This window comes from Podarcis muralis, chromosome 3 (genome assembly GCF_964188315.1).
Source record: "Podarcis muralis chromosome 3, rPodMur119.hap1.1, whole genome shotgun sequence".
Classification (NCBI taxonomy): Eukaryota; Metazoa; Chordata; class Lepidosauria; order Squamata; family Lacertidae; genus Podarcis; species Podarcis muralis.
The window spans coordinates 116,414,060-116,527,639 of NC_135657.1; the positions used below are offsets into that span (position 1 = coordinate 116,414,060).

Genomic DNA, 113,580 nt, shown 5'->3' on the forward strand with positions numbered 1-113,580 from the left:
TCCGCCTGCCAGCGTGGCTCCGCCCACACAGGCTGCCAGGCCCCGCCCCCTCGCTCCCTCCCGTCCGGCGAGGTCAACGGCTCGCCCGAGCTGCCACGTTTCCTTGCTGACGTTAACCCGGCCGGCCTCGCCCGCCAGCCAATCCGCTACCAGAACATCGGAGCTGAGTCAACCGGGAAGCCGCGGGGGAGACAGGCGACCCGGACCGCGCACGCGCCAGCTGCGCCGAGGGCGCCGCCGGGAAATTGAGTTCTCTTCCCGCCGACGCCTCCGCGGCGGGCCGAGGGCCGCCTCCTCCCGCGGAGACTCCATTTCCCGGCGTGCCCCGAGAAGGCCTCCCCCGCTCGGCCGCCGCAATGTAAGCCCGGCCCCTCCTCTCGGATGCCTCTCTGTTTCCTGGTTCGCGGGGCCGGCAGCCATTTTGGGATCTGGGTGCCGGAGCGGACGCTGCCTGCCGCCGCCGCCGCCGCCTGTGAGGGGAGGAGTGGAGCCCGGCCAAGAAGGGAGACGCCGCGTCCGTTTGCCGGTGCTGCCCTCCGCTCGCCCCTCCGCTGCTCGGTCGGATAAAGGGAGCCTGACCGCCGGGAGGAGCCGCCGCCGCCGCCGCCGCCGCCACCGGTGGGTCTGACCGCCGCCTGCTCCGCGGAGCGAGCTCGTTCTTCACAGGCCGCGGGGCCCCGCTGACATGTCAAGCATGAATCCCGAATAGTGAGTAGCGCCGCGCCAGGGGAGGGTCGCTCTGCGCCTGCGCGTGGGCCGAAGGGGGGGCGGTTAGGTTGGAGGGGGGAGGGGAAACCCTAATTCGGGGTTGGGGGGCGACGCGGAAGTCGAAGAGCAGGAGTAGGTGCGGGGGGACAAGTATCTCTGAGGTGAAGGGGGCTGGACGCGGGGTGGGGGGCAGTGAGTTGCTCCCACCGGCCTCCCAGCCGCAGAAAGTAGGGGGCTGAAGGGCCTGCGAAAAAGTGGTATTAATGGAATATTGGGGCGGGGGGGGGGGTCCTGTGGAGACGAAGCGGTGGAATTGAATGTGCCTGAGGGTTCCCCCCCCAAGTCCTGTTGTGGGGCCGGGAGGGGGATGGTTTGGGCGCATTTGACCGGCGAGGATCTATAAAGGGTCCCCAGTATTAGGGGAATGGATGTCACAGGTTGCTTCCTGATGACATTCTCGGTAACAGTTCCTGCTGTGGAGAGAGATATAGCCTGATGCGAGTTGTGCACCTCTACTACTATAGTATGCAACTATGCATACTACTACTTAGCGTCTGGGCTCCGCTATTTAACGTTTGAGTTGCATTCAGCATAGGTGCGCAGAACACAAAGCCACAAGAACAGATTCGGGCAAAACAATCTTTTAAAAAGTGTTTGTGAGATATGGTTTTGCCCGGTTCCGTTCTTGTGCCTTTGTGTTCTGCGCACCTATGTTGTATGCAACTCAAACTTTAAATTGTGGAGCCCAGATGCTAAGTAGTAGTATGCATACTTGCTGGCAAACCTTATAGTAGAGGTGCACAACTCAAATCACACTGTGTAGAATGCTTTCAGTAACACACTAGAGCTGTGTTAGTATTTTAATCTCTGAAAGTCAGTGGGAGTTGTTTAAAAAATAATAATCCACTTTTTCTCCAGTGAGCACAGGGCAGTATATGTGGCTCGCCTCTTTTTAATCCTCACAACATTCCTTTGATATAGGATAGGTAAGTAGCCCAAAGTTACCCAGGATAGAATCATAGAATTGTAGATTTAGAAGGGACCATGAGGATCATTTAGTCCAGCCCTCTGCAATGCAGGAAAATTTTGCCCAGCATGGGACTCGAACCCACAACCCTGAGATTGAGAGTCTTATGCCGTACCAACTGATCTACATCTCTTGCATGAGTTATGACTCAATGGTCTCCCAGGTTTAAGTCCTGTGCTCTGACCCCTGCTTTGTGCCCTCAGCTGTAACTTTTAATTGTAATCTCTTCGCTGCCTCTTTTTCTCTGTGACCCGTAAGTGTATTGATTCCTCTCCCACCCCATGGCTACAGGCCTCCCTGAACTTCTCTCTCTCAACATTTCTTCTGTTCTCTTTATACCCCATGGGACTCTTTCCCTCTTTGCAGGTGCAGTCTCTATCTTCATTCAGGTATCTCAGCGACACCCTTCACTGTTTTCCTTACAAGTCTCTACAACTGCATCTTTGTTGCTATCTCTGTCAACTCTCCCATATTTGTCTTTTCCACCTACCAGTTTCTCTTCCCAGCCTCCCCGTCCCAATTTTCGTTGTTTGCTTCTCTCCCCCTGAAGGCCTGCTGTCTTGTCCAAACTCCTTTTTCTTAGTTTAGTTTAGTAGCATCAGTATCTTAGTGAAGGGATCTGAGATTCAGGTGAACATGCAGCTTAGTTGGCCAGCTGCAAAAGACTGGAAAAACTGGTATCAGTATCACTATGTGCTTCAGAATATAGGAGGGACAGTACAAAAGTAGTGGTGCAGACTATCTCCTGTCCTCGCTCTCAGTTATGATGGACTTGGATTGCTCTTACACAAATGTGAAGATAGACCACAAATTCTGAGCACCTCAGGTTCCCGTATTGATGTTTTTAGGGGGTTTACTGCCTTGCAATATTTTATTTGAAAGTGTGGTCAATATTTTTTAAAAAATAAATAAATTTTAGCAGGGATGGGGAATGCAAGGGCTGCATTCTTTTCTGAGCAACTGGAGGTTGCCAGTGGTGAGCAGGTCCAGAGGCAAAAGTGGGTGGAGCAATGAATGCAAGTTTTACCTTTGTACAGTGCTTTAGTACTCATACACGTCCTTCTGTCACCCATCCAGACAAGCAAGAGGCACTTCCATAGTTAAGAACACATTCCAGCAGAGCACAAATACTAGAGGGTGTGACTGGGGAGAATCTCAAGGGTCAGACAGAGGGGGGTTGGATCAGATTCTCTACTCCGGCCATATAGGAGCACAGTCAACCCAGAGGCCTTGTGGTTTCAGCCCTGCTTTAACAGGCAGCTACCCTAAAAGAGAAGTCAGTATTATTTCCATAGTGCAGGAAGTGGAATGAAGCTGGGAGTAGCCATCTAGTGGATTTAACAATTGAGGCAAGAAATTGTTGGCTGAAAATTGCACTCTTAGCAGTTCTCTGTTTACACTACTGAAACACTTTCGGGCTTCAGCTGTCTTCAAAATGTATTAGAAACTTAACAAACGTGAAGGCGAATGAAAGGGAAATGAAGGAAGCCTGTAATGTTGTCCCATGGGAGTTTGGGTTACAAGCAGCAGTGGTCACAGATGGGGAGTGAGAAGATTTTATGACACGTCATGAAAAGTTAATGATATTTTCTCCTCTACACTGAGAAGCAATTGCGCACATAGCAGGCCAACTTTACTTACTCCCTTAAGGCTGCCATACAAGCTTATTTTCAAATGAACCCTGCTGTTATGTGTTAAAATGTAGTAAAGCTTAGTTGAGTTCCCTAAATTTAAGCTGTAAGGAGTAAAGTGAAGTCTTGTCTCATTCTGGCAGTTCATCTAACACACTTTTCAACCAATTGCTATTGACTGCTTGACATAGATGTCTACCCTTCACTTAGCTGCTGGTCATGTGCTCACCACATGATGCTTACAAAATGCTTTGTGGGCTTAACGTTAATTTTGCAATGTTGCTGCATCACAGTGATAGCTTCTAAGAAAAGAAGTTATTTAGCTGTTTAAAATGGTTGTTTAACTGTTGAACTTCTTTGACCCTTGCACTTTTTTAAGTTCTTCCTCTCTTGAGAACTGTGTAGGCTGCTATCAGGAGATCATGTTCTGCTTCTGGCAACAGCAGTGACACTGTAGGGCACTAAATCTAAATTTATTATGACTCTCAAAACTTTGTATGGGGACACTAGGCAGGGGTGATGTTGGGGACTGACCCTGGGTCTTTTGTGCTAGACCATGGTTCTTCTCACCTCCCCCAGTCCCAAAAAATAAAAATAAACCTGCCTATAGGATGGCTGGGTGAACTGCAAAGCACAGTGCTTTGAGACCCCACCACCCTCTGTTTTCATTTTCTTCCCAATTCTAGTATAGATCGTGGTTGTTGAATATCGTGTGTTGATGGTGTTGACTGGTGATAGGGGACTTGTGAATATATGCAATAGCTGAATGGCATGTGGAAGGAGAAGTGTTTGTGAAAGAGAGCATGAGTGTTATGTTAGATATTGGACAAGATTTCTTCTAGTTTTTAATAGGTGCATATAGAATGTAGGTGGGGTGTAGGACTCAATCCATTTATTAAGTTCTTCTCAAAGTAGACCCACTGAAATTAATCAACCTAAGTTAGCCATGTTAATTAACTTCACTAGGTCTACTCTGAACAAGATTAGCAATGGCTATAACCCACGATACCAATGAAATTCAGCCCAAATTTTGCACCCATGCATGTAAATTAGCATATGCACATTTTCTGCAAATTTATTTCATGAGCCTGTTCTGTGAGTCATTTTAGTACCTAGCAGTGCCCCAGCTCTAGGAAGTTTGTATTTGTTTCTAATACGGTATTCTGCAACAGAAACATTAAAGAACTGGTCAGGTGTTGTATCAGGGTTTCATCCTAATACCCCCTTTTTAAAAAACAACAACAACACAGCTGTAACTTGTTCTGATAAGCAGTGGATATTTAAATTGCAGCAACAAGTTTCTTGATGTTTCAGATTGGAATACTGAGTGATATCTTATTGTGTCTTTGAAGTGAGCTCATAGGTAGCAGATAATTTGACATAAATCTGTCTTGTCTGATAAATAATTTCAGGAGGAGCATTTGTTGACTGTGGAGCAGTGATTATTTTAAAGAGTGTCAATGTGAAGTTTGCTAGGAGTCTGCTGAATTTTCGGGAGGGTGGATGGGATTAGGAAATATAGTCAGATCATTGTGGGGATGCGGAAACAGCTGATTATTAAAAAACAGCAAGTTACCAAAGACAAAATCCTCCCACAGCTGAGAGAAAGTTAAGTAGGTACTACTTAATTTTGGACAGCACTTAATTTTGGACAGATTGTGCCCATGCCATCAAGAGACTCAGGCTGTGTTTTCACATGTGGTGCTGTTACTTTGATTTGCAATAGGATGTTAGAGTGGTACTAGTACTACCAACTTTAGAATCCCATTTGATCTGCATGAATGGTGAAGAAAAAGCTAAGATACACATCTTTTTAGCATTATATGGCTAAAGTACTGCACAGAAATGCTGCCAGTCTAAACTTGGGTTCCTACAATCTAATTTGTTGTTGCATCCCGCACTTGATTATGGCTGGATTTAGTTTCTCTTCTTGTGTTCTGCTGAAATTAGTAAGAAAAGAGCATGTGGCTGGGAGATGGGGGACAGAGAGAGCTCAGAGCGTGGGTTGGCAGCGTTGAGGGAAGGTATGATGTGAGGGTTAGGCTGTGACATCTGAGGCAGTGTTCAAAGCTAAGTACCACATGGCGCCTGGAACCTGGGTTGTGGGGCTCCAAAACACATTGTCTAGTCCCATTTATGCCGCGGTGCCCCACAGATCTCCCGGCTTGCACAGCACCAAAAGAAGCACATCTTTTGGTGCTGCATGAGCCAGGTGATTCCCCACAGCCAGTCCAGCTCATCAGGCTTCAGCGGCTCCGCTAATAATAAGGCTGCCATTCTCTGCGGCTTTCCCTGCCGCCAAAACATCCACCGGTGCCAAGCCACTTCCTCTTCCTTTTTTACCCACTCAGCAGAGGCCACTTGGGCTCAGTTTTGTTGGAGCCGAGGCAGTGACTCTTGAGGCCAGGCAGCAAAAGGCTGCTCATGGCGGCAGGGAACAGTGGCGAAGGCAACAGCAGGGTGCCGACGGCCATGGCAAGTGGCACAATCAATGGCATACAGACTCCCACCCCCTGCTGCTGTGGATGCTGCTGAGAAGCTGTTTGCGGCGGCTGCCTGGAGCCCTACCGGCACTGCAGTTGTAGAGCTGCTTGTTCTGCTGCCGCAACTTCTTAAGCAGCTCCCACAGCTTCCGGACTTCGGCGTCAGGTGCGTTATGGCTCCAAACAACCCCATGACCCTCTTGCTCCACAAGGCGGCAGCAGCAGGAGCGCTCTTGCTGCTGCTGCCTCCTCCTCCTATTCTCCCACCAGCGTTTGAAATTAGCCGGGTGCCAGTCGCATTTTGTATCAGGTAGCCAGCCTTTTGCGACAGGATGGAAATGTTCAGGAGCCACCCTTGGCACCTAGCATCTCCACCTGCCTGTTTGCAGCCAGCTGGCCTGCCAGCCACAGTGGTAGCAAATGACACACGCCTTATTTGCCCAGTAGCACAGCAGCAAAAAAGCCACATCTTTTTTTTGTTCTGTGCTGACGGTGAAGCAGGTGTTTAACAGGGTAGAGTGGTAGCAAAATAGGTGTCTTTTGGTGCCATACTACCCTGCAGCTGCCCTGATTTGCCTAGCACCTTTTTTTTTTCCTGTGAGGCTGCCTCACTACCAGCAATTTATTTATTTTTAAAATGGTGCTTAGACATTTTGTTTTGGCACCCGCAACCTAGGTCCCAGAAGCCACATGACTCCTAGCATTCCTATCCCAGTTTCTATCACTGTCTCCCTCCCTCTGTCAGGTGGAGCTTTCCTAATTTCTTCCCCTTCCCCAACGCTGCAGAGGATGGCTTTCTCTCAGCCCCCCCGCATGGCCAGGCAGGGAAGCGAAGCCTCCCCTCTCTCAGCTACTCTTCCCTCCGCAAAGCTTCCCCCCCCCCCGCCCTCCCTTTTCTGTCAAAGGTGAGGCAGTCTATCTTCAGATCTGGATTTGACCCTGAAACAGTCTTGGCCATCTTGATTATTGATAACCTTTGGAGAGAGGGGCAGGGAGATGTTTGACTTGGATGGCTTTTGATCTCTTCGCAGTGTTTGACCATGTTAACAGCATTCCTGCTCCTACCTGCAGGATTGTCACCAGAGGGGTAGTGCTGGGGAACTGCTGCTTGACCTCGTGGCACTTGTGGTGTATTGCTCTGTGGGGGTATATTCTGTACACCTTGTTGTTTCATACTTCTATGAAGCTGCTGGGAAGTGTCATCCTAAAATTTGGAGTGATACTCTCTTCTCTCTCCATTCCACCTGCATCGGAGAGGCTGTGCTGGACCAGCGTGGGGATGAATGATGGGCTAGATGGGGGACAATAAACTGAGGCTGAATGCTAATGATCTGGAGGTGTTATAGATTGGTGATTCTCATCTCCAGAAATTGGGGAGACAACTTGTTCTGGTTAGGGTTGTGCTCCCTTTGAGGTATGTAGCTTGGGTTTCTTCCTTAATTCCAGACTTTCCCTGGAGGCCCAGGGCAGCAAGCTGAGACTGTGTGTGCTACCAGGACCAATTCAAGGTGCTGATACTGGTGTAAAACCCCAAATGGTGTGGGGCTCAAGAATGTAAAGGGCTGCCTCCCCCAATACCTACCAATGCTTTTTTTAATTTTTGAGGTGTGATTTTTAGGTGCTTTCAGTTATTTTTGGATTTTTTTAATCTTCATCTCCTTAAGCTCCCATGTGAGGAAGGGCAGTATGGAAATAAAATGGATGATTCTGATGACAAGAGTTCATTTCAGTTTCTGGTGTGTCTAAAATAGGAGATCAGCAGTGAATAATTATTTGCTGCAAATGTTTGTTTTAATCCAGTATTTCCAAAAAGGGCTGCATCTTGTGTATGGATTAATGAAGAATGTCATTACTATAGTCCGTATAGATTTAATGGCAGGGATTTAGTGAGCTACTTTAGGTCCATCCAAGGACTTGTGCGGGTCAGTGGCTCTTTTTGCCTTTGTGAAGAATGCAGTCTGGTGTGCCAGATCCTTATGGAAGTATCCTTGGTTTCAGAACTAGTTTGCACAATAGTAGGAGATGCTAATGTGCAAGTGAAGCAACCCTGTGTAATGCCATTGGACACGTAAAACTAGTTGCACAGTTCTTTTGCTCCCAGCCCTTGAAATCAGTAAGAAGTGAGTGCTTAATATGAATAAAATAATGGCTGTGAGCTAACAGTACAGTGGCACCTCAAAAGTCGAACGGAATCCGTTCCGGAATTCCGTTCAACTTCCAAAACGTTCGGAAACCAAGGCGCGACTTCCAATTGGCTGCAGGAAGCTCCTGCAACCAATCAGAAGCCGCGTCAGACATTTGGGTTCTAAAGAACATTCACAAACCGGAACACTCACTTCGACTTGCAAGGCGTTAGGGATCCAAGGTTTTAACAATAGCACGTTTTAGCACATTAAAATCAAATGTTCTCTGGTATTGCTGATTTCCCAGTTCAGATATTTTGAAGAATGGACTGTATTTTATGTATTTGTAGTGGCCCAGGGACCTTTCATTCTGAAAGTGGATGCAACAAACAATAGAGGAAGAGGAGAAACATGCAGATGAACATGGGAAGCCTAGGAAATAAATTGATCATACATTCCTGTTTTGGTTACATTCTAGGATGACCTCTGTCGGGAGAGAGACAGGGTAATGTGTCCTTGTTAATTCTCCTCAACCCCCTCAGCTGCTTTCCATACCATCGGCCATGGTATACTTCTGGAGCAGCTGTCTGAGTTAGGAGTGGGTGGTGTCGCTTTGCAATGATTCTGGTCCTACTTGGATGGCCATTTTCAGAGGATGATGCTTAGGGAGTGCTCTTCAGTCCTGTGAAGTCTTTAGTGTGGGGGAGGGTTGTCCAGAGTTTTGGAGTACATTGTCAGCAATATGCTGATGACACACAGCTCTGTTGCATCTGTAGGTGTGGCAGTGGATGTTCTGGACCCATGTCTCTCGTCCAGTAATGGACTGGATGAGAGCCAATAAACTGAAATTCAATCCATAAAAGACTGAAGCAGTGTTAGTGGGTGGTTCCCTAGACCAGATGGATGGGCGGTTGTCTGGTCTTGATGAGGTTAGACTTCCTCTGAAGGAGTGGGTACGCAAATTGGGGGTACAGTGGTACCTCGGGTTAAGAACTTAATTCGTTCTGGAGGTCCGTTCTTAACCTGAAACTGTTCTTAACCTGAAGTAGCACTTTAGCTAATGGGGCCGCCTGCTGCCACCACGCCGCCAGAGTACGATTTCTGTTCTCATCCTGAAACAAAGTTCTTAACTGAAGGTACTATTTCTGGGTTAGTGGAGTCTGTAACCTGAAGCATCTGTAACCCGAGGTATCACTGTACTTGGATCCATTGTTGTCGCTTGACGTTCAGGTGGCCTCAGTGAAGTGAAGTGACTTCCATCAACTTTGGCTGGTGTGCCCCTAGCTAGACAGGGATAGCTTAACTTCTTTTGTCTGTGCTCTGGTAACCTCTTGGTCAGATTACTGCAGTGTGTTAAACATGGGGCTGCGTCTGAAGACGGTTTCGAAACTTCAGCTGGTGTAGAATTCAGTGGCCAGGTTGCTCACTGGGGCAAAACAGTTTGGGCATATAATGCCAGTCCTGGCCTGACTGCACTGGCTGCCACTTAGTTTCCGGGCCCAATTCTCAAAGTTCTGGTTTTGACCCATAAAGCCTTAAGGGACTCAGAACTCCTGTACCTCAAGGACCGCCTCTTCCCATATGAACTGACCTGGACTCTGTGATCATTATCTGAGGCCCGTCATCTGAGAGGTGTGGAGGGTGGTAACATGAGAGCGGGCCTTTTCTGTGGTGGCTCTCCACTTAAGGAATGCTCTCCCCAGGCAGGCTCACCTGGCGCCTTTCTTACATATCTTAGGTGCCAGACAAAAACATTCCTCTTCTCACAAGCCTTTGGCTAATTAAACAATCTATGGCCCTTTAAACTGTTGGTGGGGCATTTTGTTTGTTATTATGTTTGTGTTTTTATATTGTAAACTGCCCTGTGATCCTTGAATGAAGGGCATGGTAGGTAGGTAGGTAGGTATTCTCAGAAATAAGAGTCACTGTTTCATTGGCACTTACACCCAGGAAAGTTTGCATAGGACTGCATCATTAAGCTTTGTTTCTAAATCTTGTTATTTAGATCTCTTCCAGCAGTTGCATACCGATATGTAGGCTGCTCATGTCTGAAAGTTCATCAGCCTACCTCTGGGTTTTTAATATCAAATACCATGTGGAATGGCACATGAGATAATCGGATCCTTCCCACTGCCGAAAACTTATCTGCAATGTCAAATCTGCTTTTAATATTCAGAAAACTATACCAGAAAACTGAAACCCTGCGTTCATTGGAGAAAAAGTGGGATATAAATGTAATAAGAAGATTGTTCTTTTTAAGATGAAAATGCTTTTGAATGAGTGGTTCAATATTACTGTCAGGACAGAGACTTCGTTGAAGAATAACAGTGCTTTTAATGTGATGGTTAATCAGTGTTAACTTGCTTGATACTCTTAAAGTGAGAGGTCCTCATTCCAATGTCAAATCTGCAAAATGCATTTGAATTTTTGCAACTACTCTGGGGCACTTAAAAATAGAATACCGTATTTTTCGCTCTATAGGACGCACTTTTTCCCCTTCAAAAATGAAGGGGAAATGTGTGTGCGTCCTATGGAGCGAAGACGCCATAGCCCCGCGACCCTCTCCCGGCTGGAGAGGTGACGCGCGGCTATGGCAGGAGCCTCTCCCCTGCGCCTTTCCACTGCTCCCTGACCTGCTCTTTGGGGCTGGTAGTGGGCTTCTCCCCGCCAGCCCCAAAGAGCAGGTCGAAAGGAACCTGAAGCCTGGAGAGCGAGAGGGGTCAGTGCACACCGACCCCTCTCGCTCTCCAGGCTTCCAAGGTAGCCGCCTGAACGCACCTTAAACGGCACCTTGTTTTAGAGCGGGAAAACAAGAGGGGGAAAGTTCTCCCCCTCTCTGCGCAGCGCCTCCTGCCGCTTCGCTGAAGGGGCGCTGGGCAGAGAGGGGGAGTTTTTTTTCTTCTTGTTCTCCCCCCTCTAAAACAAAGTGCGTCCTATTGTCCGGTGCGTCCTATGGTGCGAAAAATACGGTAGGTGCTTCTGATGAGCTTCCCTTATGTCTCCTATACTCTTAACTGGACCTAATTACAGCTGCCATAGTAGTTAATGCAGTACAGACAGTCACATTATTTTGGTTAGGTAAAGCTAACAACATGGAGTGCTAAACAACAAATCTGTTCTAAGGAAGTCTTGGCACTGTAGTGAGTGTTATTCTCTGAACAGTCTTAACAGGCTCAAGGTTTTAAGACAAACATTTCCTGAAAGTGTATCATGTTAGCAGCTGCTAATACTGAGATAGGTCAGTGGCAACTCAGTGTATTCATAATTGCTTGTAATCTATATATTTAAATAAGTATGACATACTGGACTTAAGTGGTTTGTGCATTATCTATTCCTTCTAAATGTGGCATGGAACAAACATTGGGCACACATACTAGTTGAACCCTTTAGCTTTCATTATTCTACCTCTTCTTACTCTTGAATTTTAATCCTAAACTAATTGAAAGTCAATCTTATTTGAGTTTTACTTTGTCCAAGTAATGAGTTTAGGATTGTGGTGTTGCATATACAAAGCCTTTCTATAATTGCTGTTCATTATTTACTTTCAGCTACTCTAGGGGATTTATGATCACCTGAAACTAGTATTGCTCTTGATGCATACTGGGTTCTTTGTAATGCAACCTATGGCAGGTAGTAAAGCCTAGGTGTTCAAAAGGCTTTTCACAGCAATCTTAATAAAAATGGGATTTCCAGTGTTTTAAAGAGGGTTATAAGTTATGTGGCATTGGGACTGTTCTTCAGGTTTGTGAGAGTTCTCTCCTATCTACACAAACTCCATGGTCTTCACATGATCCCTCTTCTATTGAAAACATATTCCATGTTGTGATTAGTTGTTAGCCTAGTGTTTTTTAAGTAACTATTGAGAAGTAGCAATGTTTTTTCTGGCTTCCACAAAACTCTGGAAAGGGCAAGATAGGAAAAGAATCAACCATGCTATCACAAATGTCTTGAGCATCCTGTTATTCATAGCTACTGAGCTTGAACCATCTCTACAATGGTGCATACCTCTTCTTAAGGACTAGAAAGTATCTCTGAAGCCTTTATGTATTTGTCACACTTGAATATTGTTCATCCTACATGGGAGTTTTGGCCTACAACTCCCATGATCCTTAGCTAGCAGGACCAGTGGTCAGGGATGATGGGAATTGTAGTCTCAAAACATCTGGAGGGCCGAGGTTGAGGAAACCTGCTCTAGACAGTTTACAACATGGTAAACCGTTTTTTAAGGTGAATGTTACCAAGAAGACAATTTAAAACCCCAAGAACAGCACTGCTTCACCTGGATTAGATGAAAAGATGTGAAGCTAGTTGTAATCTATATATTGCTGACACTTAGCCCAGGTGCCCTAACCCAGTGTTTCCCAACCTTTTTTGGGCAAAGGCACACTTGTTTCATGAAAAAAATCTCGAGGCACACCACCATGCCAGATGGGGAAAGGTCACTTTTTACTTATGTAAAAATAAAAATAAAAAAATAGTAACAGCATAGAAGGTAATGGTTAGGCTAGCATCCCTCTTCCAAATGTGCTAGGTTTTTATTTGCAGGGACTGTTCTACATGGGAAAGCATTCAGCACTGTCATTCTCCCATCTGCCATCTGAATTGGTACTATTCTGGGTCAACTTACTCTGCTGCGTGTGTAGATGAAAATGGCACCAAGTGTGGGGGAGGGGGCAGAACAGGTTTCAGATACAGGATATTAAGCATACACGTACTTCAGATTGAACTGGTTGCTTGCTTTGCAAGTTTTCATTTCCCAAATGACTGCCTTGGCAAGCGCAATACCTACCAGGCTCAACGGCGGTCTCGCGCTGCCGCTTCCCGCGCTCTCAAGGACCCGGGAGGAGGAAGGCGTGAAGGGAATCCCGAAGGCGCGAAAACCTCGCGCATGCGCAGGCCTTCCGCCTGCGACAGCCCAGTAGGCCGGCCGAAGCGAGCGGCGATGGGATGTGGGAGGGAGCTCACTCGCTGCCCCGCGTGTGCCTATGTGGGGCACGTTACAGCCCCGTGACGTCAGCGCCACGCAGGCAGCCAGGCAGGCAGACGGCGAGAGCCCCGCGCTGGGCGGCCTCTCCTTGCCGCCGCCGCCCCGCCTCTCGCCACCCGACTCGCCCGCCTCCCTCCAGGCAACATCTCGCGGCACACCAGGCAACGTCTCGCGGCACACTAGTGTGCCGCGGAACACCGGTTGGGAAACACTGCCCTAACCTGTAGTTTCATTTAGATGTTAAATAAGACTCCAATTCAGTGGATGATGTCCAAAGACAAGATAGAGCCCTATGGAACACAATGACACTGGTGCCAGTGTGTGGAACAATAGTCACCTAACATCACCTTGTGGAACCAGCTAACCAGGTAAAAATGGGACCACTGGAGTACAGTGCCAGCAGTTCCCATCTGGACAGCCTTGTAGTTTTTTTGAAGAAACTTAAGGATCTTTAACCTTTTTCAGTACCTTCACAAAAGTGTAGTTCCAGGTAACCATGGAATTTAGTTTTAAATTTGTACTTTAGGTACAAGCATTACTTATACAGTGGTACCTCGGGTTAAGTACTTAATTTGTTCTGGAGGTCCGTTCTTAACCTGAAACTGTTCTTAACCTGAAGCACCACTTTAGCTAGTGGGGCCTCCTGCTGCTGCCGCGCCGCCAGAGCCCGATTTCTGTTCTTATCCTGAAGCAAAGTTCTTAACCTGAAGCACTATTTCTGGGTTAGCGGAGTGTGTAACCTGAAGTGTATGTGACCCAAAGTACCACTGTATAGGTCTCTCATACACACACACACACACAGGTGTGAAATTTCCCTAGTTTGTGATAGAAATAGAACAAAGTGTATTATGAACCAACAGTTTCAATTGCTATGTGCCATACTATAGTAGATTTAATTATGGTTTTCTCTTTTCAGTGATTATTTATTCAAGCTGCTTCTGATTGGAGACTCTGGTGTTGGAAAATCTTGCCTTCTGCTTAGGTTTGCAGTAAGTTGTCATGCATCTTCAACTTTTTGTTAACGATTAACCTTAAAAACTGATTGCAATGCAAAAATGAATGTGTTCCAGGTTTCCTGGTTTTTCTTTCCTACTGGCTAGTCATAATCAAAAGAAAATACCAATTTACAGTCACATGAAAAGGAGTTCTCCTTTTATGGGTGCAGTTACCCTTCAAATTCAAATGGGTTCTTCTAGCAGGCAGAACTGAAGTTTAGTTTTTTAGTTGCATATTCACCTGAAAACTCGCATATTGTTGAATTCTCCTTGCTGTGCTGAGCTCATTTGCATGATTGGTTCAGATGCCAGCTGATGAGTGAAAAAAATTCCTGCTTGATAAGCTTCCTTCCTTTGGTAGCTTGAATGGAGAGCTATCAAAACATATGATCTTTGAACACACTGCTATATGATCTTTGCAGTTACCACATGATAACTGTAGGCCATATTGAGAACTAATTCTATGATTTGTAATATTTGTAGAATACAAAACACAAGCAGGTTGGACTCTTAGCTTAATCTTATGCACAATTAAATTGAAAGTAAATTGCGTGGAGTTCGATAGGACAGTTGCATGGAGTTCCAAGTATACTTGGAATAAGTATGCTAAGGTTTGCAGCTGTGAGTTGTGCCTAATTTTGCATAAGACAATGAAGTTCTACATTTAGTTTGTGGTGGTTGTCTTTCTTATTCTTTCCTTCACTAAATCTAATAATAATATAATAATTTATTATTTATACCCCGCCCATCTGGCTGGGTTTCCCCAGCCACTCTGGGCGGCTTCCAACAAAACACTAAAATACAATAACTTATCTAAGACTTGGCAGCAGGGGAGAATCGGTAGGCCAGAATCTTGAGCATGCCTGATGCTTTTCACTTTGAAAAGCAGGCCCCATGCCACATCACAAACTGCTTTGAAAGTCCCTTATTGCTTATCTTAAGAGTCAACAACTCTTAATTCACAAGTTAATGAAGATTTTATTGGTATCATCATGATCCAAAAACATTAAAGGTAAAGGGACCCCTGACCGTTAAGTCCAGTTGCAGATGACTCTGGGGTTGCGGTGCTCATCTTGTTTACTGGCCGAGTGAGCCGGCGTACATCTTCCAGGTCATGGGGCCAGCATGATTAAGCTGCTTCTGGTGAAACCAGAGCAGCACACGGAAACACTGTTTCCCTTCCTGCCGTAGCGGTACCTATTTATCTACTTGCACTTTGATGTGCTTTCAAACTGCTAGGTAGACAGGAGCTGGGACCAAGCAACGGGAGCTCACCCCGTCGCAGGGATTTGAACCACCGACCTTCTGATTGGCAAGTCCTAGGCTCTGTGGTTTAGACCACAGCGCTGCCTGCGTCCAAAAACATAGTCGAACACAAAAGCTGTTTGGGTACAATAGACTCCACAGTGTTAGCCCAGTGAGGAATTTACGTTATTGGGAAGCCCTAGAGGCAAAACCAGAAAATATGTGTGAGCAAAATACTGGACTTATAACCCAGAAGAAGAACAAAACAGAAACAAAGAATGTCTAGAGGATATATTTGCTTCATAGTAATATAATGAAAAGGGTGTCCAATGTATCTCAATAATCCCAACAGTTTAATAGTTTTTTTCTTAAAACAACAATATCAGAACAAGTAAATAAATAGTAAGTAAGTAAATATTTGCACAATAAGAGATAAGACCAACCTGGAGCAGAAAGAACCTCTTTGGGTAAAACCACTCCTAAGGCCCAGCGAACTCATGCAGTGCATTATAATGGTTTTTGGTGTAATTGGAAATTCCCAGGAAAAATAACATCTTACAAAGGCTGAGCCTGAACTTTTCATGTAGAGCAAATAGTTCTATATAGCATGTGAGTAAGGTATAATTGAACAATAAATATAAACTGCGGACAGTATTTAACTAAATAATTATGTGAGCAGAACAACCTCTGCTTGCACAACAGGACTTCTCCCTCTCTTCCCCCTGCATGTGCCCTATGCCATCCCTTAATTTGCAGAGGTATGACGAAAACCCCAGAACAGGTGGGAGGAAGGAGTTTCCTTATACAATTCCACTTCTGCAATAACTTAGTTGAACCCCACCCAATATTTTGGGGTTGGTAATGGGGAATGCATGGTCCAATGGAAAACCACACACCATATTGATAATTCATGCTTTTCTGTTTGAGCATCAAACATGATTAAGTGTTAAAAGTAAATAAACTTGCTCTTGGTACCTAAGATCTCGCTCCTTTTCTGTCCCTGACAGAATTATGTGAATCAGCCCTTACTGTGACACCAGGCAGATAGCGCTTTAAGGTTTCCTCACCCATTGCATTATTGAAATATATATTGCAAGAGTTGTGACTGTGGCCAAACTTTGACTGCAAGTCGTGTCTGCAGTGAGCCATGACACCTTACCTTTGCTGGTGCATATAGTTGCATCACTTTTTACGCAAGGTGAGAGTACAGGCTGGTATAATGGCTTCAGCTCCACCCTTTCCAGAACCTTGACTTGTCTTGATTCTGGTTTGGCCTTTGTAGGACACAGTGCTGCTGATTTGTAAATGGTGATATTCTTTTCTCTTCTCTTCTCCCATTTAGGATGATACGTACACAGAAAGCTACATCAGCACAATTGGCGTGGACTTTAAAATCAGAACTATAGAGTTAGATGGGAAAACAATCAAACTTCAGATAGTAAGTATCCCCTGTTCTGCTTGGTGAGTCTAATCTAGTTCATGGGAGGAATTCAACATTGTGCCAGTATGATTGTCCCTTTAGTGCAATCTCTCCTCTATGTGTTGTTCTTGGGGGGGGGGGGGGGACACACCCCTAGTGCTGATTTGAGACAGGGGGCAGGTGAAGAGAAGGGGTCAGCCCTGTACCACTATTAGGATTTATTGTGCAACTGCTTAGCTGAATCCAGCCCCATTTGTTAATTTCTGTAGTGCTATAAAATGGTTAAATATTAGAAGTAGGAGCTGAATGAATGGTCCAAGTGCTTTACTGCTGCTAATCAGATAGTTTGGGGAATTGTGATTTTTTTTACCCGTGTTTAATTAAAATGCAGTCTGGTGATTTCAAGTCAAGCGTTGTTGTTATTATTATTATTGCAACGCTTGGCCGAACAATTCGTTCCCGTTGATATGGTTCCTGCTCCAGTTTTAAAACTGGAAACTTGTTTGGTTTCTGACTTAAGTTCCTGCTGTTATGTTCTGACTCCCTGAAGCAAAATAACCTGCTTTTGTCTGTGCTGGGGAGGGGTAGGAAACCTTGTGCAGAAGCCAACAATGAACTCTTATAGGCTCTTTTCCAGGGAAGACTTTTCATTTCAATCAACTTGACTGCTGTTTGTATTCTCTGCTAAGCAAGGCAATATTTCTAAATTAAACAATTGGCAAACTACAAGTCTGGGAAATCTGGTGTATCTTAATGTGCTAAATGCAGAGACTTCTGCAATGATACAATTAACAAGCTCCATTAACCCTGAACACAGTGAAAACCAAGTGCACTCGTGACACTTTGGGAGCAGCAAACTAAGGAAAACACAGTAAGATTCAGAGCAGGGGGGGGGGACCTGGACCCTCCAAATATTGCCGCACCCCTGGACCTGCGGCCATGCTGGCTAAGGCTGATGGCAGTTGGAGTAAATTTGGAAGGACACGGGTTCCTTACTCTTCTTGGAGAGCTTACCGTATTTTTCGCCCTATAGGACGCACTTTTCCCCCTCCAAAAATGGAGGGGAAATGTGTGTGCGTCCTATGGAGCGAATGCAGGCTTTCGCTGAAGCCTGGAGAGCGAGAGGGGTCGGTGTGCACCGACGCCTCTCACTATCCAGGCTTCAGGAAGCTCTGCGCAACCCTCGGGAGACCGGTGCCACTTCACACCGGTCTCCCGAGGGCTGCGCAGAGCTGCCTGCAGCCCCGGGCTTCGCACAGCTCTGCGCAGCCCTAGGGAGCCCGGCGCGAAGTCGCGACAGTCTCCCGAGGGCTGCGCAGAGCTGCCTGCATTCCGAAGCCTGGGGCGCACTGAAGAGCGCGCCCGGGCTTCACCCAGCTCTCCGCAAGCCTGGGGAGATGGCGCGACTTCCCACCGGGCTCCCTAGGCTTGCAGATAGCAGGCTGTTCTCGGGGCTGGGGTTGGGGGAAGCTCGGGCTTCCCCTGCGCCAGCCCCGCGCCTGGGGGGGAAATAATTTTTTTTCTTTATTCCCCCCCCCCAAAAAAAAAACTAGGTGCGTCCTATGGGGCGGTGCGCCCTATGGGGCGAAAAATACGGTATATCCTTGGGCAACATCAGAGATGACTTAATAGGGCAGAATAATTTGGTTGTGAGATTGCACGTGGTTATGGCTGTGTTATTTGCATAAGGTTCTACTTTCTTTCTTTACTGAAGCTAATTTTCATATGTTATCTAATGCATTTCCCTGCTATAGCCCATTAAGAGCCTGTTCATGTTAAGCCAACTATCTATCAGTGGTTTGTATTGCTTGCAAATTTGTATTTCTTGTGGTATGCCACCCCATTTTCCAGCTACGCTTTTTAATTGGGGTAGGGAAAATGCTTGTGTTGGACACCTCAGGTGCACAGTGGACTAAACTCAAGGTTCTGCAATCCTCTTACGTAGAATCAAAGTCTGTCAAAATATTTGATACAGTGAGATGACATTCTGTATCTGAAATGGTTAAGGGTTAAGGCTGGGGTTAGCTGTGAAAGGCTATGCAGAAACAGTAATAGGGGTGTAGTGTCCCCAGGGTAGATTTGGTTTAAATCAAATTGATTTAAATCACTAGTCAGTAAGAATCGATTTGAATCACTTTTTTTACAGAAAGACTCATTCTTGCTGGTATAATCTTAATAATTACAACCAGATGAAGATTTTATTTTTGGAATAATCAATTTTCAGAGTAGTTTTTATAGTTATATAAAAAATTACTGATTTGGTTATACTATTAGAAATGCATAGACAAATAATTACGAAGTTATTGTGAGGTTTAATAAGTTAACTCTTTATATTTGGACAACTTTTCTGCTGTATTTTATTGGGAGGAGAAAAATAATCATTTCCTTAATAACAACTTAAATAATTTCTTTCACTAAAACAATAACATTATAGCATATGTTTCCATGTTTGTTAACTGATGTGGTTAAACATTTAAAAAAACTAAAAAAAACTTAGACTGAGTTTTAGCACACATGAAAAACTTAAAACCTCTGTATTTCCACCACCAACCATCCCTTTAGATTTGCTTCTACATTCAGGTGCCTATTCTGTACAGTTACCGTATTTTTCGCCCTATAGGACACACTTTTCCCCCTCCAAAAATGAAGGGGAAATCTGGGTGCGTCCTATGGGGCGAATGGAGGCTTTCGCTGAAGCTTGGAGAGCGAGAGGGGTCAGTGCACACCGATCCCTCTCGCTCTCCAGGCTTCAGGAAGACATCCGCAGCCCAGGCAGCCCTGCGGGAGTTCCCGCAGGGCTGTCTAGGCTGCGGATAGTAGCCTGCTTCCCGGAGCGTCAGGCGCCCTGAAAGCAGAGCGCCCCGCACGCCGGACAGACATCCGCAGCGTGTGGAGCCCTGCAGGAATTCCCCTGGGCTGTCGCAGGCGGAAGGCCTGTGCATGCGCGAGGTTTTCGCGCCTTCCTCCAGTAGGCCGGCCGAAGCGAGCGGCGATGGGATGTGGGAGGGAGCTCGCTCGCCGCCCCGCGCGTGCTCGCCGCCGCCGCCCCCGCCTCTCGCTGTCCGGGGCGATCTTAAAATGCTGGCGGGCGGGAGCGAAGCCTCCGCTGCCGCCCGCCAGCATTTTAAAAAACCCCGGGACAGCGGAGGACTTCTCCGCTGTCGGGGCGATCTTAAAATGCTGGCGGGCGGGAGTGAAGCCTCCGCTGCCGCCCGCCAGCATTTTAAAAAACCCCGGGACAGCGGAGGACTTCTCCGCTGTCGGGGCGATCTTAAAATGCTGGCGGGCGGGAGCGAAGCTCCGCTGCCGCCCGCCAGCATTTTAAAAAACCCCGGGACAGCGGAGGGCTTCTCCGCTGTCCCGGGGCGATCTTAAAATGCTGGCGGGCGGGAGCGAAGCCCCCGGGAAGGCAGGGATTTAAAAGCCCCCGGGAAGGCAGGCAGGGGGGAGCAAAGACTTTTGCCCCCCGCCGGCCTTCAGAAGAGGTCCTGGACCTCTTCTGAAGGCCGGCGGGGGGCAAAAGTCTTTGCTCTCCCCCCCCCCCCCGCCTGCCTTCAAAAGCCGTCCGGGATAGCGGAGAAACGAAGGCTGGCGGCGGGAGGAGGTCTCTCCGCCCCGCCGCCAGCCTTCGGAGGAGGTCTGAGGACAGTGGGGAAGATGCACTGCGCTTCCCCGCTGTCCCGGAGATTTCCCTATGGGCTTTCGTCTTGTGAAGGAAGCCCATAGGGAAATTCGTTTTGCGAAGCGCCTCCAAAACGGAAAACCCTTTCGTCTAGCGGGTTTTCCGTCTTGCGAGGCGTTCGTCTTGCGGGGCACCACTGTATGTAAAAAGCTTCTGAATTGTAATTCACTGAAGTTAGTAGTACAACGGCTGCCAGACCAGGGAAATTACCATGTTGCTGCTCCACATCACTGTGCTGTTTATTTCTGAGCTTCTTGGCTGCTAATTGAAGGCGCATGATGGCAGGGCTGCTGCTAAGCCTCACTGTTGAGGGTTTGATCCTTCACTCTTTAAAGCCAGGTGCTATTTAGAGAGGGGGTTGCTGGGGTGGGGAAATGTACTGAGGGTCCTTGAATAGTCACATGTTTTACAGTTGACACCCCTTGCTTTAACGCATGGCAGTATCTTTCAATTTCACTTCCGTAGTGTAAAGGTGTCGTCTTTTTTGTGGCAGGTACTTCAGAGCAGTCCATAATGGATCGCTGAAAGAATTGACAGAACTCCTTTTAACTTTCCCTGTTTCCCCTTTTCTCTATTGGAATAGAGTGAGCTGCGTCTCTGAACAGATGCCATCTTCTAAGTTCTCTCTTGCTTTTTTGTAGTGGGATACGGCAGGCCAAGAGAGATTTCGAACCATCACTTCTAGCTACTACAGAGGAGCTCATGGCATCATAGTTGTGTATGATGTTACAGATCAGGTAAGCACTTGGCCTTTTTTTTTGCCTTTGAGGAAATAGTGTCTAAAAGCTTGTTTATTGGTTTCTGAGCAAACCATGGGGAAATGTAAACTTTGTACATAGGTGTCAAAAGCTTGTGTGCAGAGAGGAGGCTCATGTAAAGTGGTAGTTCTACCCTCTGAGCCTCCTACTCCACTTTTCCTGGCAGTCTTTCAATTATTCCTTCCTAGGTGACCGGAAAAGTGTCTGTTTTAGAGTTTACACACACACCAAATCGCTCTAAATGCAGCTTATTTTCATTGCTATCGTGGCTCTCTGAAGGAAAGATCTCGCGCTTGATAAGGTCCTTTTCTTTGGCTGCAGCCACAGGCAGAAGTGATGGAGCTAAGAAGAGTGTGTTTTAAGTACCTTAGTCCAAAAATCTGTCCAGTTTAAAAAAAAAATTGCTGGGGTGAGCTTTAAGCTAGCTTATAGCAACACTTCAAGTTCTCTCGTACACTTGTACAAGATAAAGGCAATATTTAACACATACCTCCTTATGTTCCAGGAGTCTTTCAATAATGTAAAACAGTGGCTTCAAGAAATAGATCGTTATGCCAGTGAAAATGTTAACAAGTTGTTGGTAGGGAACAAGTGTGATCTGACCACAAAGAAAGTAGTAGACTATACAACAGCAAAGGTACGTCAACTGATTTTACAAGTTTTTTTAAATAATTGCAGCAGTTCTGACTTTGGATATGGGCTCAGGTGGTGTAGGGCAGGGCAATATCTGGTTTTCAACATTGTGCTATATCACCAGCTAAATGTCGTGATATAAGAATATATATGACAATGTCTGAAATAAGAATGGAGGGGAAGGTGGGGAGGGGAAAGCCATTGATTCCTAGATGTGAACTTCACACCCGTTTTGGACAATGCATTGCCCAGCCCTAGCCAAGAACATTGTTCTCCTGCAGCACTACCTTGCATTTTCTTTGTGGGGAGGAATTTTTTTTTTTGCACTTTTTAAAACTCCCCAGGAATGTACCAAAAACATAACCATGAACAAGTGAAAGGAGAACTTCACACCCCAGGGATACCCTTGTTTTTAAAGTGTTCAGTGTCTACTTTAAATTTTTTAGAAGTGCTGTTCACTAAATTAAAACTGTTGCCCTTTAGTTATAGCAACAGTTGTGAAATGATTGGCAGCTGCTATGTGTGTGTGCGTGTGTGTGTGTGTAAAAAATGCCCAGTTGTCCAGTCACTCATTGAACGGGGGGAAAATCAATCATTGCCCGCCCACCTGAAAACTCAACCATTTCTTGGCGGGGGGTGGTGGGGGTGAAATTTAAGGCATTTAAGGGCCTGGAGTCAAGCTATTTCCAAGTTGGCCAGTTTCAACCAGAAATAGTGGGAAACATTTTAAAGAAGTCCACTGGGGCTACTAGGATATAAGTTATAAGCTAGGAAATTGGGACGGGGGGAGAGAATCTTTTCCAAGCCTGACTCCTCCTAAACCTAAGTTTGCCTAGAAGCAGGTTTGCAATTGCAACTAAAGAATACATCAACAAGTGGTGGGGAGAAGGGGAGGGAATTATCTTTTTTAAAAAACAGAGGGAGGACAAAGTTTCTTGCAGAAGAATCACAACATAGAGGCTTTGGCAAGCACAGTCCCACCTCCCTCTGCAAGGTCTCATGAACCAGATCCACGGTCATGATTTCCTCCACTGTCCCTATGAGGACAGTTTTGGTTTCTGCATCCCTCCTCTCCAGTTCCCTCTAGGAACATTTTCCATTGCAAGAGATCCATTGCCTGACAGAGCAATGATAAGGACAGCCTCCAAAGAGAGCAGATTACAATTGGCTGTGCTTAATTCCACTCCATTTTCCTTCTTCCCTGGACAACAGGGTGCAGAGCTGCTTTAGAGCTTTAAAGCAGCCCTTTACATGGCAGTAAAATGCTTTACTCTGCAGTAAAGGACTGCATAGCCAGCTGATAGCACACTCCTTGCAAGCACGGAGGCATTTAGCAGCAAGGAGTTCAGCAACTGCTTCCACCCTTCGTGAGCAGAGTGGGGATGTATTGCGTGGTCAAAAAATTGTCAAACCTTTATCACGATCTGGACTTTAAGCTGGTTTTCAGCAATGTATCAATAAATCACACAGTCCTAGTACCAATGATTCAAGATATGTAAAATGTACTTAATTGTAATGGTTCCTAAGGGGGTTGCTTGTGCGTAAGCAGGTGCCTTATCTTGCTGGCTGGGTGGAAACACCTGGCTGGGCTGCCAAAGTGAACCTCCTCTGTCCGGACAGCCACTCGCCCGTGGCTGACTCAATTGCTGGCAGAATCCGTGAGTGGGCGTTTCTTAAACTTCTTCCAGCAAAGAAGTTCTTTGACGCCTAGTCTCCGCCTACCCTCTCTGCGCGGAAGCCTTCTGCGCAGGGAGGGCGTGGGCAACGGAGAACCCCTACTCTCCCCACTGGTCCCAGGCAAGGAGTCATGGGACCGCCTCGCCACTTCCCCCACCTGCCCCCCTTCTCCACTGGTGCTACGCTGATTCTCTTCCCCAGAAGATGGGCTGTTTCTCCCAATCCCTGGACGCCCTCTGGAATCCCTCTGGCTTTCGCACTCTCCCTCCAGTACTGATGGCAGTTCCCTGATAGTAATATAAAAGGATGGTGTTGACTTTGGTAGTAAGGCGTTAATATACACCTGACTCGCTCGTGTACAGTGGCAAAATGCAGAGCTACTTTGTTTTTCTCCCAAGTTTTGGACAGCATAAATAACACTGATATGCTTTACCTACAGGAATTTGCAGATTCCCTTGGGATTCCTTTTTTGGAAACCAGTGCAAAGAATGCAACAAATGTAGAACAGTCTTTCATGACCATGGCTGCTGAGATCAAAAAACGGATGGGTCCTGGAGCTACAGCAGGTGGTGCAGAGAAGTCCAATGTTAAAATTCAGAGCACTCCCGTCAAGCAGTCTAGTGGAGGTTGCTGCTAAAACTCTCCTCCCCATTTGCATTGAATCTGAAACCTGAACCCAACTGAAAAAAAATGCCTGAATTGTACTGTATGTAGCTGCACTACAACAGATTCTTATCGTCTCCACAAAGGTCAGAGATTGTAAATGGTCAATACTGACTTTTTTATTCCCCCGATTCAATAAAGCTAACTTCATTTTCAGAAATATGTTAAACCTTTTGTGTGCTGGTTTATAAAATGCGTGTAATCCTTGTTGCTTTTTCTTATACCAGATCGTTTCCTGTGGTTGGCTAAACTTGGAATATATTATTTTGTTCTGATCATATTGGCATGTTTAGATGTCAGGTTTAGTCTTCTGAAGATGAAGTGTAGCCCTTTTTGTATCCAACAGCACAAGTGTGTCTTGTCACTTTTCCATGCATAATAAAGTTCAGTAAGACACATGTCCTATGTAAGATCTGATTTGCTAGTTCCTTGTAGAGTTGTAAATGGAGAGATTACAATCTGTCTTTGATCCAAAGAACTGCACTAATTGGTTCTGTGCGCCCAAGGCAGGTTTGGACTCTACTTGTACCTCTCCCAGGCAAACCCTTTTTCTTTCTTTTTTTAAACTGAGGCATGTTTCATTGGGGGTGGGGGGTGGCTGCCCCTGAAAGGAAAGTTGCAGATTTCCATTGGCAATGCCTTAGACCTTGGGCAATCCTAAAGTAGCTCTTTGGATCCTAGATGCTGATTTTTTCTTAACACTCTGCATATAATTTGTGGCTGCAGAACATTGTAATTTGTTGCACAATATGTAACAAACTGAAGAAATGTTTAATAAATATTGTACTTATTGGAAGTAATATCAAACTGTATGGTGATTAAGTATTGTCTTAATTCTTATGGCAAAGCGGAAAGGCTTGCATTGTGCCCCAAATGTACCTTTTTATGTGCAGTAATGGCACTTTAGAACCTTTTCCTGGACCATACCTTCCCAGCCGAACAAATAACTAGCAAGTATGGCTTAAATGACTAAAAGTTGCCATGGTGTTTCTGGCGTGTATGCTATACTTGGAACACAAAATCTTATAACATTGTTTATAGAATCATAATCACTCTAAATGTACCATATTCTCCCCCTCCCTGCTCCTAAGTGTCTGGATCTTTCTAAATGATTTCATTTAGAAATACCTTGTGTCTCTTGCTCTGTCATAGAAGAGGAAAGCAGTATTTTCCTAATATATGAATGACTTCAAACTAACAAGGTGATGTTAAAATCTGATGTTATGTCTTTTCTAAATAATGTTACTTCCATTCTCTCACAATCAAATACTGTTGACTTTAATAAAACTTAGTGCAATTTATTGGTTGGCTTGGTTATGCACAAGGAAGGTGGAGTGGTGGGAACTGGTTACCAAGGAAATAACCAGATGACTAATGTAACTTTGTGCAGCAAGAAGACTCTAAAATGTAAGTTTGAGCCAAAACTCAAAACTTGATTTATTGCTACAGCGACCACGTCTTGTACAGAGAAACTAATCCATTAGTGCCTGTTATCTGGGTTTTAAAGTTACCAACTTGATTAAATAATCTCTCTTTTAAAAGAGATTAAAACTGCCATTAAGGCTTTTTTGCAAGAAAACAACCAGATGTGACTGCAAAATATGCCAGTTAGATATGTTGAGAGGCAAGTGTATTAGCAAATCACTAAAATGATTACTCATCCCAATACTGGGATAAACGTGATTTGCATCCACAACTGGAATACATAGTACCTTAAGTCTTCATACTGTTGTCAGAAGATTGAAATTACTGAAACTTTGAATATGCTCTTGAACTTCACAATAAAGTGTACTTCATAAAGAAGATGTGCTTAGTGGATCAATTCCTAACATGCTTTGAGGGTAATTGTTTTGATCAAAATGGTTCTTACGTAGAAGATATCTAGCTAGAATACTTTGTGTTCAAGGAATTTTGGTTATTCTGAAGCTACTTCTGAAACCTTTCATGCAATTTATAAAGTGAATTCATTGAGCACAATCATTTAAATTCATTTCTGAAGTGCAGAAAACATCTAGGATGGAAACAGGTTCTGGAGTAAAAGTGTATGAAATCTATATACCCATTGTACTCAAATAACCTCTGGTTAACAAACTTGTAATCTGATTGCCTACTTGATTCCTCCTCGTGTGCAGAGTTAATTCAGGTTCTAGCAGGTTTAACACTGAGAACCAGGCTATTGAAGTTAAGACCCTGGCAAAGGGGAGAGCAGATCTTGCTGATGAACACATTTTGACAACTGGGTGCATAGCCATTTTCACATGGTTAATGTAGGCACCTTACTTTATTAGTATAATAGAGGACCCTTCTATGCCTATTTGCTGAAGTTAAGCAGCCTGTTAATCTTGGCAGGTTCTAACCATTATCCTGAAAACGCAAAGAGCTGTGTAAATTACGTCCTGTTAGTTGTAGGGCAGGTTCTCCTTAGTATCTGAGTAGTGAAGAATCTGCTGGATCAAACCAGTGGCCTATCTAGTGCAGCCTCCTGTTCTCATAGTGGCCAACCAAGCCTATGGAAAGCCTATAAGTAGGAAATGAGTGCCACAGCCCTCTGCACACCTGAGATGCCTGCCACTGACAGTGGAGGTAGAACAGTCACTGTGAGAAGAGGAAAAGGCTAATCTAATCTTCAAAAGCCATCCAAGCTGTTGGCCATCACTGTCTCCTCTGATGCACGTTCCATCGCCTCACTGCTCTCTGTGAAGCAGTAATTTATCCGCATTACTAGGATGAAGGCGAAACAGCACTGTGGTTTGGGCACTCAAACATGTGACAAAATACCAAGAGTTAACTTGTGCTATGAAACTCCCATGTGTCAGTCATATGAGCATTTTTCTCAGAAGCAGCAGAAATGTAACGAGATGATAGGTTCTCATTTCCGTTACTTGTTTATATTTTAAGTTCTTGCCCCCAGCAGGAACTTGGAAGTTTCAAAAAGTGCTATGACTACAGCCTCAGGGAGTTCAAATCCACAGGGCATTTTGGGTTGCAAGACATAAAACTGAGTAACTGGGATGTCTTGTTATTCCTGAAGCATGTTCATGAAGCAACAATAGCAGGTTAGCTTGAGTGTACATACCCACACGTCACTGCTGCTTCCTGTTTTGCCTCCCAGTTGAACGGCAATAACAAAATGATCTCCCACTTACAAATTATACTGCTGAAAACTGGTGGGGGGAGAAGGTAAGCAGGAATGGGTTTTTGTATGGAAGGACTGGTACTGAGACGGTTCTTTGTAAGCAAATCTCTTTTGCACTGGGCTCTTGTAAAGTTGAGTTCACAACAGCCACAGTTCATCATACTGGGATCATTCAGTTTAAAGGTTCCAATTGCTAAATGTGGGTGCCTTCTATCATGTCACCTTCAGAACAGTGGTATCAGACAACTAAAACTACCTGTCTTGCTGAAGAGCATTATAGCAGGAGTTGAATGGGAAGCCTCTAAAAAGCACATTATTTTAAAGCTGCAATGATGCAGCTAGGATCTAGGTTAGAAAATAGGCGAAGATTAAACTACTCACAACAGCTATCACCGTAGCGGTAATTGAAGTGGCATAGTTGAAAACAGCAGAAAAATGTTCAATTCATACAGCCTATTTAGGGCCTTGGTCTCATTTTGTGTTCATTTTATTCCCCATGATTGAGGAGAGAAGCAAATACGAGGAAAGGCACAGGTACTGCATTTAAGATACAAACTGGTTTACTCAACCCAATGTTTTCCTGCAAACCAGAAATAAACTGGTTTGGAATCTCTATTTTTTGGCACATGTGTTGAGCAAACTAGTTACTGAAAAACAGGTTGTTTGATTTTGCATGGATAGCTTATGCAGTGAGTCTTGCTACGATGGGAAAAAAAATATGCAGCCTTGCTTTAGCCAAATGTGCATGAGCAGCCAGTTATCCAATTTGGGGGGATGTATTTTAAATATTCAAAATTCTTATTTAGAGGTTTGGCAGTAAGGATTCTTAAACTCAACTTCAGTAGCAAAACTGTTTACCTCATCGAATAAGATCATACACAGTACTAAACTATGGGAACAAGTCTTGGATTTGGGCACTCATCTACGGGCACAGCTACTGTTTTAAACTACAATTAGTTTCCAGACTGAAACAAACCAGGTTTAGTTTTAACAGGGCAACTTCAAAGCATAATCCAGAGTTTGGCAAAACTGCACTTCCCTGCTTAGGCTTAACTATACTGTAGCTGAAAATGGAAGCAAATACTAGGAGGCAGCAGAGGCCTGCAGTCTCATTCCTCTTATGAAATGAGGCCATTAGCAAACCACATAGCAATTCTTCAAAAGAGCTATAAGGATAAGTTCTCTGTACTCCAAAGAAAATCAGCAGCTCTTAAACAGCAGTTTGCTAGAGAACCTCTACCAATGATTAACCAAAGAACAAACCAGCCATGGCACTATTCCTTTAAAAAGCATCAGGTGAAGTTATCCATGTCTTCTTAGAGATCACTGTGTGACAGGGAGATGGCATGTGTACTGAAATCACACATTGCCAGTGCTTTCTTTAATATATATGGTGATAAAATTCTTTTATTTGAAATGTAGTCTTCCATAGAAATTACATGTAAACAAACGAACCATATTTCGAAGGAAAACCAAAGTAAATTAAAGAACCAGGCACTGGAGACTTCTAATTGTTCACTTGAACAACGATAACGATAAAAAGGGCATCCAACTTTAGAGGCCGTTCATCACACCAGTCAATGACCACACCAACATCTGTGGACGCTGTATCCAGCATACTCCCAACGGGTGCCAGAGATGGAGCCAGTTGCTGTAACACCTGAACTTGGAAACAAATCTTGGTGACGCTGCAAGAGGTCACATACAGCTTCCAGGCTTCAAGCACACTGTCGAGAGCACTTTAATATTTCCTCGAACTCCTTATTGAAGCAGCTCTTTCATTCAGGGAAAGAAGGCCTGTCAAATTCCACACAGAGGCATTATCTGAAATAAAGTAATCTGCAAGTTAACAAATGCGTCCTGTCTTTTTTCCATTGTGGACTTCAAACTAAATACACTTAGGATGAGCAGACCTGCTTCACTTCAGCAAGGTTGCTGCGTCAAATGCCTTTAGACTACACACTGAAAATTGCCCATGGTACCAAGCATTCATTTGCTCTATGGGATTTAAATAACTTAAAATAATTGGGGGGGGGGATTAGTATGTTTTTATTTGCAACCAAAAGTTCCTCAGGACATAAAGTGGCTGGAGAAACCCAGAACGGCTGGGAAACTCGGGCAGATGGGTGGGGAATAAATGATGATGATGATGATGCCTCAGTTCTGTATCCCATTACAAAGTAGCCCTCTTAAGTTACATGGCTCCCGTTGCTCAGTCCCTGCTCCTGCCAACCTAGCAGTTCGAAAGCACGTCAAAGTGCAAGTAGATAAATAGGTACCGCTCCGGTGGGAAGGTAAACGGCGTTTCCGTGCGCTGCTCTGGTTCGCCAGAAGCGGCTTAGTCATGCTGGCCACATGACCCAGAAGCTGTACACCGGCCAATAAAGCGGGCCAATAAAGCGAGATGAGCGCTGCAACCCCAGAGTCGGTCACGACTGGACCTAATGGTCAGGGGTCCCTTTACCTTACAGGTACAGATAAACTTCAACCTAAGCTCTACATTTCTAGAAGGCCACTGTTAATACTGCCACTTTCAACCCGTAATAAATCTTTTTAAAAGCCAATGGCCAGGAAGGTGCTATTCAGACAATGCAGGCTTGATTTCCCAATTGTTTTCTGCATTTTACTATTAGTGACTATGATTGCTATGATAGTTTAAATTAAACCACTGGCTGAAAGCAAGGAGCAACAAAACTAGAAAGTGTGTGCTCTCGTTGAAGGATGGGATCCTTATACCCTTTAGCACAGAGGCAGCTGAACTCCTTTACAGTGCTGTTCGGTATCATGTCTGATCAAAGTAAGGTAAAGGGACCCCTGACCATTAGGTCCAGTCGTAACCGACTCTGGGGTTGCGGCGCTCATCTTGCTTTATTGCCCGAGGGAGCCGGCGTACAGCTTCCGGGTCATGTGGCCAGCATGACTAAGCCGCTTCTGGCAAACCAGAGCAGCACACAGAAACGCCGTTTACCTTCCCGCCGGAGTAGTACCTATTTATCTACTTGCACTTTGATATGCTTTCAAGCAATGGGAGCTCACCCCGTTGTGGGGATTCGAACCACTGACCTTCTGATGGGCAAGTGCTAGGCTCTCTGGTTTAACCCACAGCGCCACCCACGTCCCTCTGATCAATGTAAGTCCCGCTAAATTCAGTGGGGCTGACTCTGCGGAAACTGGGTACAGGATTGCAGCCTTAATGATTCACCTAAAGATGGCAGGTTAAAAAAGAACAAAGGCTCCTGAACCTTTAATTGTTGTGTAGAAGAGGTAGTTTCAAGAGATGCAGATAGTCATGCAAATTCACTCTTCTTGGCAGCTATTAACAGTGCAGAAGCCCTGTCCCTTATTTAATGAAGCCGCTCTATCCACAAAGAGCAGGGACAAAAAGAGGAATAAAAGAGCCAATGGAGGTCCCTTCAGGTGCAAAGTGCTAGACCTTGGATCCAAATTTCCCATTAGGAGCAGAGAAAACTGCTTTGCACAGAATCAGATCATTGGCTCACCCAGCCCAGTTGAGACCAGCTGGCAGGAAGGAGTCTTTCCCAGTCATAAGAACCAAAGGACAACCTGCAGGGGTGTGACAGTGGGGGCAGGCAGGGGGCCTGGTTCTGGGGGGGAAGGGGACTTTTGCCTACAGTGGCAAAATATCCCGGGCTGCCCCTGCAGACCACCCTTTCCACCTTAATTCATTATAACCATGAGGACATTTTCTTAAAGCGTTTATACCCTTATATCCGCCCCAGGAAAACTGGGAGCATCTGCCTAAGTAAAAGTAAAGGTAAAGAGACCCCTGACCATTAGGTCCAGTCGTGACCGACTCTGGAGTTGCGGCGCTCATCTCGCTTTACTGGCCGAGGGAGCCGGCGTACAGCTTCCGGGTCATTTGGCCAGCAGGACTAAGCCGCTTCTGGCAAACCAGAGCAGCGCACGGAAACGCCGTTTACCTTCCCGCCGGAGCGGTACCTATTTATCTACTTGCACTGACCTTCTGATTGGCAAGTCCTAGGCTCTGTGGTTTAACCCACAGCACCACCTGTGTCCCTACGAAAAGCTCAAGATGAGCGTCAATTCATGAGAGGGTGCAAGTTTAGTATTTAAGGAACTTCAAACGCCCTTGGAGCCAGGCAAGCTTGGTGAAAGCTCTGTCTGCTTCCTTACTTGCCAGCACACAAGAACACATTCATTAACGTCCACCCTCACATCTTCTCTTCCGCTTACCCACCTTGACGACTCTGCCTGGGCAGCCGTTTGCTGAGCATCACAATTCTTTATCAAGCCATCGCCAAGCGTGTCCATAGCTGCTAGGAGAGTCTCATACAAGCGTTCAGCATGGCTTTCAAGCCTGTCAGATTGTTTGGCGATCAAGCCGAGGATGTTCTGTAAAACTAGAAGCAAGGGTTAATACAAATTTAAGATCCGGATTATGTGATGTTTCTCCTTAATAATTTTGGGTAAATAACACTGTTAGAAATGACCACAAGAAGAGGCATTAAGCGTTCTGATTTGCTTGCAATAAATAACTAGAGGATAAGAGAAAGAAGAGTAGATTATGGTGCATGCTTGGAATAGAGAGATGGTGCTGTACAAGTTATAGCAGCTTTCTAATGGATGAAACTAACAAGGATTCACCAAAAAGCACTACCCCAAAGCTCCATTTTCTATTAGCGAACACACACGTGCTCAGGTCACAGCTCAGCCACAGTGCTTTCTAGTTTTTCAGCCTTTATATAGTAAAAAGAAGGTAACACTGGGCATATTTCAGCAAAAATAAAGCATTCTGAAATCCTACAGCTTTCTATGAGAACATCAAATATGTGCTTAAGTTTGCTCTGTTTAAACAGATGAGACTTGAAAACTATATTTGGCAGGATTCATGCCAAATATCTTGAAAGCTTAGAACGTTGAAAACACTGTGGGAGAAGGTGGAGGAGTTTCAGAAAAATATTACAAGGTCTGATCTGGTGGCCTGCAGTCCCCCTGTCCTCCCCCACACCGTATTCTGGTTCTGTTCCCCCCTTATAGTTGTCTCTCCCCTCACCTGGTGAATCTGATACCATGCATTTGAGAAGCCTATCTCCATCTTGCAAGACATTTTCAGTCAGTGTCTGGTGGTCAGCTAAATCCTTTTTGAACTCCTGCATAGAAATGTGATGGATGTCATGAGCAACAATATTCAAAGCCAAAGCATTAAAAATCAATTAATGAGTAAAGAAAAATTAGGGACGCAGGTGGCGCTGTGGTGTAAACTACTGAGCCTTGGGTATCAGAAGGTTGGCGGTTCGAATCCCCGCGATGGAGTGAGCTCCCGTTGCTTGGTCCCTGCTCCTGCCAACCTAGCAGTTTGAAAGCACGTCAAAGTGCAAGTAGATAAATAGGTACCACTCTGGCAGGAAGGTAAACGGCGTTTCCGTGTGTTGCTCTGGTTCACCAGAAGCAGCTTAGTCATGCTGGCCACATGACCCGGAAGCTGTACACCAGTTCCCTCGGCCAGTAAAACGAGATGAGTGCCACAACCCCAGTCATCCACGACTGGACTTAACTGTCAGGGGTCCTTTACATTTACCTTTCTAAAGAAAAATTACTCATTACCCACAAGTGGGCACATAGGTTCCGCAAAATGTATTTAAAAGTTATAGGTTGGATCCAACGGTGTGAGAAGACAGCCTGTGTATCCCATTTTTCTTTCCCTCCTCTGCCTGCAGCTGTTGTACTTTAAAAAAACAATAACAAAAAAACCTATCTATGGAGACAATGGGGCACCCCGAAACAGCAGAGGCTGTGGTGTACAGTTCTGCAGTGCAAAATAGGAGGGGAAGTCAGCTAAAATTGAGAGGACGGGTCGTCTGACAGCAGAAGCTCCCACTGCTGAAAGATCCCTCTGCCAGATTCTAGGCAATTTCCCCCTTTGTACTGCAGCCCTGTGCAATGCAGCCTCGACTGTTCAGGAGGGCCCTCTGAATCTCTGTACAGGGTTACAGCTGTCAGGGGTGGCACGGCAAGGAGGGCACAGGAATATCAGTTGTGTGAGCTGCCCTGATGGAACAAGGATCACAATGCTCTTAGCCAGGGGTAGGCAACCTAAGGCCCGGGGGCCGGATGCGGCCCAATCACCTTCTCAATCCTGCCCATGGACGGTACAGGAATCAGTGTGTTTTGACATGAGTAGAATGTGTCCTTTTATTTAAAATGCTTCTCTGTGTTATTTGTGGGGCCTGCCTAGTGTTTTTAGATGAGTAGAATGTGTGCTTTTATTTAAAATGTATCTCTGGGTTATTTGTGGGGCATAGGAATTCGTTCATCCCCCCCCCCAAAAAAAATATATAGTCCGGCCCACCACATGGTCTGAGGGATGGTGGACCGGCCCACGGCTGAAAAAGGCTGCTCTTAGCCTATCTGCCCTCCGGTTACTACCAACTGTACACCAAGAACAGCAGAACTCTCCTAGGAGGGTGAGCACATGGCGAGAATATACATTTTCCCAATACCGTATTCCACTGATTTATACATTGGGGGGGGGGGGGAGACCAGTGTTTCATGATGTGGACTAAGAGCTTTCTACAATAGGCATTCTTCCAAACTGATAGCCACAGTGGGGCTGCAGCCTTTTCTTATTTCTCACAGGGGTCTGCTTAAGGGATTATCTGATTTGAATTGGGCCTCTTTTCAGCAGTCAATTGCTCCTACATAATGAAGCCCAGTGACCTCAGAGCTACTCAAACCCACAGTTAAGGAGGAAAAATGGGGGAAGGAATTACCAGGTAGCTTTGTAATGCTGCCTTGACACTTCCAACATCTGGCTTGGGAGGAATCCAGTTGTCTGTAACTTCTGCTACTTTGTGGAGCCAACAAATGAGCTCTTCTAGTTGACAGCAAAATATCTACTTGGATGAATCAGAACAAAGGCACCCATTATATGCGTAAGACATAGTAAAATTCAGTTTTATAGGCTTAACTGTAAAACTGTTTGGGGGGGTTTTCAGTTCCCAGGTTAGAAGCAGTAGTGGGGTGGGAGAGCGGAAAACTAGACAAGTCCAAAAAGCCTGGGACACAAATTTTCACAACCCTCAAGTGACTACAGTGGCTCAATTACCAGAAGTAATGTATTCAGTATTAATTCTGGAAGTGTATTCTTGATTCTGACCTAACTTAGCCTCCTAGAGCAAAATATACAGCAGTATGATACCCGCCTCAAATATCATAGAACCATAGAATTGTAGTGTTAGAAGGGACACTTCCAGAATTATCACTAAATACAATACTGGTGGCTGCTGCTTCACAAATGGTACAGAGACAGGCAAGGTGAAGGAGCAGAAAATGCCTGTTTTCAGGTCCCTGCCCTATGACATTACAGTGGTGCCCTGCAAGACGAATGCCTCGCAAGACGAAAAACTCGCTAGACGAAAGGGTTTTCCGTTTTTTGAGTCATTCCGCAAGACGAATTTCCCTATGGTCTTGCGAGTTCTTGCGAGTTTGTTTCCTTTTTCTTAAAGCCGCTAAGCCGTTAATAGCCGCTAAGCCGCTAATAGCCGTGCTTCGCAAGACGAAAAAACCGCAAGACAAAGAGACTCGCGGAATGGATTAATTTTGTCTTGCGAGGCACCACTGTATGTAGGTTGTGCTATACATAAACTTGCCCCAGATGACCTAACTGCAATGCGCTCTGCGTGGGGCTTTGAAGGTGACCCGGAAACTACAACTAATCCGGAATCTGGCAGCTAGACTGGTGACTGGGGGCGGCCACCGAGACCACATAACACCGGTCTTGAAAGACCTACATTGGCTCCCAGTACGTTTCCGAGCACAATTCAAAGTGTTGGTGCTGACCTTTAAAGCCCTAAATGGCCTCAGTCCAGTATACCTGAAGGAGCGTCTCCACCTCCATCGTTCTGCCCGGACACTGAGGTCCAGCTCCGAGGGCCTTCTGGTGGTTCCCTCGCTGTGAGAAGCCAAGTTACAGGGAACAAGGCAGAGGGCCTTCTCGGTAGTGGCACCCTCCTTGTGGAATGCCCTCCCACCAGATGTCAAAGAGAAAAATAACTACCAGACTTTTAGAAGACATCTGAAGGCAGCCCTGTTTAGGGAAGCTTCTAATGTTTGACTTACTATTGTATTTTAATATTTTGTTGGAAGCCGCCTAGAGTGGCTGGGGAAACCCAGCCAGATGGACGGGGTAAATAATAAATTGTTATTATGATATAAGTGATAATACAGGTCTACACAGGGACAAGCAGCCAGGCCTTCAGGTCTTTCAGCCCTTCAAACTCGCACACTCACTTTGGCCACTTTCAAATCTAAGGATCATATGACACAACTGGCATTTTGCTGTTCAGGTCTGGATTTTTTTGTTTTATTTACCTTTATATGCAGTGCAAGGGAGTCTCTGCAACGGTTAGTCTCTTGCTCGACATGATGACCTCTGCTCTCGAGGAATCTTGTTTTGAGCAAGTCAATGCTACTAGCAGCCTCTCCTGGCAACCCCTCCTGGTCTTGGCAGCTTTGGCTGCTCAGAAGGTCTTCTTCAATGTGTTCGTGGAAGCTACACGTATGACAAGAATCACCATCTGTTTCCCACTGACTCTTGCTGGCTCCACCATCTCCCTGAGCCTCCAGTGGAAGCTGCTCTCCAGTCCCATCGGCATATGCAAAATGTTCAGGGTTCCTTATGATCAGTGAAAGCTCAGTCAGCTGCTGAGCCAAGGTCTCTAACTCCTTGAGCCTGGGTGGTAAGGAGAGATACTCTTCATCACTGGAACTCCCGTTTCGTAAAGGCAGCACCCTTGTGGAGCGGATGAAGCTGCTACTGACAGCATCTCTCTTTGTAAGGCAGCCAGCCCTTGTGTCCCAGCGTCTTTCATCCAAGTTGCATGAATCAAATGGAGCTGGTCGAGGGCACATAGGAGACAAGCCATGCACCATCTCCCCAGAGATGCGACTTCTCCCAGGAGAGGGAACACCATCAGAAAAGGACACTTTCCCAACAGGTGAGAGTCTGTAGTGAGAAACTGGAAGGGGGCATTGTGACTTTTCCAATAAAGGGGTTGGAAAGCCCTCGGAGTGTGGGATCTCTGCAGCCAGGAGTTCCTGTCCTTGCAGGTTCATGGACTTCAAGGTACTTTCGGGAGAAATGGAAAGGCTATTGAGGTCAACCCCAGAATCGTGGACGGAAGACTCTCTGGGTTTCTTTGCAAGCTTGTGCTTCGGCCTCAAAGGATAGGTGTAATCAAGCAAGTCCTCATATTCTTTATTAGGGTCCCAATGGGGCGACTGGCGGTCTGGCGATGGGGGCAAGCAATCGGGTATGGCACACGCCCAGTAGTCCGCCTGGAAGGAGGACATCTTTCTCATGTGACCCACTGTGGGGGAGCTATCCAAAGCTATGTGCCCGGGTGCGCCCAGCATGTGGTTTCCTGAAGGGTCAGGGAGACTAGGCAGCTGCCAGGGAGTAGATGTTTCAGGGGACAACGAAAGAGCCCCGGCCCCCCAAAAGCTCTTTGATCTCGCCATCCCCTGCTGATCAAAACCAGAGTCTTCTGAAGGCTGTAAGGTGAAGCTAGTCCGAGGGAACGCAGGTGTCACAGCATCAAAACGGTGGTTTATTTTACCTCGCAGGTGTTTGGGAGTGGATGAATAAGGCGCAACTGTCACCTGGCTCCTCCCATCGGCATCAAGGCTGTAGAGGGGTTTGGTGGGAGGGCTGTAAAATGTTGAGTCCATAGCTTTGGTTGTGATTTCCAGCAACCCCTGAAGAGGCTCTGCAGAATCCGAGTCTTCTGCTGAGGTCACCTGTGCAAGTCATTTTTAAAAAAGAGGTCAGGCAAGAAAGGCAGGCTTTTTTTTTATTTACAAAGAAAGAATATTCTAATATAGGTGGGGGTTTAATTAGCAAGGAGGCTGTTGACAATTGTTTTTTTCTTTCTTTTCTTTTAAGCTCAATGGCTTTCCCCCCAGAAATAAGTGAACCTGGATTAATTTGAAGGCTGGAGGAATGAAAACCAGCATTCTGATGGAAATGACATCAGGGGTCAGCAAGCTTTTTCAGCACGGGGCCGGTCCACTGTCCTTCAGACCTTGTGGGGGGCTGGACTATATTTTTTTGGGGGGGGGGGAATGAATGAATTCCTATGCCCCACAAATAACCCAGAGACTCATTTTAAATAAAAGGACACATTCTACTCATGTAAAAACACGCTGATTCCCAGACCGTCTGCAGGCCGGATTTAGAAGGCGATTGGGCCAGATCCGGCCCCTGGGCCTTAGTTTGCCTACCCATGACATAGAACTGCAGAATTGGAAGGGTCATCACAAGAATGACACTAATTACTTATGTATTTGGGAATCTCAAAACACCCCCCCCCCAAATAGAAAGACCCGGACCAATTACATTCAAGCAAATTCACTCACTCTCATGGGCTATTTATGTTCCGGTTGCCCAGGCAGTTTTTACCCGTATTTAAGCCAACAAACTAGATCTATCTCGTGCACCATTTGGATAGGTTTTCAGAAAAGTCCATAATGCTGCCCAATCCTGAATTCAGGGAAGCGGGTCCATCATTCTTCCTCCCCACCCTCACTTGCAATATTACCATAGTAGCAAATACCATAAATCTGAAACTCTAAAATACGCAAATTCACAGCACAACCCTATGTGCATTTTCTCAAAAGCCCCACGGTGTTCAATGAGGCTTACTCCCAATTAAGTGTGCCTAACATTGGGTAGCAATCTGTTATCCTTCTCACTGATCATCCCTCCTCACCTGCATTCAGACCCAGCCTGACCAACGTTCAATAAAAACAATTTTAAAGGAAGAGGCAGAAGTGTGACTAAATCAGAACGGCAGTCAAAGGCTGCAAGGTATTTGCTCTGGTTTCTAATTCAGGTAACTCCTAAAGTTTCTTCCAAACTGCTTATCCACCATGTTACATGTGCCAATGGAAAGAGATGTATAAAAGGAAATAAAAAATGATTTCTGCACTATGATCATTCACTCTTCGACTGTGAGAATCCAGTCTCCTTAGCATTTTTCTTGGAAGCATTGTGCAAGTATGAATCCCTAAATATGCTCACCTGTTGTTGTTCTTCTGGAAACAGACCACCTCTGCTAAAACTGGGAGCTACCTCACTACCAAAAGTGGTCCCACTGATGAGCGGCCGTCTCTCCACATACTTTACTTTTGCTTTCATCTTGCAAAACTTGTTAGAAGCCGTTGAAGACATCTTATCACATTTTTCAGTTCTCCAGGAAATGCCAGGAAATGTATGACCAGCTTTCTCTATGGCCTTGAGCTCTCCAACCCCTGTTTCTTTGGGCAAAGGCTCTTCTTCTTCCACAGCTGAAGGCTGGTAAACCTTGCTAACTAGTTCAGAGTGGTCCATCTCGAGTTCTCGGTAGTTCCACCTCCCATAGCATTTGGCCTTCGCACTCAACGATGCCTCAAAAGGAGATTTTTCTACCTCCAAGGCCATCTATAAAGCAGGTTTCTTTTCCTTCAGTGCCTCAAATGTGAGTCTTTTAACCTGAAATAAACAAGAGATGCAACTGAATTATTTAAGAACTCCCATCTAACACAGAGGCTGCAAGCCTATGCATGCTAATTTGCAAGTAAGCTCCAATTAGCCGTCCAAGAAAGCATCCCTAGGATTGTTCTGGATATCTACAATCCCATGCATATTCATTTGTAAGCTGGTCATACTGTTTTCAATGGGACCTACTTGCAGGAAGCAAGTAAAAATGTTATTTAAAAAAACAAACACAAGAATAAGAGGAGACTGAGGAAACATGACAGCCATCTTCAAATAAACAAAGGGCTGTCAATAGGAAGATGGCGCAAGCTTGTTTTCTCTTGCTCCAGATTCTAGGATCCAAACCAATGGCTTCAAGTTACAAGGAAGGAGATTCCGACTAAATATCAGGAAGAACTTTCTGACAGTAAAAGCTGTTCAACAGTAGAGCAGTCTCTCTCAGAAAGTGGTGGACTCTCCTTCCAAGGAAGGTTTTAAGCAGAGGTTGGAGAAACAGCTGTCATGGATGCTTGAGATTCCTGAATTGCAGAAAAGTGTTACACACACAAATTTCCTGGAAGTGAATCACGACCATCTATTTAACAGTCAATGAGCTTTTAATAAAGAGCCATGGGTAAAATATTTGATTTCTTAGGTTACGCTTAAAAAATGATACAATATGCATCCTATTTATTATTATGGGCTTCCTACTGGATTCAGGAACTAACAAATTACCACAGAGCAGGCACTGGTGCAGATCACCAGGACCACCCAAGGAACCCAGTAACAATATCGTTTTCTCACTTTATGCCCCCAACTACCTTGATGGCAGAAAGTGAGGAGGAATTAAAGAACCTTTTATTGAGGGTGAAAGAGGAGAGCGTAGGAACCCAAAGAGAGCGTAGGAACCCAAATACACACACTTCGATGCCAGCAAAGAGTGAGGCCAGTGAGAGAGCTTCATTTGCCCTTAGTGACATCATCACAAACAGCCAAATGTAAAGAGTTGCATGACGCTATATCATCATCACTGTGATGCCTAACTGGATGGATCAATGGCCCTGTTAACATCAATAAGATGGTTATTTGGCTAGATCCGAGTATCAGCAACAGGCAGCAGCTGTTTAAAGAAGAAAACTGGTACCACGCTGCTACTCTGTGACTTTTCAGTTCATCCTAATTAGAGTACCATGCTACTTTGTCGGCAAACTAAGGCCCATGGACCGGATCCAGCCCAATTGCCCTCTGGATCCGGCCCGTGAACAGTTCTGCAATCGCCGCTTGGGTCAGCACGATCACCATTTTTTTCCAATCTTTTTCGAGAGCCATTTTTTGGCAATTTCTCCTCCCTCCCTCTTCCTGGCTTCTCCCTGCCCTGCGGAGGAAGGGAGCTGGGCTTTGATAGGAAGCCTCGCCGCCTACCCACGGGCCTCTCCCCATGGCCGTGCTGTGGGCTGGAGCTTGGCGCACCTGCTGGCCTCGCGCCTGGGAAAGTTGGCCTGAAAAGGAGAGGTGCCGCCAGCGCCCAATCGCAGGCAGAGCGACGAAGGAGGTAGGCAGGGGGAGGGGAGGGGCTGGGGGGGAGAGAGAAGCCCCCTGCGCCATGTGCGCTCTCGTGCGCGCAGTCTGGCCCGCCACTAGGTCTGGGGAACGGTGAACCAGCCCCCTCCAAAAAAAAGTTTGCTGACCCCTGTACTAACAAGAGGCATTGTTTAAAATGAAAAAAGTTGCCTGTGTCACGTAAGAAATAACTTCAGAGTTAGTCCTGAACATCTAGAAGAGGGGAAACCCTTTATGTTACCTCTACTTGAAGCAGATAAATCTCGGCCTCATTGGTTTTTGAATTCTTCCAACTGCAAAAAAAGGGCAGAGATTGTGAGAAAGGACAAACGCAGCCTTCCATTCCTTGAGGCCTCTTTCAGATGCCATTTTTGGGATGCCACCATTAGGTCCACCTCCAGCCTTGTCCACTGACTGCCTAATTCTGTCCTGGCCACAGCTCTGCATCTCTCTGGTCTGCTGCTCCACAAGAGAGAAGGTGCCCTCAAGGTTCCCAGTATGTAGCAGGTTCTTCATGGGAGCAAATGAAGCTTTCAGAAAAGAGAGAGCGCTTTACCAGGGGTACTATAGATGAAGCAGTTTGTTGATATCACTAAGCAATGGGAAAGCACTGCAGAGCACGAAAGAGGCAAATTAAATGCTTCATCAATTTTACAGGGCATGCATAACAAGCACACTGTTCGGTCCCAAGAGAAAGAAAAAACCACCAGAGACTAGTAAGCTACTGCTCCTTTAAGGGCAGGTCAACTCAACATGCAAACAAAAGAAAGATGAAGTAACTGAGAGGATCCATCACAAAACTTTCATGAGACTCAGCCCAAGCCGTACGGATCAAGGGCCCAATTCTAATAACACAGCAAAATAATACATGAACAGGTTTACACTATAAACCATTGTTCTGGTCTGTGAGGGGTTTTTAGCCATTCACCTCCATCGTCCCTCTTGTTACAGGTACCATGAGATGGCTTGCAAGCCACTCAAATTCAGGTGCACCCAGAATAGCAAAATCTTGCCTGAGCATGGATTTTAGCAAAGCTACTCTTTTCTATTCATCCCCTTGTGTTCAGCACAGCTGCACTGGAGCACAAGAGCTGGGTTTTAGTTAAGCATTTCACGTCATGCACAGCAGCCTTGCTAGATCAGACAAAAAGGCTCACTGAGCCCAACCAGGTGCACCCAAAAGGCCCATAAGCAGTATGTGAAAGCAACTATCATTTTCCGTCCTTGCAGCCTCTGAACCTGGAAACTGCATATAGGCACCACAAGCAGCAGCCACTGAGCCTTCCACTCCGCGAATTTCTCAAATCCCCATTTAAAGCTACCCAGGATCACATCTTGTGCCAGCAAATTCCTCAAATAACTGTCCCAAACCTTCTGCAAATCGTATCACTGCACGACCCACAGTTCCAATTTTCGTCACTTGTCTGTTATGGCAGCGGTGAAACTAGGCGGGTCAAGAACCCAGTTTGACACTTTGCCCACACGCATTTGCGAACACGTACACACACACGCGCTGAAAGCCTCAGTGGCACTCAGGGTGGTCTTACCCATAGAGGCTAGTGGCGCGGGGCACCAGGGCGCCAAGTTCTGGAGGGCGCCAGGGAAGAGGCGGAGGCTGGACGTGGTGCCACCCGGCATCAGCTCGCCACCCTTGCAGCCTCCGCCAGGCCATGCCGAAGCAGCGCCACTCCCAGAACCTCCGTCTGCCGTGGCCACCACGGCACGAAGCGTCCAGCTGAGCCGGGAGGCGCCGTGTCCAGCCTCTGCCTCTTCCCCACCAGAGGAGCAACCCTCCAGCCACTGCCCGCCTCCTCCAGCCCCACCATCCTCCCTAAAAAACTCTGGGAAACCGGGGGGGGGGGCCACCGGAGGGAGCTTTGCACCACGGCACCGGATATGCTTAAGATGGCCCTGATGGCACCCCTCTGGAGCTTTCACCCAGGGCAAAAACCCCAACTAGCCCCCCATAGCTACGGCTCTGGTTATGGCAAAGGTCTTTGGCATTTCCTTCTACTACTTTTTGTCTATTTTTACCACCTGACACTGTACATTTTTTTTTAAAAATCCAAGTGTCCTTCCAGAGTCTTCTTAGGATTTACTATTATTATTTAGCTCCTTGTGGTTATAAGACCTGTTCAATTGAGTACGCTCACTCTTCCCATCTTTGAGGCCAGCAACAGGCAGGCATACAGCAGAAGAGGGACAAGCAAAAACAATGTGGATTCGGGGTTTTAGGGTTCCCAACGCCACAGGGAAGCAAACCCATGAAAATGAAGGACAGTCTGTCAACAACACAGCTCTCTGAGTATCCAGAGCCGCAAGCACCCACACGCACACATACTTGAAGGAGGCAACAGGAAGCAGGTCGCGTTTCCCCTGCCAACGGTTTGTGCTTGCCTGCCTTACACTTTGCACACAATGGCTGGGTTCCAATTGCTCTTATGGGCATGCATTTAACACACTGCCTAGTCGAAATTTAAGACTACTCTTAATAAATGCCAGTTAATTCTCCTGAACTTCAGAGGCTTTGATGCAATGATCTCCTATTTTGTGTTTCCAAAGGGCTGCTTATTTCAGCAGTCAAAAGTACAGAATTTAACCACCAAGCACTAAAATCGGGACCCAAACTTTACAATCCTAACAGACACTGCTGTCAGTAAGTTTTGCCCTTAACTTTAAGTGGAAAAAGTGTTGAATAGTAACAGGAAAGCCTATAACTGTTCTGGCATTATTGGGGGCGGGGGGGGGGGGAATGTTAGCACATGAATGGCTGCCATAACTCTGTGTGGGTAAAGATGGAGACAGCTAGTTTTCATAACACAATGCCAACCCTGCCTTTTGTTAATACCCACCGACTGCCAGACTTTTAAATACTAACAACCAAGTCCCCAGACAATAATAGTATTTTGCAATGTTCTCTGAAGTCTCTGGAGAGCTTTGATTGCTATTAAAAAGATCCTGCCTTGGCCAAGAAATTAAATCTCCCTCTACACAGATGGTGAACTACGTGGTTTTCAACCCACCAGAAAACACTAGTTTCGGTTTGTTTCTTACAAAAACCTAAACGAATGAAAGAATCAGAAAAAAGCAGATCCCTGTACACTACCATTCACACAGATGCAACTATTGTGGCTTATCAATCGCAAATTTAGAAGGATGCAAAGCAGGAGAAAATAAAGATTTTAAAAGAACCATGGCATTTAATAAAATCCCGCAGAGGGCTTTTGTAAAAAAAAAGGGGGGGGAAACAAGTTAGAGGCGTTATCAAGAATGCTTTTGTGGGAGAGGGGTTATTGGTGTGTTTCTGTTTTATATATTTGCAATTTTTCTGTTGTGAACCTCCCTAGGATCTTCGGTGAAGGGCAGTACAGAATATTAATTAATTAATAAAAAATAACGTGCTCAAGGGCAGGCCTTCTGAAAGGGGGGACAGCCTTGTTGGTTATCAGAACTGTAGAGCTGGAAGAGACCCCCGAGGGCCAATCTAGTCCAACCCTCTGCAATGCAAGAACCTCAACAGGATCATAGAAAAAAAAATATTTTTCCTTCCAGTAGCACCTTAAGTGTGCATGCACACGAAAGCTCATACCAAGAACTAACTTAGTTGGTCTTTAAGGTGCTACTGGAAGGATTTTTTTTTGTTTGTTTTGTTTTGACTATGGCAGACCAACACAGCTACCTATCTGTAACTAGGATCATAGAAGGGCAGAGTTGGAAGGGACACCCCCCCCCCGGGGGGAGGGTCATTGAGCCCATCGCCTCCCAATGCAAGAATCTCAGCCCTCTGCTCAAAAACCTCTTTTGCGTTTCCGTCTTGCAAAGCGCCCTGCGCCATAGAAATGACAAGGTCAGCGCCGGACCGGCTTTCTCTCCGGACAAGCGCAGCAGCAGGGAAGGCCAGCCCGGCGGAGTCGCGTCCGCCCGCGCCTCGGCCCCAAGCAACGCCGGGGCCGCCCTCGGCCTCCCGCCCCGGCGGCCCCCGAAAACAGCGGCAGCGTCTCCGCGGAGCTTCCGCGCGCAGCCTCCTCCTCCGAGGCGCAGGCGGAGGAGCGGCGCGCCCTTACCCGAAGAGGGTCCCCGCCGAGCTCTGCACCCTCCGGCCCTCGTCCGGCCACGACGCGGGAGCCCGCGCGCCCCCCGGGGCCGCCTCTGGAAATGGAGGCGCTCGGAAGCAGCAGGGGCGCAAAGCGCAGCCCGTGGCCGCCTTGGAGAAGCTGCTGCTGCCGCTGCGCGCGCCCGGGACGCGCTTCTTCTCCGCCCTTTCCCTGAGGGAACCTGCGGGCGTCCAGGCCTGGCGCGCCTCCTATGGGGGGGGGGGGTTGCGCGCCCAAGTGACGAGAGGAGGCGGACGGGCGCGCGCGGGGGGGGGGGAGGGGAGGGGGCGCGGTCTTGTCGCTTTGGTGAGGGAGACAAAGGGAGGCCTGGAAATGGAAACGGGGGGCGGGAAACTCGCCCGCTTTGGCCAGGGGCGCATTGCGCGCCAAAACTGGGCGGAGAAGCTGTCACCGCCGGGGCGGGCCAAGACTTTGGGGCACCTGAGGCGGGCTCCAGAATAAGACACACACCCCCCACGAGAGGAGGGGCGCCTCTCCTTCCTTTTGCAGTTGAGATTCCAGCGTTGCAGAGGGTGCACTAGATCCCTCTGGATCCCTTCCAACCAGTGGCGTAGCGTGGGGGGTGCAGGGGGGGCCGGCCGCACCTGGCGCAACATCTGGGGTTAGGGCAAACCCACAGGTTAGGGGGCGCAAATCCACAGGTTAGGGGGCGCAAATTACTTGCCTTGCCCCGGGTGCTGACAACCCACGCTACGCCACTGCTTCCAACTCTACAATTCTGTGATACAGTTGTTTAGTCATTTAGTCGTGTCCGACTCTTCATGACCCCCTGGACCAGAGCACGCCAGGCACTCCTGTCTTCCGCTGCCTCCCGCAGTTTGGTCAAGCTCATGCTGGTAACCTCGAAAACACTATCCAACCATCTCGTCCTCTGTCGCCCCCTTCTCCTTGTGCTCTCCATCTTTCCCAACATCAGGGTCTTCTCCAGGGAGTCTTCTCTTCTCATGAGGTGGCCAAAGTACTGGAGCCTCAGCTTCACGATCTGTCCTTCCAGTGAGCACTCAGGGCTGATTTCCTTAAGAATGGATGCGTTTGATCTTCTTGCAGTCCATGGGACTCTCAAGAGTCTCCTCCAGCACCATAATTCAAAAGCATCAATTCTTCGGCGATCAGCCTTCTTTATGGTCCAGCTCTCACTTCCATACATCACTACTGGGAAAACCATGGCTTTAACTATACGGACCTTTGTTGGCAAGGTGACGTCTCTACTTCTCAAGATGCTGTCTAGGCCTGTCATTGCCCTTCTCCCATAATCTCTCTCCACTGGCCATGCCGGGTAGGAATGATGGGAGTTGTAGTCCAACAACAGCTAGGAACCCAAGGTTTAAAGACTCTGAGCTTTTACAAACCAAAGAAAGGGGGGGAGGAGTAGAAAAACGCTGCTGTTTTCACTTTTCATTATACTGCACGGGTGTCACAGCAAAATATATCCTCTTAGGACAGGGGTCAGCAAACTTTTTCAGCAGGGGGCTGGTCCTCTGTCCCTCAGACTTGTGGAGGGGCCGGGCTATATTTTGAAGGGGGGGGAATGAACGAATTCTTATGCCCCACAAATAACCAGAGATGCATTTTAAATAAAAGCACACATTCTACTCATGTAAAAACATGCTGATTCCCGGACCGTCCACGGACTGGATTGAGAAGGCGATTGGGCCGCATCCAGCCCCCAGGCCTTAGGTTGCCTACCCATGTCCTAGGACAACAATGAATGGCTACTGAGATACATTAGTTCCTTTTGAATGACCAGAGAAATGCACTGGATTTTCAAATAGTCATTTGGAAAGAATGCATTACATTCCTGAGCGATGGGCAGCTTATGCAGTATAATTAAGGAATGTCACAAAGAACCAAACAAGAATGTATTGTCCATTCAATGCATTGGTGTGAGGTAGGCGATGAACCCTGAATAAATAGCGTCTTGGCAGGCATCTTTTGAAATGCATTTGAGATGAGTTGCATCCTATTAAATAAATGCTTGAGACGAAACAGGAGTGTAAGACTTCAGCATCATAGTGTTGAGGCACTCCTTATTTTCTCTTTTCAGTACAATCCCCAGTTGTAGAGGATTCTTGGGGGGGGGGGGAGACGGATGCTTTAAACATGTTTTAAATGTGAAGGTGTGGATGTGAAGTTAGGGAGAAGCAGAAGCCTAAGTGAGGAGGAATTAAAGAACCTTTTAATGAGGGTGAAAGAGGAGAGCGCAAAATATGGTCTGAAGCTCAACATCAAAAAAACGAAGATCATGGCCACTGGTCCCATCACCTCCTGGCAAATAGAAGGGGAAGAAATGGAGGCAGTGAGAGATTTTACTTTCTTGGGCTCCATGATCACTGCAGATGGTGACAGCAGCCACAAAATTAAAAGATGCCTGCTTCTTGGGAGAAGGGCAATGACAGGCCTAGACAGCATCTTGAGAAGTAGAGACGTCACCTTGCCAACAAAGGTCCGTATAGTTAAAGCCATGGTTTTCCCAGTAGTGATGTATGGAAGTGAGAGCTGGACCATAAAGAAGGCTGATCGCCGAAGAATTGATGCTTTTGAATTATGGTGCTGGAGAAGACTCTTGAGAGTCCCATGGACTGCAAGAAGATCAAATGCATCCATTCTTAAGGAAATCAGCCCTGAGTGCTCACTGGAAGGACAGATCGTGAAGCTGAGGCTCCAGTACTTTGGCCACCTCATGAGAAGAGAAGACTCCCTGGAGAAGACACTGATGCTGGGAAAGATGGAGGGCACAAGGAGAAGGGGACGACAGAGGACGAGATGGTTGGATAGTGTTCTTGAAGCTACCAGCATGAGTTTGACCAAACTGCGGGAGGTAGTGGAGGACAGAGGTGCCTGGCGTGCTCTGGTCCATGGGGTCACGAAGAGTCGGACACGACTAAACGACTAAACAACAACAACAAAGTGGATATCACCCAGTTGTAATACCCATCGTTCCTGTCCAGCCATTTTTTCCTATGCTGAGGACTCCAAGACCAAATCAAAGCTCCAGAGACGGGTGGTGGAGGGGTGAGAAAAGCTTTGAGGTAGTGATATGGTGAAAAGGTCATTTTTTTCTTAACCATTCTCCATCAATCCATGAGAAAATAAATAGAAAACTTTGGTGAAATTCCGATGGGTGGCGTGTTGAGTTTCTGTTATGCTTCTCTTACTTTCAAAGTAGCCGAAGTGTGTTTGTGAGAGCCCTTCCTTTCTTTCTCCAAACCATCTCTCTGCACAAGTTGCACTCTGGGGCCTTTCCAACTGCATGTGTTTCCTAAAAACCTCATGGTATCCTCTGCTGGGCTTTCCTGTGAGCACAGGAAGGTGGGGACATTGCCCCATGAACACCTGGCAGCTGTTCGTTGTTGTTCTTTTTAAGCACAGTTCCTTTTACACTTTTAGAGACAGTGCAGAAAGATGTTTTTAAAGGTAGAAGGAAGGACTTCCTTTAAGCGTTTTCTGTGCTCTGTGGCACAATAAAAATAGAAGGCACTTTTGCAAGGGAGGATAATGGATAAATTTTTGGACGGGTTTCAGCACTACTTAGCAGGGAGGTTGATAGTGCAGGATGGGGTAAACCTTAAGCTGCCCCATCCCAGCTAGTGATGTAGAGCTTCAGATATCTCCACCCCTTGCACTTTTGTCAACAGGGAAAAAACAAGTTTACCACGCTCCGGTTATGTTCTTAGGGAAAGAGTAAAATTGCACTTTCTTCATCTAGCCACAAGATGGAAACAGACTCCAGTTTATTTAGCTGCATTAATTCTGGCTGCTCCCTGACTCCGTTTGTGGGTGGGATACAATCCCATTCCAGCACATTCAGGTTTCACCATTAAAGTTGCTTTGGCACTCCTGCACAACAAATCTGCTCTCCCCCCGTCCCCACCTATCAGACTTCTTGCACCATAGGAATAAGGTTACCAGATTTGTTTTCAGTGAATCTGGGGACATTTTTCAACTTCAATGGATTTCTGTATGGGGACTGATTTATAAATCCGGGACTGTTCCTGGGAAACGGGGAAATCTGGTAACCTTTGATAGGAATATACTCCCCATGGTTAGTGTTGGATTAGGACCTGGCAGACAAGGGTTCAAATCCCCACTCAAGCCATGAAACTCACTGGGTGACCTTGGTTCAGCCACAGCCTAGCCCACCTCACGTGGTTCTTTGTGAGGATAACATACCATTGTGAGCCACCTTGAGTTCCCTGAAGGAAAGGTGGAATATAAATGCAAGAAATAAATAAAATAAAATAAAATAAAAATTGCATGATGCAATGTTGTATTTCCTCCAGACATGCAAATCAGGATGAATGCTGAATAAGCAGATTGCCTAGACGTGACCTATGCTGGTGTTTCATATGTAAAGGGAGGACCAAGTTACCTGAGGAAAATAATCCAGTCGTACACTTTCTCTTTCCCCCTCTAGAAGTGCACAGTTAAGAGGTAGGTGATGTAAAGAGAAGTAACCTGGCCTTTAAAACTTTCAGCACCAACCTGGTCATTCTGTTGCAGATTACAGCGGTTTGCATATTCCTATAATGCACAGGGCAAGCATCTCTCATCACTTTGTTTTACTGTGCAATTCACATGGTTTTCCTTGGTTTTCCTTTCAATGATACTTACTCCGTACCAGGTAAGTGGATATAAGACTGCAGCCTCAATCAAGATATCAAACCCATTATTAAACAAACATTGCATCCCTAGTTATAGCTGGTGTAAAAGACCATATTTTAGAGACGTGGGGAAGTCCGGTTGGTAATGCAAAAATGTTTCTGAAAGTTGGATTTTCTTTTTTTCTTTTTGCTTCCTTCTTTTTTCTTTATGTACTTTATATTTCTGACTTTGTATATGAAAACGCAATAAATTTTTTTTTATAAAAAATAAAAAATAAAAGACCATATTTTAGCTTGGTGTGAACTGTAGTTACCGTATTTTTTCCTCCATAAGACGCACTTTTCCCCTCTTAAAATCTAAGGGGAAATGTCTGTGCATCTTAGGGAGCGAATGTGTGGTCCCCGGGGCTGGCGGGGAGGGAAGCTCAGCTTTCCCCACCACCAGCCCCACAAGCGAAAGGAACCCAAGGCTATCTGGAGAGAGAGAGGGGGGTTGGTGTGCACCGACCCCTCTTGCTCTCCAGGCTTCAAAGATAGCCGCCTGAAGCCTCCGGAGTGCAGCGGGGGCTTCAGATTCCTTTCGCTAAAGGGTAGGTGCCCCTTCAGCTAAGGCGCAGCGCCCCTTCAGCTAAGCGGGAGGAGACATGGAAGGGGCTCCGTTTCTCCTGCCGCTTCACTGAAGGGGTGCTGCGCAGAGAGGGGGAGATTATTTTTTTCTTGTTCTCCCCTCTAAAACAAGGTGCGTCCTATAGAGCGAAAAAATACGGTATCTCTCGAGGTGATACCCATGCCGTTTCTCAAAGAGAACTTTTGGTACTAAGCTGGATCCATCGTATCTTGTTGCATTCATAGTCTTACTTCATTTTATACAGCCTCTCAGATCTGCTTTCTCTTTGATGTTAAGATAAATCATAGCAAATGGTCTATTTCTTTAGAAAAAATGAAAAGTCAAAGTTCTAATCTTAAAGGGCATCTTTCTGTTTTGAAGGCAAGAACTGCTACTCAAAGAGCAAACTGGGGGAGGTCAAGTGGAAAGACAAGCCCGCTTTATCCTCTACTCTTTACTATAAAATATGTGTTAAAAGGTTTATTATGGCCCTTTCACAACGACATCAAATACATATGATTCTGAAGGACAAAAGCTGTTCTTTCAAGCATTTCCACCACTATAAAATAATGCTTTAGATCAAAGATTGCCATCGCGCACCCCATAAGTTAGATCTGGCACTAATGCATATCACCTGACCCAACATTATTAATTAAGCAAGTGTTAAAAATATTGTTCAGTTTGACCTTGTTTTCTACAAGTTGTAAGGAAAAGTTGCATTTCACACTTAAATAGGCCAACTTTTGGATTTTGTATGCAGTTATATATTTAAAGGTGCATTTTCATGCAATGTTGTGCTTGTTCAGATTGCTCCCCACAACACATAAGTACAGGCTGAGAGGGAGAAAATCTCTTGAAAGTTTGGCATCTCTGCCTCAGAGCATGTCAGAGGTTAATGCTGGAGACTATTTGGCTCAAATGCAGAACGGGAGAATACATTCTGCATTGCTGGCACCAGAAGAAGTATTGGTCGACTTGCAAATTACAGGGAATGCTGGTTAAGCGTCAACCATCGGTGGATACTCCTTTATGTGTTCTGGTCTTAAGATCTACACTAAAGTATCCCTTCTGCTACTTACCTGTGTAGAGGTGGCTTGACTGGACCCTACCCAAAGGAACAGAACCCAATACTGCCTTGCCACTTTGTCACCCATCCATCTCTAGCAAAGCTGGTGGGGGCAAGATGTAAGCCTTCGCACAGGAAGAAATCCAAGTGTGCACAAAAATACATATAGCAGTGGGAAAATATATTGCAGAATTGTGAAGAATGGAATAAAATGAGAAAGAGAGACAAAAATGGGCAGATTCATGCACTCCTTACTGCTGTCATACATATAAACTCAGAACTGGCCATGCAAAGAGCCATGATAATAGCTTCCTGACGGGCAATACCAAAAGATATCATGTTCTAAGAATACCTCTATTGTACCGCTGTACAATAGAATCTATATTCTTTTCCCAAAAAGACCAATCATGGTGCATTCAGACTAAAGGAATTTTATTTCAGATTCAGGAAAAAAAACCAGTGAACAAACATGATTGTTTGGGAGTTAGAGAGTTTATTCCCTGTCAAGTTAGAAAGGAACTTGATTCATTAGGCAGCACACTCTAGGCAAGAACAAGTGAGGGTTTGAGGAACATCTTATGTATAGAGGCAAAATACACAAATAGTATCATAACATCAGCTCTGCAATCACATATCTACATAGAATGCCTTTAATGTACACAAATGTAATTGGTCCTTTGTAGTGATCAGGACTGTATGGAGCCATATGGACAAAATATATATTAAGAACATTTCACAAAGCGAGGGGAGGAACTTTTAGAAAATGGAGTGGTTATCTGTACAGTCAACATAGGTTTTTGGCATCTGACAATTCCTTTCTTTTAGGGCTATGCCTTTATATTCCTATGAAATATACTAGAACAAGACAGGTGTGATGCACCATAACAATGTTCATTGAAACATTAGAATAGTACAGAATTATACTGCACTAATCATGCAAAAAAATAACCTTTCTGATTTGTCCCTGTTAAACAAACTCATAGTTTTAAAAAAGCAGACATATCAGTGAACCAATGAGTTTAATGAAGGAATACATCAAACAATTCAATTGATGCCAATGGGAACTTTCCTTCCATCGCAAATAGTTGTGTGTGTGTGTGTATGTGTTGAGAGAGAGAGAGATCAAGTGGGACTGCAGCAGCTGTAAAGGGTTCAATACCTCCCTATCCTTTACTCTGTTTGTGGTCTGGATTAGGCCCTCTTGCAGCTGCTATTTACTTTAAAAACACCAATCCCACCATTGCTGTGTGAATAACATCATGTGTAATTTGGCCCTCCTTCCCCTAGGATAATGGCCCACCTCACTGCTAGCAACAGGAGGCTCTGCCTCCCACGGTGCATAGTTATAAAAACAGCAAGATACTAAACAGTGGCCAACAGCAGCGCTGAGAAGGTCAAAGCACCTGAGGTATAATAAGGCAGGTGGTGTCAGAGTTCTTTTTTAGACTCACGGCCTTCCCAGCATGGGCCTTCCTTATTATGAAGGCACCATGTTGAGCAAAATATCCATCCAGCGGTTCGTTTTCAGTTTAACAGAGGTTCTTTTGGCTCCACCTGCCATTTACTGTGGACATCAGCAGAGAAAGACACAGAAGGCATTCTTGCACTGTAACAAGGCGTGACATTATATTTCCTCCTAAAAACCTAACTAAGAAGAGTCGCAAAGCACATATGTAAAGATACGGCTTAAAAATGTAGACACACAGAACGGGAAAGCACTCCGAAGTCTGAAATAGGTGGCAGAACCGTATTTTTCCTTATGAGATGTTTAGTCACTGAAATGATATACCACTTTGAAGTGATCTTGCTAACATGAGGGTTTGGACTGATCTCGCTAAACCAGAAGAAAATGGGAGTGTAGCAGGGACCAGAGAGGCAACCACCTAAAAGAATGGCTATAGTGGAAACACTTAGGTTTGTTGATACGTTTTCCTTAAGGTGCCTCCCTCTCCCATCCAGTTTGAGCTTTGTAGCACCAAATCAGTCAGCTACAGTTTGGACACAGTTCTTTTCGAAGCCTCACCACTCACAATGCATAGATTTGCATTTCTACCTCCTGGCAAGCTAGCTGAAAGCTAGCCTGGATCACCTGAAATCACCAGAAGACCGCACGCACTTCAGGCCACATCTCCTCCATAATGAAAACAGGACAGCATCTCTACGTACCCCTCACGTTTTCTCCAAACCCACCCCTTAATATGTGAGTCTCGATCCCTCTCCACAATTCCCCTCCAACTAGTTACCTTCCTTTTCAGTAGCACTTTCCACAACTGCGCTGCACTGCAAAAATCAACTGCTTTGCTCATTGTTTAAACTATGAACCTGAATCCTCATTTTTAGTGTTTACATCGATCCTTCACTCTCCTTCCATGGCTTTCGAAATCAGTTTAGCCCAGGATATGGCTGTTTCATGAAATATGAGAAATCCTTACAACAAGAACAACAAAATCTACTGGCCATGTCCAAGTGCATAAGGAGGTCTGGCAAAACAATCCTTTAAAAAATTCCAGGGTTTCTTTTTTCAGCCACTGAAGTGGTGTAAGTGCTGTTTTTGGACTACAATTCCCATCATCCCTGACCACATGTTCCGCTAGCTAGGGATGATGGGAGTTGTAGTCCAAAAACAGCTGGAGACCCAAGTTTGGGAAACGCTACTCTAAAGCATATTCAAAGCACACACACCCCCTCAAAGAATTCTGGGCACTGAAGTTTAGAGTTCCTGGAAACTGTATTTCTGAGAGGTAAACTATACTGCCCAGAATTCTTTGAGGGGAAGAAACTGCTTCAAATGTGCTTTAATGGCAGAGTGTGTACATAGCTAGCGTTTGCTTGCACATAAAGAAGCACTAATAATCGCACACAGATGCAGTTTATCACATGGGGGGGGGGAAACTATTCCCTTCTTCACTCTAATTACTCTAGAGGGAGACAAGACTAATGTCTATCTCAAGTGGTTTAAACCCTTCTCTTTTGAAGGAATGGGAAATATTCAGAGAATGGAGAGGAGAGCAGAGATTATGACATTAAGATTTCTTAGTGGCCTGTAGAGAACTGGAATGTTGTTAAAACTATCAGATGGTGGTGAAAGTTTGCTGTTTCAGGCTACAAATACGCAAGACTACTCACAAAGCTCAAAGCTTCCTATAACTACATTCGTGCCATTTAAATCAACTGGTGAGGGACCAGAGTACAGTAACTTATCACTACCGGTAGTTTTGCATGCAGAATGACTTAGGTGCGGTCTCTGGCATCTGTAATTAAAAAGAACCAGCTTGAAAAGAATGCAAAAGGCCTGAGATGATGGAGAACAGCTGCTAGTCAAAGGAGACAGTACCATGTTGCAGGTTAACACAGTCTGACCTGGTAGTATGACCATGCCTAATGGGCATGTGCTAATTTAAAGGTCCATAGGGCGCCTGAAGACAGGCTGTGCCATCCATGTTCAAAAAAGCAGCTGCATTTGCTTTCTGGAAAGGTACAAAAGGACATGTGTTACGCAATGTACACAGTGTTGGGGTAGAAAGGATACGATCACCTTGGATTTTGTCCAGGGATTGCCTGGTAGAAAAGAAGTTCGCAGCTGCCAAAGAACACATGACCTGCGCAATTTCCAGCTATGTACCCACTTGATTTTCTCGAAAATAAAGATACTGGGGAAAGCAGAATTGTTTAACAAGAGAAGGAAAGAGAAGACTGCAATTTGGTAATTATGTTGGCACTGACTCAATATTTGAACTGAAGAAAATGTTGAGAAACAAGTGTTTTCCTCTTTAGCTTCTGTTCTCAATTAGCTTTTCCCAAATCAGCCTGCAATTCAGATACTTAGCATGAAAAGGTACCCTCATTACGGGCAAGAACATCCCCAAAGGCTTTCATCTTCTCAGCAAAAGGTGATGGGAACACATTCAGCTGGTTTCGCCATTTTGGAGATTCGGCAGAAGGGTTCTTTGTTCAAGCCTCCCACCGGGACAAAAAGTGTACTGGCTCTTAATACCGTATTTGTTAGGCAACCTGAGCGCCCAAAAGCAGAGCAGATTACATTTCTATGATACCCTGTATCATTTCAATAATGTTTCTTCATCTCATGACACTTTGCAGACATTAACGACAGGTTTTATCTGGCATGGGAGACAGGTTTTCTTCTGTTGCAGCCCCACTTATATGACGGGCTACAGAGGATACCTGCAGCGACGTTAGAAAACTAGTCTTCCACCTTCTCCTATGACAAGGGGTGTGTTTACTGTGTGCACAACAGTGTTTGCTACCGTGAACACCATAAAGAATTAGAGGGAGTTGTGTGGCTAAGCTGCGCTGGGTGGTATCCATTGGAACCGGTGGTACCGAAGGCAGAGAGTCTGGCAGTGGGTGCAGCCAGAGCCAATGAGAGGTGGAGCCAACTAATTCTACCTTTGACCCTATCCTCTTTCCCACTGAGTTCCACAAGGGCACCACTGAGGCCAAGAAGGAGAAGGAAGCTGACAGGCTGTGCCACGGCTGCAAGTAAGGAGGTAGGCAAGTAGGGAGCTGCTGGTGAGTAGGCCAAGGTTCGTGGGGCAGTGCCCCAGCAGTCCTGCCTCTGCTATAGACTCAACATGGAACTGGGGCTCATTAATGTATGTCGCGGGTGGCGCTGTGGGTTAAACCACAGAGCCTAGGAATTGCCGATCAGAAGGTCGGCGGTTCGAATCCCCGTGACGGGGTGAGCTCCCGTTGCTCGGTCCCTGCTCCTGCCAACCTAGCAGTTCGAAAGCACGTCAAAGTGCAAGTAGATAAATAGGTACCACTCCGGCAGGGAGGTAAACAGCGTTTCCGTGCGCTGCTCTGTTTTGCCAGAAGCGGCTTAGTCATGCTGGCCACATGACCCGGAAGCTGTACGCCGGCTCCCTCGGCCAGTAAAGTGAGATGAGCGCTGCAACCCCAGAGTCGTCCGCGATTGGACCTAATGGTCAGGGGTCCATTTACCTTTATGGCCTAGTTCTCCCTGGATGTGGTACTCGCTCTCCATCTGAAATAAGCCACTTCAACATGGAGGGTAAGGCTGTCAATTGCTGCTAGTCAAGACTGTGGTCTACTACCTCCAGGACCAGAGGGGGTATTCCTCTGAATACCAGTTGGCTGGGGGTCCCCATCAGGGGAGGGCTGTTGCCCTGCTTGTGGGCTTCCCCATGGCAGCTGCTTGGCCACTGTGAGAAACAGGATGCTGGACTAGGTAAGCCTTTGTTTCTTACACCTCGAGTAGTTACATTTAGTCCGTCCTTATTCCACCCTCTAGCTTCTCATAGGTAACAGAAGTGAGCACGACAGCCTCCCTTACTTACACTTCCCCCAGTTAGCAGCAGTGGGGGCAAGTTAAAGCAGGGGAAACAGTGCAAGGAGGAAAATAATTAGCCACCCCTTCGTCAACCTGATCCAATTCAGGGAGAGGAGGGAGGCGAGACCCTAGAGTTCCTGTTAAGTTAAAATTAAATGTGTTGGGAGATCCAGTCATGAGTATCCTGTGTAGTTTGGCCTTTATCACCTGCAAAATGTAAATTGTTTGAGCCGTTCTTGCAAAAGTGGCTCCAGTATATTACAGGTTGAGAAAATGGGGTATTTCCTGAAGAACAGCTGAACTTAAATGTTGTTACTGATTAGGAAAGATGCTACTTTCAACTTTTGAACTTCTTTTATTTCTTGCTTAAACATTTGCTAGATCAATTAAAGCAGTTTGCTGGTGTTTATTCTCCAAATGGACTGCTTCTTCCCTGCAAGCTCTCCTATATACTTTGAATGTGTAAGCTGAAATACTTGACTCATGAACCCCAAACAAAGCTATAAGCTGCTGCCAGAAACAAGAAAAGATGTACACTGCCTTTCTCTTCAATGTAAGCTAAGTTTATCTGCATCATCTGTCATCTCAGTCTGTATGTCTGTCATTTGTTCAACAGGAACCCTGAAATCAAGACCACAGACAGAATATACCCCCATCCTTTCTGAAGTGTGCTCAACAATTTAAGCAAGGGATAGATGCAATCTTATGACAATGATTATCTAACTGAAAGGCAATGGGATTATTTACAGATTGTATCTTTCTTGCAAAAGAGAACCTGGCAATTTGTGCAAAGAGGACTGGCTTAACTGGCTGGGCTACTAAGACTACAGCAGGGCCTTTGTCAGTCAGCATGTCATAGACCTTTAGCTATAGGACCCAGCAAAACAAGACGGCATTCTTTGCATAACACATTGTAAGAAGAAGTACACTTGAAAAGGTACACATGATAAATGCTGCTGTGTTCCCACAGAGAAGGGAGATTTTGGGGGTCAATATTTATGTGCAACCTTTTTTCAAGGGCCTGCACTAAACCAAATTGTGCTGACCGAAAAAGGGTCATTTCAGCAGATAGAGACCGGATCATTCCTCCTAAGAGGCAGATAAGAAATCAGCATTATTATTATTAGTAAGATAATCAAAAGTTTCCCATCCTTGTATCAAGGAGGAGTTCATCTCAGCTTATCCCATTTTATCCTACACTAAAAGGCTCCCCATCTTGTACAAAGAAACACAAGCCAGGGTTTTGTGGGAGAGTGCTTGGATTCAAAGCTCAATCCAGAAGTCCCAGCTGGGTGTTAAAATACAGTGGTATCTCGGTTTTTGAACGTAATCCGTTCCGGAAGATTGTTCGAGTTCAGAAACCGAGGCGCAAAGGGCAGTTTACAAATATAATTGAGAAAATTGAGAAAAATAACATATACAGTGGTACCTCAGGTTACATACGCTTCAGGTTACAGACTCCACTAACCCGGAAATAGTGCTTCAGGATGAGAACAGAAATCGTGCTCCGGCAGCGCGGCGGCAGCAGGAGGCCCCATTAGCTGAAGTGGTGCTTCAGGTTAAGAACAGTTTCAGGTTAAGAATGGACCTCTGGAACGAATTAAGTACTTAACCCGACGGTACCACTGTACACTCAGTGGAAGCCGTTCAACTTCCAAGGCACGTTTGAAAACGGAAGCATTTACTTCCGGGTTTACGGCGTTCAAAAACTGAAACATTCGTCAATGGAAACGTTCAAAAACTGAGGTACCACTGTACCCGTTTGGAGGAAAGGTAGAGTCAGGCTCTCATTCTGTTCTCCCTTCCTCCAAAACAGTCGATATAATGTATTAAATGTATTCTGAGCAGGGATGCATTTGCGGCAGCTCTCTATGCCTATATATTAGAATAAATTGCCTTGTCTGGAGTCCTGTTTTTATGTCCCAATTCTTACCTATGGCTTAGGGGGCATTTAATGATAATGGTGCAGAAATAGTTGGTAGTAGTGCATTAGAGGTCAAGAACAGCTCTTCTAAAGCAAAGAACAAGCACTTTAACAGTCATAGAGAAAATAATGACTATACTGCTTCAAGTCTTTTCTTTGGTCTGCATTCTTGAGGTTTAAGGCCTTAAGTAATAATGTGTGTTAACTAGTACCAGTGATAAGAAGGAAACCAGAATGAGAATATCTGCACAGGAAGCTTAAATCAGTCTTTCTTCAATCAGGTTTGTAATATGGATGCTAACACTTACCAATAATCCAGAATGTTCAATTACATTACAAATGCCTTTCATCTGTCTAAACAATAGCCAGATGTTAGAATAAAGGAGCCAAGAGATGCTCAGAGGCAAATTAAGTGTCTTGTGTAAAACAGTCTTTGAACTTGTCACATCAAGCTCACTGTGGCCATTCCTGTATAGTTACAGGTTCTTGACATTTCTTAGTTGGAGCAGCTAAAGATTCTTTTCAAATATCCCAATGTTTAACATACACAGATAGTGTGGCTTAGCAGGAGGGGGATAAGAGAAATATACTGTATTTTTCACTCTATAAGACGCACCAGACCACAAGACCACAAGTTTTTGGAGGAGGAAAACAAGAAAAAAAATATTCTGAATCTCAGAAGCCAGAACAGCAAGAGGGATCGCTGCACAGTGAAAGCAGCAATCCCTCTTGCTGTTCTGGCTTCTGGGATAGCTGCGCAGCCTGCATTCGCTCCATAAGACGCACACACATTTCCCCTTACTTTTTAGGAGGGAAAAAGTGAGTCTTATAGAGCAAAAAATACGGTAAATGAGAATGTACTTTTTAGAATAGCTAGGACTAGTTTCCATTAGGCATGCATGTCTGGCATACATTGGTTCAAGTCCACTCTGCATCATCAAGATATGTCCAGTAACTGGTAGCAGAAACATAATCCCATAATCTCTGGCCTTAGAATCAAGACTTATCCCTTCACAGAGAGGGGGCCTTTCGGAATACAACAGGGCAGGCTTGATGTAATAAAGGGAGAGAACTCAATTTGTCTCCCCATACAAGGTAGGCTATCAAGGTGACCTTGCCTAGTACGATCCAGCTGTCAAAATCTACCTCTCAGAGTGGGCCTTTAGTGTTCCAGCAAAAAGCAAACACCTTGCTTTCACTCGTATCAGCGCACGAGCGTTGCATATTCTGCACACACGCAAAACTACGAAACATCACTACCTCATCGCAAAAGTGTCTGCACTCAAAGGGGGAAACACACCAGAAATGCGCGCGCACACACGTAGTCTGTGACTGGCTACCACAGTGTTCCGTACCACCAAAATGGAAAAGGGACGCATCGGTTCAATCCAAACGGCCGCTTGGGTCTGCTCCAAGTTAAATATGCTGTTGTCTCCAACATACAGTGTCCTCAGAGTGCCTCCCCGCTCTTCTCATTCATAGGACTGACTCTTTAGATTCTAGATCTTTAGTGCTAGGTGGCGGAGCGGCAAATGTGATGTCTTGGCTTCTGTGCATTACCAGAGGTGACGTTTCCCCCTCAGCCTTGCTGTTTGGAATGGCTTCTACGCAGACTTCGTTTAGTTTTTCTTCTGCTTTCTCCTTGGCTTCTTTCTGATTCAGATAATGAAGGATACCTGCTCCAAAGGCATCTCCTTCTACATTCACAACTGTAGTGGTCCGGTCCCTGGTCAATTGGGAAAGAGCACAAAGGGTACCCGGTGTTAACAAAACATCACAGGAGATGAGATTGCTCAGTCAGCCTACAGGGTACCATTTCCCCCCAGGTGTATACAGTTCAGACGTCATGAGAAACTGAGTAGAGCTTCTCAGAATTTGCTCCATTTCAGTGAGCAGGCTCAGGGTCTGAAGCAAAGCCCACCTCAGGCAGAATACTGCTCCCCCAGTTCTACTTACACGCAGCCCAACATGCCTTGAAAACTTGAAGAAGGGCCACAGCCTACAGGCAAAGAATCTGCTTTGCATGCAGAAGGTTCCAAATTCAATGCCTGGTATCTCCAGGTTAGGGCTGAGAGAGACCTGGTCTGAAACACAAGAAAGCTGCTGCTTCTGAGCACGATTCAAAGTGTTGGTGCTGACCTTTAAAGCCCTAAACGGCCTCGGCCCAGTATACCTGAAGGAGCGTCTCCACCCCCATCGCTCTGCCCGGACCCTGAGGTCCAGTGCCGAGGACCGTCTGGCAGTTCTCTCACTATGAGAAACCAAGTTACAGGGAACCAGGCAGAGGGCCTTCTCGGTAGTGGCGCCCGCCCTGTGGAACGCCCTCCCATCAGACGTGAAAGCGATAAACAACTACCTGACATTCAGAAGACATCTTAAGGCAGCCCTGTTCAGGGAAGTTTTTAATGTGTGATATTTTAGTGTATTTTTGGTCTCTGTGGAAGCCGCCCAGAGTGGCTGGGGAAACCCAGCCAGACGAGTGGGGTACAAATAATAAATTATTATTATTATTATTATTATTATTATTATTATTATTATTATTCAGTGTGGACAATACTGAGAGAAGCAGAATGAGAAGGATCCACACATGAGCTGCTTTCCTCTGTTTTCCTCTGTTGCAACTGCAGGCCAATGTAGCCACCATGAGAACGAACAAGGACAAACCTGAACAGCCAGAGCAATGACCTCCTTATTCCCTCCAGTAGGAATAAACAAGTGACTGGAATGAAACAGCTCTCCTCCTTGATGATAGCTCAGTCAGTAGAGCATGAGACTGAGTGGTGCTCCAGCTACAGAGGCTAATAATAATAATAATAATAATAATAATAATTTATTATTTATACCCCACCCATCTGGCTGGGCTTCCCCAGCCACTCTGGGCAGCTTCCAACAGAATATTAAAATACAATAGTCTATTAAACATTAAAAGCTTCCCTAAACAGGGCTGCCTTCAGATGTCTTCTAAAAGTCTGGTAGTTGTTCTTCTCTTTGACATCTGGTGGGAGGGCGTTCCACAGGGCCGGTGCCACTACCGAGAAGGCCCTCTGCCTGGTTCCCTGTAACTTGGCTTCTCACAGCGAGGGATCTGCCAGAAGGCCATCAGCGCTGGACCTCAGTGTCCGGGCAGAACGATGGGGTGGAGACGCTCCTTCTGGTATACTGGACCGAGGCTGTTTAGGGCTTTAAAGGTCAGTGGTAATCAAAAACAGTGGTTACTATAGCTGGCTGGAGGCATCAATACTTATATTGTCCAAGGGCCTGACTCTAACCAGACAGGGCAGCAGTAGTTCCAGGGGAGGGGAGGCTACTCTCTGCTGAATTGTGGCTTATCTCATAGGAAAATGGAAGGTTGCTTTATAACGAGTCAAACCAACAGTGCATCTAGCCCAGTATTGTCAGGGCTAATTGGCACCTGCTCTTCAGGGTTTCAGTCCTACCTGGAGATGCTGAGGATTGAACCTGTGGCCTTCTGCAAGCAGAGAGGGTGCTCCAACACTGAAGCTCCCTACAGCTCCACCCTCCACAATGCTTCTCTCTTAGGGCTTGTCCACACTTATCTTTTGTCCCACTCTTTCCAAGCGCAGGCCCTCGCTTAAAAGCTCTTGTGTCCCAAGCATTTTCTTTTTTTGGTCTGAGCTTTCCCCACTTTTCAGCGTTCAATCGGAGCAAATGTCAATTTGGGTTTTCCACGGATTGCTATTTGCTCCAGCTGAGCTTTAAAGAGCGGGTTTTCGCACGGAGCTTTAAAGCGCAGACCATGCCTGGAAAGAGCGGAGGAAGGGGAAGTGTGGATAAGCCAAAAGTCAATCATTCCCAGTGCTGCCAGCCAAGACAAAAAGTGCCTGGAGGAGTGGATTGTAGGAAAGTAAGTTGCTATGGAGAGAAACTTTAGCTCCCCTCACAGGAACACAACAAACTGCCTTATAGCTTGTCAGACTGTTGGTCAATCTGGGCCCAAATTGTCTACTGTAGACTGCAACCCAGGATGGATCTACACACAGGGGGAAAACCACGCTATAAATAAGTCAGAAATTAAATTATTATAACAAAAAAAAAAAAACCCCTATGTAAAAATTGCATAGAAAATCTGTTTGTTCTCTGGCGCCATCTGGTGTTACACATTCAAAGCATTGGTGTTGATTTTTTTTACTAATGTAGCTGAGTCCCTAATCTCTTTAACTGGAGAGTTTAAGGATAAGCTGTGCCATAACATCATCAAGATTGGCTGTTGATAACTGACCTACAGTATACAGCATCTCTCTTTCATTTTTTAGGTTCCTGCCTTTTAGGAATTCTGTACTTTATTCATAGAGGTAAAGGTACCCCTGCCCGTACGGGCCAGTCTTGACAGACTCTAGGGTTGTGCGCTCATCTCACTCTAGAGGCCGGGAGCCAGCGCTGTCCGGAGACACTTCCGGGTCACGTGGCCAGCGTGGCAAAGCTGCATCTGGCGAGCCAGCGCAGCACACGGAACACCGTTTACCTTCCCGCTGGTAAGCGGTCCCTATTTATCTACTTGCACCCGGAGGTGCTTTCGAACTGCTAGGTTGGCAGGCGCTGGGACCGAATGACAGGAGCGCACCCCGCCGCGGGGATTCGAACCGCCGACCATGCAATCGGCAAGTCCTAGGCGCTGAGGTTTTACCCACTTTATTCATGTACTTTATTCATACTGTCAGCTTAAAAAAAAAATAAATCTTCTGAAATGTATTGCTATGAGTTTGTGGGGAGGAGGCAGGAAAGCTAATTCCTAGATCCAGCACAGATTCAACTGCTGGAATAGCCAAGCCAGCCTGGTAATGGCCCACTAAATATGGGAATGGCTCTGTGCCAAAGGACAAATGTGGGGGCCTCCCTTTCTCAACGTTCAGTTAGTCAGAAAGACAAGAGGCTGGAGTTGAGAGGTGAGTGATGTGAGCTAGAAGCTGGATGCAAAAGTGGCAGATTGAAAACGCAGAGAGAGAGAGAGAGAGAGAGAGAGAGAGAGAGAGAGAGAGAGAGAGAGGAAGGGAGAGAGAGAAAGAAAGAGAGAGTACCATGGCTGATTTCTGCTAGAATTCAAGGCTGTGGCTATAGGAGAAGCAGGACATTCTTGGCATGTTAATGCTGTGAGCCCCTCTGAAATATACTCAGAGTCGCAAAGTGATTTCATGCTCTTTATTCAGTTCATAGTGGTGAGGAGGGAATGAATGTCCCCTCAAAGTATCTGCTTTATATACATTATTTACACAATGGGCTGCACGTGATTGGCTATTTCTGGAATTCTCCTGTAGGCCAATCAGGTTGTGGATTCACTTCTATCTGGAGCTGGATTGGGTGGCTCCTGCCGACCAATCATACTGCTGCATTGTTCTAGGACCAATCAGACTGCTGCATTCTGAATCCTATTGTTCTAGGACCAATCAGACTGCTGCATTTTGGATCCTATTGTTCTAGGACCAATCAGACTGCTGCAGTTTGGATCCTATTCAACTCAGTACATAACACCCTCCATCATAGGCTCAGCTTATATATGTGTGTAAATAAACCATATATCTTAAGGACACTACAGTCTCCACGGTACCTCGTTGCAAAGGAAACACAACCTTGGGTGAAGCACCTGGAACCCCAGGAATCTCCCACCACTTGGAGACTGGAGTGGTGTGCAACAGTATGCTCCCCTCAAAATATCATATTCAATTCATGCCACCAACCACCTGCAACGATGCCACAATCATGTGTGCCCTGACCACACACCAAGTACTTACACAATCCAGTCGACAGCCAATATGAGGGAGATATCATTGGTGGGAAGTCCAATTGCCTCCAAGATAATAGCTATGGTGAGAACTCCTCCCGCTGGGATTCCAGCAGCTCCCACGCTGGATGCAGTTGCCGTGACACTGTCAATGGGAATCAATAGTGGTTACAATATTGTGCTGCAATGGCACATAGGCATAAAAATGCCAAAGGTTTCCTTTTATGTCTAGGGATATTTCTTCCTTCCCACATGCTGGCACAACATGTTCCAGGTAAAAAGGTAAAAGAGCCCTGACAGTTAAGTCCAGTCGCAGACGACTCTGGGGTTGCGGCGCTCATCTCACTTTACAGGCCGAGGGAGCCAGCAGAGTTTTTCCGGGGTCATGTGGCCAGCATGACTAAGCCGCTTCTGGTGAAACCACAGCAGCGCACGGAAACGCCATTTACCTTCCCACTGGAGCGGTACCTATTTATCTACTTGCACTTTTTGGCGTGTTTTCGAACTGCTAGGTTAGCAGGAGCTCAGACCTTCTGCCCATCTGAGCACTTATTCACAATTGTAAAATAGACTGTTTTCTCACTGGGAGGAGAAAGTTGCTGATGTTTTCAGCACATTGAACCCAGACTACCCATGAAGTGGAACACTGTCCATGGGGTGCCGTCTTAAGAGGACATTATTTTCTGCCTATTCCCCCTGCAGACTCCTGTGCTCCCACCCGCAAAGAAGATCTGAGGGATCCTCCCTCCAGAACAGCATGTTGACACGACCAGCAGGACTGGTGGAAGGCTTCCTCCCGTGGATCTGAGTCCCTTCCGCAAACGAAAGCTCTTTCATCCACAGAAGGGGAAGCCTGGATTTAACCCACCACCTCTGTGAAGGGCACACGTTCTAAATAGTACTAGCGGTGCAACCAAGAAAGCTGCAAGAAGGCAAGCTGTTGTTTCTCTCTTGCACCTTTACAGCTAGATAACTCCATTTGTTGCATATCCACAGTGGAGCTATCGCTGCATTCGGCCATCAGAAAAAAAGCAGCTTTGCATTGCAACTTACAGAATGGTGAAGATCTGTCCGCTATTGAGCTCATGGTTGTTCAGCTGGGCAATAAAGATAGCAGCGACACACTGAAAAATGGCAGCTCCATCCATGTTCACCGTGGCCCCAATTGGCAGGATAAACCTGCTAATTCTTTTGTCTATTCCATTATTCTCCTCGATGCATTTCATCATTGATGGAAGAGTTGCAGAGCTAGATGTGGCCAAGAAAGGATATCATCATCAGGTCTGGTAATGTATGTAACCCATTAATATAAACATTCTAACAGCTGGATCTCTCTGCCAGCCTAAACATACTGTGCAGCATTCCAGGTACATGCCGTTCCAGGGTAACCCGGGAACTGAAAAGAGCTCCACATTCTGTATTTCCAAAAGATACATCCAAGTCTTATTAGAGGAAAAATAAAGGGCGGTCTAGGGTACATTTTAAAATTGCTGTTTCTGTTTCAGAGCTGTTATGACTAGTCTAAGCAAGACACTGTCCAAGAATTTAGATTAGACTGGATTTCATTATTTGTCTTGGTGGCCAAAAGCAGACAATTTGCACCTCAGCTATCTCACACTATTAGAGAGGTGCTGCTATTTTCTCTGGCCCTTTAAAACTGGTGAGAGCCATCCTAAGCGGGAAAGGGAGTGAAGAAACAGATCATTTACAACTCCTGGCTTCAGCTGCCCACGATGGGGTTGCAACAGGGGCGTCTCTCTCTTTTTAGCCCTCTCCCAATTGTAAATGCCCCCCACCCGCTTTGAAACTAATAAGAGGAAATGGCTATGTCAGTCTCAAACTGGCATAGCTTATGAGCCTGATCTTGGAGCTTCTTGGAGGATCTTGGAAGACTTTGGATCCAGTGGAACCAAGGCTGCCTCTGGCCTGCTCCTGAAATGCCTTATTTTGTGGCCTAACTAATGGCTACTACCATTAGCAGGCCTACACCTGCAGAGCTTTCCATTACACCTGCAAGGAGAGAGGGGGCTCTTTGGTGGGCTCCCCTGCTCTGCTGGAGAAACTTCACCCCATCTTAAATCTCTTCAGCCAGTGGATCAGGAGGGCAGGATTACTCTGTCAAATTCTGACAGCTATATTAGGGTATATAGACATGGGACATCCAAATATCATTCTAAAAGCCTGAGTGACATTTTGAGAAATTAGACACCCATAAGAGGGTTTCTTGCGTTGCAATAAAAGCTATGAAAATGACTAAGCAGGTCATTAACCTAGAGTTATTACCCTGAATTAGAATAATGCTATTCCCATTTCACATATAAAAGCTTACATCAACCAACCTGGAACAAGTGGCAAAAGCTGTTGCAAACGGCGTTATAAGTCCTAGCAGAAAAGTGAAAGGGTTTTTGCGTGTAATTGCAAAATAAATAAGTGGTAAAACGACCAGTCCGTGGATGAAGTGGCCCAAAATCGAAGCAAATATATATTTCCCAAGGCTCGTCACCAGAAGCATGATGTCGTCCATTTCCACTATCTTGCTTCCAACAAGAAATGTAATTCCAATAGGTACATACCTGCAAGGAAGTTAACATTCAACATTAGTAAGGAACAAGGTCTTTAAAGTGCCGTAAACCAAAGCATGTCAAGAATGCAATAGCCATGCCATACAGGCCAAGTCTGGAACAACATTCTAATTAAAAACTTGACTAAGGTTTGTTCTTTGATGAGCATATTCCCTCCCACAAACAATATTACCCTTTCTGCATTGTCTACATTTCCCAAACCCTTATATTTAAGGCCCACCCTCATTATTAGTCAGCTTCCATGCTATGTTAAGTCAGCCCCACAGCACTGATCCAGCTCAAATGGGGCGGGGGAAGATCTGAGAGCTACAGGTAAAATATCTGTGCTCCCACAGCAAAACTGTCACTGTCTCTTCCTCTCATCTACTGGGCAAGGGACATCATATTAATGCTGCTGTTTAAATAAGTGTGTGGGCCTCCTAAATACATAGGAGCAGAACAAATTGATCCAAGCTTACAAAAGGTCCCAGGTTCACTCTCTTGCATTTCTTGGTATGGCTAGGAAATATTCCTGTCTGAATCCCTGGGGACTGGTTGCCAGACATATAGACAATTCTGAGTAGGAAAAACCAATGGTTTCACTAAGCATAAAAGCAACATTATTTTTTTCTAAATATGATTTGAGCATGAAACCTAATGAAGTTGATGTTTTGAATCCCACTTTTTTAAAAAAAACCTTAACTTTTTGATCTTTTAATCTATAGCAGGGTGGCTTTTCTTCAATTTGCTAATTAGGATTTCAAAGAGGGAGATAATAAATTCCAGAAAAGGAGAAAAGCAGCCCTGAGAATTTCTGTTCATTCCAGGGTCAAGTTAAAATGTATGCCCATAATCTACAAAGTGGAGGATTATTTGATGACTGATTAACTTGGAGTGTTGGCTTAGTAATGACAAAATGACAATGCCACCTATCAATTGCTTTAATATTACAAAGGGATTATATTTAGGAATTGGGGGAGGAATCCTACTCAGATTCCAGAGCAAACTCACCTGATTTGATCTGGGCAGATCATGGCCCAGAAAACATTGATCTTCCACTTCAGAATCCACAGTCCAGTGGATTGCTTTGCAAGAAGGTCCATAAAAATGTTTTGAATTTAAACTCCCAAAAGTAGGGCATCTGTAACTTGGACTGTCTAAGACCCAGGGCTCCTTGTCTCTGCATGCTTTGAATTCATATACAATGTCACACAAGAATATATCACCGAGGGCAACTGCTCCACATTAAGTAGTGTAAACAAGCAAATAAATAAATCACAGAAGTAGTCTTTTTCTTTACAATCACCTCTGTGTACATCAACTTGTGAGTCAATGATGTTCTGGTTTAATCAGCGTTTCTTCCCACAAATGGGCTTAACTATCAAGCTGAACAGCGAAATCTTAACAGTATACAATCAATAGTTTAGAAAACTGGGCAAATCTGTCCCTATATGCATCTCTCCAAAAGGCCTTCTTGGTGGTGGCGCCCGCCCTGTGAAACGCTCTCCCATCAGATGTCAAGGAAAGAAACAACTATCTGACTTTTATAAGTCAGAAGGCAGCCCTGTTTAGGGAAGTTTTTAATGTTTGACTTACTATTGTATTTTAATATTTTGTTGGAAGCCGCCCAGTGTGGCTGGGGAAACCGAGCCAGATGAGCGGGTAAAAATAATAAATTATTATTATATTATTATTATGATATAAGTGATAATACAGGTCTACACAGGGACAAGCAGCCAGGCCTTCACGTCTTTTAGCCCTTCAAAAGCCGCACACTCACTTTGGCCACTTTCAAATCTAAGTATCATATGACACAATTGGCATTTTGCTGTTCGGGTTTGGGTTTCTTTATTTTTTATTTTAATGTTTGATGTTTTATGGCATTATTATTATTATTATTATTATTATTATTATTATTCTGTTGGGAGCCACAAAGAGTGGCTGGGAAAACCCAGCCAGATAGGCGGTGTATAAATAAATTATTATTACTACTACTACTACTACTACTACTACTACTACAGAAAGAGGCTCTCTGGCCTTCTATTTGTTAGCCTAAGGAAGGCTCCTTATTGTGGAGCAGGTGCCCTTTGTGATATATTTTTGTGTGACTTTGCATTTTGCTATTATATCACTAGCCTGTGTACTGTTTGTTGAATTCATATACAGCAAGTCCTTTTGGAAGTGATGGGATCTGACAATGTTCTGTTACTCTCAGGGGGAACTGTATGGGAAGAAAGCATGGCTGCCCCCAGAGTTTACGCTGAAAACTTGGGTGGGCCAAACTTTAATGAGCTCATCCATCCCTAATTATCCTTGGAAGTAAAAACCTTAAGCTGCTCTAATACAAATCCCTAAAGGCAAGTACTAACATAAAGGTCTGGTTTCTAAGGTCATATGTTCTATGAGATTCGTTCCATTGCTTACGGACCAAGCCCAACATTGGAGGCTATTAACTGCTGAGAAAAGCTTCTTAAGAAGATGCAGGCATACACCCTCTAAAATGATGAATTTCAAGTAAAGCAGTGATTATGTGTGAAGTCTGGCTTCCACTTTCCCTTTTCACCCAGGAAGATTTTATGAACCAATACCTGAACGTTGCCACCTGCAGTCAAATATTCTGAAAATGACTGCTCAACAGTGGCGTAGCGTGGGGGGTGCCAGGGGTGCCGGCCGCACCGGGCACAACATCTGGGGGGGGCGCGAGTCCAGAGGGAAGGGACAAGTTCCTTCCTCCGCCGGGCTCCCCGCCGCCACCGCCAGCCGCGCGCCCCCCGCCGCCGCTGCGGCTGCGCTCCACTCACTGCTCACAGGAGGAGCAGCCGCTGCAGCAGCGCTGACGCCGCCACCGACGCCTGGCCGGGCACGGGCAGCCTCCGCACCCCGACGCGCCGCCATCCCCTCGGCCCAGCCCCAGGCGGCGGCTGTTTCTGCCAACTGGGAGGGAGGAGAGCTCCGAGGGGCCTCGCCGCGCCCTGCGCTCCCCAAAAACCTCCGAGAGGAAGCCGGTGGGCGGGCGAGGCCCGGCTAAGCCCCTCGCCAGCGGGTTAAGGGGCTTTCGGTTTTAAAAGGATTAGCTTGGGAAGGAGCGGGGGGGGGGCTGCTCGCCGGCAAGCGCCTGCTCCGCGTTTCCAAAGGCGCTCGCCATCCGAGGGACAGGGAGCGCTTGCAAGGAACGGGCTCCGTGGAGCAGGAGTTAGGAAGAGATCCCTTCCCTGGCAGGCCGCCGGCTTCGCCAGCTGTTTCCCATTCACGATCAGGAGGAACTTCAGGCTGCTTTCAGCTTTGGTAGAGGGAATCTAAGCAAGGGGATGGAGCCGGTGCCCTGAGGAAAGGCGGCAGCATTGGGTTTTTTAGTTTAGAGAAAAGGCAAGCAAGAGGCGACAGGAGAGAAGCCTGCAAAACTAGGCATGGCAAGGAGAGAGTGGACAGAGAGGAAAGTTTTTATCCCTCTCTCCGTACAATATAACTCGTGGGCATCCAGTGAAGCTGAACGTTGGAACAGTGGCGTAGCGTGGGGGGTGCCAAGGGTGCCGGCCGCACCAGGCGCAACATGGGGGGGGCGCGCTCGCACTCGGGTGCTGACAACCCACGCTACGCCACTGCTGCTCGATAAGGGGTGAGCTTGCACAACATCCAAGTTTACTGCCTCACTGTGAACACCTTGTTTCAAGGAGGATGCTTGCTCCCTTCAGGCATGGGTTTTATGTGGGAGACTAGGGATAACCACTTAACAGATTTTATTTGTAAGACAGTGAAAGAAACAAATAGTTTTCAGAACAGACTGTGAGCCAATGTGGTGTAATTAGTGGAGAAATGTTTTATTATTTTTTTTGGTACAGAAACCTTCAAGGCAGAGTACCCTATCACCCACATCCCTTCTCCACCCTATTCCAAACCCCTATTTTTTCCTTAACAAACCAGCTCCAACTTGCACCTTCTGAACATCCCACCTTCCCTAAGACCTTCCTTTCCTCTTTAACATTCTGTCCTCCAGAAAATCGCCCCTAGTGTTGGTGCTGACCTTTAAAGCCCTAAATGGCCACGGCCCAGTATACCTGAAGGAGCGTCTCCACCTCCATCGTTCTGCCCAGACACTGAGATCCAGTGCTGAGGGCCTTCTGGCAGTTGCCTCACTGTGAGAAGCCAAGTTACAGGGAACCAGGCAGAGGGCTTTTCCGTAGTGGCGCCCACCCTATGGAATGCCCTCCCGTCAGATGTCAAAGAGATAAACAACTATCAGACGTTTAGACGACATCTGAAGGCAGCCCTGTTTAGGGAAGTTTTTAATGACTGGTGTTTTATTGTATTTTTAATCTTTGTTGGAGTTGGGACGCGGGTGGCGCTGTGGGTTAAACCACAGAGCCTAGGACTTGCCGATCAGAAGGTCAGTGGTTCGAATCCCTACGACGGGGTGAGCTCCCGTTGCTCGGTCTCAGCTCCTGCCAACCTAGCAGTTCGAAAGCACATCAAAGTGCAAGTAGATAAATAGGTACAACTCCAGCGGGAAGGTAAACGCCGTTTCCGTGCGCTCCTCTGGTTCGCTAGAAGCAGCTTAGTCATGCTGGGTACGTATACATGTAGTTTTGCCATTTCCCCAGTACTGGAACACCAAAGGAAATCCCTAAAAATTTTATTTGCATGGGCACAGAAAGAAGATATGCGATACTGTTATGATAAATCCAGACCCATCTCATAAGAACATAAGAAGAGCCTGTTGGATCAGGGCAATCTCCAAGTTGGCCTGTGCCTATACAGTGGTACCTCAGGTTAAGTACTTAATTCGTTCCGGAGGTCCGTTCTTAACCTGAAACTATTCTTAACCTGAAGCACCACTTCAGCTAATGGGGCCTCCTGCTGCTGCTGCGCCACCAGACCCCAATTTCTGTTCTTAACCTGAAGCACTATTTCTGGGTTAGCGGAGTGTGTAACCTGAAGCGTATGTAACCTGAAACGTATGTAACCCGAGGTACCACTGTATAGGCTGATTTGTGCTGCTTTTGCTGATGTTAACACATAAAATCACCAGAGAGGATCGTCCCAAAGAACACTCACCACATAATCCAAGATACTAAGACCATGGTTGCTTCATTGAAAGAATTAAAGAAACGGATGAGTTCTTCTCCTTCAGTGCCAAGCTTTTTTAAGGCAACTCCCAAAACCAGAGAAAAGAGGACCAGCCCCAAGATATTCATTCCTTCAATATCCGTGCCAACTGGGAACTGTGAAATAATACATAGTTGTAACATTAAATATATTAGTGCTAAACTCCAATTGTATGAAATTAAATCTTTAGGTCAGTTTTCCCTTTCCCCCTCTTTTGATATGAACTATGGCAGGTCACAGAATGGATAGAAGATACATGCAAAATATTGTAGAAACACCAGGGGACAACTAGAAACAGCCAAGTCTCTAGACACAAATGTAAAACCTTGAACAGAAAATATTGTTTCCAGGAGAGAATCATAGAGTTGGAATAGACCACAAGGGCCATCGAGTCCAACCCCCTGCCAAGCAGGAAACAACAGAGCTCAGAATAAAGACAGTAGAGCCTCCATCATTCCCAATCTTGAAATTTAAGGGTTACTGCTTTGTCACACAATCAACCCCTTCCCACTCAGCCCACCAGGTCACAGCCTACTCCGTTCAGCAGTGACCACTGCTATCAAATAGTTGACATCTTGAAATTCTTCTCTATAGACTGACTATACAGACCAATAGGTTGAGAATTACTTCTATATCTGGTTAATTTTTGTGAAAGGAAAGACGGTGTCATATGTGCATTGACTAAAGGCACACTGAGCGACTCTGATTGTGTGCACTGCCCCTGCCCCGCACATGCATTAGACATAATGTCTGAATGGAGTCTGCAAGTGCACATATTGCACACATGTAAACTCTGTGCAGAGGTTAGGGTGACTGTGCATGTATTGGGGGATACTGCAGGCACAACTCCAAATTGCCCCAATATGTTTGATTGGTGCATATGTTGTCTGAACAAAACTTACATAATCAAGGTACGTAACCAAAAGCAAGAATAAAACACAGGCATGCTTGTGAAATGTTATATTGTTCATTGTACATCAGGGCAGGGTGTGTGGGTATGTATGTGTGTAAAACATGATATTCAATTGAGATGTTCCAATTTTCCATGTGTCCCGAGAATCCAGCTCTGCTAAAGTGGTAACTCAATATCAAATAGAATATTTCCCCATTACAAACTATTTCAGGCTAATGCTGGATTGCGCCTATTAGAATCCTTAGCATATCTCTTCAGGAACTTATTTTTGAATAGACATTGACCATATTATTATTATTATTATTATTAACTGAATTTATATACCATCCTGTACCTGGAGGTCTCAGTTCACATAACAAGTGCTGATGTGGCACCATGCCAGAACCCATGGAAACACACACACACACACACACACACACACACACACAGAACTATCCATGGGGCAATAACCTGCCAAATCAGAGATTATTTAGAAATATTTTGTTCATATCTTAGAGATGCTCTGATTGTCAAAAAATAAATAAATCAAACTATTTAAAATAAGAAACAAAATGAAACCTTCAAGAAATAGAAAGGAAAATGGTTCAAAGTCAGCAACAGCTAGCCAGATTTCAGGGACAGCCTAAGGCGTATTATGCTGTGATTCCAATGTATACAGGACTCCATTATACCAGAGCACCAGGAGATCAAAACATGAGAAAAGGATTCCACATTATTAAGCGTCCAAAAGCCACATTAAACTCTTACAAGAGAAAACAAAAAGAGATAAATGGTTTCAGTGTGTGTGGGTTGCAAATATCATATAAACCCAGTACAGCACATATTGGCTCTTGCCCTTTGTAGCTTAAGAGTTTTCACACATGCCATCTGAACTGGAATGTAAACAGTCCTATTACAGTGGTACCTCGGTGTACGAACTTAATCCGTTCCGGAAGTCCGTTCTTAAACTGAAGCCGTTCTTAAACCGAGGAGCGCTTTCCCTAATGAGGCCACCGGTGCCCTTCCACCGTTCAGCTTCCGTTCGTAGACCGAGTTAAAGTTCGCTAACTGGGACACTACTTCTGGTTTTGCAGAGTTCTTAAATGAAATAGTTTGTAAACAGGGCTGTTCTTAAACCGAGGTACCACTGTACTCTGATTGTATTTGGACACCATACTAAGACGCATCAAGTCCCAAGCTGGCCCATCTGAGGCAGCCTCAGCATGGATACTGAAGTCCCCCCAAACTACCATGAAAGGATTCTCCAACACCACATCCAAGACTACCACCAGCAGCTTAGTTTGGGAGTTTGTTGCGCATTGGGATGAATGGTACACTAACAACATCCCTGTTCATTGGCCCAACACCACAAACTAACAACATCCCTGTTCATTGGCCCAACACCACAAACAAGGCATCACACCCAAACACAGCGCAGATAGGTCTCCAGGGAAAGGATATGGAATGTTTATGGATGAGTGACGTAAACTGGGTTGGTGCTGCATCAAGCACTTGAGAATAGGGCCACCCAGTCAATTCGCCCAGGTTTCAGTTATGCATGCCAAGTCAGCGCTCTCATCCACAAACAAATAATGGATAACAGATGTTTTGTTCTTGAAAGACCTGGCATTTAGCAGCAACACCACCAGACCAAGGGGGCTTAGCAGACTGGCACCCCCACATTATGAGACACAAAACAGAGAGGGCAATGGCTTTGATGTAACTGGCCAATATGGCACAACCTTAGCAACTGAACTTTTAACAAATGTGTTTTATATAGTTTTAGACTCTAAATATGAAGCATCATGCCGTTTTATGATTTCCTAGAAGATCTGGGACTCCAGCACGCTGGTTGCTCCTCCACAGTCAGCAAACCCTAGTAATGGGCGAAAATGTGCTTTTTTCCCCTTTAAGTGACACAAACGAAGAAACAGGCTGATTTGCCTATCCCTCTCTAGGGCTGCAAAAATGGCCTCAGGTCACTGCATAGAGGTTGCCCTTGTGTTTGACAAAGGATTAAAAGACAATGTTCTCTGAGAGTGCTTTAATTTTTAAAAAGATCACACACATTTTGAAGCCAAAAGTCCAACTCTGAAGGAAGCATTTACATTCACATGTTAAGATCTATGCGAAACCTTAAAACGCGAGAGGTGAAAACAAAATGATTGCTTACCTTTTCAATCGAAGCATTTCCAACAACTGACGTTCCATTTATCACTACTGCCTTATAATCAGTAATATACTGTTAACAAACAAAAAAACAATATTTCAATTTAATATTCTATGTATCATTACAGAGGTATGCAAGTTCATTGTTATACAGCAGCCTTTCACAGCTTTTGTGCCTTTCCAATGCTTTGGTCTACAACTCCCACCACCATGGTCAATAATTAGGGATGTTGGGAACTAAACTCTAAAACATCTGGAGGGCAGCTGTTTGAGGGAAACCGCTACGCAGCTTGTGAATTCACATCCAGAGCTTCATACATATAATAAGGGAAACCACCACACACATTGGTACAAATAAAATTAACACATTTGTCAAAATAGTTTTCTTTTACCATTTCAAGCCTAGAGGTAGCCTAGGAGCTTTTTCTTCACTGCTACTTCTGAACATGCCCTGACCTTCAATCTTACATACATTGGACCTAGCAACAAATCCCATTGAATTCAGTGTTATTTACGTTTGTAAGCATGCCTAGGATTTATAATAATAATAATAATAATAATAATAATAATAATAATAATAATAATTATTATTATTTATACCCCACCCATCTGGCTGGGTTGCCCCAGCCACTCTTATGTTATTATGTATCTTATAAAGACTTTAGGAAGATTTAATTCTAATCTAAATCTTGTATGAAGAGGGTGAAATTAACACAAAACCATTGCTTACCTTTTCAATGGTAACGTTTCCGAAAGTTGCGTTTCTTACTATGGCTTTATAATCGGTGGCATACTGTAAATGCAAAAGGATAAACTGAGTCCTATTTGGTACACTGGTAGACAGCTATACCGGCTCACTGTTAAAACAGCTTGGAAACATCTCAGATCTCTTACATGTAATTTTGGAAACTGCTACTCACATTAATGAGGCTCCATTGATATTAAGAGGTTTTGTAAGACCCTTTGTGGAAAATGTTTCTTCAAGAGCAAGTGAAACATCTTTTAAATTCAACAAATAAATAACATTGCTTTCGATATGTAGTCCCCTATATCCAGCTTTTCCTGTGATTCAATGGTAGGTTATGGCTGCCATATGCCTAGGATTTCCCGGACATTTCCGGGCTTTGATGGATTTCCTTAAAAATAGCTCAAAAACGTCAATTAATTTATGGGGAGATTTGGGAAAAAGTGGGGGGGGGGGGGGCTCAACAACTTTTGTGTCCGGATTTTCAGTTTTTGAAATATGGCAACCCTATTAGGTGCTCTATTTTCAGTTGGGATGTTCTCCTGCCCTGCCCTTGGCTGTACCTGTATATTATTTGTCTCTTTTGACAGAGACACACTGGTGGCGCATGTGCAATCTCTGAGGAAGCAATACATTCAGCCTGTGTCTGGGCTCACTCTCTTCTGCTTTTTGAAGTAGTTGTGGATATTTCTTTGTAAACCGCTGTGAGGTTCTTTCTCTTTTTTACACTCAAGCAGTGTGTGTGTGTGTGTGTGTGTGTGTGTGTGTGTGTTATGAAATAAATAATATCCATAGATAAACAAATAAAAACAGCTCTGCTTCTTTGCTTTCATTCCATGGCAACCTTATACAGAAAGCCCTTATGCCTTATAAGATATAAGGATCTATTGGATGAAGGTGATGGACTACATGGAATTGGCGGAAATGACTGGCAGAATCCGAGGCCAGGGAGAAGAGTCGGTGGAAGAAGACTGGAAGAAATTTAAAGACTATTTACAGAGATATTGCGAAATTAATGAATGCTAGAATGATGTTGGACTGAAATTAAGTGGTTTCTAGCTGTAATGGTACAAAAGAATAGGAAAAAATGGTTTTTTATAAGTAAAATTTAATGTTATAATAATTTAAGATTAAAGATCAGGGTAAAATAAAGAGGGAAAGAAACTGCTGAACTAATAAATAGAACTGGAATACAAAAAAGGGAGGTATGAGGAGGTCCAGGAAACAAGTAAATGAAAAATAAGTGATGAAAAGATTGATTGTTTTTAACTGTTTTTATTTGTATTTTTTCTTTTTCTTTGTCTATTTTGTAATATTGTAAAAATCCTAATAAAAAATTTATATATATAAAAAAAGAAAGCCCTTATGCCTTTCTTTCAACCTTCAACCAATCAAAGCTTCTGTTTCCCAATACATTATTTTAAAGCTAAAGGGATCCCTGACAGTTAAGTCCAGTCGTGGCCGACTCTGGGGTTGCGGCGCTCATCTCGCTTTATTGGCCGAGGGAGCCGGCGTACAGCTTCTGGGTCATGTGGCCAGCATGACTAAGCCGCTTCTGGCGAACCAGAGCAGCGCACGGAAACGCCGTTTACCTTCCCGCCGGAGCGGTACCTATTTATCTACTTGCACTTTGACGTGGTTTCCCAGTAAAAGATGCTGGTCATTTGTGGAGCACCTGGCTGGCACTTTTGATTTCTAATCTTGGCCACTGCCCACATCTGCCCCTCAAAAAGCAGGGTCAGGTCCAACAGCACCCCCAACCTCCTCACCTAATCGCAAAAAAGGCACCACAATTCTTTTGTTTACGTCGCCAAAGCAGTATCATTAGATCAGAGCAAGCAGCATTCATCTGAGCTGTGAGTTGCCTGCTGGCCAGGAAAAGTGCAGAAAACACCAGCCATTCTAGATAGGAGTGGCCTTAGAGGTCACTCTAAATCTCTTCTTGACTATCTGGGTGTGCATGTGTCTGTGTACATTAAAAGAAATAAACGGATTTATGATTTTGGAGGCAGAGCAAGCACACACCCCCCCTTGCCTCCCTACCCCACATTTATCCATGAATGAAAGCCACGCTGTTTCATTAGCTAACAGAAAGGACTACAGTTTATCGAGCTAGTATTTGCTGACAAAAATGTAAAAAAGTGATAGGCAGAATGTTAAATGCATGTATGCTAAACCAAGGAGGGAAGCATGAATTACACAGGAGGAGTTTGAAGAAACTCCCAGGACTTGTCACCATGAAATGCCCAAAATAAAAAAGTGAGCCACATGCAAACTAGCACCTTTTTCAGCTAATGGAGCAAGGGTTCTGAAACTACATAAAACTTGGTTACTCAAACTGCAGCCAAGTAACCCCTTTTGCATGTCTAAGGAATGTGGGAGAGCTATAAAAATATAAGCTATTGATTGGGAGTTTAGGACGAGGAATGACAAGGCCATGCATAGAACATAATTAAAGCTGGAGTAGTACTGTAGAAATTGGAGACCAGGAAATTGAACTGTTGAAGCAGTGGGACCACAAGGAAAATAGCTGGCATCTGCATCACTAGAATTATGAACTAATCAATCAGATTGTCAACCCAATATTTTGGTATATGAACTGACAACAATAGGGGTGGTTTTTTCAACCATAGCTTCAAGGCAATGAGAACTTACTTGCACTTTACAACTCTAGTCTAGACATTTTAAAGTTATGAACTGGCTTTTAAAAACACAACTTCCATGTTATGAGTGGTGCTGTTTTATTGCTTTTTGGGTATTATATTTTTGGTATGTTCGTTACTGAATATTGGGGACGCGGGTGGCGCTGTGGGTAAAACCTCAGCGCCTAGGACTTGCCGATCGTATGGTCGGCGGTTCAAATCCCCGCGGCAGGGTGAGCTCCCATCATTCGGTCCCAGCTCCTGCCCACCTAGCAGTTCGAAAGCACCCCTAAGTGCAAGTAGATAAATAGGTACCGCTTTATAGTGGGAAGGTACAGTGGTGCCCCGCAAGACGAATGCCTCGCAAGACGAAAAACTCGCTAGACGAAAGGGTTTTCCGTTTTTTGAGTCGTTCCGCAAGATGAATTTCCCTATGGGCTTGCTTCGCAAGACGAAACGTCTTGCGAGTTCTTGTGAGTTTGTTTCCTTTTTCTTAAAGCCGCTAAGCCACTAAGCCGTTAATAGCCGCTAAGCCATTAATAGCCGCTAAGCCGCTAATAGCCGCTAATAGCCGTGCTTCGCAAGACGAAAAAACAGCAAGACGAAGAGACTCGCGGAATGGATTAATTTCGTCTTGCGAGGCACCACTGTAAACGGTGTTTCCGTGTGCTGCGCTGGTGCTGGCTCGCCAGAGCAGCTTCGTCACGCTGGCCACGAGACCCGGAAGTGTCTCTGGACAGCGCTGGCCCCCAGCCTCTTAAGTGAGATGGGCGCACAACCCTAGAGTCGGACACGACTGGCCCGTACTGGCAGGGGTACCTTACTGAATATCACTCTGGAATCTACACAGATGGGCAGTTTTGAAAAGAACCTTCTTTTGCTATACCTGTCATGACAGTGTTTATAATTCAGAGATTAGTGTTCAGTATTAAGAAGCTGGTAATGTGAAGATTTGCCCTAAGGTCACATGATTCAGACAGTTCCAAAGCATAGAAGTTGCTGCACAAGTTTGTTTTAGAGTCTCTGAATAATAAAGTTGTTTCAAGCCGTTACTCATTCCTCTAGTTTGTCTGTTGATCCAGAATAATTACATGACATCTGAAATGCAGAATGAGGAGCAAACTAAATCAACTGAAAGCAGTTTTCTGGATGTACAGCTAGAAACAAATGATAAGAAATTCTGGGAGCCACACCCAGTGAAAGCAACAATATCTGTAAGTGCTGCTAAATTGGAGGAATTCTTATAAACAGGAATGAATATGTTTCAACTATCACCAAGCCTGCAGTCGTGAGGGGATATTTCAGAAAATTGGAAAAGGTTTAGACAAAGGTTTGAATTCTACCTGGCAGCAATGGGAGAAGAGGAGAAAACTGATAAGCTCAAATAACTTTTCTACATGTTGTGTAAGGTTGCCATGTGTCCTCTTTTTCCAGGACACGTGATCTTTTTCAGGATTAAAATTTCTGTCTGGGCAGATTTTTAAAATTTGGCAAAATGTCCAGGTTTTTTTGTTTACAGTAGCCCAAGAAAAAAATTCTAGTGCATTAGACTCAGATCTAAGGCACCCAGCTAAGCTAGTCTGCCCCAGAGAATCAAAACAGAGCAGCATCTTAAACTAACTAGGTACTGTATAAATCCCTTCTTTTGTGGCTGAGCTAAAAGGATATTGGCTCAGCTACAAGATCTTGGAGGAGTCTGGGAGGGCAAGAGTTAACCTCCTCCTGCCCTTAGGGAGAGCACATATGTACATGTTAAACAGTTTACTAAATTGTTCTGTGCACACTTATGTTCACAAAGATGTGAACATGAGCCCAAATACTTTCATGTGGCAAGTGAGGGAGCAACAAAGTGGTACCTCGGGATACGAACGGGATCCGTTCCGGAGCCCCGTTCGCATCCCGAACGGAAAGTAAGACGCGACGGCATGTTTGCGCATGCGTGGATCGCGTTTCAACACTTCCGTGCATGCATGTGACTTCATTTTGAGCGTCTGCGCATGCGCGAGCGGCGAAACCCAGAAGTAACATGCTCCCTTTACTTCCAGGTTGCCACGTTGCGCAACTCGAACGCGCTCAACCCGAAGCACATTCAACTCGAGGTGTGACAGTATGTATTCTTAGTATTTTGTTGTTGAAAAGTTAAGAACATTGCTACTAGCGGTATATATCACAGCTCTATAGCCTATATTTAGTAGGAGTATTTAAAATTAGAGTTGTCAAAGTGATCTGTAGTTAAAAGTAAAAGTCGGAGAATGTGTCCTCTTTTTTGCTCTTCAAACTATGGCAACCCTGGTGGGAGAGCAGACACTGAACACGTATGCCAACTTTGTGTTTGCTAAGAGTGAGAATATGAAACTAAAAGAAATAACTGATAAATTTGAAGAATATAGTATGCCTAAAAAGGATGATGTTTCTGAAAGAAATATGCATTCAAAAAGCAAACTACTGATCAGTACAGTGGTGCCTCGCAAGACGAAATTAATTCGTTCCGCGAGTTTTTTCGTCTTGTGATTTTTTCGTCTTGCGAAGCACGGTGTCGGAAAAGTTTTGGAAAAGCTTCAAAAATTACCAAAGTCTTCAAAAACCTCAAAAAAGGCTACCACACCGCGTGCTATGAGTTGCTCCTCGAAGTCAAGTCGCAACTGTATTAATGGTTTTAAGAAAAAGGAAACAAACTTGCAAGACGTTTCCGTCTTGCGAAGCAAGCCCATCGGGAAAATCGTCTTGTGAAGCAACTCAAAAAACCAAAAACCCTTTCGTCTTGCGAGTTTTCCGTCTTGCGAGGCATTCGTTTTGCGAGGTACCACTGTATGTTACAGAACTAAGGAGGCTGTGTAAGACCTGTAGTTTTGGTGACTTGAAAGACTCTGATAAGTGGTGGAAATTAAATTATTTGTGGCATCAGAGGTAATGTTCTCAGACAGCAGCTGCTGCATGAGGGAGATCTGTCAGGTATATGTGAGGTAATATTCCAGTTCAAGAAAAGGGAGAAAAATAATTCTGAAATAGCCAGATTCTGCCAGCGCCACAGAAATACATCATGGTAATGTCAGAATGTCCATTGTAGCATTGCTAGTGGGTAGCTTCTCATCAAGAGGCTATGCGCTAGATAAAAAGGAAGAATTCAGTGCTGAAATTCTTCCATTAGTCTGTCTTCAGCATGTTGAAATTGCTAGAGATCCAAATTCATCGTGCCCTCCACAACATTTGTGCAAACAGTCCTCTTTTAAATCTGAGTCTACATATTTCCACAACCCTCATTCATCTTGATAAGTGAACTACTATAGTTAGTTGAACCACACTATGGGCTAAATTCAGTGACTATTTAAGCTGGTACATAAACAGTAACAAGTAAATGATCAGTTGCCTTGATTTTAATAATAATAATAATAATTTAATAATAATAATAATCATCATCATCATCATCATCGTCATCATCATCGGGACGCGGGTGGCGCTGTGGGTTAAAGCCTCAGCTCCTAGGACTTGCCGATCGAAAGGTCGGCGGTTCGAATCCCCGCAGCGGGGTGCGCTCCCGTTGCTCAGTCCCAGCGCCTGCCAACCTAGCAGTTTGAAAGCACCCCCGGGTGCAAGTAGATAAATAGGGACCGCTTACTAGCGGGAAGGTAAACGGCGTTTCCGTGTGCGGCTCTGGCTTGCCAGAGCAGCAATGTCACGCTGGCCACGTGACCCGGAAGTGTCTCTGGACAGCGCTGGCCCCCGGCCTATAGAGTGAGATGGGCGCACAACCCTAGAGTCTGTCAAGACTGGCCCGTACGGGCAGGGGTACCTTTACCTTTAATAATAATAATAATAATAATAATAGTAGTAGTAGTAGTAGTAATTTGTTTTCTTAATACTCCAGGGTAAAGAATTGTAGGTACTATTATGTCTCAGTGAAAGTATATCAAAGACATGATCCCCTCAGGAATTGATTTGGGTTTCTGTTTTTCTGTTTCTTGGTCACATGCTTCAGAAATCTCAATCCAAAGTAAGAAAGGAAAAGGCATATGAAACTCACCGATCGAAAGGCTGCAGCAACAAGATTTGCTGGGAACAAGTTTCTGGGTGGGCGGGAACCAAAAAAAAGGAAAAAGAGAAGAAAAACAAAGATTAGAATTTAATGACAGCTTATCAACTTAATTATTTCTTTTCACATTAGTACAACATTATGCCTATATAGTAGGATTAGGGAATTAATTCAGCATTAACAATGTTGTACAATGCCATATAATCACTTCTTGCCTCAATCTTATTAGGCCTCAGCAGACACACTTGCCGTTGCAGAATATAGGAATGGACTAATTGAATCAATAACTGTTTTCTCAAAACTGTCATATGACATTTCCCCACCATATGGAACATCCAACTTTTTAAAAAGAGCCACCATCAAACTGGCATCCTGGGATCCCACAGATGTCATTAGGTTAGTCCCTTGGCCAATCCAGAGTCCAGACTTTTCTTAATGCTTCCCCAAATAATGTCCTGCCTCAATCTGCAAGGAAAGACACTCTGCTCCAGCTCAGCATGGCAACATGGCTCTATCTGTTGGCCAGCAAAGAAGCAGCCACATGAATGCAGGTTTCCACTCCCTTCCCTCTTCCTTTCCCCATCTGTATCTTATTTATTAGATCAGGCTTCCTCAACCTCGGCCCTCCAGATGTTTAGAGACTACAATTCCCATCATCCCTGACCACTGGTCCTGCTAGCTAGGGATCATGGGAGTTGTAGGCCAAAAACATCTGGAGGGCCGAGGTTGAGGAAGCCTGTATTAGATGGTCAGCCTGTCGTAGAAAAGGTTAGGCGTTTTGTGTCATTATTACTACTACAACTACTGCTACATTTAACTTTGCTGTGTTATTCAAAGATAGCATGTGAGATGAGATCTGGTAATCTAGAACCCACCAGCCCAATTCTGCATGTACAGATGAACACACGTCTTCCACAACAGCCCATTCAACTCAGGTCACACTTCACAAGGGAGAGTGGGTATATCCCAAAAGAGGCACACACGGAGCAAACAGCTTCAGTTGACAACAACAACAACAACAACAACAACAACAACAACAACAACAACAACAACAACATAAATCATATGACAGAGAAACCAGTAGGAGAACACTTCAATCTCCCAGGACATTCTATACAAGATCTCAAAGTAGCTGTTTTACTACAAAGGAATTTCAGAAATAGACTGGAAAGAGAAGCTGCTGAATTGCAACTCATTACCAAACTTAAAACCATGGAGAGACCTGGTCTGAACAAAGACATTGGATTCTTATCTCATTATACATGACAAAGCCATTTTTCACCTTCTCACCCCTTGCTTTTTCCTGTAAGACCTACTGCAGTCGTTAAGAGTCGTCAACAGGCTCATCACAGCTATCTGCCAATCACCCATTCCCACCCCCCTCTGAGTAATACCCCTCCCCACCTTCTCACTATATAGAAGGATCTGGCAACTTCTGTTTCAGTGTATCTGAAGAAGTGTGCATGCACATGAAAGCTCATACCAAGAACTAACTTAGTTGGTCTTTAAGGTGCTACTGGAAGGAATTTTTTTTGTTTTAACATAAATCATCTGAGACTGGAGTCTATATACTGTACAGCGGTGGAAAGAAAAACAATAAGCTTGCAGGACTTATTGTATGAAGATAAAGAGAACTAGTGAGATTGGTATGACAAAGGGAAGAGCCATTAAACCACAGATAAGCTGCCTGGTCTCTCAAGTTCTTTACTCAACTCACACTGAGTGAACTTTCCCACAGCCATGAGCAGCCATGCACACAACCGCCCAGAAAACTGCTTCTGCCAGCGTCTGAGTATTCCTGTTGGTGCTTTTCTACCCCTGCTCCACTAGAAACGAAGGGGAATAATTCAGAGGGTTTGAAGTATTGTTCTATTTCAAACTTTACAAAATGTACCAGACTGTATTTTTCAGATGTATTCCAAACAAGTTTCTTTAAACTAATCCCAAACTTCTTTGGCTGCATAAAACGTTGGAGCTTTGTGTACATTCACTGCTGCCCCCCATCTTTGCAGCCTAACTAGACACACACAGGAAGCTAATCTGTGCTGTTCTTAGTTGATTTAAAAGAAGAAAAGAAATGTATCAGTTACTTTTCAATGCTCAAAGCAACATACTTTCATATGAACTTGCCTGGGTTTTCAGATCTTTGCGGGAGGCTCATCTCAGGGTCTCATCACCTCCCAGGCATGCTTGGTGGGGAAAAGGACAGGGCCTTCCTAGTGGCTGCTCCAAGATTTTGGAACTCCCTCCCTGAAAAAGCTAGGCTGACTCCCTTCCTGTTGTCTGCTTTTCGGAACTGGCTGCTTTTAATGAAATGGCGCTGTGCTGTTTTTATTGTAACTATTGGTATGGTTTTACTAGATTTTATATGTGTATATAAGGGATGCAGGTGGCACTGTGGGTTAAACCACAGAGCCTAGGGCTTGCCGATCAGAAGGTCTGCGGTTCGAATCCCCGCGACGGGTTGAGCTCCCGTTGCTCGGTCCCTGCTCCTGCCAACCTAGCAGTTCTAAAGCATGTCAAAGTGCAAGTAGATAAATAGGTACTGCTCCAGCGGGAAGGTAAACAACATTTCCGTGTGCTGCTCTGGTTCGCCAGAAGCGGCTTAGTCATGCTGGCCACATGACCCGGAAGCTGTACGCCGGCTCTCTCGGCCATTAAAGTGAGATGAGCGCCACAACCCCAGAGTCAGTTACAACTGGACCTAATGGTCAGGGGTCCCTTTACCTTTATATATGTATATAGTTTTAAATTCTATCAATGTTTAATCCTTTTTCAATGATTTCTTTTTGTATGTTTTTAACAGTTCTTATTTTTATCTGTAAGCTGCCTTGAGCCCCATCGGGGGAAAGGCAGGGTATAAATCATGGGTAGGCAAACTAAGGCCTGGGGGCCAGATCTGGCCCAATTGCCTTCTAAATCCGGCCTCAGGGTGGTCCAGGAATGTTAAGTTAAAAAAAAAAAAAGGAAACACCTTCTACTTTGATGGACAACATTGGCTGGGGTGTAGGGTGCTAAATGACAAATTGGAGACACTGCTAAAAGTCCATTTGAGCTGATTTTACCTGACTGCACAGGCAGAAATGCAACCTTCTACATCAGGGTTTTCCAACCTTTCCATGTTGGTGACACACTTTTTAGGCATGTGTCATTTAGCAACACAGTAATTCAGTTTTACTAGCAAACCAGAGGTTAAACTAACCCCTTTCCAGCCCCAGGAGGATCACGGGGAGTGTTCGTGCGACACGTCTGCACACTGCAGCCAACACACTAACATGTCACGAGACACAGTTTGAAAAGCTCTGCTCCACATGTTTATTCAGACATAGGCGCTACTGCATCAGTAGGGTTTTTACTCCCTAGCAAGTGCAAAATCAATGTCTGATATGGTTATCTCACTATAAATCAATGTGCCCCAGTTAACAGTTAAGCATCAAAAGCTGTCAGGCAGGAAGTAGGTAACACAGGAGATGCACGAGTGCTGCTGAAAACAATGGCCCGTCACCAACTCTTCTCTCTCACAATAGCATAAACAAAAATGTGTGAAGAAATGGCAGTTTTCCTGCCCCCACAGGCAGCAGCCAAAGAGGCAGAGCAGGTAGATTCTGAGTGCGATGACAACACATTCTGAAACAAGTTTTCACAGAAACAGTTAATCTGAGGCTAAGCAAACATACAAAAAGGAAAATAGCCCCCAAAGCATTCAACTAATGCCTCAATTTTATCACAGAACAAATTGCGAGCACAAGTAACCACATGTTATTTGGAGAAATGTGTAGAGTTCAGAATTTTACACATACAAAATGCTGTTCTCAAGTGTGATAAAATAGGGATATGTGGCTAATATACCTTGGCACTTCAAAGAGACAGAAATTGGTTGTTGAGGCAGGCTATCAAGCTAGGGAATGTTAAATCAAGAAATATGAAGCAAGAGGTAGCCTTTCAGGCAACCTGGCCCTAAACACTCTAGGGCTTTATAGGTTAAATCTGGCAGTTAAAATCAGGCCCAGAAACTGACTGGTAGCCAATGCAGATGTTAAAGTTCAGGCTTAGCATGGTCAAACCACCCAGTCTTGCTGCTCTAGGTTGAGCCAACCTCGCCTCTGCTTCTGATCCATTTTCAAAGGTAGCCCCAAGTACAACACATTACAAAAGTCTAAGCACACTCATTCTCATCCAAATTTATTTGCAGGGACATAAGAAAACATTGGCTATTTAATAGACATTTGTTCTGATTTATTGGAGGGGAGGGTTAGATGATGTTATGTCAATGGAAGTGTTATCTCCCACTTTCCCCAACTTTCCTTATCTCAAAAAGTCTGATATTTTGAGGAAGCGGGTTTGTTGCATAAGACTTCCCAACCAACTCTAACTGTGCAACCTGAATTTGCTGGTATGTAACTGGATCCCCAGATCGGTGCTGGATTACCAAATAAGCAGAGTAGGCACTGGCCTGTGGACCCCACGCTGTTTAGTACCCCTGTGACAGCAGATCACAACGATATTCATTTTATCTTGAAAGAAAATTACAATCAAGCTTTCTTAGTTCAATGTTATCCCACTAGAGAGTGCACATGAGATTTCAACTGCCTAGGGACCTCCAGAGGGTTTAATCCAGCACTGTCCCAAATAAAATAGCAATAGTCTGTTAGCAACCTAAGTTGAAGGTTAGGTTAGGTTAACTGTGACTACACTATCTTAAGCCAGATATGGTCGCAGCTGGCGCCCAACTCAAGCTGATAAAAGATGCTTTGAGTGCTTAAAAACAATGTGGGATTCCCAAACTGCAGACGTGATCTTTTAGGGGGAGAGTGCAACCACTTCCAGAACAGGATGAGTATCACTCACCCAGAAGGCCAACCAACCACCAATAGTAGATCTGTCTTGTCAGGACTGAGACTGAAATCCTAACCTGTTACCTGGGAGAAGGCAGATGCACTGTTGCTCATCCCCTTGGATCCTACACAGATCAATTATTTCCAGGGGTCCCATCTGGGGGCAGGGGTGCCATCCCCCCATATTTTCAAGGATGGTCCCACCCCAAATTCCGTGGCGATCCTCAAAAGGTCCCTTTCACAAAAGGTAACCTGCAGAGGTGGCCTCAGCCCTGCGGTGGCGAACAAAAGGCGAGACAGCTGACGGGGGCCGTATTGGCCTGGCCAGGTTGGGGGGGCGGCACATGTGTGATGTCATGAGCATACAATGCCCCCCCCCCAATCTTGAGGGCAACTTGGCGCACCTCCCCTATGTTGTTTAATATCTGAGAGAAGTCATCCAGAGATTTGAGTCAAGGTGTCACCAATACATGAACAAACCCCAGCTGTGTCTCTTTTCCATCAGATGCAAGCCAGTCTGTGAATGGTCGGAATCAGGGCTTGGATATTCAATATGCATTGAATGGAGATGAATAAACTTCTCTTTTGTCTGAATACATTTTATTAGATTTCATAAAAAGAAATACAAAAATTATTATAATTTTTTTTGTCCAGACTAAAACATTAATCTAGATAAAATAAAAATATAGATCCAGAGGAAAAGAAAGAAAAAAGAAGGGGAGGGGAGAGAGAAAAAGAGAAAAAGAGAGAAAGGTGAATAAACTTCTGAGTAGACATGCTTTTAGGATTGTGTTGTGAGACCTTCATTCATTTCCATTACCACACAATCTGTTCCATCCACGGCTGCGTACACATTACCAGCTTAAAACACAGCTATGTCATTCTATTTCTCAGGTCACATCAAGCTGGTTTCGGGGGGAGGGATGCATCAAAATATAATTTTTCAGAATAAATGACAGGATACCTGATAGACATGCAAGACCTTCACAGTGTCTCGCAAATGCATTACTGCATTGCTACCCAGACTTCTATGAAATTCCCCCACCCTGCCCCAATTGCAAAAGGTCCCACAACACCAGAGAAAGCTCCTTTTGATGACACTGAGAAAACTATTGGGGCGGATAATAGTTTATTTGCTTCTGTCACTACCATGAGTAGGCCTGATAATAGGCTGTCACTTGGGTTCAACCCAATTCATCATGCGTTTTGCTCCACTTGCTTTTCAGCCATCTTTGACTAGCATCATAGCCCTCAGCTCAGGTACAAACCAAGCCTTGGATCTGCTCAGTGGAAGAGGATGCATAGAGTCTCTCCAATCCAGAGAGGAACTAGGGCTTCAAAAGGAGCATCTGCCACTCTTATCTGGAAAAACTCTCCAAAGACTTCAGTGAACCAATGTTAATAGATCTTCCACTCTTCCAGAGGGAACAGGTGCCAAAAGCTTAAACCTCCACAAGATATAATCTGACCACAACAAAGGAGATAAATTATGAGACGTATAATGAGAATCACAAGTCAGAAGCATTAAAATAATACAGATAAAAAGCACACGATGTTTCCAAAACCAAATGTTGGCCATTCAGATATAAACAATAACTTGACCAAGCCCTATCCTATCCCCTGGTTATCCTATCCTATCCTATCCTATCCAACCCAGGATATGCTTCATGAGTGGAAGCAGACTCCGATCCATTAACAGTTCATGCCACACAAAAATCTGTTAGTGTTCAACTTAAACTTTAATGTGTCACAAGACATTGTTATTTTTGCTTCAACATAGAAATGCTGCCTCCGCTCTGGAGTTAGCATTAAAATGAATGCTTCTTTAGCAATACTCTTCTGTAAACCAACATGAATTTTTGCCAAAGTTTATTGGACCATGAAACGCTTGAAAGCACAAAGAGCTTAATCAGGCACCCCCAAACTCGGCCCTCCAGCTGTTTTGGGACTACAACTCCCACCACCCCTGACCACTGGTCCTGTGATGGGAGCTGCAGTCCCAAAACAGCTGGAGGGCCGAGTTTGGGGGTGGCTGGCTTAAGCCTGCTCAGTCCTGCCCATTTTGGCCTTTAGATTGCGCTGACCATGCACCCGTGTGCAATAAAAAGCTGAAGTACAAGCACCTATGCAATGGCCAAGCTCTCAAATCCTTATTTAATTCTCTTAATCTCAATAACTGGCACTCATAGCAACACACTAGTTCCCTAGCTCCAAGTACCTTTTATGAAGACCAAGGTTTCTAACTATTAACAAACTGCCCAGAGAGGAAGGCTTGAGGACAGTAGCCTAGAGTGCGCATGCCACTTTATTTTTTTAACCGGCAGGAATGTCCAGGGTTCTAATCTCGAAATGTCAGTCACGTCTGGAGTTCCACGGAGTCTGGCAGAAAGCACACTAGGTTAGCAAAGTCAAAACAAAAAAAATTCCTTCCAGTAGCACCTTAAAGACCAACTAAGTTAGTTCTTGGTATGAGCTTTCGTGTGCATGCACACTTCTTCAGATACACTGAAACATAGATCCTTCTATATAGTGAGAAGGTGGGGAGGGGTATTACTCAGAAGGGTTGTGGGAATGGGTGATTGGCAGATAGCTGTGATGAGCCTGTTGACGACTCTTAACGACTGCAATAGGTCTTACAGGAAAAAGCAAGGGGTGAGAAGGTGAAAAATGGCTTTGTCATGTATAATGAGATAAGAATCCAATGTCTTTGTTCAGACCAGGTCTCTCCATGGTTTTAAGTTTGGTAATGAGTTGCAATTCAGCAGCTTCTCTTTCCAGTCTATTTCTGAAATTCCTTTGTACTCCCAATCCTGGGAGATTGAAGTGTTCTCCTACTGGTTTCTCTGTCTTGTGATTCTTGATGTCAGATTTATGTCCATTTATTCTTTGGCGTAAGGTTTGGCCTGTTTGTCCAATATAGAGAGCTGAAGGACACTGTTGGCATTTGATGGCATACACAATGTTAGACGATGAGCAATTAAATAGTCCCGAGATGGTATGTGTGATGTTGTTGGGGCCAGTAAGAGTCGTTAAGAGTCGTCAACAGGCTCATCACAGCTATCTGCCAATCACCCATTCCCACCACCCTTCTGAGTAATACCCCTCCCCACCTTCTCACTATATAGAAGGATCTGGCAACTTCTGTTTCAGTGTATCTGAAGAAGTGTGCATGCACATGAAAGCTCATACCAAGAACTAACTTAGTTGGTCTTTAAGGTGCTACTGGAAGGAATTTTTTTTGTTTTGACTATGGCAGACCAACACGGCTACCTATCTGTAACTAGGTTAGCAAAGGGCTTTTTTTAAAAAGAAACCCCGCATAGATGCTACTCTCCCCAAATGGGAGACTACGAGCCAGGAAGACAACACACGTGGCATCCCCGAGTTTGCTCCTTACCTCGCCAAGTCCAGGAAAGAGTCCACCGTGTCCTTGCCGGTGTGCGCGGTGTCATCCAAGCCCAGGGAGTTTTTGTTGAGGCTCCCGGCGCCCAGGCCGGGTTTGATGATGAAGGCCAGGGCGACGGCGAGGGCTGCGGCCAGCAGGGTGGTGATCAGGAAATAGGCGACGGCGATGCCGCCCAGCTTGCCCAGCGAGCGGGTGTCGAGGCTGGCGGCGCCCGAGACCAGGCTGCAGACCACCAGCGGCAGGATGATCATCTTGAGCATGCGGAGCAGCATCTCCCCCGGGAAGGCCAGGTAGGCGACGTGCGCCGGGCTGAGGTGCAGGCGCCGCACCAGGGTGCCCATGGCCACGCCGAGCAGCACCCCGGACACCGTCAGGATCACCATGCAGTTCCTCCTCAGGAAGCCCCCCAAGCCCCGCAGCTGGAGGAGCTTCAGGCGGGGCCGACGCGCCGCTTCCTCCCCGGCCTCCAAGCCCGACACCACCGTCGCCTCCAGGTAGCCATTCCGGCTCTCGTCGGGCTTCTCCATGCTGGCCGGCGCGCCGAGACGTCGGCGGGCGACGAGGGACGCTGCCCGGGGAGCTTTTCCTCAGCGCTGCTCGCCCTTCCCGGCCGGAGCGACAGCCTCGCCTGGCCAAGCGTCGCGCGCGCCCTCGCAGCGCCTTTTACGCGCGGCAGGCAGGCAGGCAGGCTATGCGCTCGCCGGCTGCAGCGGCTGTGAGGGGCAAGCAAGGTGGGCAGCGGCGCCCGGCTCCGCTCCTCGCCTCTCCCCGCCAAGCCGGATGATGCAAGGCGAAGGCGGTCTGGGCTCAGCTGCTCCCGCCGCCCCTTCCCACTCGGAAGGCTCCTCCCCTCACACGCGCCCCCTCCCCGCTTCTTTGGTACAGCTCATTGCGCTGCAAGTGGAGGGGCTGAACCCCGGACTCCGAAAAAAGAAGCAAGAAACGGGGGGGGGGGGGGGGAGTTGTCGGGAGGGTGGAGCCAACTAGGCTGGCGGGGGGCAGAGAAAGCCGGAGCGGCGACTGCGCTTTGAACCCGCTGTCAGCCGGGGCGGAAAGGCAGACTTTCTCCCTCGTCCTTTGCCCGGCCGCCCGTGCTCCCGGGATCCCACCGGGGAGGCGGAGTGCTGAATGCCGTTACAGTTTTATTTTGGGCGCCTCCGGTCTCCTCCTGCTGCTTTTCCCCATAAATGGTGAGGGAGGCGGCAGAAGGTAGCGGCGCGCGTCACCTTCTATCCGAGGCGCGTGGAAGCGGAATGAAGCGGCTGGCAGAGAATCGCGGGGGGGGGGGGGGCGTAATGAGGCCGAACCACTTCTGGAGACGGGGGGTGGGGGGCGCATTGCAATGGCCGCACGCTTTTAAAATAAGAAACTCCCACTTAATAATAATAATAACAACAGCAACAACAGAGAAAATCTGGTCGCCGGGCGACCCCCTATTTGCAGGGTGGTTTGAAAAAGCAGGAGAAAGGTCCAAGGATGGTCCTGTGGTCCAAGGCGACCTGTGCAAATATCGTGGTCAGCAATGGTGCGGCCCTTTGTGGGCAGCGGGCGAGGCCCAATCGCCGCTCATCCCGTGGAATCCCATCCAATCCGAGAAGGGATTCCCTGATAGTAGTGCGGGCCACATTCGTGCGTCAGCTGCGGCGAGCAGCGGAGCCCGCTCCCAGGTTGGCATCACTTGGATGGCCGCGGAGGGCGCCCCGGGGGCGCTGCCCCCTAACTGGGCGTCACGGAGGAGCAGCCGCCGCCACTGTCAGGCGGGAGAAGCCCCGGGGAGGTTTTTGAGGGGCCTCTGGAAGCAGCCCCCCCTCTTCCCCGCCCGCAGCCCCCAAAGCAGGTTAGCAAAGGGAACTGGACCCACCTGGAGGGAGAGAGCCAGCAGGCGACCCGAGGTGGCTGTGCCTTAGGTTCCCCCGCACGACAGTGGCAAGAAGCGGCTATGATTGTTTTTATTATTGGTTGTTAGCTGCCCTGAGCCTGGTCTTGGCTGGTGAGGGCGGGGTATAAAGAAAAATTTATTATTATTGCCTCCGGAAGCAAAAAGTTCCTCTTAGCATTTTTCATTTGGGTGAAGAAGCTGTGATTCCTGCATTGCAGGGAGTTGGGCTAGACGACCCTTGGGATCCCATCCAACTCTACAGTGATATGATTCTATGATGGGGAATGCGAGTGGCGCTGTGGTCTAAACCACAGAGCCTAGGGCTTGCCAATCAGAAGGTTGGCGGTTCGAATCCCCGCGATGGGGTGAGCTCCCGTTGCTCGGTCCCTGCTCCTGCCAACCTAGCAGTTCAAAAGCACAAAGTGCAAGTAGATAAATAGGTACCGCTCCGGCAGGAAGGTAAACGGCGTTTCCGTGCACTGCTCTGGTTCGCCAGAAGTGGCTTAGTCATGCTGGCCACATGACCTAGAAGCTGTACGCCGGCTCCCTCGGCCAGTACAGTGAGATGAGCGCCGCAACCCCAGAGTCAGCCACGACTGGACCTAACGGTCAGGGGTCCCTTTACCTTTATGATGGGGAAGAGTCATTGCTCCATGAGGAGAGCGCCTGCCTTGAATGTGCAAGGTCCCAGTCTACATCCCCAGCTTCCCCTTCCTTAAGCTCTGGAGAGCCACTTCTAGTCAGTGTTTGGCAATACAGAGATGGGTGGACCAAGTGCAAGGCAGCTTCCTGTGGTCCTGTGGTTGGCCATCGCTTGGGAGAGAGCCAGTGTGGTGTACTGGTTAAGAGCGATAGACTCGTAATCTGGTGAACTGGGTTCGCTTCCCCACTCTTCCACATGCAGCTGCTGGGTGACCTTGGGCTAGTCACACTTCTCTGAAGTCTCTCAGCCTCACTCACGTCACAGAGTGTTTGTTGTGAGAGAGGAAGAGAAAGATTGTTAGCTGCTTTGAGACTCCTTAGGGGAGTGATAAAGTGGGATATCAAATCCAAACTCTTCTTCTTCTTCTTCTTCTTCTTCTTCTTCTTCTTCTTCTTCTTCTTCTTCTTCTTCTTGGGCCCCAGTGTCCATAACTGCAAAAAGCAGCTGTCTCCACTCTACCCTTCGAGGTGGTAAGGAGAGGAAGATTGGGCCTGTTAAACCTGTATTTTAAATTGGTGGGGTTTTTTCCTATTATGTTTTTACTGTAAGTTTACTAGTGTTAGCCGCCCTGAGCCTGGCTCTGGCCAGGGAGGGTGGGGTATAAATAAAATTTATAATAATAATAATAATTAAAGCCAAACCCCGATCACTGCGCTGCCCAGAGAGAGGGCAAAAATGATGGCAGCTGCTCCCCATAGTCCGCTGCTCCTTGGTCTCCTATTCAGACAAGCAAATGGGAGAGGCAGTTGCAAAGAACAGCCGCTGCCTCTGTTCTCTTCTCCCTCTGGGTGGCGAGGCAGAGGCAACAGGGCCTAGTGCACCCAGTGCCAATTTCTGCACCACCAAGAGATGCAAGGGACGGTGGCTGCTGCCTCTCCTCTCTCCCAGAGTTGGAAAGTGGGCCTAGACTGGTCCTCTCCAGGGCACTGGAGAGCATTCAGGCAACTGGAGGCATTCCAGACACTCCTTTTGGGTAGCACAGCAGGACCAGGACCAAGCATTACACTGCCCAGAGAGCTTGCTTGAGGCTCAGGGCAGCAGTCTTGTTAGAATAAAGTTATAAACTCAAACGAAAAAGCACCCACACACACCCCGCAGCCAGCTTAGCCCTTCGAGGCTCAGAGGAAGTGTACCTGGCTGCATGGGCTTGCACCTGAGCAAGTAGAAGGGCAGACCGGAAGCCTCTCCCGCTTGGCCTCTCCCGCTGGGCACCCTGGCAGGGAGCCACTGAATGAGCAAGGAGGAAAGGCATGGGGGCAGGGGGCACTAAGGGTCTCCCAAAACCGGACCATGGTAATGAATTTAATCCGGGAGTGAACTCCAAGTGCTTCCAGATACGCTTATTGTCATAAACAGGTAATATGATCCGACCCAGTCCCTGCGATCGCCACCTGAGGCCCTTCTTTGTCTGCCTCCTCGACCAGAGGCCGGGAGGGTGGCAACATGAGAAGGGGCTTTTTCTGTGGAGTGGAATGCTGTCCCCAGGGAAGCTTATCTGGCACCTTCATTACACATCTTTCAGCGCAGGGGGAAAAAAGCTCCTCTTCAACCAGGCCTTGGGCTGATTAACATCCTACGTCCTTTTAAATGTGTTTGTGGGAAGAGGGAGATAGTTGGTTTGTTTCTGTTTTTGTTTTATCGTGTATCCTGTGTTCTCGTTTTCTAGTTTCATGTTGTGAACTGCCCTGTGATCTTCAGATTGAATACAAATTTAACAAATGATGATGATGATGATAATAATAATAATAATAATAATAATAATAATAATAATAATAATAATAATTCAGATATTACAGATGGTTCATTGTCAACAGGGGTGGGTTGTTGTTTTTGCTAATTTATTGGATTTCCCCCAGAATAAGTAATTCCATATTTCATGGGGTGAGGGCAAATACAGGCTGGCATTTTGATGCCACTCATGTAGACCCTCTGAAAAACTTCCTTGCGTGAGAACCCCCCATTCCACAATAAGTATCTACCTGGAAGCAGATGCTTATTTGAGTCATGATCTACTTTGTGTCGTGATCTATAGTCTTGCTAGCACATAGGTAATTATAAGGTTACCAGACGTCCCCGTTTCCCAGGGGCAGTCCCTGGATTTACAAATGAGTCCCCTGCCAAAATCCTATCATTCCTACTGAAGTTGAAAATTGTCCCTGGATTCATTGATAAAAATCTGGTAACCTTTGTTGTTGTCGTTTAGTCGTGTCCGACTCTTTGTGACCCCATGGACCAGAGCACACCCGGCACTCCTGTCTTCCACTGCCTCCCGCAGTTTGGTCAAACTCATGCTGGTAGCTTCGAGAACGCTGTCTAACCATCTTGTCCTCTGTCGTCCCCTTCTTCTTGTGCCCTCCATCTTTCCCAACTTCAGGGTCTTTTCCAGAGAGTCTTCTCTTCTCATGAGGTGGCCAAAGTATTGGAGCCTGAGCTTCACGATCTGTCCTTCCAGTGAGCACTCAGGGCTGATTTCCTTCAGAATGGATATGTTTGGTCTTCTTGCAGTCCATGGGACTCTCAAGAGTCTCCTCCAGCACCATAATTCAAAAGCATCAATTCTTCGGCGATCAGCCTTCTTTATGGTCCAGCTCTCACTTCCATACATTTCCATACATTTCCCACTACTGGGAAAACCATGGCTTTTACTATACTGGTAACCTTAGGTTATTATAATTAACCATCCAATGAACTGGGTAATGGGGAAGGTACATGATGTCTACTTGCCTTTGGAGAGCTAATTCTGTTTTAGAATTATAACCTCATGCCAAGATATTTGAATCGCTGTGGCACAAATTCCCTTCTACAATTTTTTTTCATATTGAATTATAATTTTTCATCATTTTTCATAGCAGGTTGATAATAAGTCACCAGCACCAGCCACAAATTGTGTTCCCATCTAATGTCAAGGTGCACAAGTGGGTTTTTTTGGGCACTTTTGGCAGAGATTCACACATACAGATTTGTGCTGTACGAATTAATGATGACCCTCACTAAAATCAGGGTCTTTGAACATTCCTAACATCCTGCCATAGCCTAGCAATCATTAACTTCCCCATATTACATTTTTATAATTTTTATCATAATCCCACTTGATCCTTTCTCGCTGCCAATGGTCTGAATCTGTTTAGTTTCCCACACCTTGTGGAAACATATTTTGAGAAATGCAGCCTTGCTTTCAAGTAGTTTCAGACAGCTGAGCAGATATTACTTCATTACCCAAACATCATGGATAAACATAACAGAAAACATTGATTGATCTGAGGTGAATATTTAATTTCCACAAAGTCACAGTGTTCTCTGCAGTGTGTCGGCCAGGTATTGCACAAATGAGAGTTTGCAGAGAAAGAAGATAGTTGGGGTTTGGATTTGCATCTGCAAAAAAAAAAAACAAAAAAAAAACCCTGACAGAAATGAGCTTCTGACCAATTAACCTTTGTGGGCTATGCTTTCATTAAAAAACCCAACTGTGTTGCAATTTTTGCTTCCAAAACTAACGAACTAGATAAAGAAGATTCATCTTGGGGAGCTTTGAAGACCCGTAGCAACCCATCCAGTCAACCAGTGTTGTTACCTTGCTACGCTTGTCGCCTAATCTGTGCAACAGCAAGCAGGTCATCTGAATACTGGTGGTGAATTGGTGACCATGAACAACACTATCCTACCTGTGCACAAACTTTTCACTGTCCCCTCTTTTCCTCTTGCACATATCCTTCATTTATGTTGCTGTTTCTCAGGCCTGTCTTCCTTTACAATGACCCTTCCTGAGCTCCCTGCCGATTTGCTTCCTTATCTCACCCTTCTTCCTTGACTTTCCAGTTCCTGCCTGCAATGCTGCTTCTTTCTTTGGGTTTGTTATAAGCAAAGTGGCCTTCCATGGTTCTATCACCAAGAGGCCAACTTGCCTATGATGCCTGATTTGATTTAATTGATTTATTATAGGTATTTCTTTGCCGCTTTTCATTCACATGAACCGCATAGCTGCTTACAAACAAAAAATAAAAATAGCAGAATAGATCACATAGAATAATTAACAAATCATCAGTATAATGATTACAAATCATCAGTAAACCGATTAAAGGTAAAGGGACCCCTGACCATTAGGTCCAGTCGTGGACGACTCTGGGGTTGCGGCACTCATCTCGCTTTATTGGCCGAGGGAGCCGGCATACAGCTTCTAGGTCATGTGGCCAGCAGGACTAAGCCACTTCTGGCGAACCAGAGCAGCGCACGGAAACGGCGTTTACCTTCCCGCCGGAGCGGTACCTATTTATCTACTTGCACTTTGACGTGCTTTCGAACTGCTAGGTTGGCAGGAGCAGGGACCGAGCAACGGGAGCTCACCCCATCGCAGGGATTCGAACCGCCAACCTTCTGATCGGCAAGTCCTAAGCCCTGTGGTTTAACCCACAGCGCCACCCGCGTCCCTAGTAAACAGATTCCAATCTACATAACACAAAGCAAAACAACAACAAAGCTAATCAGCACATTTACAATGAAAGTCATTTTAGAGGATTTACAAAGTACTGCCACAGTCATAATATATATATAAAATTAACAACAGGAGCCTTTTCCTTTTGAAGATTGCAGTGTGTAGGGCACATCAGGGGACAAAGGATTAAATCCTCCTACCCTACCCTCTTTGATAAGGTCCTGATCCTCCTTAGAAGCCACCCAGAGTAGCCGGGGCAGTTAGATAGGTGGCATATAATTATCATCATCATCATCCAGACTGAGGCCCCTGTCTTGGCAACTAGGCAGGGTGTGGACCTTAGGGAGCAAGTACATAATTGACATAACCTGTAACTTGGCTCTCTGAGTTGTGGCTGGGTACAATTTCTTTTTCTTTAAATTGCATGTAACACAGACATTCAGAAGGGCTGGCCTAGAACAAGGCCCCGCAGGAATCCAAACATTGTAAGCTCTTACGTTTAGCCCAGGATTTAATAAAATGCTTGTTTTTAAGTGGCCTCCTCCTTTAGAAAAACCACACCAAGCAGAAACGCCCTATTATGTACAACCTACTTTTTTGGCGGCTGCAGCTGGCAAGATTCGCTTTGAACTGCTGGCGTTGGACATTTGTGGATTTTCCAACATGGCTTTGATAAAAAGGACAAACCCCCCAAATGGCTTTTATGTATGCCCGGGAAAGGCTACTGCCTTTGGGTTGAGTTGAATCTTTTGCAATATGTAATAGTCAGGGGCAAGGATCCTTGGTGTGAAAATATCCATGCTATAAGTGCAAAAGAGTGTATTTATTTTTTATGCTAGGGAATGGAGGGTATGGGTGGATGGTTGACAGCTAAATCCTAATCCCATTCCCATGCTGTTTGAGCTCTCTGTTCAGTGACAACACTGACGCACACAATTAAGCTAATGGGATTTTTAAAAGGCCTTTCCAGAAGAGAAGCTTACGAGGCTGATGCTTTGCTTTTCATACATCTGCAGGCCCACACTGCAGACCTTTATATGAATGTAAGTTGGATGTACAAGACGGAAACACGTTATACATCCCTTGAACAACTGCTCTCCAACTACAAATTTGTAAAGTGATTAAAGGGGGAGGGATCCTCTTGCAAAGTCTGCTCCAATTTTTTAATCCTTGTTTTTAATCACAAATTACATTAAAGCTATAATAAATGCAAAGCATGGTCATAGTGGTAAATTTCAAAAACACTGGAGAAATTTCTGTTGCAAGAGGTCAAGAGGGGAGGGCAGATGGAGAACTGAGAGCAGAAAGCTTCCGCTAAAAATTCTAAAAAAGCCTTTCATTGCTATGAATTGAAAATGCAAAGAGCAAGCCAAGCCAAGCCAAACACAACTGGAAAGTTTGAGCTTGTTTGTTAAGGTCTTAGTAGTAGTCATTTTGGCCACACAACAGTCGTCATCGCCCCCCCCCCCCCCAATGTTGGATTTTAAATGGAAAACTTTGCAGGGGTAACCAGTTGTGGGACCTGTGGATGAGAACCAGACTTTAGAGATTGCAAGAAAGCAATGAGCTGGCAAATTGTTTCATCATTCAGTGGTAGAAAGTGAAGTGAAGAAAGGAAACAGATTTTGAGGAAACAATCCACTTTGCTGTTTAGGGGTATGAGGATAGGTGGAAACGATGTGATATGCAGACCCTCCAAGTGTCCCTATTTTCCAGGAACATTCCTGATTTAGAGAAGTTTCTGATTTGATTTCAGAATGCCCTACTTTTCCTTAGGATGTCCCTATTTTCAATGCAGAAATATTGGAGGGTATGGAGTTCTCTGACCCACAAGATGTCTGAAGGCAATCCTGTACAGGGAAGTTTTTAAATGTTTAATGTTTTATTATGTTTTTATATATGTTGGAAGCTTCCCAGAGTGGCTGGGGCAACCCAGTAAGATGTGTGGGGTATAAATAGTAAAATTATCATTATGGAATGGGACGTCCCTATTGTCATCAGAGAAATGTTGGAGGGTATGGATATGGAAGTATGTGTAGCTCTTCTTGTCTGACCTCAGCCTTTTCTGTTATCTTAGATGATTGTGAAACTTCACAACCACAAAAGGAGACTTTCTCAGAGACAGGTGGAGTCTCCTATCATCCGATTTCTCCTTTTTCTGTAACCTGCCAGAAGCTTAAAGGGGATTCCTGAAATGCGAAATAGAACTCTTTGAATGATTAAATCATTTAGAAATCCTGAAGCATTTCAACTTTCCCAGTATTAGCAAACTATCCCTTAATAACAACAACAACGAAAAGTTCTCATGGCCCAATGGGCTCTTTCAGCATCTAGTAAGTAACTCCAGAAAGAAGTTGTAGAGGCTCGTGGAAAAAGGAAATCATGAATTATGTGGGATTAACGTACTCAGCATGTTCAGAGACACCCACAACCACCACCCAAAACTCAAATGTTGTTCTGCCATAAATGCTCCTGCAAATCTTCTGTTGTGTTGTGTTTTCTGTTGGCTTGTTTAGTGATAGTTCACCCATTGTGGATTTTTTTATAAAAATGTTGCAAGCTGTTTTGGAAGGGCTTTCTCAGAAAAGGGGCTTTAAAATAATAAACAAAGATGGTGGCATAATCTTCTATGTTAGAGGTACATTATGTTCCGCTACCCCAACCTGACTGTAATTTGGTTCACAGACATCTTCAGAGTCCCACTTTTATAAGACATCTGAAGGCAGCCCTGCATCAAGAAGTTTTTAATGTTTGAAGTTTTATTATGTTACTATATGTGTTGGAGGGACGCGGGTGGCGCTGTGGTGTAAACCACAGAGCCTAGGGCTTGCCAATCAGAAGGTCAGCAGTTCAAATCCCCACAATGGGGTGAGCTCCTGTTGCTCGCTCCCTGCTCCTGTCAACCTAGCAGTTCAAAAGCAAGTAGATAAATAGGTACCACTCCGGCGGGAAGGTAAACGGTGTTTCCGTGCACTGCTCTGGTTCGCCAGAAGCGGCTTAGTCATGCTGGCTACATGACCCAGAAGCTGTCCCTCGGCCAGTAAAGCGAGATGAGCGCCGCAACCCCAGAGTCATCTGTAACTGGACCTAACTGTCAGGGGTCCTTTATCTTTACCTTTACCAGGATGAAGTGCAAGAAGCAAAAGCTTAGTCTGTCTGGGCTCTTGCTAGCATGGCACAAGAGGCTGACATCCTGTGTAGTGTACTTGGTGTGAGTGTTGAACCTGGAGGACCAGGGTTCAGATCCCCACACAGCATCTGAAGATGGCTGCATCCTGTGCCTACCAGTCGTCAGGCATTTATGTCATAGATATTGGGAAAGCAGGGGATGAGATTAACCATATCTGACATGATTGAACAGAACCTCAAAGCCTTGACTTCCCCCAAAGCAGCTCTGGGTTCCTTCCTGACTTGCCCACATCAGAGACGTACTCCAGCCTCTCTGTCACATTGTGCATGCACTTAAAAGACCTTGGCTCCAAGGTAAAACTTGACACAGAAATTAATGAATGGAAAAATAGGTTTTTAAAAATGAATGAAATATGGGTTGTCCCAAATTAAAGCCCATCGGATAATGTGATATCCCTTCATATGTTACAAAGCACTAAAGGATCAAGAAAAAAGGGGGGAAATCAAATCTGAAAAGGGCAGGAAAGATGCAGAAAGCTTTAATGGCTTGGAAAAATAGCCAAGGGGACTGGGTTGTCAGCTGAGGAGCCTCTCAGGAAAGAAGAACGAACGCCAGATAAGAAAGTTGAACTAAAGTAAACCCACAGAAAACAAACACTCCCCCAGCCCCGGAATTAGTAAGAAGGGGCAGCACTATGAAAAGAAGAATATAACATGAAAAATATTTCTTTGAAATGAAAAACACAGAAGAAAACCTGTGTGTTGTAAGAGGAAGGGGTATGTTGCTGTTGACCATGGAGAGAAGTGACAAAACAAAGTCAATTTTGTGAATCTGCGGCACTTTCCCACCTGCTGCCTCCTGGAAAGCTTTCAAAACCAGCTTGAGACAGGAAACGATGAGTTGCAATCCAGACACTTAATGGCCAGTTCTGGATCAAAGTTAAGGCCATGTTAATATGTCAGAGTTTCATGCTGCTTGGTAAATTTGGTGAGGTGTTGTTTTTTACAGTCTAGGACCCTCGTACCTACAGGATCGCCTTTCCTGGTATGTCCCACAGAGGACCTTATGGTCTTCAAATAAAAACATCTTGGAGATCCCAGGCCACAGAGAGGTTAGACTGGCCTCAACCAGAGCCAGGGCTTTTTCAGCCGTGGCCCCGATCTGGTGGAACGCTCTGTCACAAGAGACTAGGGCCCTGCGGGACTTGGCATCTTTTCACAGGGCCTGCAAGACGGAGCTGTTCCGCCTGGCCTTTGGCCAAGGCACAGTCTGACCCCCTCTCTCCTTCTGTAATCCTTATAGAGCTCTAACCCAATGGTTGCCATTAATTTGATTCTGAATTGATTTTAGAATGTATTTTAATTAATTGACTGTGTGATTTTATGTACATTCTGCTATTTTTACCTGTTAGCCGCTCTGAGCCCGGCTTTGGCCGGGGAGGGCAGGATACAAATACTACTACTACTACTACTACTATTATTATTATTATTATTATTAGGGGGAGGGGCACACAGTTGACTGACAGTTCCTTCTCACACCAACATTCCTCCCATGGCTTCAGACTGAATGATTGTGTTTATACAACCAAATACTATTTTTAAAAATGGAGTGTGGCAGACAAGAGAGTTTGTGAAGCAGCATAAGATATAAGCATCTGAATTGCAGTAGGGTGTGGTAGCAATGCAGTTTTTGTAAATCAGTAAGATGTTCAACAAGTGCAGGTTCCAAGGGGGTGAAAGACCACATGGGAAGGCTCCAACTAGATCAAAACCATGGGCAAACAACTGATGGATTGCTGCACTTTGTCATCTGAAACAAACATTCTACCATGAAATCTGAACAGTTGACCATTAATAATACCAACCAGGATCCTCTGCTAGGACTTTGTCCAGAGTGGGCTAAATAAACAAGTGGAAACCCACTGACCTAAGCCTGATAGTTTTTGTGGGCATTTTACACCTGTAAATTGAGGCGCTTCCTGTGTTTGACACAATCATTGAGGAACTAAAGCTCTTTGCTAGGACACTGAACAACTGTCAGCATTTCAACACACACAGCTTGTCCCCCACTCAGTAACAAACATTGGCAAGGAGAACAGTCAATAGTAAGTTGCTTCTCATTATTGATCATTATTCTTCAACCTCTGCAGAGGTAGCAGAACGCACCTGCACTTGAGCCCATTCACCCAAACTACCTTGGATCAGTCACCAATTCTTCCTATGCTAGGGTCCAACCCATATCTGTCCAGCTCATCAACAACTTTGCCAGAAAGCTACCTCATGATTTATCAGTCTCCTCTGAGCATCACTGATTCTGGACTATACGAAAACACCAATCTCTTCAGAACTTCATGGGCTTTAATATGATATGTCACATGGTGGACTTACTTAAAATTTTAAATGTAAGTTACAAAATGTAAAACTTTAAAAAGTCATTTTTAAAAAATTAATAGAATTAATTTTTTTCCAAAAAAATGTATTTAATATTTAAGAGCTTCCTGCAAAATCTCATCTTGAGATCTCAATGGGATCACATTATAAAAAAAATATTAATGCTTTGAAAGAATTCTTGTTATTACTTCATCTCATGAACATTACATGTATATCAAACAAAATTGGGGGGGGGGGGGACGACGACTTACACATGAAATGTGTTTGGAAACATTTATTCTTCCATTATTTATACTTTACACCAAACACTTTTCAAGAGCACATGTTGCACAGGTTTCTTTTTTGGTAGTATTAGTTTTGGCATATCTCAATCCTGGGCTCAGCTTTAAAGGTTTTTGTGTAGGCCAAAATTACCATATTTTTTTTGAGATTTCAAACCCTCCTAACTCAAAAATGGGATGAGATGAAAAACTGAAATTTGGATGGCATGAGGTAAAAAAGTTGGATCACTTGATATGGAAACACCCAGGCAGCAGAACTTACAGACATAAATTTGACACGAGGATTGCAATGTAGCCACAGGTAGATGAGATGCAGGCTATGATCTGAATTGTAATGATATATGTAGAATACGGATAAAACAGCAGACTAATTATCCATCTGTTGAATTTTAAAACTTTTCCCTTTAGCTGAACTCTGGAAAGTGTAGTCTGCGGACACTCATGGAATTGCTTAGTAGAATGCTGATCAAGGGAAAAACCCATTCCAAAGGGCAACAAAACAATGTAGAAGACATTTTAACATAGCCAGTGTTTTTCTGCTGACATAAACACTGTGGCCAAATCAACCTGTGGAGGAAGATTTGTAGGGCCACAGATTTACAACTACTTCATTCCTAGATAGGAAAATACTCCGACAGGGTATCTGAGATTCCGGGAAGGATACAGCTGAGGGATTACTGGGGAACAAATGGTGGGCTGGTTCCTAGGATCGAAAAGAGGCAGGTGAAAGGTCTAGCACTAGTGTGGATTGCCAACCACAGTATTGCCTGGGAGCGGCAGATATTGCAGAATGGCTGCAGTGATGCGGGTATGAACCTAATTACTGTCAGTCAGTCAGTCAGTTTTATTGCACATAGCCAAAGGCTGCCGCAATGTACACAGAATCATTCAACAATTACAAATATATATACTGGATTGATACAAAAAACTTAAAACTTTTATATTATCAAGACATTATCTACTCTAAAGGTAAAGGGACCCCTGACTATTAGGTCCAGTCGTGGCCGACTCTGGGGTTGCGGCGCTCATCTCGCTTTACTGGCCGAGGGGTCATGTGGCCAGCATGACTAAGCCACTTCTGGCAAAACAGAGCAGCGCACGGAAACGCCGTTTTAACTTCCTGCCGGAGCGGTACGTATTTATCTACTTGCACTTTGACGTGCTTTCGAACTGCTAGGTTGGCAGGAGCAGGGACTGAGCAACGGGAGCTCACCCCGTCGTGGGGATTTGAACCGCCGACCTTCTGATCAGCAAGTCCTAGGCTCTGTGGTTTAACCCACAGCGCCACCCACGTCCCTACCTACTCTAAACAGAGCTATAAAAGTACCTTAATATACAAGTTAAGACATTAAACAACAAAATTTATAAGCTAAAATTATCACGTGGCCTCTAATATATTAAAAAAATTATCACATGGCCTCTAATTTATTAAAAAATAATGTTAGTTAATACAATGTACAATTATATTCAGAGTTTGGTGATAAAGATTGAATATAGCTTGATTTAGATAGGGTCAAATAAATTCATCTCTTGGCTACCTTGGCTATATAATTTGCTCTAATTTTCCTAGCGGCAGTTGCAAAGAGTGCTACACGCCAGGTCACATACTTATTACTGACTTGGTAGGAAGACCACTGAGCAGGGCTGGCCCACCCGTCAGGCGAGGTAAGACCACTGCCTCAGGTCGCAGGATGCACAGGGGCAGAAGATCCCAATGTAGCTCTTTACTCAGCCCTTGTCATAGCTGTCAACCTTCCCTTTTTTTGCGGGAAATTCGCTTATTCCAGCGCCATTTCCCGCTGCTTCCTGCTGCTATCCCGGATTGTTCGATATCCCGTAGACTGTCCCCGGGACAGGTGAGGCTGCTGATCCCTTATTTTCAAATCTGAAAGTTGACAGCTATGCCCCTTGTTCCTGCAGTAGGTCTTCAGGCACCAATTTGTCTTGGGCTGGCCCTGCCACTGGGAGCCCCATGAAAGAGCTCAGGGGCGCCGACTTATAAAAAATATTGGGGGGCCCATACCGGGGTCCTGCCCTGGGAAGTTTTCTAAATTTTAGATGAAAATTAGTGAGTTTTAAAGTTTTTTTAAAAGTATTTTAGAGTCATATGATCAACATTAGAACCCCGAAAACTTGCAGTATCATCAACTTCCAAGCGCGCCTTTTTGGTAACAAATTTATCCATTGCAAACTTAATTCACAATACACTAAGAGACTAAAGTAAACGAATAAAATATAGTCATATAAAAGAGTCCACTAAACACTAAAGTCGGAACGCTAAACACGTCTGCAGCATGCACTGAACGAAACTATCCACACTGAATGACTGCGCCAGCAGGGTGGGCTTTATATAGCCGCGTCGTCGTAATGTCTCGAAGCGTCAAGGCGACGCGAGGTGGAGGATTCCAGGCGCTTCTGCTCCAGTCCTTTTGATGTCACCGCGGCCGCAGCGCTGGCCCGCCAGACTTTACACGAAGGTTCGCGCACCGGGACAAATTCTAAGTGTGCCCGCAGCACCGTAACACTATCATTAATTTTGTGATTTTACAAAGCATAATATAACTAATAATTTTCTTAAATTATTGGGGGGGCAGAGCCCCCCCAAACGAATTTTTGAGGGGGCTCGGGCCCCCTCAGGCCCCATGGAGTCGGCGCCTATCAAAGAGCTGGCTGTAGGTTTGGAAACAGCAGCAATAATCAACAGTAGAAGAATGGCGACGGAAGGTAATGGAATATGCAGAAATAGCCAAACTAACAGGGAAAATTCGAGAACAGGGCGAGGAAACATTTCAAAAAGAATGGGGGAAATTTATGTTGTATGTAGGAAAGATAAGATGAAATAGTGAAACCAGTAGAATTGGAACCAAACCTCAATAACGGGAAAGAGTAAGAAAAGTGATGGATAATGAAAATAAGAAGAAGCAAAATGTATAAGGAAACTAATATAACTAACAGTGGTGGTAAATGAATACAGACAGACAACAAGAATTGTATAAACGTGAGGACTTATTTGTTTGTGGACAAATATGGAAAACGAACAACAATATATAAAATGGAAGAAAATAATGCGATAAAATTATATGTGATATAAAAACCAGAAGAAGGAAGGAGGGAAGTCAGCTCTGAAGAGCAAGTATAAATGTAAAATGTAATACAATATGTGTATGTGGAGTATCTAATTGAAAAACTAATAAAGATTATTTGGGGGGGGGGGGAGAAAGAGCTGGCTGTAGCTTCCTCCCTTAATGTCAGGCTTAAATCATAGAACTGTAGAGTTGGAAGGTACCATGGGAGACATCGAGTCCAACTCCCCTACGATGCAGGAATCTTTTGCCCCACATGGGATTTGAACCCACAACCCTGAGATTACCATAAGTGTTTCATGCTTTGCCCTCTGAATCGTCCTCCCATTCCAGCATTTGCTTCCGGCCTCAGTATCTTTTTTGTGTCGCGTGACAGAGAGGCAGACTCCAATAAAGACAGGATACATTTTGAAAAAGTGACAAATTATCTTGCAATTGAAGAGTTAAAAACTGTTTTGCGTCCCCCTTTAAAACAAAAATACCATAACTTTATTTTATTTATTTATTAGATTTATATACTGCTCTTCATCATAAGATCTCAGGGCGGTTCATAGAATGAAGTACAGGATAAAAAAAGTAAATAATTAAAAACAAAACAGCAAAACAATAACCCCCTTTCCCACAGACACATTTAAAAGACTGTAGAATATTAATCAGCCAAAGGCCTGGCTGAAGAGGAAAGCTTTTGCCTGGTGCCTAAAAATATATACGGTGGTACCTCGGGTTACAGACGCTTCAGGTTACAGACACTTCAGGTTTCAGACTCCGCTAACCCAGAAATAGTACCTTGGATTAAGAACTTTGCTTCAGGATGAGAACAGAAACTGTGCAGCGGCGGCACAGCAGCAGCAGCAGGAGGCCCCATTAGCTAAAGTGGTGCTTCAGGTTAAGAAAAGTTTCAGGTTAAGAACAGACCTCCGGAACGAATTAAGTTCTTAACCCGAGGTACCACTGTAATGAAGGCATCAGGCAAACCTCCCTGGCGAGAGCATTCCACAAACAGGGAGCCACTGCAGAGAAGGCCCCGTTCTCATGTTGCCACCCTTTGGAGGAGGCACATGCAGAAGGGCCTCAGATGATGAACACAGAGTCCAGCACGGTTTATATGAGGAGAGGCAGTCCTGAGCCATTGAAGGCTTTATATTTCAAAAGCTGAGGAGGACATTTTCTCCTACCCAATGTGTATTTGATTTGGTCACCAAACTTTGTTTAAAAAGTACAATTCACACCCCTCTCCATAATGCCCTGTCTTTTGTCACCCAGAAGCCCTGCATTATTACATCCTTCTAGCTCCAGAGCTTTTGGTGTTTCCTTTCAGTCATACGGATGCTTAGGGGAAATATTTCTACTACACTTCGTGAGTCGTGCTCCTTTCCCTCCTCCATCCCTCCTCCTGTGCTTTCCAAACACGTTGTATCGTACTTATATGAGTCCTTCACACTTTAATCTGTTTCTTCCTTGCAACATCATCCTGTTATCTCTCCTGCACAGAATGGCGGCCTTGGTTCGGAGCAAAACACAAATGGGCAGCCTGGAGCCGACAGTGCCAAAACTTAGGTCTTTCTTCCTTTCCTGTTGGAATCATAGAACTGGAAAGGACAAAATGGACTACCTACGTCTGCCTGCATAGGAGCCAACGGCTAAGGTTCCTTCTCCCTCCACCCCAATATTTTATTCAAATTGGCTCCCCTGTCTGCCTGCCTAATCCCGCACTAAGGCAGGGTATATCCAGTGTCCCAGATTCCCCAAGAAAGCCTCGCCACTCCTTGGTGTGAAAGAGTCCTCAGTGTACTTAGGCATCAAATCCCCACCCCTCGCCCTCCCGCTAGTTCTTGTCTCTTTTCATATCCAGCCCAAATTCTCTGCTTTCATTTCACTGCTTTCCTTGGCTCGGCCTTAGCCTGTCTCACAGAGTTTCTTTCTGTCTAATAAGGCATGGCTGTCCTCAGTTGCCCCAGATTCACGTTGCTGAATACATCATTTCCCCAATTTCCCCCTTATCGCTAGAACATCAAGAGCCGATAGGTTACACCCTGCATATTCCTCTTCAAAAGCCCACTTCATTAAAGAGCCTTTCTGGTCAATCCTGCTCCCTTCTCATTCCTGTTCTCAAAACTCACAACTACACCAAGCACATTTGAAATATACTCAGAGTCCTGTAGTGATTTCATGCTTTTTATTGTAGCTTGGAAAACAGTGATTGAATTTCCCCCCAAACCTCAGGCTTTTACATATATTATTTACACAATGAGTCCCATATGATTGGCTGATTCTGCTTCCCTCCTGGAGCCTGATTGGTCTTTTTCCTGCAGACCAATCACTAGTTGCATTCTACGATCCTACCAACCTAATAGGCTGATTAACTTCCTCCTGGAGCCTGATTGGTCTTCTCCTGCAAGCCAATCAGTTGTCGCATTCTAGGATCCTACTTGCCTATTGCTCTAGGATCCAAGCTTAGTACTTAACAACATTTATTTGTTGTTATCTTTTTTCATAGCAAGATTTACATCCTGTCGTAATTATAGAGACAGACAGACAGACACATAAAGATATCTCCAGGGCAGCTTGCAACCAGTATTAAAATATGTATTCATTACAAAAGCTAAAACCCTTCACAAAACAATGTAAAAACTAAGAATCTAACACTTAATTTCTTCTGTCAGAATATTCAAAGCAGCAGCCAGGCAGGGCTTCTAGTCACTGGAATTCAGTTCCAGCACCTGTAGGTGGGCACCATTGCCATTCTAAGACAACAAAGAAGGTGTTCACGGTGAGTTCTGGCACCTCTTTTTCTAGAAAAATAGCACAGCAACCAGCTATACATAAATTAAAACAGTGTGCCATAATTATCAAGTTAAAATTATGTTGTTGTTTTTTAAAAAAATAAAGAGTGCAGATTTCTTTATAACAGCTGCCAAGCACCCTTGGTCCTTTCCTGGCTGACATTATACACAGGAGACATGGTCACAAACACGTCTGAAAAGTCATGACTATAAAGCAGGGCTAGAATATAACCAACAAAACCAACAGCATTGTCTTTTGGTACGCAGTGCTTGAAAGGGCTTGGGACTGCAGATCCGGACCCCGCAGCTGCCTGTGTTCTTACAACCAGCTGGCAGCTTCCTCCGCCTTTGTTGCACTGTTGCCCTTGTAGAACTCAGCAGGAAAAGGAGGGAGATAAACCTGGAATTAGTTGACTTTGCCCTTCAGTGGCTCTCGCTCCACCTCCTGGGGGGGTCTCCTCACCTTCTGGCCCACCAGACCCCCTGGGCTGCGGTACAGGGCAGCTGTCTACCAGCTCCACCTGGTGCGCAGGATGAGACCCTACCTGCCCGCGGACTGTCTCGCCAGAGTGGTACCTGCTCTAGTTATCTCCCGCTTGGACTACTGCAATGCGCTCTACGTGGGGCTACCTTTGAAGGTGACCCAGAAACTACAACTAATCCAGAATGCGGCAGCTAGACTGGTGACTGGGAGTGGCTGCTGAGACCACATAACACCAGTCCTGAAAGACCTACATTGGCTCCCAGTATGTTTCTGAGCACAATTCAAAGTGTTGATCCTGACCTTTAAAGCCCTAAATGGCCTCGGCCCAGTAGACCTGAAGGAGTGTCTCCACCCCCATCATTCTGCCCAGACACTGAGGTCTAGCTCCGAGGGCCTTCTGGCAGTTCCCTCACTGCGAGAAGTGAGGTTACAAGGACCCGGCAGAGGGCCTTCTCGGTAGTGGCGCCTGCCCTGTGGAACACCCTCCCATCTGATGTCCAGGAAATAAACAACTATCTGACTTTTAGAAGATATCTGAAGGCAGCCCTGTTTAGGGAAGTTTTTAATGTTTGATGTTTTACCATGGTTTTAATATTCTGTTGGGAGCCACCCAGAGTGGCTGGGGAAACCCAGTCAAATGGTCAGCGTATAAACAATAAATTATTATGATTATTATTATTACTACTACTACTACAGAAGAGAGGCTGAGCAGCACGGGGGCCATTGCTTGTTTCTGTGCCTCTTCCTCACTTTTCTGTTAGGTGTCCTCCTCTCAAGTGGAAATTACGTATTTCCTCAGTGTCTTGGGTTCAAGTATTCTGGTGCAGATTTGCTAAACACCTTGCTTGTATTTTTCACCCTCAGAAAAACACTCCTGTCCTCCTTCCTTTCTATTTAGAATCTGAGAGGTTACTAATTTTTCACTCTGAAGTCTACAGTTGGACAATACCTTTACAGCTGTGGCTCTTTGTTGCGTCAGTCTCCGGTTGCTTTTTTGCAGGATACGAACGCGGCAAACCCGGAAGTGTATACTTCTGGGTTTCACCACACGCGCATGCGCAGAAACGCTCTATCGCGCCACGTGCATGCGAAGAAAGCGGCGCTCTAGTTGTGGACTTTTCAGGGTGCAAACGGCACCCCGGAACGAATTGAGTCCGTAACTAGAGATACCAATGTATTAGGATCAACCCGAATGCTGCAAAATAACCAGAAAACTTTCAGTTCCCCAGGGTAGATACAGTATTAAAAAAGCAGGGTAACATCTAGCCCAATGAAAAGCTCTGGATAACTCAAAGGCTTGTGCACTATTTTGCCGCATTTTAGTTGGTCCTAATAAAGGTATTGTCCAACTGTGGATTTCCAAAGGTTTCTTTTTTCTTATGGCCTTTTTGTTTTCTCCATGTAACTTTTCGCCGGCTCCCTTGAGCTTATTATTCCATGGTCATTCCTTGGCTCACTCTTATGGGGAGTGGGAAATGGCTCCAGCCATGTGCTCCATTTTCATTCGTGTCACGTTGCTGCACACTTTGTAGGAGCAGCAGGCGGTGCTCATTGTCCCTTGTGCAAGATTGAAAGAGAGAGAAAGCTCTCTTGGGAGCCCCAGGATCCCCTGCTCCAAATGGCCTCATTCTCTTTCAGACCCTTTGCTGGCTTTGGACTTCGCTGAAAATCAGGCTTGATTTCATTTATTTGTTTGTTATTAAAATTCTATTCCACCCTTCCCCCCCAATGGAGCCCTGGATGGCAGACGCCAAAATCTTTAAAAACAATACAATTAAAAATAAAATAGGAATGCATTTTAAATGTTTAAAAACTAATAAAATATTTGTAAAAGTTAAGAACATCTAAAAACATTTGAAAGGTGTAAAAACCGAATTATTTCCCAAATGAGTTGTTAAAGGCTGGACTTTTTGCATACAGTTGCCAACTTTCTCCTTCTCTTGTCTGTCATCCATTTGTCCCAGCAGCTGTCAATTTGGGAGAAGCCAAAGATGGGAGGAAGAGGTCCTAGCCCCTGTGAAGGGACGTTTTGGATTCAGCGACATTTGCACCATAGTCTCCCTTTGCTTCTGCTTCTCTCTGTCTTTGCTTTGCCAGCTCCTCCTTCACTATCTTACAGCTGTACCTGCTTGTCTCAGGTGCAGAAGACAGGTGAACTAATATCAGTGTAATGGAAGAAGCAAAGATCACCAGTGTTGAAGCAATGATTCTTCAACACCAACTTCGCTGGACTGGTCATGTTGTGCGGATGCCTGTTGATCGTCTTCCAAAGCAACTACTCTATTCCGAACTTAAAAATGGAAAGTGTAATGCTGGTAGTCAACAAAAGAGGTTTAAAGACTGCCTCAAGGCAAATCTAAAAAAATGTAGTATAAGTAGAGTTTGGATTTGATATCCCATTTTATCACTACCCTAGGGAGTCTCAAAGCGGCTAACAATCTCCTTTCCCTTCCTCCCCCACAACAAACACTCTGTGAGGTGAGTGGGGCTGAGAGACTTCAGAGAAGTGTGACTGGCCCAAGGTCACCCAGCAGCTGCATGTGAAGGAGCGGAGACGCGAACCCGGTTCCCCAGATTACGAGACTACCGCTCTTAATTGCTACACCACACTGGCAACTGGGAAACACTGGCCTGCGAGTGCTCCAGTTGGAGAACAGCCTTGACCAAAGGTGTCATGGGCTTTGAAGACACTCGAACTCAGGACGCAAGGGAGAAACGTGCTAAGAGGAAGGCACGCTTGGCAAATCCACACCGTGATCAACTCCCGCCCGGAAACCAATGTCCCCACTGTGGAAGGATGTGTGGATCCAGAATTGGCCTCCATAATCACTTACGGACTCATTGTTAAAACCATGTTTATGGAAGACAATCTTAGTTGGCTACGAGTGATTGCCAAAGAAGAAGAAAAAGGAACAGCCTATGGAAGCATTCTGAACTGTATACCTTTGCACCAGTGTTTTTTTCTAAAAAAATGTTTAGGGGTACTCTCATTTTCCTACTCATATTGAAATACTGCCCCTCAATGAGGCCAAACTTAGATTCACAAGATGTTTAGGGGTGTGCGCCCCCCTGCACACGGCCTTGCACCAGCAAAACATTCCATTTTCGGGGTGGGGATGTGAAAACCAACGAGCCACTTCTCACAGCTTGTTGACGAGTGCGCAGTGACACCTAGTGGCAGAGACAGGCATATATCTTCTTCCTAGCATGCTCGTTTTTATGTACAGTACAGAGATTCATCTATTTTTGTTCAACTTAAGGAGACATTCAGACATCTGAAAATCCGCTTGCAGCCTGAAATGGTACAGTTTGGAAAGAGATACTGCATGTGATTCTGCTATTTGCACGGCTTGACTCAACCAAGGGAAAATATTGAAGAAGTTTGACTTAAGATAGCATATGTCCATGTGTATGTGCTACAGTTGTAGGAGAGAATATTTTCAGGTTTAAGATTGTCTTTTTCACTGCAATTACTATTCTTATTTCATTCACATTTTTCAGAGCATCCTGATGATGTAGTGTAATTGAAGAGGTTGTTACGGAAATTACGGGGGGCGCCACATCTTTAAAGTTGTTAAATGTTACAAATATTATGCCCGAATGTATCCTTTCGACTTGACAGCTCAGGGAAGATACCTAGCTTTATGAATCATATAAAACCAGCCCCTTTGCCAAGTTTCTCCATTCCGACACCATTTTGCCCTTGGAAAAAGGACTCTTTCCCCTTCCACCTCTCCAAGCTTGAAGACATGTATACACACCTCCTACCCCAGGAAATGCCCAGAGGTGACAATTGCTGGGCTCATTGTTCTCCAAGGCAAGCCAAATCTCATCACTGGACTTGCCTCAGGTTCCAGACATGCAAAAGTTCTATTGTACTTTGGGTGGTGGGTACTTAAGACATGTTTGCCTATGCTAATCTTATACAGTGGTGCCTCGCAAGACAAAATTAATTCGTTCCGCAAGTTTTTTCTTCTTGCGAGTTTTTCGTCTTGCGAAGCACGGTTTCCCATAGGAATGCATTGAAAATCAATCAATGCGTTCCTATGGAGACCGTCCGGGGACAGAGGGGAAGCGCCGTGCGCCTTCCCCTCTGTCCCCGGACCTGTTTAAAGCAAGGGGCAGAGGGGAGAAGATCGCTTCTCCCCGTTGCCGCCCCTTGGTTCAAAAGGGGTCCGGGGACAGAGGGGAAGGCGCGTGCGCCTTCCCCTCTGTCCCCGGAGATTGCGGGGCTGGCAACGGGGAGAAGCAATCTTCTCCCTGCCGCCCCTTGCTTCAAAAGAGGTCCGGGGACAGCGGGGAAGACGTGCTGCGCTTCCCCGCTATCCCCGGAGCTTGCGGGGCAAGCTTCGTTTTGCCAAGCAAGCCCATAGGGAAATGCGTCTTGCGAAGCGGCTAAGAAAACGAAAAACTCCTTCGTCTAGCGAGTTTTTCGTCTTCCGAGGCGTT

General features: G+C 45.3%; 3 protein-coding genes and 1 long non-coding RNA gene across 9 annotated transcripts; 2 read left to right on the forward strand and 2 right to left on the reverse strand.

Moving 5' to 3' along the window:
- The first annotated feature begins 330 nt into the window (after positions 1-330).
- RAB1A (RAB1A, member RAS oncogene family) lies at positions 331-25,333 on the forward strand. Its single transcript, XM_028722034.2, has 6 exons — positions 331-708; positions 13,876-13,948; positions 16,542-16,637; positions 20,943-21,038; positions 21,565-21,696; positions 23,809-25,333. The coding sequence occupies exons 1-6, from the start codon at positions 686-688 to the stop codon at positions 24,004-24,006; spliced, it is 618 nt and encodes a 205-aa protein (XP_028577867.1). The 5' UTR covers positions 331-685; the 3' UTR covers positions 24,007-25,333.
- Positions 25,334-28,557: 3,224 nt separating this feature from the next.
- Positions 28,558-44,536, reverse strand: CEP68 (centrosomal protein 68). 5 transcript variants are annotated; one of them, XM_028722029.2, is made up of 7 exons: positions 44,290-44,534; positions 38,231-38,680; positions 35,521-36,948; positions 33,921-34,043; positions 32,204-32,300; positions 31,388-31,550; positions 28,558-28,992 (listed from the first exon to the last, which is right to left on the reverse strand). In XM_028722029.2, exons 2-7 carry the CDS (start codon positions 38,627-38,629, stop codon positions 28,989-28,991), a joined length of 2,214 nt encoding a protein of 737 aa, XP_028577862.2. In that variant the 5' UTR covers positions 38,630-38,680; positions 44,290-44,534; the 3' UTR covers positions 28,558-28,988. The 5 variants fall into 5 exon arrangements, with proteins under 5 accessions (XP_028577862.2, XP_028577863.2, XP_077782655.1 ...); XM_028722030.2 differs by lacking the exon at positions 33,921-34,043 and having other exon boundaries at positions 44,290-44,536; XM_077926528.1 differs by lacking the exon at positions 28,558-28,992 and having other exon boundaries at positions 31,104-31,550; positions 44,290-44,536.
- Positions 44,537-51,087: 6,551 nt separating this feature from the next.
- SLC1A4 (solute carrier family 1 member 4) lies at positions 51,088-90,798 on the reverse strand. Its single transcript, XM_028722028.2, has 9 exons — positions 89,961-90,798; positions 81,720-81,762; positions 75,042-75,104; positions 74,316-74,384; positions 71,200-71,366; positions 65,926-66,159; positions 64,640-64,834; positions 63,597-63,731; positions 51,088-59,575 (listed from the first exon to the last, which is right to left on the reverse strand). The coding sequence occupies exons 1-9, from the start codon at positions 90,494-90,496 to the stop codon at positions 59,326-59,328; spliced, it is 1,692 nt and encodes a 563-aa protein (XP_028577861.2). The 5' UTR covers positions 90,497-90,798; the 3' UTR covers positions 51,088-59,325.
- Positions 90,799-90,982: 184 nt separating this feature from the next.
- Positions 90,983-99,462, forward strand: LOC144327335 (uncharacterized). 2 transcript variants are annotated; one of them, XR_013392421.1, is made up of 2 exons: positions 90,983-91,159; positions 99,058-99,462. It is a non-coding gene; the product is annotated as an uncharacterized LOC144327335 (long non-coding RNA). The 2 variants fall into 2 exon arrangements; XR_013392420.1 differs by lacking the exon at positions 90,983-91,159 and adding an exon at positions 91,307-91,806.
- Positions 99,463-113,580: the final 14,118 nt, after the last annotated feature.

What these genes read in the sequence shown, in the direction of transcription:
- RAB1A (XM_028722034.2), top strand. Translation starts at nt 686, where the DNA reads ATGTCAAGCATGAATCCCGAATA. An exon ending in GCCTTCTGCTTAGGTTTGCA is followed by an intron (nt 13,949 to 16,541) that starts GTAAGTTGTCAT and finishes TCTCCCATTTAG; the next exon opens with GATGATACGTACACAGAAAG. An exon ending in AAACAATCAAACTTCAGATA is followed by an intron (nt 16,638 to 20,942) that starts GTAAGTATCCCC and finishes GCTTTTTTGTAG; the next exon opens with TGGGATACGGCAGGCCAAGA.
- CEP68 (XM_077926529.1), bottom strand. Translation starts at nt 38,629, where the DNA reads ATGGCCTTGGAGGTAGAAAAATCTCCTTTTGAGGCATCGTTGAGTGCG. An exon ending in TTCCAGAAGAACAACAACAG is followed by an intron (nt 36,949 to 38,230) that starts GTGAGCATATTT and finishes TGACTTGCACAG; the next exon opens with GTGACCTCAGCAGAAGACTC. An exon ending in CATGGTATCAGATTCACCAG is followed by an intron (nt 31,551 to 32,203) that starts GTGAGGGGAGAG and finishes CCTTGCTTCTAG; the next exon opens with TTTTACAGAACATCCTCGGC.
- SLC1A4 (XM_028722028.2), bottom strand. Translation starts at nt 90,496, where the DNA reads ATGGAGAAGCCCGACGAGAGCCGGAATGGCTACCTGGAGGCGACGGTG. An exon ending in TCTTTCCTGGACTTGGCGAG is followed by an intron (nt 81,763 to 89,960) that starts GTAAGGAGCAAA and finishes CCGCCCACCCAG; the next exon opens with AAACTTGTTCCCAGCAAATC. An exon ending in TTGGCTGTCGACTGGATTGT is followed by an intron (nt 59,576 to 63,596) that starts GTAAGTACTTGG and finishes CCAATTGACCAG; the next exon opens with GGACCGGACCACTACAGTTG.